Consider the following 122,270-nt stretch of genomic DNA (forward strand, 5'->3'; position numbering starts at 1 on the left):
CTAGTTTTGCTATGTTCAACAAGTTTTTGAACCTTTCTGTATCTCCATTCCTTGTGTATCAGATGGATATAATCATACTTCTTACTTTATGAGGATTAAATGGCAAAACTTGTTATCTAGAATAATCATTGCAATCACAAAAATTTATACTAATGTTTGAGAGTAATATGGTGCTACTATAACAACGGAAGGTATTCTAAAGCCTTGAAATTCTCTTCCTTCATCAGAAGTAGTTTTTCCAAATGAACTGCAATACTAGTTCAGTTTTTCTCCAAACCAACCTAGAAATTTGTTAAGAGTTCTGAGTGGTAGCAGCATTAAACATCAAATATTTTTCTGCTGTAAAATCAAAGAGCATGTATTATGCCTACACAATAGGTCAATTTTCTTAGGACATCTCTGTAATAACATCCATATTTGGAAAAAGGCCCAACTGCAAAGGATGAATCAATGAATTAACATGAGCAGATGAGCAAAGCGATTACCAAGCACTGATTCTGAGGATGAGCTTAGCAGTTATCTGGTGATGACTCTCCCATGTTTCAAAATTGCTTTTACTGCAGGTATATAATGTAATAGAACCAATCAGAAAACTTTTCTTTGTCAATGCCACTTTGGACATTGTAAGTCACAGAGCATTTGAAACATGTTTTTACATATTAAGCCTATATAAAACACTATAAAATTGACATAATTATGGTTGGACCTATGATAATGCTAATTCTTCACTCAGTGTTATTGACAAACAGCAGGAACTTCTTCATATATATCTGAGGGTGCCCCATGAATGTACTTGGATTAATATCTTATTAAGGCATGTGTAGCTAATTACAGTCAGATATATTTTGCTTTTCAAGCACTCATCTACATTTAAGACTTTAAAGTCATTATTAAAATCTGACATTTATTAATTTATCTTCAAGTTTGCTGACTCCTATCGTTTCCATTTTTCTGCTGCCCATCTAGTGGTTTTTATTTTAATATCAGATGGTGTACTTTTTGCTGTAAATTTTCCATGTGATTCTTTTTATAATTTGTTTCTCTGCTGAGAACTTTTATCTTTCCATTCAGTTCAAGTGTGTTTACCTCATGAAGCATAATTATAATAGCTGCATTTACATCTGATAATTCCAACATCTGGGTAACCTGGAGGCTGGCATCTCTTGATATTTTTTTCTTTAGAAAAAATATTCTTGGTTCTTCCTAGTTATATAATTTTGGATATTGGGTTATACCAAGTCTGGATCTTGTTGGAACTTGGGGGAAAACATTTTATTTGTTTTTGTTTGTTTGTTCATTTAGTTAAACAGGCAATCAACCCAATTAGGCTCAGATTGCATATTCTGTCTCACCTGTTGAGAGTGGTTGTTCCGATCTCAGTTTCATTTTCAAAGACTTTGCTATGGTGCCTTGGGTCCGTCCTGTGCATGCCAGCTCAGGAGTGAGCCCAGGATGTGTGGAATGTCATACACAGAATTAGAAGATTTTCCAACTCTCAGGATTTTTCTCAGCATCTCTTCAAGATTTTCCCACTTTCCCCAACCCCATGCTCTCTGGCTCAAAGGAGACTCTTTCTGGTTCCTCTGGCCAGAAAGCTGGATTTCTCTAAATTTTAGCTAGTCATGTCTCCAGTGCCGTGCAGCTCCACAAGTGGGGCCCACCCTTAAGGCAAAAGCTGTAAGAGAAAAGAGAAAAAAAAGGGAAACATCCTCATACAGGTTGCTTTTCCAAGTTTTGACACTCCTTCACAATCTACCTGCCTTTGTTTACTTTTCAGAATTCTTAGGTACTTGATTTTCACATTTGCTCCAGAGGTTTTTAGCTGTTGTTAGCAAGAAAGACAGACTTGAGTGGTTTTGGTCCACCTCAGCTGGAACCAGAAGTTTCCCTGCCTACTTCTCAGAACAAATGTTTATCTTCCACCACTCTCCCTTGTCACTTACTCTACACCAGCCTTCCTCTTCTTACAGGCTCCTAAGTGGCCAAGTTTGCACCTACAGCAAGCCATGCTACTTGCTCTTCCCTCTATGTAAAATCTGTTTCCCCACTCTAAAATGTAAACTCTATGAACTTTTCTGACTTCTACACTACCGTAATTCCAACTGGACACGGAAAGCATGCAACACATACTTGTTGGATGGCTGGTAGGCCTGCTTAACTGAGAACCAATTACTTTGAACAGTCCGGGTATTCTAGTTCAAGCAAAAATAAAGTACAAGTTTATTGAATTGATTTAATAATAAACTAGTAAATAAAAGAGCTCTCATTCTGAGTCTTGATATGAAAATGCGTGCCAACATCTTACCATCATACCTGTCAAGAAGTTTGCAAGATATAGAGTTTTTTTCTCTTTTATGGCTCAAATTAAATATTTCTCTTTGCAATTCAGTTTGCATGACTTATACCTGGTACTGAGGTTTGCTTTTCTTCTGTCAGTAATAAAGAATATCTGTATGACTTCATTACCCATTAGTTGTTTAAGCTTTGGGTTTTGTTCACTTTGTAAATTTGATTCTGTTTAACAGGTAGCAGATTGCCCTGTTCATATCCAGTTCTACTTACTAGTTGTCAGACTTGGGAAATTAACGTACTCTGACCTTCAGTTTTTGTGCAGAAAATGAGATACAACTACCTACCTTGAAGGGTGGGTAAAGCATGTGAAATATCTACCACAGTGTCTGGCACATACTGCAGACTCAAAAGAATGATATTTATTATTTTCCTATCCCTCTACCAGCCCTCCAGTACTAAGAGTTAGTTTGAGGTCTCCCATGCTTTTCTTCCTGCTTTCCCTTCTTTTCTTACTTCACCTTCCTCTCTCTCTCTGTGCTATTTTGTTTTAGTCCCTAGGTACCTGACATCACAGAATTCCCATGAATTTTAAATACGTGTCTTCAGGTTTTCTGAGGTAGAACTGTGTTTAATTTTAGTGATATTTTTGTTTTAACCTTATTGGACTTTTGTATAGAAACAAAGGCTTAAGTCATCTCCAAGCACAGCTAAACACATTAAATGATGTCTGCTGAGTCTGGCAAAAGGGAAATTTTACCTCATACCTGCTATTTTACCAAAGACTAAAACTCATTTTCTCTTTCAAATGTTCATTTAATATACAATACTAATAGTCATAACAAGCCCATGCATTATTCATATGAATTGTGATGGCTGTACACGGTAAACAAAATATTAGCTATTTAATTACTTAAGGAACGCTTGTGGTTCCCTTGTTGAGGATAACCATGTAAAATGTTTTCCTGCCAAAGATGTCTTCATGGAAATATTGAATAAAACTGAGAAGTTTGCTAATTTTCATATCCATGATATTTAAATACATTTCTCTTCCTTATAGTAAGGATTAGAAAACTAGGAAATCTCTAAGTTCAAAAACATGATTATAATGGAAAAAGGAAGCATAAACATAGATATAAGCATAAGCATAGGTCGTATTTTCATACTTAAAAAATTTTTATAGATTATATTTTTGGTGAGTTTCACAATATCTACAGGTCATATTTACCTGTAAATATATCAAATAGAGAAACATAACTAACTCAATTTTTCCCAAGTCTCAGCTGTTTCAAGAAGAGTAAACACTGCGGTGAAAACGTGGCTTATTTCTCTGAAAATTAGGTTGACGGCTTATTTATCAGTGCTTAAAGAAGCAATTCACAATAATATTGGAATGTATGGATTTTCAAATTCCAGTGAGGTAGGTTCAGGAGATATTCCCAGTAAGTGAAGTTTAACCCTTAGGCCAAGACCAATGGATACAAGTAATATTTTTTCCTAAATTGACTTGGCAATTCTTCTCACGTTAGGGAAACCCAGTCAGCTACCTTAAATTCTTTCCAAAGCAAAGTAAAATGTATTAAAAAAAAAAAAAAAAAAAAAGCCTTGGACTCAGAATAAAAACAAAATGCAAAACTGTCAAGGAAATGTCTTTAAAACCACTTATAATTCTATTTTCTAAAAAGCTGAAGTTAACATTTTCTTTCAAAATTTTATGTCCAATTATACATACCTGCCCTGATAGGAAGAAGAAACTGATCAATAGCAAATACCAGTTAATAATAAACATTCCTGATAAATAGTTGCACATTTCTACTGTATCAACTTAATTTAATTATACTATTTTCCCTTGATCACAAAGTTAAACTTCTTGGATCTTGAAATGGGGTTGGAGAAGAGTGTGGGGGGGTTCCTCTTTGTGAACAAATATTTCTTTTACTATTTAGATATTTATACATTTCCACAGGTTTTTGCTCATGAGTTAAGAATATAAAGAACTAGGCCATAAATTTCACCTTTTGTTTCTTGAGTTAACTCAAAATTTACAACTTGTTTCCCATCAATAAATCATAAGTGACATTTCCTTTCAGCTTTACAGTAGTGTTTAAGGCCATAACAGAACTTTAACTTCTACTGAAGTGATATCAAATATTGCCAAAGTACAATCACACACATTTAGTAAGATTGTAAATTTAAAAATGAACTCAACTCTGAAAATGAAGAGAAACAGATTGTTTATATAGATTTTGCCAAACCAATTTAGAAAATAAAGTAACTTAGAACATTGTGACTATTTTGAGTGGTATTCTTAAAAATTCTATCTAGATACACCAATAATGATCTTAAAAACTCAAGAATTAATATAGAGTTGTAAAAGGTGAGAATAAAATTTTATAGAGGATAATGAGTGCACCTTGCTGATTAAAAGGATGAAAAGTTCTAACTACTGTTTCAGGGGGTCTGTTCAATTCTCACCTTCCCAGTGAGGCCTATTCTGGACTTAATGCTGGTCAACATTGCAATCTCTCTACCTCTGCGTACCTGGTCTTCCTTACCCTGTTCCACGTTTTCCCCCCATAGCATTTATTAACTTACATATGGTATGTTGATTGCTCCTTATCTATTATTCCTTGCTAGAATGTGAGATCCATGAAGACAGGAACCCACTGTTCACCCATTTGTATCCCAAGCATCTATAACAGTGCCTGACATGTATCAAGTGCTCAATAACTATTGAGTGACTGGCAGTTTAGTTTCCTTATTGCATCATGTTGTTTAAAGATGTCACTTTCCGTTTTGCTTTATTCTTAACTCCTTCCTTGCTCAAGAGAGCCTTCCCTGATCCTTCCAAAGCATAAGTCAGAATGTAATTAATAATTATGCTATGGTAACAAGTTGTCCCAAAATCTGTTTACGCCAATATGTTTACTTCTCGCTCATGCTAATATCTAACACATTCAACGTAGGGAGAGAATTTGAGGAAGTTTTGCTCATATAGTCACTCAAGACCCAAGCTGACAGAGTTGCACCATCTGGAACATGTCATGTACTCGGTCACTGTAGTAGAGAGAAGCCTAAGGATTGTACAAGGGATTATATTTACAATGCCTTTCCTTGGAAGTGTCACATCACTTTCAGTGCTATTTTGTTGGAATAAACTAGTTAAAATGGCCCCATCTAACTTCAAAGGGGTGAAAATTTAGAGGAGCATATGGAATGTTTGGTAATCATCACAGTATCACATATTATAACTTTTTAAATAAGGTCTATTTCCTCTACTAGAGTGGAAACTCAAGGGCAAGAGAGGGTGTCGTTTTGATCTCTAATGTATTCCAAAGATCTGTTATATATAGTGGGGACTTGATAAATACTTGTCAAATAAAAAGTTTAAAACCAAATATTAAAAATAATTAACCTTTTTAATTTTTTAAAGAAAAAATACTCTCCATAATAAAGCATTTGTTTTTACGTCCATCAGTAGCCAAATGGAATTTGATATAAACATTTCCAATATACCAACTTTGGATAAATGCACAACTTAGAAAATAACTCAATAATGCATGCATCAAGATGCTACCAACAAATTCATTAACATCCAAGATTCATTACTGTATGTCAAAGGTCATACAGGGTTAACATTATTTTCATTACGATGAACTGTAAAATTCCAGTGAGAACTGTTTGCCTGAATCAAACTATTTAATCTCTAAAATCGGAACCTAGCACTCTCACCACCCACCCAGACCTCCCTACACTCACACACATGCATACACACTTAAAAACTGCCCATTAAGGCATTATAATGGAAAAAGAAAATAGAAACTGAATGAGCATTTGTAAACGTGGGATATCATTTAGACAACTGTATAGAGTAGACAGAAAATCCTAAAAGTGTACATAAATAAAAGCCAATAAATGATAAGCTACAGAAAGCCACATCTAAACATTTTAAGATAATCTCACTACAGTAAACAGATTTGACAAACTGAAACACTAGAGCCATGACTATAGGCCTTGCTCCATTCCAGCACAAACAAAATCTCTAACCATTTTAAGAACAGATGAGAATCCACATGCAACAAAGGAGATATAAATTACTTTTAATTAAAAAAATGAAAAATATAAATCCTTGTTAAACACTTCATTTAAAAATATGCTTTATTTTAAAATGTGGTAATGCTCAAAGATGGCAGTTGACTTCACTCATATATGTAAAAATGTTCATAAAATATCAATACATTGGTTTGTAAGTTATGTACTGCCCTCCAGCTAAACTTTTTTCCACCAAATTCTCAAGTAACTGTTGAAAAAGAGATCTATGTTCTAAGCCCACCATTATACTAATCATGGTTAATTAAGTTCCAGAGCTAAAGGTGAACCATTCATGAAATAGTTTTTGATGTGATGGAAGTCTCATGAGCACACAGATGTAAAAACAGCTAAGTGATAAACCAGCAGTGGCTTTTTTTTTCTGTTTTCCAGGTGTTAAACTAATTTACTCTAAATTGAGCAACTGTTTGGGAATTATAAAAAGTGAAAAGCTCACCCTTCTTTTCCAACCTATAAGAGAAATAGAAAGGTGATGATGAAGTTCACTACTAATAGCGTTTCCCACATTCTGTTTAACACCTAATTCCAAAATACAAATGTTTGAAATGGTTTTTGAAGAGAAATATCTACAATGTTAAGCTTGTCTATGCTAAATAAATGTAACCGTTTTATCTACGTAGACATGTATTATTCTGATGCTAACAATATTTAAACGTCCATGACTGACCCACTTAATTGGAAAGGGCTCTCAATAACTGCACATAATCTGCATCTGTAGTGTTAGAAAGAATCCAGTCACTGTCCATTTTCTGATGTAATTTAACATTCTACAAATCCGTGATGGAAATACTAAGCTGAAAGGCCTTGAGAGTATGCCCAGTACAAATTTCATTTTTTGAAGAAAATATATACATGAATATACAGAAAAAAACGATTGTATAGTCACTAAAGCATTAATAATAGCTGTTTCCAGGTGGTGAGATTATCACTGAAGATTTTGTTACGGGAAACTATTCTCAAAAAAGCTAACTTAAGAACCAAAGGGTATTACCACCAATGAAACTATTGTCCTTTACAGACTTCACATTACAAACTTTTAAAGCTACCAACACATGTGAATTTGTCAGAATGGCTACATACAGTCTGATATATTGTGCTGGCCAAAAAGTTCGTTCGGGTTTTTGGGTAAGATGTTAAAAACCCGAACAAACTTTTGGGCCAACCCAATACTTGAAGAAGATCTCTTAAAAAATGGAAAAATACCAAGATCATGGTCATAAAGGAATAGATTTGCTCTAAAATTAAAAACAACTGATAATCATTAGGCTTCCTATAGATACATAATTCTATAGGAAAATCAGTCTCTAACATCTCATCTTTAAAATTTTTAAAATGTTTTCCTCTATTATCTTCTTTGCTAGTTTTTTAGGTACTTATACCAGTTTAGACTGAATATTTATATTATTATTTCCATTCACAAACATTTCTCTCTGCACTAGTAACAGCACTGCTAATCAAAACTTACACTTAAGCCATTTAAGACTAAGTTTTAGATCTGTGGCTAATTATCTGGCAAGAATAAAAGAATAAAAAAGTTTCACATTAGCAGCAAATTGACTAGATTTAAGGGTCTTGATTTTTTGTAAGCCTTTGGAAGCCTGCATGTTAAACACTGGTGATTTTTATATTCTCAATGGAAATGGTGATGGCATTCACTTAACCAAGCTAGCTCAAATTAAGAGTAGTGAGAACATGCAATAAAAACAAAATTGTCAGTAAATTCCTATTTTTCAGACATCACCAAGATCATCTTATAAATCAGAATAATTTTAGACTCCAGTATAGTTTTCAACCATACTTACGATACCTAAAAAGAAATAAATGTGTGTACACACACATACTTTTCATACCTCTTTACATTATATATTCACATTTACTTTAAAAAAAGTCACATGGAGAAAATGTAAACTTGAAATAACATTAAATTCTATTGTTACATAAATGATCTGCTTTATTTTCAAAACATTTGTACAAGCTACACTTTCACTTATTACCTTACTATGCTTTGTTGAAAGGATGTGCCTTACTTACTTTAAGCTTTTAAGAATATTAGAAATAACAAGATTAAGTTCAAGTACACAAAGTCCTTTAGACTATTCTGGAATATCAATTTTTAAATGGCCAAGTCACAATGAGTAGATGAAGCTCCCCATATGTTGATGGCATACTACAGAATCATAAAGAATGGAAAAGCCAAAAAATTGAAATCTGAGATATCAAATCCATTCTGGGGAATTATCTTCAGACATCTTAGTAAAAAAAATATATATGCACAATTTTTCAAGACTCGTGAACTTTTTAGGATTAGCATATTATTTAATGTGCTTGAAACTATATTAAGTGTTGACTAAGACACTAAAAAAGCTAAATGCCTCTCTCAGACATGAGTAGACTGATACTCTACTCCCAAACTGACAAGAGCCCATGTTTTTATATAACTGTAGGCTTTGAAGGACAGCAGGGAAAAAAAAAAAACAACAAACCTTACAAAAACTTATTAATCACATTTGGCTGCCCATCATTTAAAATGTCAATAAATCTAATCAATTTAAATTATAAATATTAAATATTCTCATTTAATAAAACACCCACACAATGACAAGAATGAGACTTTAATCAGTTTTAAGTGGAGTTTATAACACTAAGAGATAAAGGGTTGTTAACAAACACAATAACAAATGGACATCTGATTGGTATGAGGCATTATCCTGTACACATCGTAATTTTTTGTGTATCCTCAGTGCATAGCATTTACACACAGAGCCACTGCTGCACAGCACAAGAGTATCTGAAGAGGCTGAATCAGAGTAAGGCTGTTTAACAGACTGAAATTTTTTAGTATATATATTCTATATGAAAACAGATTGAACTTTTGAACTGGCAGGGTAGAAGGCAACTCTGCCAAACACTGCAGTTAAAGCCCCCACTTTAGTGCACAGTTCCACCCCTTCCATCTGCATGCATAACACATTAACAGTATTTAAAGGTAAACGAGGCACTTTGTGGCAACCACAGCCATCGTTATGAACATATTGCACAAATTTTCTAGAACTAAACAGTAACTTGGTACCCTACTTTTATTTTTTAAAGCTGAAACATTTGATGCTGCCGGTAAACTCCACTTAAGTTTATAACCTGTGCCACAGCAAAGAATGGTGATGCTATTTATTCAACTACCCTTTAATAATTATGGCAAAAAATGTTCAAGAGGAGCTACAGAGGACTTGGGATGGTACAGGGCCCAATTGTAAGCTTTCTTAAAAGTGATGCCTTCAAGTAACTTCAGACATGTAAGCGGCTGCACATCCAAAAAGTCTAAGAAAACATTCCAGAAACTCAAAGAGATTACCTACAGAATGCATTTCAGGCTAATCATGAATACTGTCATAAATAAAGTTTTAATTAGGACTCAAAAACCTTTCAGTCATAGCAATTCTTGTCAAATTCTATGGGCGTGGTAACTGAAATAAAGGAGAGTAGTATGTATAATATATATTTATATATATATAATATATATAATGCCATTTTTCCATTTCCAATGACTACACCATAAAATGTAAGCAAGGCTTCTCAAAAACACTGAAACATTCAACATCAAAACCCTCATTCAGACCTTCACATTCCAAAGGAAAAATAATAACAGTGCAAAGCCCATTATAATGTCATTATTTATGACCTGGCCCTCCATGTTACATATTGGAACCATACAAGTTACACTTTAATATACTGTGCCCAAAACTGTAACAAATAACAGTATTAATAACCATCTTCAAAACATGAATAGTTGGTTTTCATTTTAGTCAACAGTTTTCAGCTTTTATGAAAGACAAGGTGACATATAAATTTCAATGATGAGATCTTAGGAATAGGTGTCTCTAACTTTACCAATTTAACTTAGGAGCAGTCAATCAATTCTCTATATATCAATGTTTAAATATAAATGTGTAAATCCTAACAGCTTTGTTAAAAATTTTTAAATTTTATTTGTTGAATGAAACTGATGAGGTATGGAAAACATGTCAAGATTATTTACTAAGAATATTTTAGATGAAGTTCTCCCTAATCTATTTACCATCAAACTCTATATATGCTGCTCTAGTAGGTCCTATGCAATCTGTATTTGTAAATTAACTAGGTCAGACCACAGCTAGTGAACAATTTCAGCACCAATAAGTTATTGAAAATGAGATTTTACACCATTAAGAAATAAATTGGCTGGATGGTCACATGTTTCAAGGTCAAGGTATAATTTGAAAGATACCAAATTTCTGGGGGAAAAATCCTTTTTAATCATATCTTCACATTAACTTTACAATAGTAGTTGTACTCTGCTTAAAATCGTATGCAGTCTGGGCATATCAAATATATGATATTTAAGAAGTGAAATTGAAGCCCTTGTCCTAACTCTAGCACTATGAAGAAATGATTCAACACTGCACATTTAAAAAAATCTATTCTTTCAATAGCAAATTGATAAAAGCATTATGTGGGACAATTTCTACTGAAAAAGTAAATGACATTATTTGTGCAGTGTTGAAAATTTACTGCAACTCTAATTTCCTTTTTAACACAAATAACGTCCTTTTAAATATAAACATTATATGTATTCAGTATTCAAGTAAAATTCCCTAACAGTTAATGACATTTAAAAAATGTGCAAAACTGCAAAACTCACTGTAATGAATGTGTAAGGTCAAAAGGGTGGAACGGCTGACATCTATTGGATTGAATAAGTGCATCATAAATCTTTAAAGGAAAAAAAACCGCTTACTGTAGAATCTCAAATTGAAATTTCCTGTGCAGCATTACAAAACATTTTATATTTAATGAGAAAAAAGAAGCTTTTAGGCAGCACATGAAGCATCCACAGCAGGTATACGATTGAAAACTAATAAAATAAATGTAAGTTGTTGACTGATGTAGGTAATAATAGCATCTGACTTTTAGCACTGGCCTTGATTACACAGGAGATGGAGCAGTCATTACAATTGAGAAAACATATTTAATAAATCATTGTCAATTTTATAATGTTTCAAGCCCATTCTTTGTCGATAGCCTCCACATTTATATGGTTAAGTCATTGTTGCTGTGTTTCTTATCTATGACCACATTATTTTTATATCCCTTCATTTGTGGATTCTTAAGATGTTGTGGAAGGTTCATTCCTGTACCCCAATACAGATTCACTCCCTCTAGCTGCCTTTTCTAGCACCAATATGCTTAAAAAAAATAAAATGCACAAATAACAAGCAGTGACAGCGGCCAATTCCTCAAATGTCCAGATTAACAACTGTAGCATGCTAAAGAAAGGTGCGTGTAAATAGCTGGAGATGGTATATGGTCCAGAGTCCAGCACAAAACATATTCCTTTCTGAGCATTCCCTCCATTCCCCTAACCCGAATACATGCATTAGAATGTAGCAAAACCCTTTAGAAACTCCTCTTAGCCAACTGCAAACTTATCTGTTGCCACAAGTGCAAAGGGGTAGGATGTGAACCTGTATATCACAAAGCTCTTTAGCCACTTCAGTTGGTGACAGAACACAAAAATGAGAAATTCCTACGTATACACATCAGTCTGTCTCCACTTTTTATAAAACTGGAATAAAATGGGAAAGTGCCATCTTTATTTATCCTAATTGAATTTTAAATGTCCTTTTGACACAAAAAGGTATATACATGACACAGCTACACAACCTTTTTTCAACTGGACAACAAGTGTCAAAACCCTGTGGATGTATAGGGTAAAACAAGATTGGTCAGGAAAAGAGAATTGTTCCTATAACTGGTAATCTGACACAATGTCCTATTGCCATTAAAAAAAAAGGTCCATTTTCAGTTTATTCAAGTTTGTTTTCATTGTGTTTTATCCCTCTTGATAAAAAAAAAATCAGACTTTTGTAATTTGTGTATGCTGATCTTCATCAAAAGGTTCATTCTCTGGATCAGAGTCAGTGGTGTCAGAATATCTATAATGATCAGGTTCATTGTCACTAACATCTGGTGTTACAGAAGTTGAACTGCTAGCCTCTGGATTTGATGGCTCCTCTACTGTTTTTGTGAAGTACAGCTTCACCTAGAGAAAGAAGAGAAAGTATAAATGGAAAATCCATAAATCTGACTAATCTTAAATTACTTAAAGATACATATTTTTGACAGATTCATTTTTAAGTACTATGACACATATGATCTTTAAAGGGCCTTTTAAATGACCCTCTTCTTAAGATTTCCTACACTTTCTTTCTTGGTATATACTGAAAAGAAACTGGGATGTTAATACACTATATTTTTTAATAGGCATGTTACAAGCATTAACTAAATAATTCTGCAAAAGAAATGTATTGAGTTCAATAGTCCACATAATCTATTTTCAATCACAAAATTAAACTCACAAAGAGTTGAGTTCCAAAAGAATGTTTCACTTAACTACTTATCTGAAATTCAATGTATTTTCTGATACAAACAATACTAAAAAATACAAATACTACACTATGTAAAATACTGATTAACAATGATGTTTAGGATTCCATTCACTCTAAAAACTTCACCAAAAGGGAGTAATAAGAAAGTTAATATCCTACAGTGCTCTTAACAGTGAACCAACAGCCTTATAGGCACAGCTGAAATAACTGTCAAAACAACTCTAGGGCTTCCCTGGTGGCGCAGTGGTTGGGAGTCCGCCTGCCGATGCAGGGGACACGGGTTCGTGCCCTGGTCCAGGAAGATCCCACATGCTGCGGAGCGGCTGGGGCCGTAAGCCATGGCCACTGAGCCTGCGCGTCCGGAGCCTGTGCTCCGCAACGGGAGAGGCCACAGCAGTGAGAGGCCCGCGTACCGCAAAAAAACCCCCAAAAACCCGACTCTAAACGGTAGGTATCTATTTTAAAAGAGAGAAAGCTGTAGCTCAGAAAGGTTAGGGAACTCGCTAAAGGCCACATATCTAGTAGGTAGTGGATGTGGGATTTAAATTAGATCTGACTTCAAATCCTTTGATCATTCTATTATATCTACAGCCCCTCCCCCATGATCCAAGAATCATTATCAATTTTTCTCCTTCTCTTACATCCAATATCCAATCCATCAGCAAATCCTTTTAGTTCTACCTTCAACTAGCCTCCCAGCTTTCATTCTTGCCCCTCTCGAGTCTATATTTTAAAGGAGGGGACAGAGTAAACTTTTAAAGACAAAATTCAGATTACATCTTTCCCAGGCAGAAAACACTCAACGTCTTCACACTTGGACTGATGTGAGTTAGTCAAAACAATTTCTTATCTATTGCTCCTCAAATAAACCAAGCTCACTCTGTCTCAGGGCTTCTGCACCAGTTCTTCCCCCTTTTCCCAGATATTTGTATAGCTCACTCATATGTTTACTTATAACTGAAATAGTTTTTATTTGTAATTACAAATATAAAACCTCTTGCAATATTAAAACAGAAAATAATAAAGTTAGAGGAAGTCACATTTTAAAAGCTAATAATTGAGTAAAATATAGACAGAGAAAAGAAAGTAAATGGAAACCTACGAATTCTAGAAGACACTACTGAACACTTTAAATATAAGATCTAAAGGCACTTATTATTAGATCCATTTTCACTTAAAACAGGTAGCCCCCCCCTTTATTTTTATTATTACTAGCAATATTTTTTTTCATCTTTTTTATTTTTATTTTTTGCTTTATAACAAATTTAATCAGTTATACATATACATACGTTCCCATATCCCCTCCCTTTTGCGTCTCCCTCCCACCCTCCCTATCCCACCCCTCCAGGTGGTCACAAAGCACCACCGAGCTGATCTCCCTGTGCTATGCGGCTGCTTCCCACTAGCTATCTACCTTACGTTTGGTAGTGTATATATGTCCATGCCACTCTTTCACTTTGTCACAGCTTACCCTTCCCCCTCCCCATATCCTCAAGTCCATTCTCTAGTAGGTCTGTGTCTTTATTCCTGTCTCACCCCTATGTTCTTCATGACATTTTTTTTTCTTAAATTCCATATATATGTGTCAGCATACAGTATTTGTCTCTTTCTGACTTACTTCACTCTGTATGACAGGCTCTAGGTCCATCCACCTCATTACAAATAGCTCAATTTCGTTTCTTTTTATGGCTGAGTAATATTCTATTGTATATATGTGCCACATCTTCTTTACCCATTCATCCGATGATGGACACTTAGGTTGTTTCCATCTCCAGGCTATTGTAAATAGGGCTGCTATGAACATTTTGGTACATGGTTTTCTCAGGGTATATGCCCAGTAGTGGGATTGCTGGGTCATATGGTAGTTCTATTTGTAGTTTTTTAAGGAACCTCCATACTGTTCTCCATAGTGGCTCTACCAATTCACATTCCCACCAGCAGTGCAAGAGTGTTCCCTTTTTTCCACACCCTCTCCAGCATTTATTGTTTCTAGATTTTTTGATGATGGCCATTCTGACTGGTGTGAGATGATATCTCATTGTAGTTTTGATTTGCATTTCTCTAATGAGTAAAGATGTTGAGCATCCTTTCATGTGTTTGTTGGCAGTCTGTATATCTTCTGTGGAGAAATGTCTATTCAGGTCTTCTGCCCATTTTTGGATTGGGTTGTTTGTTTTTTTGTTATTGAGCTGCATGAGCTGCTTATAAATTTTGGAGATTAATCCTTTGTCAGTTGCTTCATTTGCAAATATTTTCTCCCATTCTGAGGGTTGTCTTTTCGTCTTGTTTATGGTTTCCTTTGCTGTGCAAAAGCTTTGAAGTTTCATTAGGTCCCATTTGTTTATTTTTGTCTTTATTTCCATTTCTCTAGGAGGTGGGTCAAAAAGGATCTTGCTGTGATTTATGTCATAGAGTGTTCTGCCTATGTTTTCCTCTAAGAGTTTGATAGTTTCTGGCCTTACATTTAGGTCTTTAATCCACTTTGAGCTTATTTTTGTGTATGGTGTTAGGGAGTGATCTAATCTCATACTTTTACATGTCCCTGTCCAGTTTTCCCAGCACCACTTATTGAAGAGACTGTCCTTTCTCCACTGTACATTCCTGCCTCCTTTATCAAAGATAAGGTGACCATATGTGCGTGGGTTTATCTCTGGGCTTTCTATCCTGTTCCATTGATCTATCTTTCTGTTTTTGTGCCAGTACCATACTGTCTTGATTACTGTAGCTTTGTAGTATAGTCTGAAGTCAGGGAGCCTGATTCCTCCAGCTCCATTTTTCGTTCTCAAGATTAGCAATATTCTTAAAAGCTATGATTAGGTTTGCTACATGCTATAAAAATGGAATGAAGAGAGAATTTAAAAAGAGAAAGGAGGAGGGTATGGTGAAAGGAAGAGAGAAAAATGAAGTAGAATAAGAAATAGGAAAGGGGAAGAAAAAAAATGGCAAACCACCATTTGGGAATGTTTACAAGTCAGCTTTTTAACCTGGAGAATTCTCATGTAGAAATATAAATAGAAATATACACATACATATCACATTTAGATAAAAGTAAAATGAACCAAATAATTCCATAATAAGAGGAAGTAGACAGAGTTTTAAAAAGAGAAGGAGAGGGGAGGATGATCAGAGGCCTTACGGAGCACATGAGATTGAAGTTAAGGTTAGAATGTGAGGCACAGACATGTGAAGGGCAGGGAAAGGCCAAGGGTGGAGAGATTCGGGGAGAAGGAAAAGGATTGTAAAGACCTGAGGCAGAAGAGTATAGCATTTTGAAGAACTGAAAAGAGACCAGGTCTGAGAGTGAATCGCAGGGAGAGAATGTGGCTAGAGTAGATGCAGATGGTAGTCCTGTGCTAAATTATGCAGGTTCCTGCAGGTCACATCAAAAAAGCACAAAGTCTTTAAAAAGTATAAACAGGAGTGACACAATCAAGTCAATTTTAAGATCGCTCTAAGGAGTTGAGAATAAACTGGAGGGGGACAAGAGTAAAAGCAGTGAGAACATTCCATATGAATCATTCCCAAAGGGCTGAGTTCCTTTCCACTTCTTTTTTCACCTATTCCTACTTCATATCCAACTTACTTAAATCCCCTCCCTAACCTATGCCCCAGATTTCACCAACTAACAAAGAATAGGGTAAGGAAACTGTAACCTTTTGACTCTCTGTGCATTGGATTTCATTAGAAACTTTCACCTTACTGCTAAATAAACAATGCTTATGAATATACATAATTTAAAAATTAGTCAAGCAAGTCTTTCACCAGCTACACACCTAGAATAAAACAAACACACACACAGAACCACTTACCAACTCCTCAAAATGTTTTTAACTGACCTTAAAATTTGGAGAAAAGTATCGGTTGGCCTTGTCTTTATTTGCTTTGTCGAGATCATTTTTTGTTAAAGTGAGTACTAGATATTCCTTGTCATTATCTGCACGCTCTATACTGCAAATACTATCAATTTCTTGATCACATAGACTTCCATTTTCTACTTTTTCTGAGGTTTCCTCTGGTCCTGGTATGAAGAATGTATTTACCCAAAAGTGAAACATTTTGTCCTAAAAAAAAAAAAAAGAAAACAGACATAAAATATTTTTTAAAAAGACAATGTTACTTATATTCAACATTATATTCACTTATATTCAACATGCCCTAAGAAGTGAACAAATTATGCCATGTGTCATTAATATTCTGAATAAAAGTAAACACAAAGACTAATACTGGGCAATCTGTGGGTTATCTGTTGCATCTAATTCACATAGGACTTTTCCTTTAATTCAAATCTAGACCAAAAATGTAATTCCACAAGCCCTAAAATAAACTTACTTTAATACTTTAAGTAAAATATCTCTTTTTCTAGTCTAACACTAGTTTTTAAAAGTGTTGAGTTTATATGTATATATTAAAAAACCCAGAAATGGACTTAATTTTGTTTCAACAAGCTATTACAAAATTTACTTTACCAAAAGTTCTTAAAATGTCACTACAACTTCCCAAGGAAGCAAGGCAGATACATTTTTACTTCTACAGCAATACAAACATTAAGTGGCTCCAGTTTCTTGCATGACAATGTATATTTGAAATTTTTCATAATACAATATGGGGCGGGTAAGAACTTCAACTTTTTGTGGTTATAAAATGCCTATTTTTAAAAAATCACTTATTAACTAATAATGAGGTCTTGTAAATCAAAAACCACATCAGAAGTTCATTATTTCAAACCTTTCTTGACCAACATAGAAAATGTTCTCTCTCTTAATTAGTGGAACTGGCCTGTATGCATTATTTGACAATTAATGATGTACAACACCATGACACCTTATCTGGTGCCTTAAACTGCCATTTAAATCTTTTATTTTAATTTATCTTCAAGTTTATTTTCCCAGGAAGATGGTAAGACCCTTAAGTAACTTATGTCTTAAATGTCTTTGTATCTTTTAACAGTACCTAGCATAGCAATTTTATATAAGGTAGTCTTTGAAAATATTGTTAATTTCAATCATTTTAGAAAAGTTACTGAGTTAGTAATAACTAGACACATATTTTACTTAGAGTCAGAAGAAAATAAGCTAGTAGAATTTAAATTTCAAAAAATGTAGATTCTGCTAATGTACTGATTATAGTAAAACTGTTCTTGTTTAAATCAGAACAAACATTTGTAACAGGCAAGGAAAATCACATAAAATGGAAATAAATGTAAAGTAATTCAAGATACACAAATTATTATAAATATTTAACTTAATCTTCAATTTTACATGTGTTAATGTAATGTATAGGTGATAAGAACTAGAAGAATAAGAATTAGTACACTCCTAAACATATAGGGAAACAGTGATACAGGTGCCTATTTTTAAAAGCAAAACATAAAATCTTATGTGTACCAGTCTTACAGTGTATAGAAGGAAAAAAATTACTTACCTTAATATTAAAACATTTGTTAACACTTCTTGGATTATTGAAAAATATATTTTCAAAGTTACTGTGATATACTTAACTTTTATTTATACAGAACATGTAGGAAATGGGTTTCTGGTGAAAAAAAATCAGTTTTACATTTTGTGATTTTCCAGCTACCTGGATTCTGGATAAAGGAAATTATACTTCTTTTGACAAGTCAAAATAGAGGTTAAAATTTCTGTAGTAAATGAAGCTTCCTCTTATTTTCTCTCAAAAAAAAAAAAAAAAGCTAAAATTCAGTAAAATGAAATCAATCCTATTACAGAGACTGTCTAAAGATTAGCAATACACTATCTGGTATGTTTAAGGAGGCAGTAACAATATACACAGCTAATGTTTTTGTTCATTACTACCTAAAAATTTTGCACCTTAGGTTCACCTTAAATGTTCATACTTAATATTTTAAACCAAGACAGTTTGTTTTAAAATGAGCCCCTGCATTCTCTAAATATAGCTCAGTGAGATGCAAACCTCACTAACTTTCTAAACCTGCATATTTAAATAATACCACACTTTTCATTGTTTATTACTTCCTCTTCATATTTATTTCTCTCCTAACTAAAAATCGAAATACTCAGTAATTTGAGGAAGCTAAATATAAAACGACCCAGTCTCAAGAAACATTAACCAAAATGGGGGAAAAGTGGTTTGTGTCATTACACAAGACCACAAACAGATTTTATTTATACATACAAACCAAATTTTTTTTTCAAACTCATGGTCCCATGTTAACTTCTCAGTAATTAATCATCCCTTCTAAAAGGACTGTAACTGATTGAATGGGATATGTATGCAATCTTTAATACTTTTATAAAATTTATATGCATAACCTAAGTTAAGGAAAATTCAACTCAAATTATAATGCCACATGGCCGTTTCCTTCTAATAGACTATTTACCATTAATAATGGCTCACCGATGCCATAGTAAGCAAAGCATGTGCAGATCTAATAGAAAATCCTTCATGATTCATTAGATGTCAGTCATAAAATACATCTTTTAGTCTCTCCTTACAGAATGACTTCTGCCTAACTAAATGCTTTAAGCAAAAGATCTGAGGTTACTATTCAAGGTACGGCTATTCTGGATATTTTTCCCAATAAAAGTAAAGTGCAAACCTTTTTTAGCATCTTGTTCTGTTTGTGGAAGAACTCTACTTTGATGTCACCACACACAGGCAACGGCTGAGGGAACTCAAAGTACATGAACTTGTCTTCCCGTCGTGTGGGTCCTGAATTGGAGGAATATATCTTCACCTTTAGCTGGCAGACCACAAACTGAGGATCTGCGTGGTCAAATACATAACTAGTATCACTTCACAGGAAATACCTTTAACTGTCAAACTGTCAAAAGCTATTTTGATGATTAATATCAGCAATATACACAAAGTAGTAATTCTGCATCTTTAACCCCTGATCTAAAACAAATCAGTGGATAGAAAATAATAAATAGATAGCTAAATAAATAAATAAATACATAAATAAAACAAATCAGTGGAAATAAACTAGGGCAAAATAAAATCAATACAAGGTTTTCCCTAATTTGAGCCTTCAACATAAGGTTCTATTACTGGTATTAAAGTCAATTCTATTTCATAAATAGTAAATACCAAGACTGGACTTCTAGCACTGTACAGTAATATCAAAATTTCAACATTACAATGTTAAAATCTAATATAAAGTATTTTAAGAATTAAAATGAACTGCATAAAAAGTTACTTTTAAAACAAGTATTTGCTGCAGTATTTTAAAGTCTCTACCACGGAATAAAAACCACAAAATACCAATCATTACACATTAACAAGAAGAGAATATAATCCATAACAAAGTTATAATATATTCCATAAGCACAAGTTTCAATATTTATAAAAATATTAACCATAATTAATTTTACTTATAACATGTTTTATTTTTAAAGGTATATAAAGCCACCACCAAAAGAAACAGGAGGAAAGAGATTTGAAATATCTGCAAAGAAATGCAACAGACATCAAGTACAAATTACAGCACAACCCCCCTCTCTCCAAAACACACTCCATTTTCATTAACAAGTATTTTGGCTTTGACCCATATGTGTTTTAAAATAACTGGTAAAATATGACCTCTCAAGATGTATCATGCTCATATTAGCAACGCAACTAAAAGGCAGGTAAGTGTGAACAGGCAAGGATTATGTTCTTTATTTTTAAAATCTACTCATAAATACATTTATACCTAATGACATTAATGACAGAATTTAAAGTCATGAACATTAAGATCCTAGGACTTGAAAAACTTTAAGTTACTTAAATAATTTGACAAAGTATAACTCTTTTGTAGTACACCAAGTTCAAAAACAAGAGTTCATTAGAAAAAAAAGTAATTAACCTGAGGAGGTAAGAAGTGGGTCTTAAAGTTTCAAAACATACCAAGATAATCAAGAAATAAAAACATAAGCTTGCATAAAGTGCATGAGAAATACATATATAGAGAGACATAAAGTTCTCAGCACCAAAAGGCATCATCCTTAAAGACAAAAAAAGAAGTATCACATTCTTTATCAATGTGACCAACAACTGAGGACAAGGCAAAAAGCTTATTCAGGCTAAATAAATTTTCCAGTGTAATAAACACCTACTGGCTCATCTATATAATATGTAAAGAGGTAGCATCAATCACATAATAAATAGCAGGCTTCATAAAAGCATGAGGGATTATTCCAATATGGATTTGTGAGACATTTATCATGAGAAAAAGGAACTCTAAAAAAGGGAAACATTACACTAACAACCTGTCAATAATTTTCACTTCCTTGACTAAAGATTCAAAGTACAAGGAACTATTTTACAAGACTTTATTTGTTACTGAAAATTTCACTGGGAAGCCTAGCTTGAAGAAGCAAATAAACAAGGTATGATTTCAAAGCTGTGATAAAAATCAACCAGGAGGGAAATGCCTTGTAATCTTATTAATTCAAACTCCACTAATTCAGAATCTGATAATCCTGACCTTAGGACTTTAAAAAGCAAATTAACTGTGTAAGCCAGATTTCAATTAAACTACATCTAAAATGTGTACCTTCAAGAACTTTAGAATTATATATACAATTGATAATCTAATTAGAAATTAGTTTTTTGAGGAAATATCTAAGCAACACTAAGCTAAAACATTTTAATAAAAATAAGTAGAAAGTATTTCTTCAAATCACTAAAGAAAATAATTTTCTTTACAATATGAATTTCACATTTTAGATAGATAAGACTAAACTTAACAGTTGTCCAACATTAGTATGGTTCTTTTGACTTCTAAGACACAACTCTGAGATATATATCTTTGGTATGATCGACTGTGTTCTAAAAAAAAGAAACGAAGAGACTGATACGTAGCAGACAAAAATTACAATTAAATTTTCTTGGATATATGCATATTGATATAGTGTGAGAGAAAAATCGTACTGGTCATCTTTTATTAACTTTTTCAATACTTTTAGATACACAGAAGATAGTAACTTTTCCTTTATTTAGAAATATTAAGACAATACTCAAATAAGAAAAAGGCTGTTAACCCCTGACAACTTTGCAGAAGATACTTTATTTTCACATGGTTTGTTTTCTTCACTGATTCCTCTTCCTCCTCCTGAACCCACACTGTTACAAATCCTATTTTTCTCAGCTCTCACCCTGTTTTCCTCTGAACCTTCCCATCTTCTAGCCCCACGCCAAATTTACATGAAAGGCTTAACTACTATGTCTCTTTCCTAACGTTTCTCAAAATATCAGGTATATCTCTCACCTAAGTTCAAATCCATACTTTCAAGTACCCACTAAATATCTTCATGTAAATAGCTCACCTTTACCTAATTTACAACATGTTTAAAACCAAAATATCAACATTCATGTCTCCAAGTCTCAGTTAGATTCCCTTTTCTGTCTTCCCTTTTCTGTGAATTATTCACCTGACCAGAATAAAAACTTCGACAAGATATTTAGATATAAATGGCAAAAGAAAAACTAATCACATCTCATTTGATTGCCCAAGCAAAGCACATCTGGCTTAAAGCAAGTCACATAACTGCTTTCCTTTCCACCATTTTTCTCCCTCTTGCAATGACTACCTTCTACAAAACTGTACCTAAATACAGCTTATTAAGCCTCTCGTATGACCACTGACACCATAGTATTTATCAAATCAAGTCCGATATGCCCATTTGGAGTCCTCCAACACTCAGCCACACATTCCGTTCCTATTCTATTCTCCATCTCTATATTTCTTGTCTAGCTCATTTCCTTCTGCTGTGCTTCAATTCAAGCTATTTCCTATTGCCTGTAATACTTTGGTTTTAAGGCCAATCTAAACTGTATGCTTTCTCAAATGTTCAATAAAGAGATGGACTTCCTTCATGAAACTATTTGACAATCCCCACAAACTTGATTTTTCTAAATATACCATTTATGATTTATACATACAACCTCCCATTAGTTATATATTACTTATACTACAGCTTTACTACATAGTATTAAATCATAGTGCATAAACAGAGAAGTAGCAAATTGGTAAAGATTAAAAAGATTTCAGTAGTAAGTTGAGAAGTTTAAATGTAATACACTGAAAGATCCAACACACACACACACGCACACACACACACACACCATTTAAATGTAGAGCAGAACTGACAGATGTTTGCTAGAGACCAATGTGAAAAAAAAATTATAGTAGATAAGATTATTGAACTGAATGTTCTCTCTCCCTTATTATTTCTCTAATATTTTATACCTTACCATTTGGCTCTTACAGTGATATCTAATACTATAGGAAGAGCGTGAGCTTTTTTATTTTCTTCCTTTTCCCTTCTCCACTATAAATCTAAAGTTCCTGTGCCAATCATCTCTGATAGCCTAGTACCTTGTACTCAGGAGTTTTAAAAATTGTACTGAGATGACAAAAGCATCAGTGAGGTCTCTTAGAAGCCTTTCATATGCTGTATTAATAGATCTGTGGTCTTTGGTAAAGTTATTTGCCCTAAGAATACAGAAAAGATCTAATGAAGGTGATCACACCATCTGACAAAGATAAACAACATCAAGAAATTAATTCCCTAGGTATAAATTAAGGTCAGAAAAATTTTAATTACATAAATACTGTCAAGAAGCAAACTTTAAGCTAAAAACTGAAACCATCAACAAATTGCAGAATATCACTGAAATATTATTAGAGGTATTAGAAAAAATAATACAGTGGTATCTTATCTAGAAACTACAAAATTGTATTCTGAATAAATAAAACACAGTTCTTAAACATGAAAACATGACTGATCACTTCCAAGGTAGAAACTAATGTAACAGAAAAAAGCAGCAACAGTCTGGTCTTTTACAGGGCTGAACAATACTTCCTTCCATGTGTTCTCCCTTGACTACCTGCTTTGGATCAAAGTATTAAGGTTCCTATCAGTTTAGCTAAGAACTCTGGCAAAGAATAGCAGAGAAGCAGAACAGGACCAGGGTGACTGAGGTAGGCTTATAGAGGTTAGGGTAAGAGAGAAATAAATTAGAGGCAGACATCAATGACATGATCCTTATTTAGTACTTTTCTAGGAAGTTTCAGATTTCAGAATATCTTCATATTATTGATGAGCAAAGACAAAGAGAGGCAGATGATGTGCCCTCGGTTACATAGCACATTAAGGACAAATCTAGCACTGGAACTCAGATCTAAATCCAGGTTTTCTCTAATACTCCACACACACTGAATCTACCCTATTCATTCAATATACTTCAGCTTGTTGCCATCTCTTATCATCGTTTTCTTTTTCTTTTTCTTGTCCCTATCACCATTACTATTAATATCTAGTCTTACTAAGGTATCAAGGAATTGGTCCTTGCCCTAACACCAGTAAAGGGATGAATCCCAATGCTACTCTCATGCTGATGGGACAGGTTATTTTAGTCATCTAGTCAGAATATAGGCTGCATTTGGTAGTTGCAGCACAGAATATTTCTTTCATAAATATAATTTGGCTTCAAAGACATTAAAACCCAATGGTCTTAGCTTCCATAGCCCAATGTGCTGAACAACTGAGCTAATTAATTAGTTTGGATACTTAAGAAATATACAAACCTGCATAAAATTTAAGTGTGGTAAATTTCTTTTTAGACTTTTACATAAACTTCTAGCTATGTTAAGAAAGTGTTCCAGTACATCAAAGGATGAGAATTTAGAGCACTTACTGCAAGTTCCGCCACTGAACATTGGAATAGTTTCAAACATCATCTTGTGAAACAACAATGCCACTGGTCTATAATCCAGATGATTCTTTAACAGGTAGCTATAATAATATACATAGCGCCTCTGACTGGGAATAGTTACTCCCTGGTGGACAGAAAAAAAAAAGAAAAGCCAAATTCAAAAGAAAAGTTCCATTATAGTTATTTCACTAAATCGTTATGGTAACTGGGTTGTATCCATTGAAGAACATATATACATTAGAAATTTGACCTTAAATGATTTAATATTTAAATCCAGCTCAGTAATAGAGTAAATCAAAACAACATCAACATAAAGGAAACATCAGAATAACTTTTCTCCCTTAAAATACAATTATCATAACACCCCCTTCTATTCAATGGTCACAACAATCTCTGACCCATGTACCCAATAAGCAAAGGCCACTTCATATCCAAAATAACTGTCAAAGGCCTCTGCACTACAGCTGTGCTCTTTACACGTAGGGTTCCCCACAAGCATGTATAGATTCTTATTAAACACAGAATTCCTCAAAAACTTGGATACCTATTTTCCAGGCAAAAGCATATCAGAATCAGCAAATCAGATAAAGGCATATTGCCTTTAGGAGGCAGAAATAGCAGCAGCAAAAAGTGATGCTGGCTTTAGAACCCCATAAAAACAAGAGTATGCAGTTGACATAAATGTATGCAATAGTTTGATAACAAAGGTACTTAGAGATGTCCCTGAGCTACATACACCTCTTTGCATGTAACCAGGGAAATACATAATGTTTAGAAAAGTTAAGTATTACAGTGCTAAAAATATATACAACTCATGTGGTGTTTAAATGGGGACCCTGACTTATCTCAAAAAAAAAAAAAAATCTACTGTGTGCAGCAATGCACTCACTAATGATGCTAAATAAGTGAGGTATTAGGGAACTTATCTAAGGTTTCTTTTCCTATTACATGATATGACTTCAGAATAATTTAAGCATTTAACTTAGAATTTGCAATATTTCTCTTTTAGATGTTATATTGGCACCTAAATATCCCAATGTGTTAAAAAAACTCTGGACAGGGCTTCCCTGGTGGCGCAGTGGTTGAGAGTCCGCCTGCCGATGCAGGGGACACGGGTTCGTGCCCCGGTCTGGGAAGATCCCACATGCCGCGGAGCGGCTGGGCCCGTGAGCCATGGCCGCTGAGCCTGCGCCTCCGGAGCCTGTGCTCCGCAACGGGAGAGGCCACAACAGTGAGAGGCCCACGTACAGCAAAAAAAAAAAAACAACAAACAAACTCTGGAGATAAAAACTTTTCTTTCCCCAATGAAAAGTAGAAAGTACATTTACGTAAATTTAAAGAAAAGTATGTTGAATGGCAGGTATATAGGTATTTGTTTCAGTATTCTTGGTTGTTTTTTAAAGGTCAGCATGATTTTATTACAATTTTAAAAATACATAGAATGCCAAATAATGGATAAAAGCCATTTCAAATCAGGACTAATGATCTAAGATTTTGGCTATAGTACAAAAATCATATAATCAGAAAACTGAGATTTGAATGTTGACAGTCAAAACACAAACTTTGTTTCTGCAGGAAAATGAAGACAATACCATCTTCACAGGATTCTCATGAGGATTAAACACTAAACACAATTAGACAAAAGCATGCTAAAACTACAGAATGTTACAGAAATCTGAATCAGCAGTTTTAGAAATTCTACCTACATTTAAGGTATAATTTTGGAATTGCTGGATTTTTAGTTCTACATATTTTCTTAAAGAAATGGCAATAAAACAGTGTTGCTTTGAATAGCTGCTACAAACACTAATGCTAAAAATTATCATTAAAGTTTAAAAAGTGTTTAAACTTATTTTTTATACATTATTTAATGCCATTTCAGCAAAAAAACTTATTCATATTTATCAAGATAAAATATAGAACTGCAAAGCAGGTTGGGGGAAACAGGAGACAGAAGATGGGTGGGTGGGAATCTTTTTTGAACCATGTGTATTTATAATCTAGTCTAAAAATTAAAATTAAATAAGATTTTAAAAATTAAATCAATGGAAGTCTACTAGACGACCAAGCTGTCAAGTTATTTATTGGGGTTTAGTGGAATGATAGATGATATTTTTTCTCTTTATCTCCATTCTTAGTGTAAGTTTGTATGAAATAATTAAAAGGTTTTCAAGGCTTTAATTTTACTCAAGTAGCAAGTGACTGGTAGCATATCTATAATGCAAGTGTTTATACACCCAGTTAATCCTTAACAGAAAGGCAAATGTGTAGAGAAACAGTGTTGTGAATCTGTTAGTTCTCACCAGCGGATGAATAATTAATGTGTAAATACAAGATGAATCAAAATTATTGACACAATTCAAAGAAAAATGGTGAAAAACATAATGGTAAATTTATTATTTTACTATCAAATTATGCATAATTAGTTTTCTGTACCTTAACTTTGCAATCCTTACCTACCTGTTAGCTTACCGGCATCTCAAATTCAATGTGTCCAAATTAACAGAAATTAAAAAGTTGGGGAGAAATCAAAAGCTTTACAGACAAGCAAAAGCTGAAAGAATTCAGCACCACCAAGCCAGTTTTACAGTTTTATATTATATCTTGATATCTGGTAATGAATAAACTCGTTTTGTTTTCCTTAAAAAAAAAAAAAAAAAGTTTGGAAGGCCCAAATGTGTATGGACCATAGCCCTTAATGTGTCGTCCTCACTCTGTTCTCATCTCTTAACAGCCATCATGCATACTTCCTAAAATTTAATTAACAATTCAATGTATTGTACAGAATACACTGTAATCTAGGATTCGAAATAAAATGAGTAAAACTTCCACACTAAGTTGACAATGTGATTTGTAACACTTCAAATATCATATTTCCTGAATGCATACACTGAAAAAAATGATTCATGTGCATGTTTTACGTACAGCATCTTGAATGTTAAGATTAAATTTAAAGATATATCTTTTTAAAAATCTGAGAAATGAACTTTTTACTGATCTTCAAAAATTCTACATATCTGAAAAGAGGGCTGACCTTTAAAGCTCTTGAAGACTAAAAATTACATTTTCAAATTTTCCATTTTTTCATTTAAATTAAGACTAATAAAAATCAATTCTATTCTTGAATCAAGAATTTTTAAGCTAAACTGGTCTATAACTATATCCCAAAAATATAGTTCTACTCTCTACCACTAATTATTCTCCTTTTCCTACTCTAACTGTGAAGAAAAATACTTATATTCTTAACTTTTTTCCTCAAGTAAAACTTTCAAAACATTCTAATTTTAGATAAACTTAGCATTCTTCAGATTGACTTAGCATCATATTCCTGGCCATCATCTCAAAAGGCAGCCACTGCTTCTTCAATTCCCTTATATTCACAGACCAGGAGGATATTTGGTGTTCCTCCCACTATTCCTTCCAATCCACTTTTCCACTGTCTTTACCAGTCTCATCTATTCCAAATCTGTATCATTCAATAACTCTTTCTTCTGTTACGCACTTATTAACACTTGACTATAATGATTTCAGCATTTTAAAACCTCTCTTTCTGTCCTGTCCCAAATATCATCCTCAAAGAACTAAGTTCCCATTTTACTGGGAACCCTGAGGTCACCCGATGTGAGCACCCTCAAAATTATTTTCTCTTGTCTTAAAATCTTTTTAGTCCTGATATTTTCTAACAGTGTCTCTTCATGTTCACATTGGTTCCATTTTTGCAAGTGTTCTATTAATTATCTCCTCTCTAGCTTCTGCCTTTATTCTCTCCACCTGTCTCCACCTAATGAAAAAGCTCAGGTAACGCTTATCCTTTATCCAAAACAAGCAAACAATTCTGAGACCAAAGACCCACACTCTCCCCAAAATCTTGTATCTCTTTCAAACTATCATCTTCTCTCTCTTATATAAACTCTTGAGAAGCCTCTACTCCTTACCTCTTGGAAATCTGTTATTATGAGGCTGATTTCTTCATGGTCACTAGTTCTTAATGGTCATTAATGGTCATTTCCTACTGTTTTCTTATTATCATTGTGGCCCATTTTTTAGCTGCCACTTTGAAAACTCCCTGTTCCTTCCATAGGATACACTCCCTAAAGGTTTTCTCCTGGGGCTTCCCTGGCGATCCAGTGGTTAAGACTCCCCGCTTCCAATGCAAGGGGCGAGGGTTCAATCCCTGGTTGGGGAACTAAGATCCCACATGTGGTGCGGTGTGGCCAAAAACAATAAAATTTAAAAAATAAATAAAATAAAATAAAATAATAAAATAAAATAAAAATAAAATATTTTTAAAAATAAAGGTTTTCTCCTATCCTTACCAGCTATCTCTTCTCTTTTTGTCCCTAAATGCAGGTATATCTCAAAAAATTGATCTTAGCTATTCCCTCTTTATGTCAATCCTATCTACTCCACTGGTTTAATTATGTCTTACACATTAACTCCAAAACCTGTGTCTCTCAATATGACTTTGTTCCCAACTCCCAGTCCAGAATTTCCTACACTTGGACATTTCTAGCTGGAAATCTCAGAAGCACTTAAAACACAACATATCCCAGAACTGAAGCTTTCACATTCTTGCACGGACCAACTTCCGTTATTTGTCGTTATACTCAACTCACTGTCTTCTCCAGCATCTGAGCCGAAAATCTATTCTAATACCATCACCATCGTTGAGTGAAGGAAACAATCTGAGAGACAGCAGTGATATACACAGGGTTATAGTAAAGAGAAGTGAGGGAACCCCAGCACTATGGCAATGGTCCAGGCAGCAGAGTCGAGGCAGAGATTGGTATATCAGTCAGCATATCAACTACCTGGCATACACACACACACACACACACACGTGTATCTGTGCGTGCAGACACACACACACACACTCCATGCAAAATGGAAGGCAAACCAGAGGTTAAGCTTGTTTAGAATGCTCATATTTGATTCCTTCACGTCTATTCAGATGTCGAAATCCAGATTTTTTTCTTTTAAAAAAATTTTTTTATTTTATATTGGACTACAGTTGATTTACAATGTTGTGTTAGTTTCAGGTATATAGCAAAGAGATTCAGTCAAAACCCAGATTTTGACTTTGAAATGCTTCTCAAAATACCAGTTCTGGTTTTCTGTGGCCTTTCTATTCAGTCGCCTCCTGCAATTTTGCAATAGCCAACTGATTATCAGCCTTTCATTTATCTATGCTCCAATTCATTTTTTATGCTGCTTTTGGATTAATTTTACAAAAATATAAGATTAATCACATTACCAAATAATTCAAAATGTTAAATGGCTTCCTAGTGTCTACTCAAATAACAACAAATTTATCAAACACTATAATTCTTTAACATGAAAATATAGCCTAACCTCTTTTTCCACTCTTATCCCTCACAACTCCCTTCCACGTACTCTTAACTTTTCGCCAAACCATTTAATTTCCCCCATATTATACTTTCTGGTTTTAAAAATGTTATATTTATCATATTGAGGTAGAAGGGCTATGCAAGCAGTCATATGGGGAGTTTTACATACTTTCTAACACCTGGACCAATTTAAATAACATAATTATTTGATGCTTCAAGGTCTGATAGCAGCCATCTGAAATGCAATTCACATCAGGTACTTCTTGAGGGCTCCTATACATTTTCACTCTTGGATGGTCTATTCAGATTTTGGATTTCATCTTGAAGCATTTATTGTCCATTTTCCATTGAAATTTTCAAATTAATTAGCATATACCTGAATATAATTTTTAATGTCACTTCCACACTGTAGTTTTATCTCTTTTCTCAAACTTCCAACATCTGATTTTTTGTTTTCCCCCTCTTTTCTTTTTCCTTTGATTGGCTTTAAAAGAGATGTATTGATTTTATTGGCTTTTTTTTTTTTTTTTTTTTTTTTTTTGTGGTACGCAGGCCTCTCACTGCTGTGGCCTCTCCCATTGCGGAGCACAGGCTCCGGATACGCAGGCCCAGCAGCCATGGCTCACGGGCCCAGCCGCTCCGCGGCATGTGGGATCTTCCCGGACCGGGGCACGAACTCGTGTCCCCTGCATCGGCAGGCAGACTCTCAACCACTGTGCCACCAGGGAAGCCATATTGGCATTTTTATACAATGTTTGGATTTATTAGTTCAAATGGCTTACTGTTTGCTAATTCATAAAGTTATATTTTCATCTTTATTAATCCATCTATTTGTTATTACCTTAATAATACCTAATATAAATTTCTATTTCTTCATTGTCCAAAAGTTATTTAAGTAAGTGGCTTTAAATTTCCAAATGGTTGATTTAGTGTGATTAAACTTTTTAACAAAATGTCTCATTCTATTGAATTGTAACCAAGGGATGAGGTTTATATATTTCTACTTGGAGGTGAGATTTTATGGTTGGCCTAATGAATTATTAATATTGATAACTGTTTTGTGAATAACAAAAAAAGAAATACATTTTATGGGCTTGTATTATATTATTCAAGCCACCTATATATCTTCTTATTTTGTAACTTCCTGATCTTAAAGTACATTAAAAAAGATTCCTACTAGCATTGTTATCAATTTTTCTTAATTTCTTCCAGTTTTTGCTTAATATATTGTGATGTTATGTTTAGCACTAAGAAGTCCATAACTGCTAAGTCTTCATTGTAGAGTGCACCCTGTGTTAAAGTGACATTCCTGATCCAGTTTTACACATTTTGCTCTGCATCAATACTCTCAAATCATCTTCAAGATGAATTCACAATCTAGATTCCTCAGTTTAAAAAGTAATTTTCTACCTCAGTAAACTTTTCACTGGCACTTCTAAACTCAGAAATAATGTAGATGTTTTACAATGATAGTGTTTGCTTGAAGCTTGGAAATCCATGTTTCAGAGCGATCACAGTAAGATTATTACAGGAAAGTAATTCAACAAAGGAAGAAATGTGGCTCTTAGGAATGCCAGTTCCTACAATGACAACATATAACAGTAGTTATTGTATATTAAGTGGCATGCCAGACATTTTACATATATCCCTAAAACTACCACCGCTTTACAAGATAGATCTCCTCTATTTTAAGGATAAGAAAACAGTCCTAGTGCACATAATCAATCACCTTGTTCAAAAACAAGATTTGAACCTAAATATGAGTCTGATTCTAATTTTTTTTACTCCTACGTCCTGGGTTTTACTAATAGCACGCATACCAACTATGTAATCTGAAAGATTCACAACCTCTCTGAGCTCTTATTTTTCCCATCTACAAAAAATCTCCAAAGCTTAGAGTATTACAGTGCTTCAGTTCTATGAAACAAATTATAAGTAGTGTACTAAATAGTGGTACATGAACCACAGGATTCTTGAGAATAATATGAAGCAGAAAACTGATATTTTTATTATCCTTTCCCCCTTTGGGATGTCCTCTCCCTGTGGTTTGGGGGAGGGGGAGGGGGGCCCTATTCTTCAGCTTCAGATATATGGCCCAAGCCTCTGGTCAGAATGTTTGGTTCAGGGATGGGTACATGCCCTAATCCAGGTAAACCAGAACCTAAACTAGAAATTTTTGCTCAAATTGTAGCTCTCTTGCCATCGCAGTTGCTAAAGTAGACAGCATGTAAACCTGGAGCTACTACCTTGCCATTACTTGCAGAGAGTCTGCCTAAAAATAAAGTATATAAAGACAAAAAAAGAGAGTAGAGAGAGAGATTTCTGACATCTGTTAAGCATCTAGATTCAGGCCAGAGCTTTTAGGGTTATATAAGCCAATAAATGTCTCCTTATGTTTCAGCTATTTTGAGTTGGGTTTCTGTGACTTGAAACTGGAAGAGTTATAATACATTATAACACAGTCACTTTTTTTTTTTTCCTTTTTAAGTTTCTATTTCTACTTTGGGGATCAAAATAATAAAGAAAAATAATTTGGACAGGAGAACATAGAACAGTAGAAAGGATATTGGATTTGAGGTTAGGAGATATGGTTTTGAGTTGTTACACAGAGAGATTAAATGACCTAGGACAAAATGATCTTTGCAGATGTTTTATCATTTATACTAAAATGCATCTGAAATAATTGCTAAGGTCCTTCAAGGTATAAAACTCTTAAAATTTTATGAATATACAGATTGGATAACAGGCTTAAATACCATGTATTAGTGAAACACAGTTTAGCCCAGGAGAATTAATGTGTTAGAAAAAATAAGAATGTTTTTTTAAGCCAAAAAAGAGGATAATTATAGCTTACTTTGTTGTTGTTTTTTTTTTTTTATATGCACTTCCATGTTTATGGTAGTTCACAACAGCCAAGATACGGAAACAACCTAAGTGTCCATCAACAGATGAATGGATAAAAATGTATATATACATACAATGGAATACTACTCAGCCTTGAGAAAAAAGGAAATTCTGCCATTTTCGACAAAACCAATGGACCTTGAGGACGTCATGCTAAGTGACATATGTCAGACAGAGAAAGACAAATACTGTACAATATCCCTTATATATGGAATCTAAAAAAACAAAACAAAACCAAAAACTGAACTGGAAAACAGTAGAGTGATGGTTACCAAACTCTGGGGGTGGGTGAGGGGATGGGAGAGATGATGTTTAAGGGTACATACTTACAACTAGTAGATAAATAACTTCTGGAGATCTAATATAAAGTACAGGGATTACAGACAACAAAACTACATTATAAACATTAAAAACTTGCCAAAGACAAGATCTTATGTGTTCCCACCACTAGAAGAAATGATACTTCTGTGGCACAACAGAGGTTAAGGCTACAATGGTAATCATACTGCGATACAAATGTATCAAATAAATGTTACACATCTTTAAATTACACACTGTTTTATGTCAACTATATCTCAATAATTAATCAAGGAATAAATTAAAAAATAAAAATGAAGCCTTAAATGGTTTTAAGCCCTATAGTAAAAATGTACCCATTCATAAGTGTGTCCGTATCTCCTTAGATACAATTTTAGACAACAACATTCTTAGTATCCTAATTTCTTTTAAGTTTTTTTTTTTTATTATTATTATTTTGCGGTACGCGGGCCTCTCACTGCTGTGGCCTCTCCCGCTGCGGAGCACAGGCTCCGGACGTGCAGGCTCAGCGGCCATGGCTCACGGACCCAACAGCTCCGCGGCATGTGGGATCCTCCCAGACCGGGGCACAAACCCGTGTCCCCTGCATCGGTAGGCGGACTCTCAACCACTGCGCCACCAGGGAAGCCCCTCTTTTAAGTTTTAAATGCTTTACAATTGAAGGCTTCACATAAGACAAAGTTTTGTAACAAATAAATATTTGCAGAGCTGTTCTCAAGTGTCCAGCTATCCTGGCGTGGCACAGCAGAGAGTGCATATGTACTAATTCAAGTGTGTACCTCTCAAACACTGCTCCTCCCCTGCCACCCAATAACAACAAAAAACAACCAATAAATTGTCACGAGTTTGTCAGGAATACCAGAAAGATAAATACATTTCTTTTCCTGTTACATCTACTTTGTTTGTTCTTCCTTACTTTGTTTTAAATGAAAAGAAAATGAGAAAACTTCATTAGGTTACCATATGGGGAAATTTCGTAAACAGACTAGAAAAAAATAACCTGATTATATATTAGAGCATAAATTCATTCCTCAGAGACACTAGAAAATTTCCTCTTCTTGGGATCACTTAGAATAAAGCTAATATTTATTATTTCTAGAAGATAGAAGTCTTTATTAAAGATAAGCTAATGAACTCACATAGAGAGATCATAATACACAAGAACTTTAATAACTGCTTCGAAAACAACCCCCCCAAAAAAAGAAAATCAAAGCCTCAAAATTTTTTCCTGAGAGTTTAATCAAAGAAAGTAAGTATTAATGCTTACTTTACCTGCTACCATTCTAGAAGCAGGAAGACAAGAGAGAGAGAGGAGAGATTCTGGGTAAGTTTGTCATGTAATAGAAATTTCTCTCTCTAAATTCAGAAATTCTGGGAATCTTTCCAAAATATACACTTACCCCTACTGGTAGGATGTTTTAATTCTTTATTCATAGTCTGTAATAAATATTGTGAGTTATCTACTTTAATTCTGAAACATAAGTACAAATACAGACAGTGTAAGGCATAGATTAGATAGGAAGCAACGCTAGGAGCTTTATTGGGGTGGGAACCATCGACAGTTCATTTTAGAGTAATTTGCCACGTGCTCATAAAGCAAAAGATCAAATATGCAAAGAAATGATTCCTAGAGAAGTATAACATAATTGCCTTCTTGTAAATTATTGAATAAGAAAGTCTTCCCTCAAGTAGTTACACCACTCTCAGAAAACTTTTTTTTTTTTTTAAATAAGAGGCATCAGTTGTACTTTGACCTCCCTGCAACATTCAAATCCTGAAGTATTATTTGGGTATTTTACTAACACAGCTGCACATCTTATGGTCAGTTGGCACCCACCACTCTGCCATCTAATTTGTACCAAGTCTGCTGAGAAAAATGTCAAGACTCTACCAGGTTAATTTGAGGACAGTCTCTGCAAAGTCTAGAAATCTTCACCAAAAACATGACAACTGGCTCCTCTTTCTTCAAAACAAGAGGGAGGAGGGGAAGGGGGGGTGGGGGGAGAAGAGAAGGAGGAAGAGAAAGGGGGTGGGGGAGAGAAAGAGGAAGGGGGAGGAGGAGGAGAAGAAACATTCTGCTCCTATAAAAATGTCACCAGAACACAATTTTCTTCAGCTTCTTAGTGTTTCTCCTTAGTTAAAATTAAGGCTACAAGCAAAAGAACATTAAAGACATTTCTAATAAAATTAATCCTACACAAATAGAAAAACTGATAAAATTACGTATCTCCCATAATAGTGGTTCACAATTACAAAAAGGCAAATCTACAGACACAACCTAAAATACTGGTAAGAGAATAAATCTAACAGATGTTTCAAGAATAAAACTACTTTGGATAATCAATTATATTTATTATCAGATAACTTATTTCTCTGGAAGAATTCCACAGCTGTATAACAACAGCTTTACCATGCTCAGCTAAGTTTTCTTATGATGTTATATTCATTAAAGGTTAAAATATATATATATATATATTTTTTTTTTTTTTTTTTTTTTTTTTGCGGTACGCGGGCCTCTCACTGTTGTGGCCTCTCCTGCTGCGGAGCACAGGGTCCGGACGCACAGGCTCAGCGGCCATGGCTCACGGGCCCAGCTGCTCCACGGCACGCGGGATCCCCCTGGACCCGGGCACGAACCCGTGTCCCCTGCATCGGCAGGCGGACTCCCAACCACTATGCCACCAGGGAAGCCCTAAAAATATATTATTATATATATTATTATTTCACTAGCACTCTTACCATTAGGTAAACGTGATTTATCTGAAAATCTGTAAGACAAATTCCAAAGATTTAAAGGAAGCCTGCAGCATTATATTTTTAACACCAACAAACTCAAGCTATCCTTATTCTACTTAATCAGGGGTCGTTACTGCTCCAGAATCTGTTTTTAAATATAAAGTGAGGAGCCTTGTCAAAAGAGGCCAATTTCATCATCATTATGTGACCTTTCAGGAGAGCTTGACTCTGTGCAGAGATTAATTCTGAAGAGCTTCAAAACTCTTTTACAATTCCAGGATTTATGGACTTGATATTGTAGAAAGAAGTTCACAAGTGTGTCAGGGGATTCAAATTTTACTCTGAATACCGTCATTAATTGTTTGGATAATCCTGTTCAAAGCACTTCATCTTTCTGGGCCTCAGTTTTATCATCTATAAAATAAGAAATACTCCTGCAAAAAAAACACAAAAAAACCCCTCATAATCTTATGACTTTTATCTACTCTGTCTAGCTTTCTAATGCTGTTTCAACCTATAATGGAAACAACACCGTTTAGTAAAATACAGCTTTGTCAACAGCATCTGCCCATAAATGTCTTTTTGCCTTTTAAAATATACACAAGGATAAAGGTAGGAGCACATTAGGATACTCCTTTAGAGCCTGTGAATAATTCATCCAAAAAATAGTCTAGGTATATTAATTAATCATGAGCTAATAAAATAAGCACAGCAGATCTTAATGATTTACTTTGACTTCAAGATGTTAAAGTGATCAATTCTGGCCAAATTACATAACTCTGAGTTTTAATATCATGTAATAGCTAAACATAATTTTACTGAGTACATCCTTAGTAGTACATACAGAACTCCATTTTCTATTAACCCATCACCTTTCACTTGGGTGAGATTCTAACCTATGAGAGGACAGAGAATATGCTATGCCTGGAACAGTTCTGCTGATGATGTAGCTACTATTATATTCTACCACATGACACTACAGGCTTTGCATTTTATTTTCATAAATACTTCTCTTGCTATCTTTTCACTCTGGCCCCTGTTTCACAACAATATCCCATGGGGTTTGTCATTTCATCAAATCTCGTCTCTTCTCCTCTACAGAGAAACAAAACTGACAATTGTACTACCAGATTGTGATGACTAAAATATCTTGCCATTGAAAATTAAAATATGGCCTCATTTTTCATTATGTAGACATCTCTTGAATCTAACTTAAACGGGAAACAGAGAAAATAAAATACAATAAAGTTTAAGTATCCTTGGGTTTTACTTTTTCCTTGAACACGATGGGACGGAATATCCCAAGTGCTTCTTATATGGCTAGTTCTCACTATCAGAAGCATTCAGCCAACTATCCTGAAGAAGCACCCACATCAGACAGAGTATATATTCACGTGTGCGGGGGTGGGTGGGTATAAGAGACTAAGAGGGAGGGAAGTGTGGTGGAGGTGGGAGGTGTGTGTAAGAACACGTGAGAGCACAGCTTAGTTACAAAGGCTGGACCATTACAAACACCTTATTTGCCCCCCAACTCAAAATCCTTGATTAAAGTTACCTACAAGGATACTGTAATGCCAAACAAACAAAAAAGTCACAGAGTGAACATGGTGAAGGCAAATATCTCAGAAATGGTCAAACATTCTTGTAGTTTGCAATAGAAAAGTAAGACTGTTGTAGTAACTCTATCAAACAGTTTTATCCATTCCAAAAAAAGACATTTTTTTCGAAAACTATGAAGCAGGTCATGAAAGGACTGGAGATACCACTTCTCTTCAGCATATGAAGTCTCAGTTTAGCAAGCTACTAGTTTTCATCAAATACATGCATGGTGACACAAACAATAATTCCTATTTTGGAGTCCTTTTTGGAAACTTCAGCAGATAGTAACATTTTCAAAACGGTGAAGTTTCTCTGCCCAAAAAAAGTCCCCTGAAGAAATCTCAGTATTCTGTAGACAGAGAGTACACCTTAATGCCTGGCAAAACATCTGGTTTTGCTGCTTTGGTAAAGACAGAAGTTCTACACGTCACTGTGACTTCATGCTTTGTTCACCAGTATGCACTGGTGTGTAAGACTCTACCATGAATCCTGAGAGAAAGCTTAGCTATTGTTGTAAAAGTATTCTACGACTTCATGAGAGCCAAGTCTTGAATCACAGACTGCGCAAGAGGATTTGTCACGAAAAAATCTACTGTTGTGAGAGTTGCCAAATTCAGGAAAGCCAAGACTTTCAATCAAGGACTTAAGAGGTTTCGTCAAGAAGTGGGAGCAACTATGCAATTCTTTGCTACACATAAGTTCACTTGCCTTAGGAAGACAAATTCTATAGCTAGAATTTTACCTGCATAAAATACAAACTCATTAACACAGTTTAACTCTTCAATATTAAAACTAAAATGTGGAGTCATAATTTTTTCCTTCAAACACAGTATTATGCCAGAATCTTGCCAAAAAATGATCTCAATAACTAGAAGGCAAAGCAAATGATGCAACATGAATTTATCTGAAGAGTCTTATAAGAATTCTTCTTTTTTTTTTTTTTTTTTTTTTTTTTTTTTGCGGTATGCGGGCCTCTCACTGCTGTGGCCTCCCCCGTTGCGGAGCACAGGCTCCGGACGCGCAGGCTCAGCGGCCATGGCTCACGGGCCCAGCCGCTCCGCGGCATATGGGATCCTCCCAGACCGGGGCATGAACCTGTATCCCCTGCATCGGCAGGCGGACTCTCAACCACTTGCGCCACCAGGGAGGCCCAAGAATTCTTATTTCTTGACACAAGCCTACTTTCATCTGGCAAAAAAAAAAATCTACAGAGTTCATTTGTTCTTTCATTCTTTCATGAGATAGGGAAACAAAGTCAAAACTAATTAGATATCAAAAACGACATAAAAGTTGCCAAGTTAAAGACAATGGCATAGTTTCAATGTGTTATTTAAAAGCTAAATAATAGTAGCCCTTTCATGAAAATTTACTACTGAGCAGAACTAAAGATTAATTTTGGTTAATTTGTACCACTTGGATTTATTCAGCAGTCTCAAGTAATGGCCACTGCCTGGCATAAAAAAAGAAAACGAGACATTATTCTTATAAAGTATTTTTTACATTCTTTGTTAAAAAAATAATTTTCAGTGCAATTAAATACTATAAGCAAAATTTTATGTTCATGTACATGATGCACATTTTTTGTGGGAGAACAGTTATAGTTTTCATCATATTTTTTAAAAGGTATATAACATAAACAGTTTAAAAGCCCCTAACTTAAAGCTAGTTCTGGCTCCATATTACACAACTTTTCTGTTTTTATTTTAACTTCTTTTTACCTGATTTCTTTTTGATTACCAAAATGTCTGCTGCTCATCAACCCTGTTTTAAATTTCTACCACTGCTCCTGTGACTGTATTTTAATTTGACCCATCTCTCTAGGTTTTCTTCTCAGTCTCTTTTCCCTGTGTTGCCCTATATTTATTCACTTAAGTACAGAAAAATTTACCTTCTGTATTTTTAATCAGTAAAAGCAATTGTTTCCCTCTAAGTGAAAAAAGGATGAACCAGAGAAAAAGCTCAGTCCTCTGCTCTGGAATTCATTCTAGTGCTATCATCCCAGGGTGCACACAGTATACAGAAATATATGGCAAGTTATTATAATCAACATTCACCAAAATCATGCATTAACAGTAAGATCCAATTTTGTAAACTATCACCAATAAATAGTGCTTTGGCATCCTTAGATATAATTCAAAAATGTAACAACGACAAGTAAAACAAGAAATGAGGAAGGAGTAAAGGAACCAGGAATCAATGCCATTATCCAGCTGAAAATGATGGCTATGATCACTTATGTTTCTGTTTTGAAGTTAAATTAAAAAGAAATTAGCTTAAACTGTAAGAGAACCTTCCTCATTGTGAAAATTATTAAAACTAGAATAAATTTTTCATACAAAATTAGGATGTCTTCCTCAATAGAGCTCTCTAAATGAGTTTTTCCATCTATCTGAAGTAGTTTGGTTTTTTTTCTTTCTTGGAGACAGAAATGTACAAAGTCCATTTGTAAGAAATGTAAACATGTTTTGCCATACTTACTATCCAAAGAAATAAATCCCTTGAAAATCACTGTAAAAAATTCTCCCAAGAGTTCATTTTTTGCTGTCAAATGTACTACACAAATTAAATTTGTCAATGATTTTCAGCATAGTCTTTAGTCTTCTGAATAAGAGAAGAACCTTTGACTAATTTTAATTATAACTACATTTATGAATATTCAAATCAAAGAATAATCTCTATGTATTTTAAAAGTAAAGATCACACTTTACTAGGTAATAGCATCCAAATTATTATCCAAAGACATTTTAATTTCAAGCAAGCTTCAGGAATATCAAGCTTACTTTTGATCAATGTGCTGCTTTTTAAATGCTTTGTAAAGATTTCATGATACCAAATATGCAATCCAGTTAATGGGTAAGATTTGCTAGCATGACATGAAAATGCTAGACTGAACAGAAAAATTCAATGAATCTGTCATTTGCTCATATGAAAGTTAAGGTAGTATACTGATTTAAATGTTTAGAGGAAAGAAAATAAGGGTTAACAACTATCTTTTTAAAAGTTTATTTTCCAATAAATTCTCAGGTCTAGGAAGAAGAAAGAAAAAAAACATCAAATATAACTTACCTTTTTGTCTCTGGTCCTTACTTCCCCATAGAAATCTAGGGCCTCTTGTGCCTTTAAAAATTTGCCCCGATGTAACAAATATGCACAAATCATTACACCAGTTCGTCCCTTTCCAGCTTTACAGTGAATTGCTGCTACATGATTGTCATCTTCACTTAGCCATTGGTCAAGATCTTCACAAAAGGGTTTGATAAGTTCTAGCTGTGGTGGATTATGGTCTTCGAAAGGATACTGTGCAACTGTGGTAAAAAGATAACCTCAAATAAGAAAAAAAATCTCTCCTGAATTGCTTATTAAATGTATGTTAACTTTAGAAATGTTGCATATAAACTTAACAGAGTTCTTAAAGAAAAACTGAACTCCAGAGAAAAATAATTTATTGTCTCATAATTCTCTAATTTTTGAATAGGAAATAGTCTCTCAACTCAAATTTACCCATTAGACAGGGAAACCAGGTATTATTTTCCTCACTTTATGAAGGAGGAAACTTTGCAATAGAGTAGCAAAGAAGTATCAGAGGTCACAACATATCAGAGGTGGAGGTAAACTCAAAATTAAATGTCACAGGAGCCTCTTATCAGGGCTCTCAATACATTTTCTAACAAAAGGAATTGTAACACTTATAATATTGCATAATCACAAAACATATATTCCAAAGAAAGTACAGATCACTAACAAATCAACAATGGAAAAGACTGCATTTTACACTTCATATAATAAAAACGTCAAACATGTTATTTTAAAGATGGTCTTGCAAATGTTAGTGTTGTATACACATGACTTTAAAGACATTTACAAAAGAAATTGAGAAAAAAAAAACACCCAAGCTATAAAATGTATACAATTGTAGTAAAGTTTATCAAGCGAAGTTTCAGATCTTTTCACATGAGTTATAAGAACTCAAAACTTCTCTGTTCCCTATAGTTAGAGTTGAGGTTTTTAAAAAATTTTTTCTAGAAATAGGACTGCAAATAAATCACTACTAAATTTTATCTTATTGGTTCCACTCTATTAAGATTCTTAAAAATGCCGACTAACATTCAATCTACTTATCTTCTGTGTTATCTAAATATGTGAAAAGTATGTCTTTTATATCTTCAACCAGGTCATTCATAATGGGGTACAAGATACACTCAATTAAGCCTTTGGTGTGACAGAACAGCTCTTCAAGTAGACAATGACTACCATTACAGGGAATCAGCAGGACAGCTTTTACTTAGTCTTCTGCCCAGCTGTACCATCATTCCAACTTCATGTCCCCAGTGGCATACAAAAACATCCAGAAAAACCTGTTAAACGCCTATTTAAAGCTAGATAAACCTCGAGTAAAACACTCTTTGACCAGTAAGCAGTAGCCTAAATCCACTAAAAATGAAACATTCTTAGTAAATCTATCCTGGCTCTCACAGCCATTAGCACTTCTGAATTCTCAAACCAACTGTTTGAAAGTCCATTCTAAATATTTAGGAGGGATCAATGGCCAATATATCAATCTGTCAAGGCACCCACTTTCTCTTTTTGACTATCACGGCAGCATCTTGCCAAGCTTCTCAACTCTCCAGGTCTCTCATGGTTCAAAGGGTTCCACAAATACAAATGAAAGTTTCTGTGGGCTCTGAGATAGAATTTACTACACCTGGAGAAGAACACATTTAAATCAACTCCTGCTCTCATCTATCAGGCTCCTCTTATCCATATTTCATTATACCCTTTTCCACCACTCATGTTCCTCGATAGGAGTTAAGTTGTTCTTCTTTCTCCCTGTAATCTCTTACTGTTACACCAAATGCCTCCAACTGTAGGAATAACCCTCTCTTTATTCTACTGTTAGTCTAGGAATTTCTCCTAATTCTAGGTCTATTCTACAATTTAGTCTTCCTAGTACTACTGGCAGGTTTATATGATACTTGTTTCCAAAAACACAATAGCAAAATTAAATTTATTTTTCAAATTTTCTAAGACCATCTTTAAGATAAATATATCACTTAATAATTGAGATTATTCATTATTGGTATGACAGTAAGATTTAGACTGTTGGCTTCAAGTTATCAAACATAATACAGTGTATTTATGCCTACCTCTGCAGTTAAATTTGGCGGTATCATAATGTCTTTCAGCACATCTAAAAGAAAAGTTTAAATGTGATATAAAATTATCTTTTGCACTTGAGAAAAAAAAGTATATTAGTAACAAACATTTTCTGAACCTTTATAAGGTACCAAACATTATGTTAAATGTCTTACATTAACTATTGCTTTTAATCCTAAGACTCCTGTGAAGCAGGTACTGTTATTATCCACATTTTACAATTAAGGAAATCAAGGCTGAAAATGTTAAGTATACGCAATCAGAGCTTATACGTCTGCTTACAACACTTCTAGTGCCACTAATACACAACACTGCAAACTCAGCTGCATCTGCACCTTCACATGCCCTTTGGGAAAATTATATATGCTAATGGTCTTTAGTTTTGATTTCACAAGATATGTGTAAACAACTAACTAGCTTCAATTTTACCTTTGCCTTATAATTGAGCATAGAGAGTTTTCTCAAACTATTACTACAAAAGATGTATGTTAAAAACAGTAAAATTATAAGGGCAAAGGAAAAGTAAAGAAAAACGGAATGATGCTAATCTACTCAGACACAACACTTACTAAATCTTTTAACCAGATCTTTCTCTTTTTAGAGAAGCCAAAGGTCATCTTTTTCAATAATCTCTCAGGTTATAAGTTTTAATTAAAGTCTGAGAGTAATGAAAGACTAGTAAGTAAAATCAATATAGAATAGAAAAAAGTAATGTTGACTTAGCATTAAGGAAATGCTAAAAGTTGTCTTTTTAATAGTAGTCACATGTTTGTTATCATGCACTGGCTGACTCATGATTAATAGGCCATGTTTATAAACATTAATAGGCTCAGAAAGGGATTCCACACATTAGCTTGTGGTCAGCAGCATTCTGGTACCACCAACTACTAACCAAACCAGATATTTAAAAAATTATTTAAAATAAAAACAGCATTTTAAAACAAATAAAGGTCCATAGCCTCTGAATCCACCATTCCAAAATCCCCAAATTTTGAAGCATCTGAAACTTTCTCTTAACTGTATGGCAACCTCAATTGCAGCAGAACTTGATTTGAGTTTATGAGAATGTCTACTCCTTAATTAACAGGAATACACTTACAGCAAAGAGTGAAACATTTTATTCTAGGTACTGTTCCAAATTCCACTGGGGTGTTATGCAATACAAAATATATGCTTCCACGTTACCCTTCTAAAAACTGAAAAATTCTGAATGCTGAAACACAACTAGCCCAAAGAATTTCACGTAAGTGGTTATGGACCTGTGCTTTACATTCAGAAATCCTGAAATATCTGTAGAGTTCATCTATTTTAAACAATTTTTAAACTCAAATCCACATGAAGGTTGGGAATTCCCTGGTGCTCTCACTGCCGAGGACCTGGGTTCAATCCCTGGTCAGAGAACTAAGGTCCTACAAGCCAGGTGGTGCGGCAAAAAAAATAAATAAATAAAAATCCGCATGAAGATTGAACTAATTATAAGCAAACTGCAATCCACTAATTTCTAACTGGTCAGACCTGAAACAAATCAGCTTCTCATAATATTGCTGAAAACAAAGCTTTTCCATTTTAGCATACTATAATTTAGTATATTGAGTTTTGCTAGAAAGAAAATTTATTTAACAATGACATATGCATATATACGCATCCTTGCTAAATAATTTCATACTCGCTTTTATTTAAAAAAAAAATGACAAGCAGGAAGAAGAGACCTGACCAAGAAAATAGTAACATTTTACACTTTCTTTGGTACAAGTTAAAGAGGAGTATGGTCAATAGAGAAGAATCCTTAATGGAATATTTTATAAGGAATCATGTAAAATAGGGCTAACGAGGTGAGGGGAAAGGTATATACCAGGAAACAATTCTAAGAAACTGGTCTCATGAGAGCCCAACAAAAAATAAACATTTTGAGTTTCATACAGCTTCAGTTATCTAAAATTCCTGTACTTTTTTAGCAGCTCAAAATGTTTGGCTTGATAAACACTGCTGATAACTGCCATCACACACTGATTCTCAAATATTATTAAGAGGAAAAAAATGGAGGGAAAGTGAAAACAATGAGCTACTAAATGTCTATTAGATGTGCATACCTTACAAAGTTTCCATGTTTTTAAATTCATCCTCACAATCATATAATAGTTAATACTGTCTCCATTTTATATATGAGAAAGCTAAAATTTAGAAGAGCATTACAAAACTGGCCCTAAACCACGATATGTAAATGGAAGAGCCCAGCACCTCGGATTACAAAAGTCTAACTTTTTTCAGTATTGTTCCATACTCCACGCATAATGAAAAATATAAAAGTTTAAAAAACGAAACAATAACAAATTTTAGTCAAAGTCAGCATTCTAACAAGAGCATTATTTGGCATAAAAGAACCAACAAACAGTGATAATGAAAACATGAAAAAACTGTGAAAATATCTACAGGTGTGGATAGGGAGGGAGTATGTGAAAACATATACTGGGCCTGGTAGTGATGAAAGTGATCTGGGGAGTGGTTGGTCGGGTAAGAAAGAAAGAAGACTCTCTTAATTAAAACCTTCTCTGATGGGGCTTCCCTGGTGATGCAGTGGTTAAGAACCCGTCTGCTAATGCAGGGGACACAGGTTCGATCCCTGGTCCAGGAAGATCCCACATGCTGCGGAGCAGCTAAACCCAGGCGCCACAACTACTGAGCCTGTGCTCTGGAACCCACGAGCCACAACTACTGAGCCCACAACTGCTGAAGCCACAACTACTGTGTGCCGCAACTGCTGAAGCCCTCATGCCTGGAGTCTGTGCTTTGCAGCAGGAGAGGCCACGGCAGTGAGAGGCCCGCGCACCGCAACGAAGAGTAGCTCCCGCTCGCCGCAACTAGAGAAAGCCCACGCACAGCAATGAAGACCCAACGCAGCCAAAAATAAACAAATAAGTAAATTTTAAAAAATTAAAAAAAACAAAACACAAACTTTCTCTGATAACTGCACACACATACACACACACACAGAGTCCCTTGTAAATTTATGGTATATTAGTGATAAGTCTTTCAACAAACCAAAATTAAAGATACATGAATGGTGAATGGGATCTGACTAAGACAAGTGTATTTATACTTCCTTATAACCAGAACTCAAAAGATATCTTTTTTTAAATCATCACCTCATATTGGCTTATATAAGACAAGAGAAATAAAGATGCACTGAAAGAGAGCTTTTATGAAGTAGTAGACAGAAAGTGAAGAAAGGGATAAGATTAATAGGAAATGCTTCCAGAGAAATGAGACTCGTCATAGAATCAGCTAGGCATGTAGGTCTCTTGTTTACTCTCTTCAATGGAGCTATCCCTATCTTACAAAATAAAACTTAATAGATAAAAATTAACAACAGCTGAAGGTTTACCACAAAATGATGCAGAGCTGTATGTCAAATAGAATACACCATGAAATACAGTCAACCTTTTAAAAATTAGTATCCAGTGAACATTTAACTTCCTCAAAGGCAAGAACTATATTATGTCTTTATACCCTATCTCCGAGACCCTTCCTCCCCTTACCCCAACCAGAAGACAGAATACAGAGGAACACATAAAAATGAAGTACACACACTTGCATAAAACAAAATGATTAATGTATTAAGTAATTCACCAAGTATACCTGAATTTGGTTAATAATATGAGGTTAATTTTGTCCTTTCTTAAAATAACTTACTGAATGCCTGATAATAGAGATATAAACAGTTACAGTCAATTATTAGAAAATCCACATTAAGAACTCTTCTTCACCCACATATGTCATAGTTGCCATAAAAAGTTTAATATACTATTAAATACAGGTATGTCAAGTGCAAATATTTTAAGATCTTTCCATTTACATATGTTTGCAAAGACATACATCACATCTAATTAATATCCTAAAAATAAAAGAAACAAAATAGAAACAGCTGCTACTTATCAGACTCACTTACCCAGAGCCAGAAATATAAACAGGGGTAGAAAAGTAAAGAAGGCTGAAAAGTGACATCAGAAATCAAAACATGCTACAACTTGGTAGTTCTAGAAACTTCTGAAGAAAGTAAAATTTGGGGAGATTAAAACAAACAAACAAACAAAAAAAACAGAAAGGGAATACTGGCATCAACAGTGGATGGTCTGCTACCATATGTACCTGTGTGACCTTGTTCAACTCACTTAACTTCTCTAGGCCTCAGATTCCCCATCAGTAAAATGAGAAGGTTGGACTAAATGATCTCTTTCAGGTACTTTCCAGTCTATGATTCCATTAAATGGATGGGGGAATAAGGGAGTTAAAATATGTGCACCCAAAGCTACTCTCAACTAATAATGAGACAGTTCATTAACTTGGGGGTCTGATGTTTGGATATACAAAAACAAACAGGCAATCAACTCTCCAGGCTAGATACCAATGCCAACTTTAACCATAATAACACAAGTGACCCACAATACTGACAGTACAAACCTGAGTCCTAAATTCTAGAAGCAGGAAGCCATTGCATACAGGAATGAAAAGAATTTCCTTTCCTTTCTTTGGATATAATGTTAAACTCAAATAAAGTTTTGAAGTAAGGCAGAATCTGTCTTTAGTATCTTTCTACCTTCCTTCTGGGACTCTCTACATGCCCAGTACTAAGAGTCTAAGCCTGAGGTGACTCATTTAGTGGACTCCAGCTTTTGACAGTTCATGTCCTGTTTGGTTTTTTGTTTGTTTGTTTTTTTTGAAACTTAACTTCTGAATTCAGTTGTTCAAAAACTACAAAACTTTGTGGTTTTTATTTTCCTCCACAGAAACACTCTGGCACCTGTAACAAGAGTTTTTGTAGGAGAGGTTAATCTAGAAAAGAGAAAGATATACGCACAGATCATTTGTAAGTTGGGACCCACCTAAACTTAAGTTTCTACAGCACCTTTTACTTTCTTTCATCTTACTTATTACCACTACACCGTACACACACACACACACACACACACCATAATCTGACCATAATGGATTATCTGCCATATTCTAGACAATATTATTGCCAACAAGCTTCTTACATGCCATTCTCTCTGCCTGCACACTGCCATTTCCCCTCCTCCTAAGCCTCAGGTCAACCTCTATGATTCTTTTCACCCCAGCTCAAACATGCCATTCTTTATGAAACCTTCCCTACGGGGTGCAATGCACTATTTTGACTGTTGTCTACACAGCTCTCTTCTATACAAGAGTTACCTCTTCTATAATACTTTGTCTACCTTTCACATTAGATAATAATTACCTGAGGAATGGAACTACATCTTATTCACCTCTGCACTAACAAAATGTTGTAGAATGTATAACATGTAGCAAGCCCTCAGTAAATGTTTGCTTCTTTGTTCATCTGAGAAAATCAGTGACAACTCACTAAGAGATACAATACTAGTGTCTACTTCACTCTCAGGTCTTCTGAAGTCTTATCAGAGTACAAAGATCACTAAATTAAAGATAAAAAAGCAACATCCCACAAGCCAATAAGGCACAGAGAATCTTTCATTTTTTTGGTGAATATCTGAAAACCCACTGAACGCAGAAAAAAACCTTGTTCTTACATTTGAAAAATAAACTCTACAGAAATTATAACAGTAAATTAGCATATATAACTTTAGATTAACATTTCCATTGCATAATTTATACATATCACATAGGAAAAATAAAAGCCAGGTATAAACATAACACATTTTATACACAATTTGTTTTTTTAATTAGAAAATGGTCAATATTTTGGGAAGGAAAAAATGGTCAAGAGCAAAAATGATGATATTTTCTTCACATTTTTCTTTCCTTCTTTTTTTTTTTTTTTTTTTCTATTTTACACCTCTACTCACAAAGTCAAAAGAAAAAATGAAAGGTTAAAGATAAGGTCAGCTAGCTGAATCAAGAGGCAATCCTTACATCCCTGCCCCAGACAAGAGAAACCACCCAATTCAACAATTTTAGTTAACTTATTTATTTTATATACAGTTAGAGAATATGCTAATAGCTTTTTCAATCAATTGACCTAGAGACACAGAATAAAATTATGTCTACTCTAGAAGCATCCCTCCATGGAAGATGGCATTAATGCTTTAGCAGAAGCTCTGTGTGAATTACACTTCAAGTTACCACATGGTTATGGGCCCAAAGATGGGCTAGATGCCAAGTCATTTAAAGCAGATCAAGTAACATGAATCTGTGCCAACACTGTTTTACCTCATCACTACACTTTCTAAATGACCTAACAATGCTCTCAATCAGACTTCTTGAACTAATTGTTTTAGGAATACAATTCTGTTAAAATACATCTTTAACTCTACCTCATTCTAACAAGGAAATAACTTTCACTCAATAGTTATTTTAGAAGATATTTGCAAGCATACAAACAAGAAAACATACTTACAGATTGTATATCTTGTAATGGTTTTTATGCTTTGAATCCAAAAACCTTAAAACAAAACAAACAAACAAAAAGCCACCATTAACAAAAATGAGCTAACATTTGAAATTACATTACTACTATTGAGAAAAACCAAAAGACAGATTCTATTTTTCCTAATCTCAAATATCATTTAAGAAAAATAAATAAATAAACTCCAATAAATATTCTATCCATGGATTTAAACTAGTAATCAGATCTTTCTTAAGTAATTATTACATTACACAGATTTATACAATCTGAAGTAAAGCCATAGCTCTTCATAAAATGAATATTTTCATAATCTTCTCTCTTCAGCCTAACATAATGAGATTGAGTATTAAGAAATAACTTCTTTAAAAAGCAGCATTAGCATTTAGCTCAAGTTCACCTAGCTTATACAGTTTTTTGAGAAAGAGTCACATGCAATCAAGAAATCTTAAAAATAACCCTGGAAATTCAGCCATCATTTTCTTTCAAACTAAAAACTTTTGATATCTGAAAGATGCAAGTAATAACTATTAGCTCTGTACAAAGTTTATTAAGTATTTTCACATACATATTCTCCTTGGATGCTCACAAACATCTGAGAGGTAGAGAGATGAAGGAAGTAGATATCAAAGAAATTACAGGACTTGCCCAAGGTCATACAGCTAATACGTCAAAATAATACGTCAAAATAATAGGTCAAAAGACCAAAGACCTCTCCCCTCAACAATTAGTTAAGAAACTAAACAACAACAACTACAGCCAACACTTACTATATGCCAGGCACTATTTTAAATACTTTATGCATACAAATTTGTTTAATCCTGTAAGGTAGGTAATAGAGGGGTTAGAAAAGTATAAGGCTGAGGAAATAGAATAAATAGAAGAACAAATGGAAAACAGAAGAGAACATTTTAAAAGATCTAAAGTCTAGGAGATTCAACATATGAATAGGCATCCCAGAGAAAGCAACAGAAAACACAGGAGAAGAAATCCAAGATATAATTCAAGAAAAATACCCAAAACTGAAGGCCATGAATTTCCAAACTGAGAGCGTATAATGAGTATTCAGCAATATTAAAACAGACCCAAATAAAGACATACATATCTCACTGAAATTTCTGAATGTTGAAGACATAAACATAAGATCCTAGCTGCCTGAGAGGAATCATGTTTCATAAAATGAATATGGAATCTGAATAACATCATCCTTTTTAATGGCAACACCAGCAGCTAGAAAACAACTGGGCAAAACCTTCTGACTTAAAATTATTCCTAGCCTAGAATTCCATACCAAGATAGACTATAAAACAAGTGTGAATATATATAATAAAGGCATTTTAAAATAAGCAAAGTCTCAAATAATTTTGCTTTCCACATATTCTCTCTCAGGAAGTTACTACAAGATGTGTTCCACCAAAACAAGGGTGGGAAACCGTGAAAGAAGATGACAAGTTCCAGAAACTGAAGAATCCAACGCATGAGAAGAAAAAGGAGAATCCCCAGAATGAATAGCGAAGGGACATCTCGATTAGACAGTCATACAGCAAGCCTAGAGAACGACTAATCCAGATTAGGGAAGACCGGAAGGTTCCTGGAGAAGATAAAATTGATATAATAAAAAATGTGCTCAAACATATACAGAGATTTATACAACTAGGGGTAAGTTTAGGGATGAATTAAAGTTAAGAATGTAGAATCTAAACGAGAGAGAGAGAAAGAGAGAGAGAAAAAAGGAGGGAAGAAGGGATGGAGAGAGGGAGAATTGTAAATCCAGGGAAAACAAAATGTGTAGGAAAAACCAGTTAAAATATACTATATTGCTTAACTATGAATGACATTTATCTAGTCATAATGACATAAAAACCCAATACTGATATAACCAAAATTACAATATACTACTGGAAGAATGGAAGAATGAAAATATGTGGTTAGGTTAAGAGGGAAAAAAAAAGAATTCATAAACTTGAATGTGAAAAATTATGTTACACGGTAATACAAATAGTACTTATAACTTTATCACTAACTGATATGTCATACTACAGTTGATGAAGATATCAAAATATTATTTACAATCAATACTGCAAAAATTAACATAGTCATTAGACCTGCCAACAGATTTGATTTAAATGTGGTAATAACTATTATTATATAGATGTTTTTAAATATTTTATAACAATTATAATCAAAACTAATATAATAGGCACATTTATAATCCTATGAATTTTATTTTATGGATTTAAAATCATTTTAAGAAAGGGTTCATAAGCTTCACCAGACTGCCAAAAAGGTACATGGCCTAAGATTAAGAACTCTTGCCACAGGGCACAGGGAAACAAAGGAAAATAACTACCTATTTTTTTGTGTGGCAGTGGTTGTTAATAAACCCTATAGAACTACTTGATTTTAGTATTTCATGTATACAACTTTTTCAAAGTAAATATTTAAAGTATGTGTAACTTTATTTTATTTTTTTTTCTGGTACACGGGCCTGTCACTGTTGTGGCCTCTCCCGTTGCAGAGCACAGGCTCCGGACGTGCAGGCTCAGTGGCCATGGCTCACGGGCCCAGCCGCTCCACGGCATGTGGGATCCTCCCGGACCAGGGCATGAACCCATGTCCCCTGCATCGGCAGGCGGACTCTCAACCACTGTGCCACCAGGGAAGCCCGGTATGTGTAACTTTTTATAATTCTTTGCTTTAACCCATTAACTACTTCAACCAACCCAGGATGCACTGATTCTGCTACAAAGACTTCTACTGAGCTATAAATATATTACAGGAAAAAGTGGTTTGTTACAGACCCTTTCACTCCTGTCTGTTCTACCCTCTTTATCTTCTATATTCCTGTACCTTTTGGATTTTTCTTTAAATTGAGGTAAAAATTTACATACAGTGAAAAAGATGGATCTTAGGTGTACAATTCTATAAGTTTTGTAACAACCACTCTAATCAAAATATAGAACACTTCTACCACCCCAGAAAATTCCCTCATGCCCATTTTCAGTCAAGCCCCACCAAGCTCTCAGGTAGCTACTACTATTACCATATATTAGTTTGGCCTTGTTCTTTAATTTCATGTAAATGTAATCATGTAATATGCATTCTTTTTAAACTGATTTCCTTCACTTAATGTTTTTCAAATTTACCCATGTTGTTACATGTATGGATAGTTCATTCTTTTTATTCTATTATTCCACTGCATGAACATAACACCATTTGTTTATCCATTCTCCTTTGATGGATATCTGGGGTATTTACAGTTTGGGGTTATTATGAATAAAGTGCATAAACATTCTCATGCAAGTCTTTTGGAGGACATATGCTTTCATTTCCTTGAGTAAATAACAGCTCGGAGTAGAACTGCTGGGTCGCAGAGGAGATAGGGTGGGTGCATATTTAACTCTATAAGAAACTACTGAACAGTTTTCAAAAGCGGCTATACCATTCCACAGTCCTACCAACATTTTAAGAGTTCCAGTTGCTCCACAGTCTCATCAATATTTGGTGTTGTCAGCTTTTTAAAATCCTAGTCCTTCATTTGTTTATTAGCCATTTTTACACTTTCTTTTTTGAAATGTCTGTTTAAGTCACTGGCTCATTTCTTCCCCCAACTAGATTATTTGTCTTTTATATATTCTGGGTATAAGTCCTTTGTCAGATATTTGCTCCTTGTGTATGACTTGCCTTTTCATTTCCTTAATATTGTGCTTTGATAATCAACAAATTTAAATTTTGATAAAATCTAATATATCAAATTTTTCTTTTGTTTAGAACTTTGCATCCTCTCTGAGAAATCTTTCCCTACACATAAAGAATTCATAAAGACATTCTCTGTTTTGTTCTAGAAGCTTTATACATACTTTTAGATTTTTCTGTTTCTATTTTAATTTGGTTGGAAATTTAGGTAAATATTATGGGTAATTAGAATAACCAAAACATAGACAAATGATTTGAAGGACAGTGATCATAAAATTTAATAAACAACAACTCATTGCTACCTGCCATATCTTCTACCACAGGTTTCTTCTGAGAGAAAATGAATAAGCAAAAAATGATCTACAAAATACAATTTTCTCACAGAAAGCGTACAATGTAAATGTGAGCAGAGCGGGGGAAAAAGGTATTTTGGAGGATTAATAGTTCATTTTTAGTTCATTCTGAGTCTGGTAACTTTATGTTTTGAATCTAAATACATAAACCAATACTATATTAATAGGTATGTACACATCCCATTGCCCATCTCCAAGGAATACTATTCACATGTGGCAGCCCTTCGTACACTTAAACTGGAGTCTAAAGGATTGACAGGACACGTACCAAAATGATCACAGTGGCTATCCTGGGTTTTCAGGGAGAGATGGAGGCTTTCATGATTTACTTTCAACACTTCTACAATTTTGTTGTTAAAACATAAGCACATACTACTTTCAAAAGAAAAAAGTTTTCTGTCCTAATGTATTTTCCCAAAAAAGTAAGAACTGATGAAGTTATATCACACTATGTTTTACCTCCAAAAAGTGAGCTTCATTGAAAGTCTAGGTTCTCTAGAGGGGTGGGTTAGGGAGGGTGGGAGGGAGTGAGACACAAGAGGGAAGAGATATGGGAACATAAGTATATGTATAACAGATTCACTCTGTTATAAAGCAGAAACTAACATACCATTGTAAAGCAATTATACTCCAATAAAGATGTAAAAACAAAAAGAGTCTAGGTTCTCTTAAACAGTATTTTTTAGAGTTTACATAAAATTAATATTTTCATATACTATTTTAAAGTAGAAAAAACATGGATCAAAGCTTTTTTTAATGTGATAACAGTCCTCCTTGAGAAATAATTAGTTCTAATAATTCATGCAATTCCTATTTATAAAGACTCATGAGGTTTTTCTTGGTTATATTTTCATTCATACTGAGCCTGTCCTGAGGATGTTCAAAAAAAAAAAATTATTGGCACACACTGTATGCCAAAATCACAAATCTAACATCAGTGAGAAACGATGTCAACAAAACAGAAACAATTCATTAAAATGCTGGTAATGTGTTATCTCTTTAAATCCCTCCTAGAGGCTCCATGGAAAGCCTATTCTTCAATTTCATCAGGACACTTCTTACGTTACTTTAGCTAGGTGTCTACAATGTATATTCAAAGCCAACTTTTATCCTCTTTCAACTTTCAAGTATTATTTATTATGGGCACAACTGCTAAGAATTTCTGCTTCCCAATCTTTTATTTTTCTACATTCCATTCAGGAAGTACTAAAGACTTCCTAAATAAACAGCCTCATTTGATGCCTTACAACACACATTTAAAAATAAAATCACTTCACTTCTAGAAAAGAAAAGTATCTATTAGGGTAACCTTTCATTAAATTAAATATCCCACAAAATAATACCGATTGACCTAGTAAAATGGAAATACATTACAGATGGTAAATAGGTGTCAAACTAGTAGTGGCTTGTTGAGGGGCAATGTTAAGCCTATTAAAACAGGTTGGAGACTGGGAAAGAATATCTGCCATTAGTGAGGGAGAGAGAATAAAATAAAAATTTTCACTTTATTTGCCATTTCTAGAGAACATCAATACAAATATATGGGTAAAATTCAGTAAAAAGCAAAATTTGAACATTATAAATTATTATACAGTAGCAAAGTTATTGTAACCAGATTAAAGTTCTATTATGAATAGGCCTTAAATAACTTTGTTCTAAAAATCTTTTTTTATACTGGCATTCAATACAAAGGGGCCATCTCTTAAAATTTTTCTTACAGGAGCATGTATATACTTTTGACCATTAAAGAGTATCTGATACAGGAGTTTTCCTCTTGTAAATAACTGTAAAACTGGGCAAAATGTATGAGGCACTAAACAAAAGGTAGCATAGGCTTATGATCCTTAGGGAAAAAGAAACATGAGGTTACCCCATGGCTGCCTTGCTTTCAGGTTGGAGACTCTTTTCTGACACAGCAGAAGGAAGTAGCACAAATGGAACAAAGGTTTCACTGAGGTATACAGGCAGAGATTGGAGTTCTGGGTGGTAAAGCAGCTAGAGTTTGTGGAAGAGGGTAGCAGAAAAAGGAGGATGAACAGACAGAGGGACTTCGAAGTGTGTATGGAAATTCACCTCAGGGCCTTGGTCATGGGTTGGGCTGCATATTTGCAGAATCTGGAAGCATAATGGAGATGACACCAGAGATAGCACAGCTCTAGGAGAAGGAGTTCTGGTCCAGCCAGAGTGGAGAGACCTCATTGAGGAACTCACGTATTCAGCTGAGAACCCAGAAAGGCCACACGTTAGGAGTAAGGACCATGCCCTGAACAAAAGACAAAACTAAAATAGGCCTGCCTTAACAAAGAAAACCACACCTGATAATACAAGAAGATTAACCATTAATTTAAATGCCTGCCAAAATGAAACTCAGCACCCTTAAATTAACATTCAGACTCCCTACAACATATCACCCACAACATTCATCATACAATTAAAACTTATTAGACATGCAAAGCAGGAAAACATGACCTATGACCAAGAAAAAGAAAAAGCAGTCAGTGGAAACCAACACCAAGACAAACCAGATGTTAGAATTAGCAGACACGGACTTTGAAGCAGCTATTATAAATATATATAGGAATGTAAAGGAAAATGATTATAGCAAATGAAAAGACAAATCTCAGCAAAGACACAGAGACTATAAAAGACAGAAATTCTGGGTCTCAAAAGTACAGTATCTGAAAAGAAAAAAATCTACTTGCATGGTCTTAACGGAAGACTGGGGACTGCAGAAGAAAGATGTGACAGATTGTATTTTCTAAGAATGACTACATCTCCCATCCCACATGCTCTTCATACAACATAACCTTAACACTGCTCCCATCAAGTGATGGGGTCTATGGTCCCTCCCTCTTGAACTTGGGCACACCTTTGTGACTGCCTCAACCAACACAGTATGGGCAGAAGTGACATAAAGCTATTTCTAAGGCTAGGTCATAAAAATACCATGCACTTCTACCTATGCACTTCATTCTTAACAAGCTGCCATGCTACGAGGGCTCAAACTAGCCTACATGGAAAGACCAAGCATAGGGGTTCTGGCCAACAGCCCAACAAAAGACCCAGATAAAGACAGCATTTACCAGACATGTGAGTGAAAACACCTTCAGATGATTCAGCCCCCAACCGGCCAACTCATCTCCTGTCACTGAGTCTTCCCAACTAAGGCCCCAGACACTGTGGAGCAGAAACAAGCCACCTCCACCATGCCTTGTCTGAATTCCTGACTCAATCTGTGAGTATAAAATAAATAAATGTTCTATGCTATTTATGTTTAGAGGTGGTTTGTTATGCATAAATATTAGCTGGAAAATAAATATATGAATTTGACCAAAGATTAGTAGTAATTATCTAACCTGAAGAACAGAAGAAAGAAATGGAAAAAAAATTTTAAAGACATCATGGCCAGAAATTTCCCACCCATGGTATAAAACATTAACTTAGAGATACTAGAAGCTCAATAAACTTCAAGTAAGACAAATATAAAAAGAACCACACTATGCATATCATGATCAAAACCACTGAAAACCAAAGACAAAGGGAAAAAAAACAAAAGGAGTCAAAGAAAAAGACACATTATGTATAGGAGAATACCAGTCTGAATAACGGCTGACTTCTCATCAGATCTAATGAAGTGCTGAAAAGCAAAAAAAAAAAAAAAAAGCCATCCCAGAAGTCTATATCCAGCAAAATGCCCTTCAAAAACAATCAACAGAAGCTGAGAGGATCTGACGCCAGCAGACTTGCCCACAGGCTGAAGGGAACTAATTCCAGATGAAAAGTGAGTCTACAGAAAGAAACAAAAAGCATCAGAAATAGTAAATATAGGAATAAATATAAAAGGACCTCTTTTTCTTCTCTTGATTCCACTGAAAGACAACTAACTGTTTAAAGCAAATAAAATAACACTGTATTCTGGGGTTTATTACATACATAGATATAAAATCATACCAAAAAAATTGAGGCAAGCAGAATTTTACTGTTGTAGGGCTCTCATATTTTAATGGGAACTGTAATAAGCTAAGAATGTGTTCTATAATACCTAGAACAAACTCTAAATATATATATATTTATACATACAAATAAAAAGTCAATAGAAGAATTTAAATTGAATACCTGAAAATATTCTATTAACCCCAAAGAGGACAGAAAAAGAAGAATGGAGAGAATGAGAGTGAAATAGGAATGAATGAACAACTAAACACAAATAGAAAGATGTTAGTCTTAAATAAAACATATTAATCATTATATTAAATATAAATGGACTAAACACTCCAATTAAGCAAGTTGGTGATTGGGGATTTCCTTGGTGGCTCGTTGTTAAGAATCCGCCTGCCAGTGCAGGGGACACGGGTTCGATCCCTGGTCTGGGAAGAACCCACATGCCGCAGAGAAACTAAGCCCGTGCACCACAGCTACTGAGCTTGCGCTCTAGAGCCTGCGAGCCACAGCTACTGAGCCTGCGAGCCACAGCTACTGAAGCCCGTGCACCTAGAGCCCATGCTCTGCAACAAGAGAAGCCACCGCAATGAGAAGCTCGCACACCACAATGAAGAGCAGCCCCCACTCGCTGCAACTAGAGAAAGCCTGCACGCAGCAACAAAGACCCAACTCTGCCAAAAAAAAAAAAAGTCAGTGATTACAAAGCAAGTTCAAAACTGACCTTCATAATATTTCTTCATGAAATATAGTACATATAAATGTTTACATATACTTGCTACACAAGTTGTCACACTCTACTATGCAATGTTCAACTCTGAAGAAGCAAGACAAGATTACCTAAATCAAATGCAAAACTCAATCCATATGCTCTATACATTAACACCATGCAACTGAACTCATTGCAATAGAGGAGAAAGAATCTAGGTTGCAAGATAAGCTTTATACTGACTCTTAGAAGGCATAAGAAACTCAGTTACTACTTTGGTGAAGTTACTGGTGGTCCAGAGTCTGACCCTCTACCTTCCAGGGTTAGACTTGATCCTGTCAGCATATTGAGTGGTTCCCCCCCACCCAGGGACAAATTAAAACCCATATCATATGACTGATGTATAAATATCACAATGATCATAATGGCAATATACTAATTTATTGAAAAATCCAACTGCCATAAGAACTAAATTATTCATATCTTTATGACCATATCTAACCATAAGCAGACCTGAGAATTGAAATCAGAATGCTGCTGAATAAATGTGGAATCAAACAAGAGAAGTTAGTTAAATGAAGTAATTTTTAATAGACTAAGATATTCTGATGTTTCCATCTCCACAAAAGGAATGGTTTTGCCAAAAATATCTAAAGTTCATTGGCTAAGGCTTCCTTTCTCTTGGCAGTGCTTTTTCCATGTTTCAATAGCTAACCAATCCTTCTTTTCACCGAAAGGCTTTATGTTGACAAACTAAATATATTCTACTGCATTAAACTGAAGTCTTACTGTAAGGCCTGAGAGTCATTCTGTTTTTTAAAGGTGAACTGGTATATTTCTGCTTGGTGCCAGTACTTACTGATATTAAAGTCTATATTATTAGAGTTGGGAACTGATAAAAATTCATCCAACAAATATTTATTGAACACCTGCAATGTGACAAGCACTACTGTGGATACACTGGTAACAAAACTCCAAGTAGGAACGACCACAATCATAATAACAATTGCTCCTAGCAGCTTGAGAAAAACCCATCAGCAAACCCCCTTTCAAGGTATCCCATTCAGAAAATAGCCTAAGAACACTAGATAGCTCTTACTAATCCAGAAATAGGCTAAAAAGAAAAATAATTACTTATTTGCTACATTTTTCTGTAGGTGAGTCACTATTTGGTAACCATTTTTAATTCATCTGCTGTATCCATGTTGAATCAACATTTGCCCTTAGAACCCTAATATACCTACAATTGCTACTGCTACTACTAAAACATGAAATTGGATTGTTGTTTTTCTTTTTCACACATAAATTATATCTGCCTTAATCCCACTAACACAGGCAAACTGCAAATATTCTAGTCCTTGACTATTTTCTTCTAGTTATCTTCAGGTTGTCAGAATTAAAATCAGTCATATATCTGACACAAGGAAAGTAAGTATCTTGTTGAAAATGTACTTTTCACTCTTGCCTGCACAGTAGTACTTTCTCCTACATTATCTCAAGTTAAATAGAAGAGAAAAAATAAGAGCTTTATATTATATTCAGGTGAAAGATAGTAATCCCCAGAACTAAAGAAAATCTATTCTATCTAAAGAGGTATAAAATTAGAAGGAAAAGAAATAAACAGTGTAGTAAGTAACCTATAACTCACTGAAAAAAATTCAGAAGGCTATTAAAAATATTATGAATAAGAAACGCCAAACATTTCTCTGAAGAAGTTGTATCATTTTGTGCTTTTACATGGATGAGAGTTCCAGGTGATCTACATCCTTGCCAACCCATTAGCCCTTTAAGTTTTAGCCATCCCAGTAAATATGAAATAGGATCTCACTGCGTTTTAATTTTCATTTTCCTGATGATTGAGTTTGAATTTTTCATATGCTTATTGATCATTTATAAATCTTCTTTTAAAAAGTTTCTGTTCAGATCTTTTGCCCTTTATGGGGTTGTCCTCTTATGAATTTGTAACAGCATCTTTATACTGTGTTGAATTCAAGTCCTTTGTCAGATATATGAACTGCAAATATTCCTCCCAGACTGTGGCTGCTTTTTTATTCACTAATGGTGTCTTTCAAAAAATAGAAGTATTTAATGTTGATGAAGTTCACTTTGTCAATTTTTTCTTGTACAGTTAATTTTGTATGTACTAAGAAATCTTTGACTAAACAAAAAGTCACAAAGATTTTCTTCTTTGGTGTTTTTATCTAGAAGTTTTAGTTTTACATTTTCTTTTATGTTTCCATCTATAATCCATTTTAAGTTAATTTATGTGTACAGGCATACCTCAGAGATATTTTGAGTTTGGTTCTAGATGACTACAATAAAGCAGATATAGCAACAAAGCAAATCACATGAAATTTCTGGTATCCCAGTGCATATATAAAAGTTATGTCTGCACTATACTAAAGTCTATTAAGTGTGCAATAACAGCATTATGTCTAAAAAAACAATGTACCTACCTTAACTTAAAAATACCTTATTGCTAAAAAATGCTAAACATCACTTGACAACTCAGGGTTGCCATAAACCTTCAATTTGTAAAAAAAAAAAAAAAAATGCAGCATTTGTGAAGTGCAATAAAGTGAAGCATAACAAAATGAGGTATGCCTGTATGATGAGAAAGGCTCATTTTACTTTTCATACTGACTTACAGTTGTTCCAGCTTCATTTGTTAATAAGCCTTTGTCAATTAATGTATATGTGAGTTTTTCTGGAATCTCTATTTTGTTCCATTGATCTATATTATATGACCCAGCAATTCTACTCATAGGTAGCCAACAGAAATGAAAATATATGTCCACAAACGTCTTGTCCATGAATACTCATAGCAGCTTTGTTCACAGTAGACCCAAACTGAAAACAACCCGAATGTCCATCACAGGGGAATGGATAAATAAATTATATCATATCCATAAAATGGAATACCACTCAGCAATAAAAAGAACCAAATTACTAATAAAAGCAACAACAGGGATGAATTTCAAAACTATTATGCTAAAAGAAAGAAGCCAGACACAAAACAGTACATACATATGACTACATTTATATAAAATTCTAGAACATGCAAAACTTATCTACAGTGACAGAAGACAAAGTAAGAGATTGCCTGGAACCAGGGCTGGGGACTGATTGCAAAGGGGCATTAAGAAACTTTATGGTAATAGAAATGTTCTAAATCTTGATTGTGGTGATGTTTACATGGGCGTATATACGTCAAAACTCAATGAAGTGTCCACTTAAAAAAGGTACACGTTGCATATAAATTATACCTTAAAAATTGGTTTTTAAGAGTAATATGGGGCTTCCCTGGTGGCGCAGTGGTTGAGAGTCCACCTGCCGATGCAGGGGACACGGGTTCGTGCCCCGGTCCAGGAAGATCCCACATGCCGCAGAGCGGCTGGGCCCGTGAGCCATGGCCGCTGAGCCTGCACGTCCGGAGCCTGTGCTCCGCAATGGGAGAGGCCACAACAGTGAGAGGCCCGCGTACCGCAAAAAAAAAAAAAAAAAAAAAAAAAAAAGTAATATGATTATAAGCATCAATTTGTAAATTGCAACCCACCTCAAAAAATCTCAAATTTATTTTGATTAATAGCAGACATAGCAATAGAAGGAGCACATAATCTTCAGGAATTAGAACTTTTTAGAATGCAAAGCAAAATGGCACTGTCTAGAATAGTAGTCTAATAGAACTTTCCACAATGATGGAAATGTTCTATATCTGTGCTGTCCAACACAGTAGACACTAGCCACGTGTAGCTACTGAGCACTTGAAATGTGACTGGTGCAAAGGAAAATGAATGAGTAAATTTATTTTTAATGAATGTAAATTTAATCATAATTAGCTACATGTGGCTAGTGGCTACCATATTGGATAGCATAAGTCTAAAAGATGTATCTATGAAAAAATCCACTGGAATAGAATGCACATGCTTCTTAGAAAGGAAACAGAAATGGGTATATTCTTGGGATAGAGAATAAAATTGAAACAGAAGAAAGATACAGTAATAACTGAGGACTTCACAACTGTCAAAATATCCACTGAAAAAGATATTTTCAACTATATGCAATTTTCTAACAAATTCTTGATATTTTTTATTAATTTTCTTTTATCAGTAGACTAATAAATAAGAAGGGAACTACAATTTGGACACATTTCTAACCAAGAATGAGGAACAAGTTTGAGTGGAAATGCCAGGAAACAGGGAGAAAGTGTTCATATAATTTTAGAATTTACGTCAGACAAGGAAGGAAATACTGGCATAGTTAGATATGATACAGATCAGTAAAACGGATTTCAAAAGCTTCATTTAAATAACAGGCTATGAATTCATAACTCAATATCTAAAAGGAAAGACCATAGAGAGGCTTTAAAAACTAAAATTCTGTATAAACAATTACAAATGACTCTAGTTTAAAAAAGACAAAAGAGGAAAAACAGAAATTATCTAAGACCAATAAATATAGCTGCAGAGAATTTACCCACAATGCTATTTTAAAAATAAACAAACAAATAAATACATATCTCCAGAAAAAAGGAGGGAAATAGTTATAGATGAACATAAAAGAGTAGCATATATAAAGGAACATAAAAATGGAAAAGACAAAAGAAAAGGCTTGGAGTGCGGGGCAATGTTTAGACTAAAAAAAGAACAATAAATAAGGTAGAATTCCATGAGTTAGACAGCTGTATAATGCTAGAGGCAGAAAAAAAGCAGGAACTCCTAAATCTCCTTTTCACTTCTATCTTCTCTGTCCAAGAAAATATTGCTCTGATTCAATAACTCAAGAGTGATGGGTACATGATATTTCTCTGGATTAAAAGCATTTTTTATTTGCAATTTAAGCAAGGCTATCTCTTAAAGAACATTTCTTAACAAATAGCTATCAACAAAAATCTCTGATATTCCATGATTATACATATTAGTAGAGAAGACAGTTAACAATAAATAATTCAAAACAGAAATAATCCACCAAGCTCTTTATCACTGCTTCATCTGAATCTTGTAGTTGTAAAATTCAAATGGCAAGAGTGGCATAGCATTATAAAAATGGTCTGAAGAAACGGTACCACTAATTTGCTAATTTTCAAAAAGTTCACAAAAATCGTTAAGAAAAATAATAATAATAGGGTAGTATACACAAACAAACCAAGGAAAAATTTGTTAAGACCAATAAAGATCACCAAGTTGTTTAACCTCGAAAAGAAATGCAATCAAAAATCAAATTACAACAAACAGTAAAAAGTTTTAAGTTTGATAATATTCAGTTCACCAAGATTGTGAGAGGGGAGAGACTCATACATGTTGGTGAGAATATAAAATGATACCATTTTTTAGTTTAAACCATGGACCCACTGGACCCACTGCAAAGAATTTACCTTAAGGATTATAAGTACTTGCAAAAGGACACCAAGATAAATGTGTGAAGCTTTTCATTAGAGCACTGTTTTCAATAGCAATAACTGGAAATACCCTAAAAAATGTATCTGGGAAGGCTCTTTATTATGGTATGATCATAAAATGGAATAAAAGACAACCAATAAAAGAATCAATTATATCTCCACACCAATATGGAAAATTCCTAAGTATGTTAAATGAAAAAGGAATATGCAGTATGTTCTCATTTGTAATTCTTTAAAAAGTGAGTATAAGATGAAAACAATTTTTTTTAAAGAATATGTGAAACTTTTAATTGTAGAAATCTTTGGGAAGACAGTCTGAGGATGGGACGTGTAAAATAGGAGAAATCTGTAGGGGATATTTGCCATCTCTAGGCTGCTGAGCATCCAAAACCATTCCATTTTGGAGAATTTCAAGAGATGAGAAGCAAATACACCCTTCCTTATCTTTCTCGCATCACATGTACAAGGTCTAAGATCAGTTAGGTCCTCGTGTTCTGAACACTGAATCCCAGGTAGTGAGAGCAAGGTGTGGAGGAGTCAGAGATTATTCAGAGAGATCTCCAGAGGAACTTAAAGTTTATGAGCACAGTCACCAATATCCAGTCATGGTGGCAGTATCTGGGACAGCAAATATCCAAGCAGCAATGTCCTCAGCATAGGATACTCTTATTATAACCTCTTGACTATGCCCTGCTTCTCTTAGCTTCTGAAAATCTTCAAAGCCTGGTGGTTCTCTAGCTATGAGCTATCTAATATTTTTCAAAAAATTGCCTTCTAATTAAATTAGAGTTACTTTTTGTCATGTGCAACCAAGAACCCTGACTTCTTTCTTTTATTTTCCTATAGTTTTCTTTTTTTTTTTTAATGAGGGTTGGTGAAATCATACACATACTTTTTTGTGTGCTCCCTTTAATATCTGAACTTTACTGTAATTTTTTATCTAGCACTGCAGGCAACAGTGAGACAGGCAGGAGAATAAACAATCTATTTAAAAGAAAACATCACAGCATTTTTTTTTAAAGGAGGGAGGGTAAGTTCTCTCAAAGAACTTGAATATTACTTAGGGAAACATTCAGCATGACTGCCCCTCCCACTTCCTCCTCTCTCCTCCCAAGGATTTCATGCCCACAATTGGCTCATTGCCTTATAAGTTTGATACAATGGAAAGGCGGAAAAAAGCAAGAAAACAGCACTTTCCAAAGGGAAATGGGAAAATTTAACTGTGGATACTTGGAAAGTTGAGAATAAGAACTTAGACAAGAGCAGAGAGGTAATACCCTCAAAACTTAAAAAATCTTGAATTCAAATCTAATTTCTATACCTTATTTCAAATAATTTCAGATATATATAAAATCTGAATTCATTAAAGACAGTTGTGAGAATAAACACTGTCTTATTTTTTAAGTCTTTCCTTTCCTCAAAGAATTCCTATGAGATAGTTCTCAATAAGCTTTCAATGTGCAAAATTTTTTAAATTATTTTGGTCAAAATAATATATAAACATATATATTCCAAAAGATATAAAACGTTTGTAATAAAAAATTACTTGAGGGAAGATGGCAGAATAGGAAGCACTAGGAATGCATCTCCCCACCTAGACAAAAATTGTCCTGGCATAATCTGTCTGATGTAACTATTTTGGAACTCTGGAGTCTATTCAAAAGCTTGCAGCTTCCAGAAGAAGGCCTGGACAGGCCTGGACAGTAAATCACAATTAATTTCAATTTCAACTATTGGTGTGGTAGCAGCTATCCATCCCTCGTCCCCTCCCAGCAGGCAGCCATGGATGTATTCCTAGAGTAGCCTGATGGATCTTGTGGGACTTGTCCTCCAAATATCAGAGATCTGCGTCTTGATCCTTGACTGCTGCTTCTGATTACGATTATGGATGTGCAGACACAGAAGCAGCTGCCATTGTTGCAATCCCCAACAACTGAAATGGCTTCCAGGGGATTTAGAGATCCAGAGCCTATTTTTTTTTCCCTTTTCTTCTTTTGGGAGCCAGACATTTAAGAAGTATGACATCCATGAAAAGGATGAACACTAAGTCTTTCTGTGTAACATTAGTCTTCAACTCCTTTGGGTAAACAGCCAAAGGGGTGCATTGCTTGACTGTATGGAGTAGGTATGGTTTTGTAAGAAACCACCAACTGTTTCCCCAAAGTACTTGTACACAGTGTGCTGTGGAGTCTTCAATATACTGCCATATTGAATAGGAAGAGAGTTTCTGTATGCTACATACTGGATAATTCTACCTATACTACATTCTGGAAAAGTCAAACAGAAGCTTTACAGTGGAGACTGTAAAAACATCAGTGGTTGCCAGAGGCTGGGGAGAAAGAGGGATGAATAGGCAAAGCACAGACCACTTTTAGGGCAGTAAAACTACTCTGTATGATACTATAATAGTGGATATATATTTATAATGATAAATTTGTCCATAGCCACAGACTGTACAATACCAAGAGCAAGCCCTAATGTAAACTATGGACTTCACATGATAAAGATGTGTCAATGTAGGTTCATCAATTAAAACAAACGTACCACTCTGGTTGCGGACATCGATAATGAAGAAGCTATGCATAAATAGCAGGGGGTATATGGGAAATCTCTGTACCTTCTGCTCAATATAGCTGCGAATGTAATATGGCTCTAAAAAATGAAGTCTATTAAAAAAAAAAAACAACAACACTCCACAGCTAATATGATATGCTATGGTAAAAGACAAAGTTTTTCCTCTAAAGTAAATAACAAGGCAGGAGGCCTGTTTTCACCACTTCCATCCAAACATAGTACTGAATGTTCAAGCCAGAGTAATTAGGCAAGAAGAAGAAAAAAAGGCATCCAAATTAGAAAGAAAGAAGTAAAATTATGTTTGCAGATGACATGATCTTATATATAGAAAACTTTTAAGATGCCACAAAAAAATTGTTAGAATAAACAAATTCATCAAAGTAGCAGCATACAAAATTAACATGCAAAAATCAGTTGCATTTTTATACAATAACAATGAACAATCCAAAAAGGAAAATTAAGAAAACAATTCTATTTACGATAGCATCAAAAAGAATAAAATATCTAGGAATTATCTTAAGCAAGGAGGTGAAATGCTTGTACACAAAAAGCTACAGAACACTGTTGAAAAAAAATTAAAGAAGACCTAAATAAACAGAAAGATATTGCATGTTCCTGGATTAGAAGACTTGATATCGTTAAGATTTCAATACCATACTAATGCAATTCCTAGCAAAATCTCAACAACTATTTTCTTTTGCATGAATAGAAAATTCCATCCTAAAATTCATATGGACTCTCACAGGACCCTAAATCGTCAGAACAACCTTGAAATAGAAGAACAACATTGTAGGACTCACAATTCCTGATTTCAAAATTTACTTTGTACAAAGCTACAATGTATGGTACTGGCATAAAGACAGACATACACCAATGGAATAGAATAGAGAGCTCAGAAATAAAACCTTGTATATATGGTCAAATGGTTTTTGATTAGTGTGCCAAAATTATTCAATAGAGAAAGGAGAGTCTTTTCAATAAATGGTGCTGGGAAATGTGGATATCCACTTGCCAAAGCATTAAGTTGGACTTTTATCTTGCATCATATACAAAAATTAACTCAAAATTGACCAAAGACCTAAATTAAAGACCTAAAACTACAAAACTCTTAAAAGGAAAGACAGGGGAAAAGCTCATGACATTGGATTTAGCAATGATTTCTTGGATGCAACACCAAAGACACAGGCAACAAAAAACAGATACACTGAACAGCATCAAAATTTGAAACTTTTATGTATCAAAGACAAAAGCAACATAGTAAAAAGGCAACCCATAGGATGGAAGAAAATATTTGCAAATCACATATCTAATAAAGGATTAATATCCAGAATATATAAAACTCAACCACAAAAAACCAAACCATCCAATACATGAACAGGCAAAGGACTTAAATAGATATATCTCCAAAGAAAATATAATAGTTGTGTCTCCAAAGAAGACACACAAATGGTCAATAAGCACATGAAAAGATGCTCAACATCATTTATCATTAAGGAAATGCAAATCAAAACTACAATGAGATACCACTTTACATCCATTAGGATGGCTATCATCCAAAAAAACCAACCAAACAAACAAAAAAAACCCAGAAAGCCCAGAAAATATCAGTGTTGGCAACGAGAATGTGGAGAAATCGGAACATCTGTACATTGCTGGTAGGAATGTAAAATGATACAGCCACAGTAGAAAACAATATGATAGTTCCTCAAAAAAGTAAGCATGGAATGACCATTTGACCCAGCAATTCCACTTCTGGGTATATACCTAAACAAATTCAAAGCAGAGACTTGAACACACAGTGGTACACCCATGTTCATACCAACATTATCTACAATAGTCAAAAGGTGGAAGCAACCCAAGTGTCCATCAACAGATGAATGGATAAATAGATTGTGGTATATACATACAATGACACATACCACAATATGGTGAACCTTAAAGACATTACAATAAGTGAAATAAGTCACAAAAAGATAAATATTAAATGACTTCACTTATGTAAGGTACCTAGAATGGTCAAACATATAGAAACAGAAAATACAACAGTGGTTTCCAGGGGCTGGGAGTAGGGGGAATGGGGAGTTACTGTTTAAAGAGTACAACATTTCAGTATGGAATGATAAAATAGTTTTAGAGAAGGATAGTGGTGATAGTTGCACAAGGATGTGAATATACTTAATGTTACTGAAACTGTACACTTAAAAATGGTTAAAATGAAATTACCTTGTATATATTATACCACAATAAAAAAAATTACTCATCTCCATCTCTTTTCATCCTCAAACCCATATTTTTCCCCCCAAAACAACTACCCTCAAGTACTGGAATTCCTTTTCCTGGTATTTAATTCAGCATTTCTATATAATATACGTAATAATGCTTTTTGTAGATTTATCAATTACCTGCATATTTTCTGCCATGTTAGAGGAGGCTTACAAAACCAGTAGTACCCCCAACACAAATATTTCACTTCTCTTAATCCCCTTCAAATGGTAACATCACAATTTTGGGTTAAATAAATCAACAGATATTAAATTTAAATTTCTTCCTGTTTCTAACTCACCTAATTTCCTAAGACTCTATTATATTTTCTCCCAAATACTTCAATATCCACATATAATTTATTTCCCTGAAGCCCTCTGTCCTACTGCTCTAATCACTACTGGTTACTCTTCAGCTTTGTGGCACTGTTGTCACCCTGGGACTTTCCTTTGTTGTTTCTCAGTTGTATTCTCTGCTTATCGAAGCCCTTTTCTTTTCTTTCATGGTTTATTTCCCTGTTTTGCTAGGGAACATCTTCTAATAATCTCCTAAGATATGTTACAAGGACAAATTGTTTTTAGTCCTTGAGTGTCTTTTTTTTTCCTACTCTTGCACTTGATTGATGGTTTGGCTAGATACAGAATTCTAGGCTGACTGTAGAACATTTGAAGTGCTGTTCCTCCATCTTCTATCTTTAATTCTACTGCTGAGAAGTTAGATGCCACTGATATTCCTAATCCTTTCTAAATGATCCTGAAATCTTTTGAGAAATTCTCATTATTCTTGGTATTTTTTATTTCAAAATAATTTGTCTTGTATTGGCCTGTTTTCACTTATTGTGCTTGGCACTATATAGATCTTTTCAATCTGGAGACTCAAATCCTAAAGAAACGTCTGGTATAATACCAGAAACGATTTTCTTTGATGATTTCCCACACTGTGTGGGGACCAGCACTGTGTTAGGCCAAACAAAGGACATCAACAAGCTAGATGAGCCCAAGAGTTTACAGTTTTTGTCCTCTGATATACAGGATTCTATGGTTATTAAGGAAATCAGCTTTGGAATCTGACAGACCTGGACTCAATCCTCAGCCTCAGTTCTTACCAGCTGTGGCACTTGGGGAAGTTAGCTTCTTTTAAACCATCTATGAAATGGGGATTGCTTTATTGTAGCAATTTAATAAGATGACTCATGTAAACTGCTTATACAACAGTAACACATGTATATAATAAATGTAAATAAATGTCACCTATTATTAAAATATCAAAAATTGAATTGGTGCAGATAATTTAATCATTGTCAAATCCTTCATGGCTTCACTATTTGTAAAGAATAAGACTAATAGGGCTTCCCTGGTGGCGCAGTGGTTGAGAGTCCACCTGCCGATGCAGGGGACACGGGTTCGTGCCCCGGTCCGGGAAGATCCCACACGCGTGGAGCAGCTGGGCCCGTGAGCCATGGCCGCTGAGCCTGCGTGTCTGGAGCCTGTGCTCCGCAACGGGAGAAGCCACAACACTGAGAGGCCAGTGTAAAAAAAAAAAAAGACTAACAAAAGAAATGGGAGGCAGCAAATGGGGACAGGGTTTTCTTCTGGGGTGATAAAAAATGTTTTGGAACTTGACAAAGGTGGTGGTTGCAAAACATTGTGAGGGTACTAAATGTAAGTGAATTGTATGCTTTAAAGTGGTTAATTTTATGTTATGGGATTTACACCTCAATAAAAAAAAGGAAGCAGGAAACAGAGAGGCAATATGAGGGAAGAAGTCGAAAGCTGCTGGAAAGGGAGAGGGAATTGATATCCTTTCCTCTAAATTATTTTGAAGCTTTCCTCTAAGTAATCTCTTTTCAACTCTTTTTAACTGAACAACCAATAATGGTAATGCTGAGATGACAAACACCTTTTTTATTGAAAATCAACATACAATTAAGGTTGATTGAGAGATCAGCATGTGATTAAGAGAATATTTGAAAATTTTCTTCGGGAAGAAAATGTATAAAACAGGAAAGGGGAAGATGGACTTTTGAATCTATAATACAGCTACTTATATATGGGTAAAAAAGCTGATAGTATACAAGACAATGAATAAAGGCTTTTTTCAAAAATCACTATATATCAGGAGACTGAGCTCTAAGCATTTCCTCATAATAAATACAGAAATCTTCCCACATATAAAATCTTTCCAGTAAAAGAGGAGGAAGTAAATTATTTCCTACTGACAAACTAGAGGAAAATATTGTTATATACATCTTTTTTCATTTTCAACATTTCCCAAATTGTGCTCCATGGAACACTATTAGCACTAGAGAGATGCTATTTACTACACTACAAAAGAAAAGAGAGAGAGAGAAGGGAGAAAGGAGGGAGAGGAAGAGAAATGGAAAGAAAAGGAAAAAAAAAGGAAAGTAACATATTAAAATTTCACTCTTGGAAGATTTACAATGAGTAATAGCACATTAAAGGTTCTGCAGTAAGAAAGCCAGTTCACCTCTATTAAACCTAAACTTTCCTGATTTATTAGGTACAGAACAGTTCTCAAGCTATGTCTGTTAAACATATGAAGCATCAATTTGTTAAAGATTGCCTAGAGTTATACCAGATAACATGTAAATTAGATAACTTCAATATTAGCCTGAGGGATAAGATTAATACACACACACACACACACACACACAAGATTAATATACATATCAAAGAATAATCAATCACCTGAATAAAACATTGTTTCATATTACCAGCTGGTCACAGCAAGAGTTTAGTGGCAAGAAAAAAAGGGGAGAGAAGGCAGTATTAAGAAGAAAAAAAAATCTGGGAAGAGCTAGTTCTTCAACTTCCCTTCTATGAAATGACCCTGTCCTGCCCTGTCAATTCTGGTCGCTTATTAAAGAAAACATCTGCAGTTAAGATATTAAGAAATTTCAACTTGGTTCACTTTTTCACCTCTTTTTATTTTTTACATTAAATTCCTGATCCCAGGAGGTAACTTCAAAAGGAGAAGTTAAATATTTGTCACAGAAGTATTACTTTGAGTACCTCAAGTATAAAATCTCATGTTGTTATAATAAACCATATCCCTAAACAGTTAAATAATTTAAGCATGAAGATATTTGTAATTTGATTTTATTTTATTCAAAGCAATGACGTACAGCAACAACCAAGTCTGAATTCTGTACAATATTTCCTGCTTGGAGAGAAAATCATAGGGAAAATATGGAATTAGAGAAGAAAAGGTAATTTTAAGTATTCTTTAGACATCCCAATGTCTATATCCCAGTGTTTTCTTTTTGTTAACAGAAAAGATATAAGAAAATAAAGACATTTTTCACTGAGATGTTATCATCTTTGAACCAAAAAGGAATCATTACTGATTAGTACTAGTGTCTCCAATATAGTGTAAGCCATTCAAGGAAATCAATTATTTAGGAACTAGAGACAGTCATTTCCATGGAGAGGTTAATCCTAACACGCAATCTACTTAGGAATTATTTATTTTCATCTTACTTCATAGGAAAAACTACATCTTCCTTCCTGGTCACTGTTCATCCTTTCTCATAAACTAAGGGGGGCGGGTAACTGAGGCCAACAAAGCCTTACTGGCCATTTATCCACCAATCCAAAACAAACAAACAAAAACAAAACAAGCACAGCATAGCTATTATGTTCAGTTGATAATTTTTCATTTTTATGTGTTATTACCATTATCACTGGGGTGATAAGATCAATTGGCTAAAGTAACCACTGGCTAAATAACAATCCATACACATAAAACTTTTTTCAAGAGTGACATTTGAAAAAGTCAAAAGCTAGATAAAATAAACTTTAAAGAAGATAGAATAAATTTCAACCTTTGTTCCTGATTACAAGCTAAATGTGTGAATCTTAATTCAGAGGCATAAAGGCAGAGGTTATGAAGTCAGAAGATGACAGATCAAAATACTTCCCAGCATAGTAGTTGCTTGATGACGTTATTACAACCTAAGATCCGATAATCATACCTACAGAACCAGAAACTGGACTTTATCAGTAACCTGAAACATGATCAATCAGCCTCAGTAAATTCAGTCAAAAGAGACTAATTCACATTCAGAAGAGAACAATGTAAAAATTAGGATAATTTATCACAAGGATATCCTTACAGTGATCAGAAAACACGTCCTCTGCTCAGAGTACTCATACTCCTTTTCAGTGTAAGTATTAATCTGACTTGGTTGAATACAGAATTATAGTAATATGAAGTAGACAGATTTCAGAGATGTTTCATCTAGGCCATAAAGAGGCCTGATAAACACTCCTGCACCACAGCAGCAAACACATGTTGGATGACTGCACTCATTTCCCAGATTCTCCATCTCTTGAGTCAAACTTTACTTCTCTTATTCTTTTTTCTATCATTCACTGCATTTTCTGTAGATGGGTATTATCACTGACTAAGCCATATCAAGCTGTTGCTCCCATGGATCTGCGATATTAAACGTTCTTCCACTGTGTCCTGCCCAACTATGAGAAGGCAAATTCATTTCCTATTTTCAAGTTCTTAAATAGTTCCTTTGACAGCCTCATGTACCATCTATAACCATAACAGAAACTACAAAGAACACTGGGAGTTTTTTGTAGATACTGAAATTTAATTCTGAACACATTACAAAAATCCAATTGGATACAACTCAATACTGCAAAAATGTAAATATACTCTGGCTCAAAGCAAATTGCTAAAAATTAACCACTTAGTAAAACAACTATGGCTAACTCATGTGAGAGTACAGATAGTCTTATATACTAAGACAACTATTTAAGGATTCTACATTTGCAAAAAGCTTTACAAAGTGTTTTCCTGCACATTATAACATTTAATTCTCATAACCACCAAATATTTAAATTGAAAGTCTCCAAAAAAGATACTTCTGAGAGTACAGGGAATAATCCAAAATTTTAACTTTTAAAAGCCAATTAAAGTTCCTACTGACATTTTACAGTTAATTTATTTATACACATATTTTTTGCTCTGAAATTAGAAAACATATTGACTATTTACATAGCAGACATAAAATATATTATGTACTCTTAGGTCATAAATGTATTTAAAATTATTTAAATGAGCCTTGAGAACTACTGTTCAGAACTGAATGATAATTACACTTAGAAAATTATGCAAAATTGTAACGCAAACACTTAGGCTTTGGTATGCCCAGCAACTCCTTTCTAGATCCCCTGTACCAAATACTTCTTCAGGTCCTTGGTACACTTATGCCCCATTATAAACTGCTCTATGTAAAATTACATGGTACCAGGTACCTACACCTTAGCATAAATAAATTTAAGTGAATAAATCCACTCAGGATTTTAAGGATAATACCCAATTGTGAAATAAAAGACAAAAATCACAGTGTAATGGAATCCAGACATTAAACTGGTGAGGGGCATTTTATGGAGTCCATGAAATCATATCACATACACCTGATTATGTAAAAGGTCAGTTCTTATCAAATGAGTTTTATCCCATTGAGGCCAAGTTGGTACGTGAAGCAAGAAAAAAGCAGTTATAGGTCACAAACATAATAAAAATAAAGTTTACATCACAATGTACATCTTTTTCTGTGGTTTAGAAATCTTTTCTAAATGAAAATACAACACGAATATACATCAATATTTGAAACAGAAAATTAAAGAGTTCTTACCTTACTACATCATCAATATTGTTCCTGTATACGCCTTCAAGTCTTTCTGCAGGAAACCCCATAGCAATAATGTTTGGATAAATATCTGAGTACTTAAGTTAAGGAAATATGTAACAATGCAAATTACAGGTACACATTTTAAAACATTAGCTGATTGAAATACACAACAATGCAAACTACATGTACATGTTTTAAAACATTAGCTGATTATAAAAAGAAGCTCTCCCCACTACAAGCTACGCTAATAAAAGATTGTCAAATGTATTTACTTATAAGCCATTATGTGTAATTAAGAAATACAGGTAATTAAGAAATACCGACCCCAAAAAAGACCGTCAAAACAATTATATGACAAAACAATTTTTAAATCCTTCTACTCAATATATTTAGAATGCACCTAAGGTAAAAGGTAACTTCCATATTTACAGTCCTAAAGTATCGGGACAAAACCCAAAACTCAAAATAAAAACAAAACAAAAAACAGCTGTACAACTTCTCATTTTTCATGGTTGTAAAAGGTACTACAGTATAGAGAAAAGTAGATACAATTAAGAGTTAGAAAGTCAGATTTAAGAACTGGTTATGCCTCTAATCAGTTGTATAAATTGGACAACTCAACCTTTCCTATTCTACACAACAGTTAGGTTGAGAAGACCACTATGATCTCTTCTAGCCCTTGGTATTTATGACTTGATAATGCTGAATTGAGGTAGAAACTTATTCTCACTTCCAAACAAGGTAATCAATATTTAGCATGCCCATTCTATTAACTTATGTTATATACTGCAGTTGCATAAAACAAACTTCTACCCTCAAAAATTTGTATCAGATTAACCATAAAAAAGCACCAATAATCTACATTTCTATGCATTTTGTCCATCATACTAGCTCTCATTTCTTGAGCTCTATCAACCCTCTCTAATCTCATGATTTTCTGACACAGAAACCAGCCAAGCTAATCTGCCTTAAGCCACTCAAGACCATCTCTAAAGCTCTATGCCCACCTACTTGGACCCATTCATCTTCCAAATACAATTCAAAATTCACCAAATCCAGTGCCCTTTTAAAGATCTTTATTCTTTATTTCTGCTGCATTCACACTATTGAGCCTTATTTCAGTATTATTTTCAATCTAAAAATAACTATTAAATTACTAAAAGCTTTCATTTTGATATATCATTATAATTTAAGAAAAGATTATATTACTATATGTTCTACCTTTATGATTACTAGTACTGCTTGGACAGATCTACAGAATATTTTAAGAAAAAAATGTGCACAACAGAGTATATAGTATGTTACCTTTTGTATAAAAGAGATATTTTATAAAAGAAATATTTACACATATTTTTGTTTGAATTTGAACCCTCCCCCCACACACACACACACAGATAACTGAGAAACTAACAAAAATGGCTGCTTCATAGAGAAGGGGAGGGGAAAGAGGGAAGCACACATTGAAACAAATAAATCTGATTAAATATCAAATTGGTAACCAGGAGAAAGGATTTATTTCAAGGGTTATTTGGACACTAATTTTACTGTACTTCTGGGCAGGAAGTATTCTAAGAAGGAAGAGAGCTACAAAGAAATTTTAAACTTCTTCCAATAGTTTATTTCTAATAATATCAGTATTGATACCTTCAAATTTTTTCCTTATATTATAGGAAAAAACAATGAAGTTATGTTAATGACTTGAAGATTCATGATTATTACTGTAAGAGAAAAGAGATACCATTATAAAATCAAGAACTCAAGTAATAACTGAAAATATTAACGTGAACTCATGTTTGTAGAACTCTATATTGTTTAGGTCTTTTCAAAGAAATGGCCTAAAAGTATGTCACCTTAGCAATAGTAAACACTTCTAGAACCCGATTTCATCCCTAATATCATAATACACTAAAGGGTACCAACTCCTTGGAAAACTGGTTGATGTCAGATCTGGGGCAGGGAAGGTACAAGGTAAGCCTGGGATATCTTTCTGTGCCAAAAAGCAGGAAGGCATACAGAGATTAGTGGTCTATATCAAACAGACAAAGGAGCTAGCATGAAGGATATCACAATGGCTAAATGTGTGACAAACTGAGTATCAAAGAAAAAATTTAAATGGTAGTAAATTAAAGAATCCTGAATAAAATGAAAATCCGTGAGTCTATAAAGATACTCAAAACAGAAAAAGTTAGAGCAACTAAACAAAAAATTATTTTCATTTATAACTTTTGATAAAAGTGGCTATTGGAATAGTTCTTTACTTTGAAATTGGTGAAGGGGGAGATTAAGGATTTATCCTACTTTTCCTGTAGGAACTCTATTTCAGGGAAAGCAAATAACTCCATTTCATAAAGCAAACGCAACAGAAAATACCAGTTAATAAACATAAAAAGACAGAATTAGGAAAATCAAACTTTGCAAGCCCTAATAAAATTACTGATTTAGGCAAGGATCAACAAATGGTGCTAAACCAATAGGTGAGTGGATAATGAGGAACTGAACTTCCGTACAGAGCCAGAGTAACATTGCACAAAATATCTTCCAATGTAAGAAGACAAATATAATTGAATAATGGGCAGAAAAGACTGTCATCACCCAATTTCAGTGGTCAATCTCAGCATTACCAAGGAAATTAAGTAGAGATCACATAACTTTTGATGTGCTGCAATATGAAGAACATAGCATCATCTATGATAGCCAAATCATCTTCAACCTGCAAATCCACCAAGCACTTAGAGATATAAATTTTAACTTAGAGACACTATATGAGATAGAACAAGCTAAATGACATTATGAGCATAAACTGGACAAATTCAAAAGGTCTACAGGACATGATGCAGTCTCTGTCAAATTATCTTTTTAAAAAGTCAAATATCATTTTAAAAGGGGAGGAGGAGAGGGATGGGTAGCTATCCTTGATTTAGAAAGACATAAGGGTTCTAACAGTCAAGTTCACTGGTACAATCCTGTTCTGGTTACTGTTTTAGGCAAACCAGCCATTAACGACATTTTTAGAAATTTTAATATGATCTGAGGATTGGCTGAGATGAAAATTTACAGAAATGGAATAGTAGACATTATTATTGACTGAAAAAAAGGTTTCAAGAGAGAAGGTACAGTGTGACACCATTTTGATAAAAGAAAACATATACAGTATACCTGTATACTTAATTAAATTAAAATATGTAGACAAAAAGATTACAACTGAAGTACTAAAAGTAATAATCTCTAGATGGTAAGAACATATATTTTTTCTCATTTTTGCTTTTTTTTTCAGTACGTGGGCCTCTCACTGTTGTGGCCCCTCCCGTTGCGGAGCACAGGCTCTGGACGCGCAGGCTCAGCGGCCATGGCTCACGGGCCCAGCCGCTCCACTGCATGTGGGATCTTCCCGGACCGGGGCACAAACCTGTGTCCCCTGCATAAGCAGGTGGACTCTCAACCACTGCGCCACCAGGGAAGCCCCATTTTTGCTTGTTTTGTGTTCTGTATTTTTGGTATGATGCACCTGTACTATTTCTATAATGGGTTTTAAAAATTATGTTTGTTTTATAATTATCTCCAAATCTATTTACTAAGTGTCTTGACAAAATACTCTCTTGCCCTATATGACTTACAATCAGCTTTGTATGTAGTTTTTAAAAATGCTTAATTTCTTTGGGCCAGGAACAATTTTTGTCACTTTAAGAATACATAAATTCACCCTCAACCTCAAAGGGTTCTTCTACTATAAAGACTCCAAAAGAAAACCATTAGGATTAACATTTTTAACATCACGATTATTAGCTGTCATCTATTATTCTCACATAAGAAAGTAGCCCCACTTAAAAATGTAGCTCTTATTTAACTATCAAAATGTTTTAGCATATTGTACACACACACACACACACACACACACACACACACACACACACACACACACACACACACACACACACACACACACACACACACACACAGAGAGAGAGAACAGGGCTTCCCTGGTGGCGTAGTGGTTGAGAGTCCGCCTGCCGATGCAGGGGACGTGGGTCCGTGCCCCGGTCCAGGAAGATCCCACATGCCGCGGAGCGGCTGGGCCCGTGAGCCATGGCTACTCTGCCTGCACGTCCGGAGCCTGTGCTCCGCAACGGGAGAGGCCACAACAGTGAGAGGCCCGCGTACCACACACACACACACAAAAAACAGAACAGAGGCTCAAATCAAGCCTAAGCAGTACAATTCCTGAAAATGAATCTTTACTTTTTAACTCTGTCTTATAGAGTAGAAACATAAGAAAATGGGAAATAGCAGTCAAGAAAATGAGGCAGCAGTAGGGAACCCAAAGCAGTGGCAGCTGCCACAAATCTGGAATTCCTACCTCAAAAATTATAAAGACATTTTAGTAAAAAATATAAACTGAAATAATGCCAAGTTTTTCTGAGCAATGCAACAGAAAATTTGTTATGTAAAAAAATTTTATTACTACTAACAAACTTACCTAACCATTAATTTCTGTGAGAATGCTAGTAAGATTCTAGCCTTACAGAAAAGCATAGAAGTGGGGGGAGGGATAAATTAGGAATTTGGGATTAACAGATACACACTACTATATATAAAATAGATAAACAACAAGGACCTACTGCACAGCACAGGGAATCATATTCAACACCTTGAATAACCTATAATGGAAAAGAATATATATATTCTTATAATCATATATATATAAAACCGAATCACTTTGCTGTACTCCTGAAACACTGTACTTCAATAAATTTAAAAAGAAAGAAAAGCATAGAAATATAAAGCCCCTTGAAATGCAGTCGTTTTAACAAGGACTAAACTCAAATTTATCCTTGTACTATGAATATTAGTTAAAGTAAATAAGGTTGCAAAGGGCTTGGTTAACTTACTTAAGAAAAATACTTAACAGTAACTACACATAACTGGGGATGTTATATACTCATTAAAGTAAATTCAGTCAGCCCCCTCCTTTATTTACTTAATTAGGAGGGGGGCAACTGAATTTACAGATTTCCAAAACTGATGTCAGCAACTAATAATAATGTCCAAACACATTTTGAACATTCAAAAACACATTGAACATTGTGCAAGGGGCACTGAGAACGTAAGACTAAGTAAGCAAAGATTACAGCACTCTAGGAGTTCCTATTCTATCAGGGAAGACAGACGCACAGACATACAACTGTGCCAAAGGCCCCACTATGTATACATAAGATCAAGATATTTTAAGAGCTAGAGAAAGAGGGATTAATTCTGTAGAGGCAGACATACAGCTTCACAAAGTAGGTAGTAGTATGTTAGATAATCCTTAAGAAATAGGTCATACACCAGTAAACAGAAGAAGAACAATTACAACATTTCAAACAGAGGGTAGAGCAGATACATGGAAATACATAAAATATCCAGAAAAAGTGAGCAGTCCAGTATAGCTCACATGCAAAGCTTTATGGAGAATGTGGCAGGACTGACAGAAGATTAGGTCTGGTTTTAAGGATGCTGTGACAGGAAGTTCAATTCAATCAGACAGATAAGGAGTCAAAGGCCAGGATCAACATGGGAGTTTCTTGCAGAGCAACAATCCAATCCTTCCTTTAAATAGAATCTAGGAATTTAGCCTTCTTAAGGTTTCATTTTTCCTCAGACTCCCGACATCCTTATTCATACAGTTTGAGATTTTACCCAACACTTTGGCATCCATCATAAATTAGAAAAACAGAGAACATGTCCCAGACAGTATGCCAAATACATTCTCACTTAATCCTAACAATCCTATGAAGTAACATTACCACTTCATAGATGATGAAACTGAGGGTCAAAAAGATTGGTCCCAAAGCCAGCAAGTAGTTAGTTACAATTCAAACCCATTATGTACGTAACTCTAAAGCCCAAGCTTTTTGTACCATTCTGCCTCAAAAGATTAAGATTTTCTATACTTCCAAATCAATAATAAAAATATAAAATTTTCAAAGGAAGCAGATTCAAATGAAAGTAATTTACTAATCACACGTTAAAACTAAAAAACTTCTAAAAATACAAAAATCTACTGGTATTTCCAAAACTGATGTCAGCAACTTATGAATGCTCAATTTTGAGGCAAACATTTCTCATGCCAAGAAGTATGTCAATAAATAAAACCTTTCTAACATATGATTTTTTTTGCTTCCCATTAAAATTTTTATGACATACTTTTTAGACAATTTAAACCAAATAGGAATAACTGAGGGGGGGGAATATATATATATATATATATATGACTTCTAATACAGAATAGACTTAACTTGCACTTACTGGATATTATTTTGAATAATAAGTAGAGTGGGCTAATAAAAGTACCTATTATATATGGGTGTTATAAAGATTACATGATTTAATATATGAACAATGCCTAGAACACAGTGATGTCTATGAAATGAACAAATGGTATAACCACAGATCTTAAGAGCCCACCGCTATTTGGTTGGTTTTCAATGACAATGAATTGTTGAATAACCTAACCCTTCTAAAGAACATCAAAACCCAACAGAATCTTTAACTCTTTAAAATCTTTACTATATCAATTTGCCTTTTTATTTAACTTAAGAACATGTGCAAAATATAACTCCGAAAGGAAAAAAAAAAGCCTTCTTTCCCCACATCAGTGGCTCCTGCACATGCAATAAGGAGAGAGTAAGAAATGCATACATGGTACTATCTTGCCTAGGTTGGATGCCACCATAGCTACAGGAGATCTGATATACACTGGACAGTCTTTCCCCACTCCCCCCTCCTTCAAGTAAACATGTTAAAATGTGTTTTGTTTTTCTCTAATTGAGGTATAATTTACATACAATTAAATACACAGATCTTAAGTGACTGGTTTATGAGTTCTGATAATTTATATATATACAGTATATCATGTTTGATTCAAGTGCTACAACAATCCCTTCACACCACAGAACACTGTCCAAAGAAAATAATGAATAAATAAGTTAAGTTTTAAAATCTGTGCACAGAAGTTGATTCAACCCATAATACAAATGACCTATTATAAAATAATGTGGCTACTATGAGTTAAATAATTTTTATTGGCTGTTCTAAGCATCCAAGCATAACTTAAAACACTAAAAATATGTTCGAAGTTACCTCTAATTAACAAAACATCTTTCAAAAAACTTGTGACTTGAGATCTCATGAGTCTACCTTATCTCAGAAATTTATTTGAGCCTAAATTAATGGGGTTTAAACTATAAATTTACCTTGAATTTTCAAATAGACGATAACAACCAAAAATAGCTCCCTAAGATACTTTGTTTTACTACTTTCCATTCTATTGCACATTTTATTAAAATGACAAGGGAGGGAAAAAATAGCTCCCTAAGCTTTATTTTATAACAATGTGTTCCTGACACAGAGTGAATCTTATTTTAAATATGATAATTACTGGGGGCTTCCCTGATGGTACAGTGGTTAAGAATCTGCCTGCCAATGCAAGGGACACAGGTTCGAGCCCTGGCCCGGGAAGATCCCACATGCCATGGAGCAACTAAGCCCGTGCGCCACAACTACTGAGCCTGAGCTCTAGAGCCCACAAGCCGCAACTACTGAGCCCACGTGCCACAACTACTGAAGCCTGTGTGCCTAGAGCCCGTGCTCTGCAACAAGAGAAGCCACGACAATGAGAAGCCCTCTCACCACACCTAGAGAAAGCCCACGCGCAGCAACGAAGACCCAACACAGCCAAAAATTAATTAATTAAAAATAAATAAATATGATAATTACTAACAGTAAAGCAGTTCTGAAAAGTTTCTCTGTAGTACTCTGTATAGTATACAAATATACTTATCCCTTAACTTATAAACTGAAGTGCAGTGCTCGTATACAAACCAATAATTACTTATTTTTCCTGCCATAATTATTTTAAGGAAAATTATTTCCTGACCACATAAAAGCTATTTTTAGAATTCTAGTTAACTGAAAGTTGTACAATGTGAAGCTATAGCATACGTGGAACATGACAGGTCAAATAAAAAGTGACATGCAGGGCCTCCCTGGTGGCGCAGTGGTTGAGAGTCCGCCTGCCGATGCAGGGGATACGGGTTCGTGCCCCGGTCTGGGAGGATCCCATATGCCGCGGAGCGGCTGGGCCCGTGAGCCATGGCCGCTGGGCCTGCGCATCCGGAGCCTGTGCTCCCCAACGGGAGAGGCCACAACAGTGAGAGGCCCGCATACCGCAAAAAGAAAAAAAAAAAAAAAAAGTGACATGCAGATTTTAGAGAGGTAGTGATCAAAAAGTTTCAAAAAGCAAATCTCAAGTTGCCTGGCTCACAAGAGGAACACTGAGCTAAACTGGCAGTGGGAGTAAAGGAATAAAGTCAGACTAACAAGAGAAGACAACAAGAATCAAAAGCACGTTAGCAAATACCAGGACATCACCATTTAATTTCATTTTCGAGGAATTTCTGGAGCTTTTCCCCTGATTTCTGTCAGTGCTTTCAACTCACAGACACTTAAGGCTCAGGTGAGAGGAAAAGAAATTCAGCCACAGATTCATAAACTACATCAGCTTTACATTTCTTTCAACAAATTTTAACAGGTTTAAATTTAACAAATACTTTCCAAGTATGTCACAGTTAATTCACGTTATCAACTTTTATAATCAAATTATGTTTTAAATACCACTCATGCTCATAGACTTCTATGACTTTCTCATTTAATAAAAGATTTCATATTTCTTAACTAGATTTTATTTTTCCCTAATAAGTGTGTTAAATGTTTGGATCTGGTTTCTGATGATTCTATCGTGAGGAAAGCAGAAATAGGAGTTCCTTGAATTTCCCAGTTGATAAAGTGTTAATTGTTCAGTATTTAAGAACATCTGCCCTGATATACATCATATAATCATCCCTGTACAGACCAAATTAATGCAGCCTAAAATTTTATTTTCTAAAGTGAAAAGGGTATGTAGATACAAAAGCATGAACTTCAGAAATATTAAGAGAAAGAATGCTCAAAAAGATGGGAATTTTAAGAATAAAGAAGAGGGCTTCCCTGGTGGCGCAGTGGTTGAGAGCCCGCCTGCAGATGCAGGGGACACGGGTTCGTGCCCCGGTCTGGGAAGATCCCACATGCCACCGAGTGGCTGGGCCCGTGAGCCATGGCTGCTGAGCCTGCGTGTCCGGAGCACAGGAGAGGCCACAACAGTGAGAGGCCGGCGTACCACAAAAAAATTTAAAAAAATAAAGAAATCTCCAGGAACAACACAGGACACAGGAACTCTGAAATATTTACTAGATGACAGGCCCTGTGCTAAGTACTTAATGCATACTGTCATTTAATATAGAAAACCAGAATTCCATTCTTAGCTTTGCAACTTAAAAGCCTAGACTTCAGATTAAGTTAATCTCTGAGCCTCAAAATTTTTTTTTTTTCTGTAAAACAATGATAATAACACTTGCTGTAACTTCTTCACCGGTTGTTTCAAAGATCAAATGCGATATCGGAAATATCTTTAAATCTGTAAAACTGCAAAGGGGTCTACAATTGTAAATAAGAGATTGTTATTATTTGAGGTTGCGTAAGTTAGAAATGTCCTGTTATTTTTTAGTTTAAATGTCTCATTACAAGGCAACTCAAGACAGTTTTCATAAACAAATTATAAAAGGAATTCCAATATATTAACTTAAATTCACTTCAGCATAAATTTTAGGTTCCTTTTAACACTTTTTAATTATCTGCTAGCAGTGCCAAACCAAAAAGGAAAACTGACTGCCAAATAACTTAGGAACTCTACTAAAGTTTTCTACTTCTCCAAGCAATTTGAACCTCACAACTTTCTTTGATGTTTCTCTATTATACCAACTCTTCTTGACTGAAAATATCTCACTTTCTAAATGACAAATTACATTCTTCAAAGGTAATATCAAGAATTGCTAGTAATTCTTCCACTTAGAAGCAATACTGGTTTGTTTGGTAAGAAATCTGCAAACATGTGACTTCCCTGGTGGCGCAGTGGTTAAGAATACGCCTGCCAATGCTGGGGACAAGGGTTCCAGCCCTGATCCAGGAAGATCCCACATGCTGCAGAGCAACTAAGCCTGTGCGCCACAACTATTGAGCCTGCGATCTAGAGCCCACGTGCCACAACTACTGAAGCCCGCGTGCCACAACTACTGAAGCCCGCGTGCCTAGAGCCCGTGTTCCGCAACAAGAAGCCACCTCAATGAGAAGCCCGCGTACCGCAAGGAACAGTAGCCCCCACTCGCTGCAACTAGAGAAAGCCCGCGCGCGGCAACGAAGATCCAATGCAGCCAAAAACATAAATAAAATAAATAAAGGAATGAGCATCTTAAAAAAAAAAAAAAGAAATCTGCAACCTACAGAGCCATGAAACTGCTGTATCTTTTATTCCAACAATCCCACTCTAACAATATAATCTAAAAAAACAAACCAAGGAAAAAAAAGTAAACCATACAAAGATATTTACAATAGTGCTGTTAGCAAACCATGATATTTAGCCTGATGAAATATTACCTATATAGCTTTTAAAATAAGTACCCATTGACAGATAAAAATTTGTGATAAAAGAGAACACGGAACAGTATGAAAACACTGATTACAAGGATCTAATTATGTTCATATGTACATTAACAAACAGGGAAAGATAATTTCCAGTGACAAATATCTGAAATAGAAGTAACTTTTTTCTATTAAATTGTTCAAATTTAAGAATCATTTTGAAAACATTTCAAGCTAGATATATTGATTACACTGAGTTTAAAAAAAATCTTTTTAAAGGAATAATCAAGGCACTGAAATTTATTTAAATTTAATCAAATTAGAACCATGGAAAAATATCAAGTCACTGATAATGCAAGCAATAGTCTAAAATCCAAAGTACAATTTTTTAGTGTATTAGCTGAGGGATTATTAGTCCCCTCAACTAACTGAATCAACTTTTCTCCGGAGTAGTTGTTAATTATGAAATAATATATCCACAACTGTTCAAGCCTACATCTGTGAACCTCTAAAAATTTAAGTTGCCCAACTAACTGGTTTTAACGAGTATACCAAACAATTACCTTCTTCCTAGGTCTCTGGATGAATACGATAAGACTGATTTCCTGTTTCAGAACTCTGCTGCTGTTAAAATACACACACACACACACCCCTCCCTACAGTGTTGCTCCCACTAAAAAACATCCAAGATTGACTACCAATGACAAATCAAACAAATTATGGCTGTAACACATAGCAACTTTCAAAGATTATCAGTTCAACAACATGCATTAGACATACTTATCCACATTATATACTTGAACCAAGCCAAATGTTAATTCTAATTAGTTTTCTACCATAAAATCTTAATAAAGCATATTAAAGACTGTAAAAGTTAAAATTATATCAATCCATCATTACTCTGAAGTACATAAGAGGGTGTCTTTTATGCTCTAATATTGTTAGACTTATAAATTACTTCTGTAATATCATTCTATTATAAAAGCCATTCTTTTATCATTTATTTTAATAGAAGTGACTACCTAAAACATTAGTTTTGGCTACTCTATAGCTGTGCAAAAAGATAAAAGGCCATTAACTTTTACAGAAAAAAGACGTTCAAAGAGTTAAGGTACAAGATGCCAAGGGATTTGTCAGTAGTTTGACAACAAAGGCCTAGTAACGTTTAGTGCCAATTCACTCAATATTAGCGAACTGCATTCTGGAAGGAACAAAAAGATTCCAAGATTTGTAACTGAATTGATCTTTTAGATACAATCATGAACAAATTTCTTAACATTCAAAAACTACCACACACACACAAGGTATTAAGAAAGCAAAGTTCTAACATAAATGTGTCTCCAACAAGTGGATTTTCTTTTTCCTATTAATTTAGCCAAAACTGCAAGATTTTTAAATTTACTTCTAACAATCAAATTTACTTTTCAAAGAAAGTCCTGTTAATTTGAAACATTTTAAAGGAGAAAAGCTCCAAACAAGTGTGTGCTGTTTCATTTTATATTTGACTTTAATATTATAAAATCAAATCTCTTTATTCCATATCTTAAGTCAGAAAATCATCTGGAAATGACTTACTTTTTCCCCCAATTAGCAAAAAGTTTTGCCTAAGTGCAGTATTTTAATCTGGATAAGAACAATATAAACTAGAAATTCATATAGATTTTAAAATATGAAGGCACACATACTGGCATTCATTACTCTATTGGTAAGAATCATATTACTGATTTTATGATAAGTGCCTTGTTCTAATACTACTGTATAATATGATTCATATTCCCACTGATGGTATTTTAATCATTATATCAATTTATAACTGTTTGAATAAGTATATTATCCAAAAGATCTGAAATTATATATACTAAAATACTAGTCAAAATTCATCTTAAGATTTAATAATATGCAATTTTAGAATATACTAACAGCAATGAGAATAAGGTACATTGCTTGCTTTGAACTGATAACACTTAATTTTAGACAGCATGTTCTTTAAGGGCTATCATTATTAGTATGAATCCAATATTGCAAATGGGGGAGAAAACACAATTACTGATCATGGTTAGTTGTGGAATCTTCATATTCAAAGGAGAACACAGTAAAAATCTTGGAAACTAGTTAGACTGAAACATTAAAGAAAAAACTAACTTAAGGGTTACTAACTTTTTCCACCAGTAAATAAACTTTTAAAAACATAACGTTTGGGGCTTCCCTGGTGGCGCAGTGTTTGACAGTCTGCCTGCCGATGCAGGGGACGCGGGTTCGTGCCAGGGTCCCGGAAGATCCCACATGCCGCGGAGCGGCTAGGCCCATGAGCCATGGTGGCTGAGCCTGCGCGTCCGGAGCCTGTGCTCCGCAATGGGAGAGGCCACAACAGTGAGAGGCCCGTGTACCACAAAAAAACAAAACAAAACAAAAAACCATAACGTTTAACATACAGAAAAACAAAAATACCAAGTTAGACAGGAGGGACAGAAATGAAAAGAGGGGAAAGGAGCTCTTAACACCTCACACCGTTTAAATACTATTAAGTAAACAGAACAGGTGAAGTATTTTAGTACTTGGATAAAAAAAATCTCACCTACACATGCACCACACTTCATGTAAGAGATATAATTTATGTACACACTATCTATCCAAAAAGGTACACAAAGGCAACATGCTGTTCATGGCCTACAATTCAGGAATGAACAAAATCTATAAATTGATGTTAGTAAAACAATCTACTTTCATCAGACATTAATCTGAAATTGGCAAGATGTTTCTTACATGGAAAATAGAAACCCCGGACACAAAGTTGAATTTGAGAACATAAATTCAAAATGGTACCTAAACTGAAATATTATATCTGATCATATTAATCCCTTGGCATGGTAACAAACTTCTCAATAAACAACAATGTCAACATAATAAATAAAACAAAGTAGATTAAAATTAATCAGATCCTATTAAGCCCAATATGCAATTTTAAAGACTTCTATGCAACTCGGCAAGATTAAATTCTTGGGGGTGAAAAGAAATTAAGTTATAGAAACAACTACTGCAATGGTTCAAAATGCAATAGCAAAATTTTAGGGGAAACTCATTTACTAGCATAAGGACAAGAAGTGAGTTATGGTAGAAGAAAGAAGAGAACTTGAAAAATATTTAAGCAAATCTTTAAGGAATACTTATTCAATCAGATCCCTGATTAAGTTCTGTAATAATGAATTCCTATATATCAACTCTTAGGAAAACTACAGTTTAAAAATCTTGTATAACTACAGTATCAAAATCTTGCATAACTTAATACCTCAAGTTAAAACACGATGTTTCCACTTAAATATCCAAACCATCTTCTAAATGTAAATGACTAAAAGCCAGACTTTCATTACATAATCTTTAGTTTCCAACCGCTATCTTTGTATTTAGTATCACTGGCATAACCATCAAGTTTTATTTTTGCAAAAGCTTAAAATTTGCTATTAGTTTTTAAAAATTGTAATTAATAGATGATTCCAAAGAGAGAAGTGTCAAAACCACTTATATCACTAGATTATCTTAACTTTTTCCTATATTTGTGTAACAGATGGCAAACCTTACTTTTTGGACACTATACAAAAATCACAATCTGTGTGACCTTTTCATTATCAAAAAGAATCCAACTAGCCTTAATAACCAGTACCTTAGTGTATTTTACAGTATTAGATATAAACTTGATCACACTGGACAGAACCTAGATATGAAAAATTATATACTTTCCGTATACTAAGTTATTTATTTTATTTAGATTTCCTACCACTAGTCCATGAAAACTATTCATATATTAGATTGCTTTTTGAGTTTTAAAAAAATACATATATTTACTTACAAACAAAACATTTTTGCCTTCATTATGATTTCATTAACACCCAAGAAGGTACATCACACCTAGATTAAAATTTCCTTATGTTTAAGAATTGAAACAATTTTATCTCATTTGGAAAAACGTTACTCTAACAAGTAACTGTGTTTAAAAAAGAGAAAAGTTTGTTTCTTCCACAATATTTTTTTTTCTAACTACATGAATAAATTCATTGAGAATTATCATTTAGCTAATAAGGTTAAAATTATTTCCAGGGCTTCCCTGGTGGCGCAGTGGTTGAGAGTACGCCTGCCGATGCAGGGGACATGGGTTCGTGCCCCGGTCTGGGAAGATCCCACATGCCGCAGAGCGGCTAGGCCCATGAGCCATGGCCGCTGAGCCTGCGTGTCCGGAGCCTGTGCTCCGCAACGGGAGAGGCCACAACAGTGAGAGGCCCACGTACCGCCAAAAAAAAAAAAAAATTATTTCCATGTTTTAGTAACTGATACTTAAAATTAAAATTTGATATACACTAACAAATGCAATTTTTTACCACAAAAATTAATATTGATTATAAATGCAAATGCACATCAAACCTGCATCCATCACTATCACCAATTACTATCACCAAGGCAACTAAGCAAATATCAACTGTATCATTCAAAATATGCTCTACAGAACAGTAACATCATGACAAGTCATACCCTTTCTGATTAAAGAGAGGACAGCAACAGGGTTATAACAACTTTAGTATAAAGTGATGTGACAGTTTATTCAAATTACTTCTATATCCGCTTTAATTTCAACACAATAGGATTACTATTCCTACAATAGCAAAAGAAAATTTGACAGATCAAAAGTGTTTAGATACATTTTATTTTGCCTCACTTTTACATAATTAAAGTATGCTTAAAATTTTAAATATGCAATAACTGTAAGTAAATAAGGGGAAAAAAAGCTTCTAGACTTCAAACTTCAGCTATTTTTTTGTGTAAGAGACTATGATTTTGTGAATCAAAATCATGAAAACCTTTTCTAATATTTAGGTCTGCTTAAATCCACACTAAAGAAAATCTGTAAAGGGCAGAAAAAAAAATTGGCCAAACATTGGATAGATGTTTAATGTATAACTACAGAGAAACAAATATTTCTGATGACTTTGCCATTTAAAATAATTAAGGTAATTATGAGGTGCTTTGGAAATTGTTAAAACACACACACACCTTTAAGTTCACTATGATGAATTATATTTTAAAATAAATGCATATGAACAAAAACTAGAAGCTAACATGGAAATATGAAGTTTCAGAGAAGTAGGACAATAAGTAATTTTTTTAAATTTTTAGTTAGTTTTTATAAAAGAAATATTCTTAAGTATAGTAAAGCAAATGGAGTGTTTTATTCATATACTGAAATAAATACCATATTTATTCAATTAAATTACAATAATAAATGCTACTTGTTTTTCTTAATAAATGTGAAGCTATCACATGATTAGCAGTCCTGGTTTTAAAATATTAGTATCTCTATCTCCTGTAATTTCACAAAGAATCATAACAGTCAAAACTTAAATTTCTAAGGATTTTGAAAATAGGCCTGACGTTTTAATCTGCCTGTGCAAAGTTGAGAGGCAAAGTAAATTGTAATATCAAGTGAACAGAAAAAAATCATAGCAAACAATCAATTCCTAGAACACTTTCGTAATTATGTTTGTCTGCCCTAAAAACAAAACAAAATTCAGAATCCACTAAGCTACCCCCTTGGCATCTTCTCATCTCTGGACTAGTCTAAAACTCCATCCCAATTTTTTTCTAAAACTTTCACACACTAACGCAAGTTTTTAATGTAGATAAATAAAGCACTTTAATTCAACAGGCTGACATAGCAAATTTAGGGTCTAGAAAAGAATGTAACACATGCATCAGAGAACCTTAGAGTTGGCCCTACTTCATCTGGAAAGATATGAGAAATTCTTATAACTTGTCAGAAATTTGCCATTTTACATAAGCTGATTTAACTTCACCACATCTGACTGTAACAAAAACAGCTTTAGAAAAAAAAAGCAGAAGATTAAAGAATGAATTAAACAGCACAAAACAAGTATCCTGTGAGCAAAGTACCTCTTAACTACATAACTAAAGGAAGCAAGCTAAGAATTACTTTTAAAACTAATGGCAATATAAAAATGGAAAGAAAAATGCTTTAATAAAGCATATCCATCCTGTTAGAGTTCTATGTAACACCCTTCTGAATACCTCATATACTGCAATATACTTACACGTTTATTGAAAACATCTTCAGCCTTTTCTGACAGAAGTTCAAAGCAACACCTTCACAATCAGTCAGTCACACATGAGCCTTCTTCAAATAAACCCTTTTTTGTTACCAGAGATATGTTTTGTGGAAAAAGTTATTATAAAGAATACTGGCCTAGCAGCAGTCAGAAAAAATAGATGTTAAAAGCCTAGCTCTATCATTTATTAGCAATTTCACCTTAAATACCACAACCTAAGGAGAAAGGTACTGACTTATCAAATATTATACTTATATACCAGACACTTACACCTCTAAACCAGAGTTTCTCAACCTCGGCAGTGTTGGCAGTTTGGGCTAGGCAATTATTTGTTGTGGATGAGGCTGTTCTGTGCACTGTAGGATGTTTAGCAGCATTCCCGGCCTCTACTCTGAGACAAATGCCAACAGCTTCCGCCCTTTGACCACCCCCACCCCCCGGGGCTGTGACCACCAAAAATGTCTCCAGACATTGCCAAATACCCAGACAAGGTGGAAGGAGATCACCCCCAGTTGGCAAACAATATTCTGAAAATATATTCTCCTAACAAACCTAAAAAGCACCCTACAAGTTAAGGGTTTTTACCATGTTAGAGATGTGAAAACTAAGGTTCACTAAGGTTACGGAGTTTATCTTTTATTACATAACTGATAAGTAGCTGAGCAAGGATTTAAGCTACATTTTAGGTCTAGCTGACTCCCAAATCTATGCTCCTTCCATTCCACTATGCTGCTTTTCTAAACTCACTGCCTCATCCACAAAAACCAGGGTAACACTTGCCATGCTGAGCTACTTAGGGTTTACAAATCAAATGATATAATGTATGTGTAAATTCTATTAAACTAAAAGAGATAACACATTAAGGATTTGCTTGACAGGAGATAATATAACACAGTGATTCACAAAGTGTGATCCCCAGACTACCACCATCAGCACCACCTGGGAACTTGTTAGAAATACAAACTCTGGGACTTCCCTGGTGGCGCAGTGGTTAAGAGCCTGCCTGCCAATGCAGGGGACACGGGTTCGAGCCCTGGTCCAGGAAGATCCCACATGCCGCGGAGCAACTAAGCCCGTGCGCCACAACTACTGAGCTGCGCTCTAGACCCCACGAGCCACAACTACTAGGGCTGTGTGCCACAACTACTGGGGCTGTGTGCCACAACTACTGGGGCTGTGTGCCACAACTACGGAAGCCCGTGCGCCTAGAGCCCGTGCTCCGCAACAAGAGAAGCCACCGCAATGAGAAGCCTGCGCGCTGCAACGAAAGAGTAGCCCCCACTCGCCGCAACTACAGAAAACTCACGCACAGCAACGAAGACCCAACGCAGCCAGAAATTAATTAATTAATTAAAAAAAAAAAAAACAAATTCTCAGGCCCTAACCCAGACCTAATGAATCAGAAACTCTGGAGGTGGGGCAAGTAATCTATGACTTAAAGCCCTGCAAGTTATTCGAATGCCATCTAAAGTTTTGAGAACCACCGATGTAACATAATGGGAAAAATACTGCACGAGGTACCTAAAAACCCTGCATCCTTCTTTGGACCCAATCTTCAGGTAGCCTTTAACAAGTTACTGATTTTTTTTTTTTTTTTGGAGCTATGATTCCTATACTACAAAAATGAGGAAAGTAATGCTTGTACCATCTCTTAGGTTGCTCCTTTTTTCTTTGCAAAATCAAATGAGCTAATGATTAAGAAAAGGCTTTGTTAATGAAAAAATACTAAACAAATATAAGACACTGTTAGGGTATATGCTAGCTAATTCTATTAATTAAAAAAAAAACCTTCTGACTTAAGCCCTCACTTTTTCATCTTTCATACTTCATAAACAAGTAAGTTAAAATGTTAAGTAAATTTTACAAGGCTAAGTTAAGCCTGGCAAAGTACTGTTTTCATATTATGAAAGGAAAAAAAGTCCAGGTATTCCACTTTAACTCTGATAGACTCAGAATAAAGTAATTAATAAATACATTACACCTAAATATCAAGCTTGGTAACATTCCCCAAACTTCTTTTTTTTTTTTTTTTTTTGATTTGAAGAGAGTTTAATGCAAGGACTGCTTAAAGGCAAGGTAACCAATAAGGAATACTGAAGCATCACAGAATTTAGCAATGGTGGTAAGCCTTGTAAACCATTTTCACCCCTAGGCCTAAAGGGACAATGGAAGGCAGCCATTATTGGAATAAAGAGCCATAGAAGAGGAGCCGTCATAAAGGAGCTATAGTCTTAGTGCCCAACAGCACCCCCTGCCAACTCGCCCTCTTCCCTCCAATATTCTGCTAGAGCCTCCGGGGGGCTGAATCCAAATGGAAGCCAGAGGATAAGGGAGCCTGAATGAGCCACCTAAGGAGGTCAGTCTACCAGGCCTCAAAGAAGGGTGGAGAAAGGCGGAAAATGAATCTTGATGGGCAAACAGAGGATATCCAGCACTGTCCATCCCCCACACCCCAAAAAAGCAATAACACTGTTTCATATCCAAACAGGTACCCAAACTTCATTTTAAAAGTAGAGAAAAGATTTCGATTCTATTTATTTAATCTCCAGTAAGTTACGAGTAACTAGAATACTCAAAAAGAAGAGTCTCACTAAATTCATGAGAGCAAAAGAATTTTAAATGGAAAAAACAATTGCACACATTTTAAAACAAGGAGTTGTTTGCAACTCTGAACATGTATGCTATATTTATAAATCACTTTAGGAATACATATGATTTAAAGAATCAGATCACAACCCATTTCATAATACCTTAAATAATTATATCCTCTTTAAAAGATCAAAAATATTAAACATATAAAATTAGCAGAATGCAATCCCTGTAATTACTACTAAAGAAAATAGAACCTTATTATATTTAGCCTGAGAACCTACAAAAATCAAAATAAATAAAATTGAAAGCTATTCAGAAGTGCTTTAATAACACTAAATCAACTAAGTTTTGGGTATTAATATAAAACAAATACAGGGGCATGAAGCATTAGAGAGAAAGAGAGGGAATTTTAGATAACTAAATTTTCCTAAAAGCTGTCAAAATGAACAGTTCAATTCTACAACCTAGACTTGGACCAAAAATACAGCTAGTTTATCCAACACATAACAAAATACATAAAAATCATATAATCAGATAACTGCATACAAAGTTAGACAGCACAATTCATTCTGCAATGCAAAACAAATATGTAAAAAAACACTCACTGGAAATCAAGTGCTTCACTACTGAGGGTACTGTGGCACAGCTGGGAGACCAGCACAGGGAAAGGGAAAAAAAAGATTGATCCCTATACACAAGTAATGGCCTTTAATAGGCAGGTCTCAAGCTTATCCCATCCTTCCCCATACCTGGTAAGAATTAATGAAGAAAGAAATCCTTTAGCTCTTCTTCCCATTTCCAGGGCCTACAATGAGAATCTTGATCAAAAGCAAAAATGGGAAACAATAATACAAAGGTTTAACCTAAATAAAATTCCTACATTAATGCACTGCCTAATTATATTAAATGTAAATGTTACTGTAATAAATGTAACTTGGCATTCAAAGTTGCATGACTCCTCCAAAAATCTGAACTTAAAAAGAAATGCTAAGATACCTTTATTGATAGACAGTTTATATAACTGTTATATCATATATTAAAAGTTTTGAGATGGTGATTACTCTGTGAATAAAACTACATGATATTTTAGCTGACCTATCTTTAACACTAAAGAAAATTTAATATTATAGCAAATTTTTATTTTAAAACTTCTACTTCATTAAGCCATAACAGAGGAAGTTTACATCATAGCTTAGTATTTTAAAGCAAATACTCTACGATTAGCATGATTAACTCTTCTTTGCTCCATAGTATGAGGGAGCAGAGCTTCAAATTATTTGCAGTGAAACAGCAAAATCACAGATATGTTACACTCACAACTCCTAAAGGAATACCCCTATTTTAAAAAATAGTCATAGCCTGAACCAATTAACATGCTAACTAACATATCCAAAACTGAGGAAATTCAGTTAAAATCACTGCTCCTCCCATAAATGAAAAGACAAATAATTTCTCATACATGGGTAATCTGAAATTATAATTTTTAAGAGAAGCTGTTACCATTTAAGTATTTACAATGTGGTAGGTGCTATGCTAAGTGAATTACTTACATTATCTCATTTATTCTTCAAAATAAACTTTATGTGGGTTGGTACCATCATCCTCATTTTACAGATAAAACAGATTGAGAAAAGTAACCTACACAGTCATCCAGCTACTAAGTGGCAGAGTCAGGATTCCAACACAGGCAGTGTTGGTTCCAGAGCCTACACTGCCACCCTAAAATCTAAAATGAAACAATGTACAAACAGTGTGTAGATAAAACTAATACTCAATATTTTAATGTAATTTAAAATAGATTTAACCTTATTTAAAAATTATAAAACCACATCCACAAGGTGATCTCTAAAGAGAAGAAAGTTCAGTTTTTAGAAATATTACTATAGTTTCCTCACTCTGTCTTTATTTACATATATACACAGAGTATCAAACACTTATGTTAGATTCACTGTCCATATTTGAAGTGATGACTACTGATAAGAATTAAGTGTATAACCACTTAAAATATAATACATAAACCGTCTTTTTTCCCACACTATATACAGGTTAAGAATATTCTTTTGCTGGAGGGTGCGCCACAGTATCCAAATCTCTCAATATTCTCAACACTACCAACAAGTGTATACCTAATACCCTGAAGATGTCCACTCATCTCTTAATGCAAACTGTTGCAAATGAAGTGAATTTGCCTTAACTATACTGAACTAAATTAAGACTTTCCATACAAAATTAATTTACCCCTAAATTATGTTTATTCTTCTTATACTAATATTTTTCTAACAGCTTTTTTTAATTCCAGTGCAAATTATTTTAAAAGAACCAAACTGCCAATAGCTTTTCTGTAACCCATGAAAAAATTCCAAAAATTTGGGGATATATGAATAGTCAAGTCCGATATACTAATTTCACCTTTCCTGACAAACGAAAGTACTTTACATTAGTAAATGCATATACATATTCAATACTTAGAGAATCACAGACCAAAACACTTTTGACCACCTAGCAAAGAATGCATGTGGCACTAATATGGCCTAAATAAAGGAATTAAGGACATCAGTTTGCTCAGCAAATCCTTAACATCTTAGGGTTGTTCGGTCTAACATTACTGGTATTTCTGAGAGCAACCGTGTTAACCTCAAAGCCACCGCATAGAAAGCAACTGTAAAACAGAATATTTAATATCATAAAACTGAATATTTACTGAAATCATTTCTGACCCCAATCTCACAAGCTGATACAAATGTCTTAAGTCACTATCCTTAGAACAAATCCTAACACCTTTTCTTAATGAATTCATACCACAAAAGAATACTGATTTTACTTAAAATCAAGTTTATCTAACAAAAAAAGAGACAGGAGAAAAGGTAAGAGTGACGGCTCTATGAAATAGAAATAAAACTTCAGAACTAATGGTGGCTACAGGAAAAAAAACACACCAAATAAATTTCTTACACCATCATTAATAACGTATTTTTCTGGAAGCTAAATTCTTATAGTACAGCCAAGGCCTAACATTTCAAGTAAGTGAAAAACTGTCATATGCATGCAAACTTCTAAATTTCTTTTCACAAACTCAAATTTCACATACAATACTAATATAAAAACAATTCCTACACTGCTGTCTTACTAAAAATGCTAAGGCAAAAATTTAAAAATAGAATGTTTACTGAGAGTGATTTAATGTAGAAACTTTGTGAAGTGATTTTCCCACAATAAATACTCCTACATTAAAAAGTCACTGAAGTGATTATTTAAGTTGCTTAGAAATTATTAAGCTATCATAAAATGAACAAATAGCAAATGGGGCAAATCTCAAAATGAGGACATTTGAAAATCAGTACTGAAGACTTCCAAAAAGTAAGAAATTTTGTAACATTAAGAGGTTTATATTTTTTTGTGTGTGGTTAATGGGAAAAAGCAGATACTATGCTGTTCCACACAAGCATTAAAGTATCACCAGCTACCCTGAATACTGTTAAAACAAAATTCTGAAAGGTAATACACACAAATGCACCTTTCTTTACTATCTTTCTAAAACTATTTAAAATTATAGGTGATTATACCTCACCATATTTTATATTTACTTAGTATTTATTTAGTGTATCATAAGCAATGTTAAATCTGCACTGATGACTGTACTGCTGTGCAAACTTTTACAATGAACAGCAATAAAATTCCTTTTTCCTTATATTAAGAGTTATATAAACTGTAAATTCCTCTCAGATGCACTTTATTCTTTAATACGCTTTATGAAAATGAAGTTTGTAAATTATTGTATAGCAATTAGGTGGCCCAAGTATGTTGCACAGGAAAGAAATACAACTTAACAGTTCCAATCAGTGTAAAATAAAAATTGTGAGTAGAATCTTTTTTCAAAAAAACCTCACAATACAGTCATTTCAGTAATCACTAATCTTAAAAGATAATACAGCTAACTTCAATAGTCCCTGTACTCTCTACGAATTAAAAAGTATTCCCTATGAAGACGCAAACTTATCAAACTTATCCATTAAAATACAACAGAAGCCTAAAGTTTCCATGAAATCTAAAGACAATGAATTTTTTATAGTCTCATGTTTAATACTACTTTCCAGACTAACATTAAGGATAAAACCCCACCAACAAATTATTTTTAGAATAATTCAATTCTGCAAAAAAAATTAAGTAAATTATGGTCCTCAATTTTCCTCTGAGGAAATCACTTCATTATTGATCTTTATAAAAATACTCCAATCACTACTTTCATAAAAGAATTTAACTTTGAACAGGCTAGCTGTTGAAATAGATACTACAACCTGCTAGAGACAAAGCCTTCAATGGCCATTTTAATTTTCCCCCCACCACAATAAACACAAAACACTAAAGTGAAACCAAGCAAACCAAAATGCTTTGGTATTTCAAAATTATTGGAAGTGCAACTATCAAAAAAGTAAACCCTTTACTGACTTCCCTAAGTGATTTTTTTTCATATCAACATTTGGCTCAATAAAACCACAACTCTAGAAATTAAGTGTTATTAGTCATTTGACGCAATATATGATAATGCTTTCTATGCATACCATAACTAAAAGGACAGTTTTAGAGAAAGCTGTAAGTCACATAAATTTCATATATAGCGGCACACACACTCTGAAATCAAAGGAGAAATGGCTAATCACCTGCTCACATATAAGAATCTGGTAGAATAATGTTAGTCTTATAACTCTGATAATTTTAGATCAAATGGGTAAAGCAAAAATAGCATAAACATATTCTGAATACTAAAAGGAATCTGCCCAACAAACAGCATTCTAGAAAATTTTTTGAATGGGGGTTTATTTTAAAAAGTTAAACATTTAATCAATTTGTTCCTACACATCTAGAGGACTGTCAAGTCACACCAATAGTAGACTATTTTTGAAATAGGTTACAAATCAGAAGAGTTTTTTCATAATTAATTATCTTCTGGGCTAGCGGGTCAAGTTCAGCTTTAGTAAAGTTTTTCAATCAATGCAACTCCAAAATTTCCAAATATTCTTTTAAAATTTCCAAATATTCTTTTAAAATATCATTTTTTAACCTAACAGAAAACTTACGTTGTGTGTGTTGTAAAGCTACTTCTTCAGTAACTTTTATCTTCATTTCATATCAAAAACTGGGGCAAAATTAGCTGTGCACATTTATGTGTGGATACATAATCCAAAGGAATAAAACCTCTTCAGATATGTAACATTTTCTTCAAAAAAATCTTCCCCACAGTTTTCACCTGGACGTATAGACACTTTAGTGTCACTCTACCTTTAGGCAAAATGTTTACTAATACTTGCTAAGAAACCGTTTTTATTAAGACTATTAACACTTACGCAATTATGTAGTTTTAGGTAAGTATTGTCCACTGCTACAATTCACAGCACCAAATTTTTTATCTTAATAGAGACCTTAATAAAATGCTTCAGTCACCTCAGACCAATAACTTAATCCTGTTCTTCATGCCTTACACTGGCCTACCACTGACTCTCAATTCCTACGATACTTCCCATTCTGCAAAAAAGGAGGGCTCTATCGCCATCCTTGATCAAAACCGGTTTATTATACCTGAAACTGCAAAGACTCATGCCTTTCGATAACCACTATCTTTTGAAATATAAAGGCCTAACTTTTAGACAACCAATTATATACCACTGAAACTCTTGGGTTTCTGCCTTATCCAACAAGCTGACTCAGTAAATTTAATACACCATATGAAAAAAGCGAACACACCTACAATCCGAAGCTGGAGTGATCCACTCTTGCCAGCATTTCTGGTTATTAGCTGGTAAATTATACTTATACTGATATTCTACACAAGCCAGAGTAAAGTTAATGGATACCCAAAGGTGTCACAGGACCTGAAACCTAAATAAGGTGAGTGTCAATTCTGGTATCACAATAATACTTAAATTTCAAGTGAAACTGAAGTTTAATCTCTGCAATCACCATTTGCTACACACAATACCCTTGAACCTACACTACATTATCATCTGGGATCAAAAACCACTCAATCTCCATTCTATTATGTGTCACAAGAGCACTGAATATACAGTGCTACTGAACTGCAAATTTCATGCCCTATCCCACATCACCCCAACACGAGACAAAAAAGGCAAATTTAACAAAGATCTAGTAAGAGCGCCTTTGAGATGTATCACGGTACTATTGATTTCAAGCTACAAAACTTCTAAATGCGATTCAAAGTTGTAATTAACTTAGTTTTAACACACAAACCTACTTTTGCCTTCAAATGAGCACCATATATGCTAAAATGATTCTCGCTCTAAAGTTATGCAAATCAGTTCGGTTCACAACTCACATTTTAAAAGAATCTATCAATGCAACTCAGGAAACTAAAAGCAATCACTGCAAGATTCTGATGCAATATGCGTACGCGCAACACTAATTTTCATTTTAATCTGATCTATACCCTTGATCTAGGGCCTAAAGCCAAGATTTAATCGAAATATGCTCAACCTCAAAGCATCTACTTTTCTGTTCATTTAGCAGACCGGATTACCGAGCTCACTAATCCACTAGCAGTGTACTGTATTCTTTATTAACGGACAATAGCCCTTAGGGAGAGTCCCCACAGACTACCCATCAGTGCCTTGACACTTGCAACCAGGCAAGAGTTCCGAATAGCCGAACACACCCTAGGTTGAATGCATTCAAAAGAGGCACAAAATATACATGATCTAGAAATCCGACCAGGGTTAAATGTCATAGTCACCCAAACTATGGACATTTTTCGCATCCGTCTACTCCCACGTTATAAGAGAGAGTGACAGAAAGGCAAAGAGGAGCGGCAGCCACAGAAATGGATACAGGTCAAGTCTAAGTCGAATCCATCCTCTTGATATCTCCTTTTGTTTCTGCTAACGATCTCTTTGATGATGGCTGTCATGTCTGGGAGCCTGTGGCTGAAGAAAAAGGAGGAGAGAGATGGCAGAAGCTGCTGGTGGCGGGGCTTCTTCTGCAGGATGGAAATGGCTCTGGACTTGGCGGTGGCTGATGCCCCTCGCTCTGCTGCCGCTTGGTTCTGGACAGCAGCCGGGTAATGGCTGCTGCGGCGGCTGCTGGATGGTTGCAGCGACTGGGCCTGCTTCTCCTCAGCAGCCAGAGGTCTGGCAGCGGCGGCAGCGGAATGGGGAGAAGAATAATCCTCGGAACGGCTGCCTCCTCCGGCGGCCTCCGGAGCCCGGGCCAGGAGGGGTGCGGCGGCGGCGGAGGGGAGGTTTAAAACCGGCCCGGGTCCCTGGATGTGCCGCCGCCGCCGCCGCCGTGTTGGAGGCAGTAGAAGGGGAGAGACCAACTCTCCGGCGTTCCCAGCCCTGGAAATGGTGACAGGCGACTCCGACACCCTCCCCGGAGCTGCAGCCGCCGCCGCCGCCGCCGCTTCTCCCCCCCGCTCCAGGAGCGGGAGGTGCAGCCGCCGCGCCTCAGCCGGCTCCCGCCCGAGTCCACAGCTTCCACCTTCCCTTTCAGGAGAAGCCGAGGAAGAGGCTGCACGGTTAGAAAAGAAGACGAAGAGGAGGCGAGAAACGCCGCCGCTGCCGCCGCCGCCGGCCGGCCGGCTCCCCGAGGGCGCTGCCCCCGCGGCTGCTCACAGGCGCTGAGAGGGGCTCTGGGCCGCGGCCGCCGCCGTCTCTCATCTCCTTCGCCTGAGCCCGGCCTCGCCTCACAGCGGCTCAACTCTCAAACTTCCATCATGGCTGCAGCTTCCGAGAGGAGAGAACTGAGCGCAGCCGCGTCCCGGGCGCCCGAACGTGTATCCTGCCGCAGTGCACAAAGAGTCCCGCCACATCACCGCCCGCCGGCCTGCCCGCCCCCTGCGCCGCCGCGCCGGGAGCCCAGGCGCCTCGGCGCCCGAGGGGAGGCGGGAGGCGGACGGACCGCGCCGGGGGAGGGAAGGGCAGGGCAGGGGCTGTAGGGAGGGGGCAGAAGCAGCAGCTCCGGGTGCGAGCGCCGAGTCCCCAACGGGCAGGCGCACTGAGCATGCCCAGTATGACTGCCTGGAGCTCGCTCGGGCTTGTTTCGAGGCGCCCGCCTGTAGCTGCACTTGCTGCGGTTGCTTCTGCAGCAGCCCAGGGTGGGGGGAACGAGCTGAGCCACGACCGAAAAACCTAGCCACAGGCAGAGTAGGCTATTGCGAGGGGGAGAGGGGGAGCGAAGGTGAAGGCTGTGGCCGGTTCGTTGAGCAGTGTCACTGACTTGAGTCTGAGGTTACCTGTGCACAGGTGGAAAAGACCAGGTGACTGCTATGGTCAGGGTACGGGAAAACGCAGGGACGATCCCTGCAGCGAGGACACCCCTCCCCCTGCCTCCACCTCCAGATTTCCCCGGCACGGCCTGCAGCCTCCTTCTCCTTATGCACGGATGTCGGATCACGATCGTTCGCAGGGATGTGACTGCAGCAGCCCTTGCTGAGAAATCCCACCTCTCCCCCTTTCCCCACCCGTGTCCTCAAGGTGTCAGTCTTAGTACAAAGAATAACCCCCTATTGTGTCTCCAGTGTGTATCACCTCATCCGGCTCCCTTTCACCGCCCCACCTCCCGCTTCCCCGGCACTCGGTTCATTTGCCCTAAAAATGAAAGCTCCCAGCGGAGCGCGCTGAGTGTGAGCACATCGCCTCTGAATTTCTAGATCCCAGAGGGCAACTGTCCAGGTGAACTGAAAGCGGATCCCCGAGGATGGGATGCACGCTGCAGCCCCCTGCATTTCCCCTGGAGAGCCGAGCATCTCTCCCCTCGGGGTTCTAGTTGGGTTCACCGCTTCGAACTCAAGCTCGACCCTTAGCGGCTCCTCGCCCCGCCCCTTTTGGGCCGCAGTGAAAACCCGGCTGGGTGGATCGCCCCGGGGCCAGGTTCCGCGCTCTCCTAGCGGGTCAGTGCACGCTAGAGACCGGGGTTGCAGGGCGGGAGTATGAATTACGGGACGGTAGGACTCTGCAGCCCCAGCGAGTGGGCGGAGCCGAGGAGACCTAGGAGGGTTCAAAAGGAGGTGGAGGGATACACGGGCCACAGTCGGAACTACTTTCAGGAGGAGGTCACGTGCGTTCCTAGTTGGGGAACTTTCCAAATTCCCACTCCCATTTGATAGCTCTAGAGGCAAGTGCTTCGCTTCCTTTGCCCAGGGTGCTCCCGCCATGTACGGGTAGCTGGACCCCAGAGCCTCCCCGGTTTCGGCGGAAGAATAGGCTCAGACGATCCTCCCGCCGGAGCGCTGTCGCTGCTGGCGCCTGAGAAGCTGGTTACACAAGCACCCACATCCAAGCACGTGCCCCCGCCTCCCCTCACCTTGGCTGCCGCCGCTGATTCTTGCAGATCTCGGAGCAAGAGTTCCCAAGCTGGTCGCACCCTTTCCCGCTACCCACAGAGCAAGCTAGAGGACGGAGACCTGAAACTCCGAGCTCTGGATCCGCTACCACTGCGCCTTCCAAACCGTGGGAGAAGGGGCTGGGCCCCGGGGGTCTGGCGCATCTTCCTTGCTAGTGCCCTGCCCCCTAGGGCGAAACTTTCTGGTGCTGTACTCGCGGGGCAAAGGGTATCTACTGCAGCAGCCCGGTAATTGAATTCAACGATGCTGCGACAAACTTTCAATCACTACTTCTGAGCTGGTGAGCGCGCCCCACCTACTGTAGACTCAGCCTAGTGACTTATCTGGTCGGAGAACCTAGTTCATGGCCTTCAGCCCAGAACAAACTCGTCAAGTCTGCTTAGAGCTCGGATTGTTTGACCTAAACCGCGAAAGATCTGGTTCGGAAATGCTGAAAACTAGAGCGCATTTACCCTGACATGGATCGGCTTCAAAGTGAGTGGTCCACCGTCTGCTTGGAGAGAGTGGGCATCAGTACCAGCGTAGGAATTCTTTCTTTCCCCTGGGAAGTAGAACTCAAGGAGAATTTGAGTCCAAAAGTATTTAAGTTGATACCTAGACTGAGGCACTGGTCTTTTTTTAGATCTGAGAGAATGGGATCAATTTGCATGTGTGTTGCAGTTATTGTGAATTGATGCCTAGGAAGGTCTAAAAGAGGATTTATTCAGTGTATGAGAAAGAACACATCATAGTTGCAGGCAGCCCCTGAAGACTAGAAACCTCAAGAGAGCTACCTTAGAAGCCACAGACCATTACCTAACTCCAGGACTACTTACTAATTAAACCAGGGATATTTACACTGTTCTTAGAGATCTCTGAGGCTTCATAAAACTTTGAATTTATATGCAACATCCTTTTAAGATAGCTCTGCAGGAGTTAGCCACCTGCTGAATCTTCAGTCTCGATATTTTTTGGAGCCTGGTTTTGTGCATGGTCCTGGTCAGCTTGGAGGAAGGAGGGGCCACAAGTGGAAAAAGAAATAGAGAGCAACCCAGAAAGAGTAGGAGAAGGGCCTCCATTTGGTTTCCAAAGATGAAAGTCCTGACCACACAGCCTAAATAAGTTAGAGATTTTTTTAAAAATAAATTTATTTATTTATTTATTTTTGGCTGTGTTGGGTCATGGGCTTTCTCTAGTTGCTGCAAGCAGGGACTACTCTTCGTTGCAGTGTGCGGGCTTCTCATTGTGGCACGAGCTTCAGTAGTTGTGGCTCACAGGCTCCAGAGCACGGGCTCAGGAGTTGTGGTGCACAGACTTAGTTGCTCCGTGGCATGTGGGATCTTCCCAGACCAGGGCTCGAACCCGTGTCCCCTGCACTGGCAGGCGACTCTCAGCCACTGCGCCACCAGGGAAGCCCTAGATATTTCTTTATTTTATAAATAACCAAGGATAAGTCCCTGATTTCTAGGTGTTCCACTAGATTGCATGGCAAGAACCTGAGAGCTACACTCGATTATCAACTACTGCTTGGTGAGGAAAGGGAAAATGAAGATAAAGTTAAATGAAGGCAAGTGATTAGGGAGGGGTCAAATGTCCCACGTTTGTTTTTCCAGTTGCTGATCTTGTCCCCAGAGTTCCTGTTATTAGCACTGCCCTACTTTGCCCACCCCTCTCCCCCCACTCCATGTGAAGATTAGTCTCACAGTATCTGAGAAGTTCTGAAATCCACTTCCTAGGAAGCAAGTGGATTCATTCCTGCCCTGTTGGTGTTTTGGTGTTAGGCCTGAGGAGAGAGAATCCTTTTCAATTCCCGTGGCACAGAGTTATTCTGGAGCAGAGAGGGTGTGCATCACCAGCACTAACATGCTGGAATATGAGACTGGCCCACAAGCACTTCCATCTGCTGAAAGAAGAAACTGGAAAATGAGTTTTGCTGCTACTCTAAACATCAGGTCCCTCTACTTATCTCCATGGTGAGTGAAAGGACCACCAATGTTGGCAGGTATTTGACCAGCCTGACAGCAATATCAGGTGGTTATTAGAAGTGGCTGAGTAAAAAATGTCCTCCCCTTCCCAGTGTTAAGTGGGTTCCTGAAGGAAATCCTTTTTTAATTTTTGTTTTTCTTCACTTTGTCCTCCTACCCAAGAGGTCTCCATACCCAGGTGGTAGAGCTGAAACCTTTAAATAGCTGACCCTACCTAATGTACAGAAAGTTTTTTTAAATTTTTTTTCAAGTTCAGTTGCAAATGTCTGCTTGGCTGTACAGATATTACAATACATTGGTTTCTAAACACTTCAGTTATTTACCTGTCTGGATTCAGACTGCCCTGGGGAGAAACAGAAGCTGGTAACAAAGGGAGAATTATATAAAGCTTCAGGGAGACTAACCATACAGAATAATTAGTGAACAGGAAAAACCAGCTTTAATTATAGTTTCTAACAGCTGATTCCAAAACTGTATTGCTACTGCATCCAGAGAATATCTAAAGAAAATTCCTTTCTTATTTTCTTTGATAAGTGAAATGACCAGCAACTCACTGGGGATGATATAAATAGTTGATGTGCTCTTTGTAGGTCCTGCTGCTAAAATGCCTTTTGTTGAACACTGATTGCTATAGTGCCTTTCTCATCTCCCACACACTGACCTTTCAAATAGAGATCTAAAGCAATGGCTTCGATTTTTAAGTAATCTTCTCTATTTTTATCTGCTTAACCACTGTTTTCTAAATAATACAGAGTAAAAAGTATATAATAATTATATATTTTAACTTAAACCATCCCATTCTTCCAGTGGTCTGAAGACTTTTCCCTTATTTCAGTTATCCTAATTACAAATATTCCTGTTGTTTTAAATAAAGACATTTTGCTTACATTTCTCCAGAAGGTACCAGTATGGATCATACAAGCAACCACATCCTAAAAGAGAATTTTCCATTGTTGCCTACAAGTTCTTCATGCCCTAATCTCCTGGAGCTATTTCAGATGGCACTTGTGTCTCCTTTCACATCTCAGTAGAGAGGTGTGCTGTATGAAATATCACACAAAGAGAAATAAGGGCTGGGCTGGGTGCTTCTGGGAGAACCACAGAGCAGACTAGGCACTCACTATGTCCAAGTGGCATTTAGAAATTGTGACTTGGACTAGAGAGTGATAGAAAAGAAAGACCTAACATGACAAGACAGCTTTGATTGTTTTAGTCTCCAATCTAACACTGGCTATTGGATATTCCACTTTGGTCCCCTTAGTACTAACTCTAGCCCTAGGAACACATTTCTTGCCTTTTAGCTCTTCCGATAATAGAAAAAGATAATAATTTTTCTGTTACCAGCAGATATTGGGGCATTTACCAGGTGCTTCACAGAGTAGCCCTCATCGGTCCAGGTATAGGAGGGACACTGAGAAGGAGTCAAGGTTAACTACTGCCTCACTCCTACAAATCTTTCCCTTCAGGACAGCCTTCTGGCTTCTGAGGTATCACGTTTTCTGGTAACAAAAAGCAACAAGAAACCTTTTTGAAAGAGAAAATGCATGGTTAAAACTCTATCTAAGGGACTTCCCTGGTGGTTCAGTGGTTGAGAATCCGCCTTCCAATGCAGGGGACGTGGGTTCGATCCCTGGTTGGGGAACTCAAGTCATACACGCCAGGGGGCAACTAAGCCCACACACCGCAACTACTGAGCCTGTGCACTCTGGAGCCCGCCCGCCACAACTAGAGAGAAGCCCGTGTGCCACAACAAAGAGCCCACGCCACAACGAAAGATCCCACATGCCACAATGAAGATCCCACATGCCGCAACTAAGACCTGACACAGCCAAATAAATAAAAATTAAAAAATTAAAAAAAAAAACTCTATTTAAGGTAGCTTTTTTGTTTGTGTTGATGGTACAGGGTCTTAACTCCATTCAGTCATTTAATGATTCAATCAACAAATATGTGGGGGTCTTATGTGCCAGTACTAATAATGCTAAGCTCTGTGGACAGAGCAATGACTATAGCATAGAGGGTCCAGCCTTTATGGAATTTAGTCTCCTTGAAAACTTGGCTTCTTTGTCTGACACTGTTGCAACCTCTTCACAGTCTAGGAGTAAAGTTAAAGCTGTAGAAAATACCCTGGTATTTGATAACTGTTTCAATTATCTATTGCTGCATAACAAACCACTGTAAACTTGGTGGCTTAAAAGAACCACCACCATTTATTTTCTCACAATTTTGCAATTTGGGAAGGTCACAGCTGGACAGTTCTTCAGCTCCCCCATGATGTCAGCTGGGTCAGACATGTGGTTACGTTCAGTTATGACTTTGGCTAGGGCTGGAATGTCTGTGACATTCCCCACATGTCTGGCACCTCAGCTGGAGCACCTGAAATGCCTGGGGGCCTCCCTCTCTTCGTGTGATCGTTCATCATTCAGTGGTCCAGCCCAAGCATCTTTGCACAGTGACTGAATCCCAAGAGGAAGAAAGCAGAGGCTTCAAGCCCTCTCAAAGGCATGGTTTAGAAGTCCCAGAATATCACTTTCATTCTATTCTCTTGGCCAAAGCAAGTCACAGGGCCAGCCCAGATCCAAGGGGACAGGAGTCTCACTTCTTAATGGAAGGAGTGGCTGGGATGAGAGGAATTATTGGCAGTCATATTTGGAAGCACTCTACCATAATCCACCCTCTGGCCACAGCTGTTCACACATACACACCCACACACAGACGTGCAAAAGACACTTACTTCCTCCCCTCCAGATTATCATTCTGTATAGCATTGGCTCTAAGGTCTAGGATCTAGTAATCCACACTAGGCCCAGATGTGAATGAGGCATTTCAGATGCTGCTCCTCTTCATCTGGAGATCCATGAACTAAAAAGACAAGCTACAATACACAACATACAATGCTGAAACAGGGATAGAATAAATGCAATAGATACTTCTTTTCAAAGGTCGGCAGGGGGAAATGGAAGGCACATAGCAGTCATTAGTCTGTAGCAATTCTGAAAGCCAGCCAAGCACTGTCGTCCTGACTCTAAGGATCTAGTTCTCCATTAGGGCCTGGTTCTTCTCCCTGGGAGTAGTTTCCTAATCCACTGTTCTTGGCTCCCTGCTCTGGGGTCTAGTTGACCTCTGAGTCAATCTTCCTTTTTCATAAGAAACTGCCTGCCCTTGACAGTTGAATAGCTCTCTCAGCCTGCTTCTTGCCCATAGAAAGTTGGGGGCCCAGAGGCTTTTTTTCATTTTGAACTGTCTCCTGCTTCTTTGGTCCAAGCTCCTGGTGCTTTTATCAATAAAATTATTTCTAAAAGTATGTGGGTTTTCTATGACTCTAATTGGAGTTCACTCCTTGACCACAAAGCAACATCCAGAATTCTTTCAAAGACAAACCTCTGTCTACATTGGGCCTTTATCTAGGTGACTGCTGTTGGACCACCCTTAAGATTCTTAGAAGCCGTTTTTGTCTAGATGAGAGGGTCTATGAAGCAATGTCTTAAATTTTTTAGAGGTCTCAACAGAGTTTTGATTAAATCTCTTCCTTGAGGTCACATTTTATAGGCAGTCCCTGAGGCCATTTCTTAATTTGAGACCTTTTGCTGACTATAAAGACTCTCCTAGGTCCTGTATATTTCTACACTCTGCTTAAAAACTGAATAGTTTTTTTTTTTTTTAAACACATTTCTCTCTTGGGATACATGACGCATCACTAAAAGAAGCCAACTGACACTTTGAACATTCACATTGAAAATCTTCGCCAGGTCTACAAATTCATTAGGTACATTTTCTATGTTTTACTGCACACAAGTGCAAATGTTTCCAAACATTTTGCCACTACATAACACCACTTAGCCAGCCTCCAATAGCAATTTCCTCACTACTCTTATAGCTTCCATTGAGATCCCTCAACAAAATATTAGCAAACCAAATTCAACAATACATTAAAAGGATCATACACCATGATCAAGTGGGATTTTTTCCAGGGATGCAAGGATGGTTCAACATCTACAAATAAATCAACATGACATATACCACATTAACAAAATGAAGGATAAAAATCATATGATCATCTCAATAAATACAATAAAAGCATCTGACAAAATTCAACATCCATTTATGATTTAAAAATCTCAACAAAGTGGGTATAATGAGAACATACATCAATATAATAAAGACCATATATGACAATCCCACAGCTAACATACTCAACAGCAAAACGCTGGAAGTTTTTCTTCTAAGATCAGGAACATGACAAGGATGCTCACTTTCACCACTTTTATTCAACATAGTATTGGAAGTTCTAGCCAAAGCATTTACGCAAGCAAAGGAAATAAAAGGCATCCAAATCAAAAAGGAACAAGTAAAACTGTCACTATTTGCAAATGACATGAGATTATATATAGAAAACCCTAAAGACTCCACCAAAAAACTGGTAGAACTAATAAACACATTCAGTAAAGTTGCAAGATATAAAATCAATATACAGGGACTTCCCTGGTGGTGCAGTGGTTAAGAATCTGCCTGCCAATGCAGGGTACACGGGTTTGTCCAGGAAGATCCCACATGCCATGGAGCAACTAAGCCCGTGTGCCACAACTACTGAGCCTGTGTAACACAACTACTGAAGCCCACACACCTAAAACCCATGCTCTGCAACAAGAGAAGCCACCACAATAAGAAGCCCGCACACTGCAACGAAGAGTAGCCCCTGCTTGCCACAACTACAGAAAGCCCACACGCTGCAACGAAGACCCAATGCAGCCAAAATAAATAAATAAATGAATGAATGAATAAATGTATTTAAAATTTTTTTTAAAAATCAGTTGCATTTCTTACACTAACAATGAACTATAAGAAAGCGAGATTAAGAAAACAATTCCATTTACAATCACATTCAAAAGAATAAAATACTTAGGAATAAATGTAACCAAGGAGGTGAAAGACCTGTACACTGAAAACTATAAAACACTGATGAAAGAAATCAAAGAAGACACAAACAAATGGAAAGATAATCTGTGCTCTTGGATTAGAAGAATTAATATTGTTAAAATGACCATACTAGCCAAAGCAATCTACAGATTCAATGCAATTTCTATCAAAATTCCAAAGGCATTTTTCACAGAAACAGAACATATAATCCTAAAATTTGTATGGAACCACAAAAGACCCCGAATAGCCAAAGCAATCTTGAGAAAGAAGAACAAAGCTACAGGCATCACACTCCCTGATTTCAAGCTATCTTACAAAGCTATAGTAATCAAAGCAGTATGGTACTAGCATAAAAACAGACACATAGACCAATGTGACAGAATAGACAGCCCAGAAATACAGCCATGCGTATGTGGTCAATTAATTTACTACAAAAGAGGCAAAAGCATACAATGGGGAAAGGACAACCTCTTCAACAAATGTTGTTGGGAAAACTGGACAGCCACATGCAAAAAAATGAAACTAGACTACTATCTAACACCATACACAAAAATTAACTTGAAATGGATTAAAGACTTATATGTAGTAAGACCTGAAACAATAAAAGTCCTAGAAGAAAACATCTGTGGTAAGCTCCTTGACATTGATCTTGGCAATGATTTTTTACATCTTTTTTTTGCAAAGACAACAAAAGCAAAAATGAACAGCAGGAGTGTATCAAACTAAAAAGCTTTTGCTCTTCAAAGGAAATCAACAAAACGAAATGGCAACTTACTAAATGGGAGAAAATATTTGCAAATCATATATCTGATAAAAGGTTAATATACAAAATATATAAAGAATTAATACAACTCAATAGCAAAACAAACAAACAAAAAAACCAATCCAATTAAAAAATGGGCAGAAGATCTGAATAAATGTTTTTCCAAAGAAGACATACAGATGGCCAACAGGCACATGAAAAGACGCTAAGCATCATTAATCATCAGGGAAATGCAAATCAAAGCCACAATTGGATATCACCTCAAATCTGTTGGCTATTTTAATGGCTATTATAAAAAAGAAGAAATAACAAGTGTTGGTGAGGGTGTGGAGAAAAGGGAACACTTATGCACTGTTGGTGGGAATGTTAATTGGTAAAGCCGCTTTGTAAAACAATGTGGAGGTCTGCCCCAAAATTAAAAATAGAACAACATGATTCAGTAATTCCACTTCTGAATATTTATCTAAAGAAAGCAAAAACAGTCATTTGAAAGGATATGTGCACCCCTATGTTCGTTGCAGCATTACTTCCAATAGCCAACATATGAAACAACCTAAATGTTCATTGATGGATGAATGGATAAAGAAGATGTAATATTTGTATACACACACACACACACACACACACACACACAAATGGAATACTATTCAGCCATAAAAAGGAATGAGATTTTGCCATTGTCAGCAACAGGAATGGACCCAGAAGGCATTATGCTAAGTGAAATATTAATAAGTCAGACAGAGAAAGACAAATACTGTATGATCTCACTTATATGTGGGATCTAAAAAACAAAACAAACAATAATAATAATTTAAAAAAACAAGCTCATAGATGCAGAGAACAGATTAACAGATTGGTGGTTGCTGGAGGGAAGGGGAGAGGTCGGGGTGGGTAAAATGGATGAAGAGGTTAAAAGGTACAAAGTTTTTAGCTATAAAATAAATAAATCCTGGGGATGTAATGTACAGCATGGTGACTGTAGTTAATAATACTGTATTGCATATTTGAAAGTTGCTAAAAGAATACATCTTAAAAGTCATCATCAGGAGAAAAAAAATTTTGTAACTATTTATGGTGACAGATGTTAACTAGACTTATTGTGGTGATTATTTCTCAGTGTATATCGAATCATTATGTTGTACACCTGAAAGTAATATAATGTCATATGTCAATTACACCTGAATTTTTAAAAAAGAAAGAAAAAAGAGTCCCTGCCCAGACTAAGGAGACAAATCAACTAAATGCCAATGTGGGATCCTGGACTGGATCCTGGAACAGAAAAAGAACATCACTGGAAAAACTGGTAAAGTTCATATAAGGTCTATACCTTATGTTAATTTCCTGATTTTGATAATTATTCTATGGCTATGTAATCTGTTTATATTAGGGCAGCTGAGCGAAGAATATACATGAACTCTGTACCATTTTGCAACTTTTCTGTAAGTTTAAATTGCTTCAAAATAAATTTTTTAAAACTAAATAAAAAAAAAATTTAGGAGTTAGAGTTCCCTCATCACCTTTCCAACCTCCACCCAATGCTGGGTCCCAAAATCAATGACACATGTTTTAGATTTTTGTTATGCCAGGGTCCAACTTTCAAACATCAATTTCTATTATCTGTTGTGCATAACACACTACCCCTAATTTCATTTTTAAATAAATGAGCATTTAAAATAAATGTAGCAGCTCAAAATAGCAACAACCATTTTTTTGCTCACCATTCTGCAATATGGACAGGATGATGGTGACAGCTTGTCTCTCCTTCGTGTAATGTTGTTTGGGGTGGCTTGATTTGGGCTGGAGGATCCAAGATGGATTCAATTACATGTCTAATGCCTTAGCTGGAGTGGCTGGGATAGCTAGGAGCTGGCTGGACCTAACTCCCTCCTTACTCTCTTATCCTCTAAAAAAGAGGCACACTGCCTCCATGAGGCCATTCTCTTCAACAAGGTAGTCAGACTTCTTCACGTGGTCATTATTTTCCAAGAGAGCAAAAACTAAAGTTGCCAGGTCTAGGCCCAGAACTGTAGTAGCATCATTTTTGCCTCATTCCATTGACCAAAGCAAGTACCAGACCCATCAAGATTCAAGCTGGGGAAAAAGACTTTGCCTCTTGGTGGTAAGCTTGTAGAGAGATGGAGGAATTGTTGATGGTCATCTACCACTGTGACCCTAGCTCTCTTCCTTATTTTTTTAAAAAAAATTTTTTAATTAATTAATTAATTAAATTTAATTTTGGCTGCTTTGGGTCTTTGTTGCTGGCCGTGGGCTTTCTCTAGTTGCAGCAAGTGGGGGCTACTCTTTGTTGTGCGTGGGCTTCTCATTGCAGTGGCTTCTCTTGTTGTGGAGCACGGGCTCTAGGCACATGGGCTTCAGTAGTTGTGGCACACAGGCTCAGTAGCTGTGGCTCGTGGGCTCTAGAGCACAGGCTCAGTAGTTGTGGCGCACGAACTTAGTTGCTCTGCGGCATGTGGGATCTTCCCAGACCAGGGCTCGAACCCATGCCCCTGCATTGGCAGGAGGATTCTTAACCACTGAGCCAACTCTTCAAATCAGACAGTTTTCCATGGTCAGTTCTGCCTAGACTCTATCATTTAAGAAACACCACTATCAGCTGACAATTTGATTAGCAACTGAATGTTTTCAGTTTGTTACCTATTTTGTTCCTTAATCATGTAATCTTTTCATTTCCTCACTCATCTATTTCACATGCATAATTCTACTCTAGGATTAATATATTTCACAAAAGTGTTCATTTAAATTCAGTAAAATAAAACAAAAGTGACAATACATGTATACATATATATGTTTACATAATTACATGGAAAATATATGGAAGAATAAACCAGAGAGAAGATAACACTGGTTATCTCTGAGGTTAGGATGGGGAGGGAGGGCCTCAGAGGGAGAGGAATTTCTCTTTTCATTTATTGCTTTTTATATGATTGGAAGGTTCTTTACAATGATCATTTATTATTATGAAAAAAGTTATTTCATCAAATAGAATTAAGACTAAAAATAAACAAATACCTATTATCAAAAGAATATCAAATCAACCAAGGAAAGAGCTCAACTGTAATTTCATTTTTAAATAAATGAGCTCACTAAGGAATTTCCAGCATTTAAGCCTGAAGGTCTGTTTGATGTTGCTGCACAACAGAAATACATGAGAATAACTGCTATAAGTGCTGTCTAGTAGAGATGCTGTATAGTAGACAGGTTATATCTTACCCTGAGTACCCTCTCTCCCTAGATAAACCATCTCTACTAGATCTACTCTTCACTCTTTGTACTATCTAATGACTTTTGCTACTCAAAGAAAATACGCTCCAGAAATAATCATCTGGTACCACAGCAATACCACCATTCAAAGCAGTGGCAGATTACTTTATGATCCAAGAAATCTCAAAGGTCCCTTAGTTCACCAATCCCATTTTACAAAGGAAGAAACTGAAGCCCAAGGAGTTTATATGCCCAGATTACATAGCTACTCAATGAGGGATCCTGGATTGGAGTTTGGGAAATTTCTTGAATAAATTCCCATCAGTGAATAAAGATGGGAAGAAAACTTCGCTTTTAGAGAATTAGAAGTTTCACTGGAGAAGGCTGTTAATGGTATTTTCAAGCTTGTACAGGGGAGAATGAAGGCAACAAGAGGACTACCTAACCAGAAACAGTAAATAGGGTTTGGAATAGGGAAAGATGGTGACTGATGCTTACTCTGTGTCCTAAAGTGTCCTGAAATCGAACCCTGAGAATTAGGGCCTTAACGATCAAGCATGAATTGCTGCATGTTACAGTTCTGCTTCTCCTCCTCAGTTCCTAAGATCACTGGGAGAATATCTTCCAAAACAAGGATGGAAAGGAGGCAACTGTTATATGTAGATTGAGAAAAAGAAAAGGGACTGTGCTCTTTTGAAAGGAAGGAAATGCCAAAAGCTTCCGGGAATAGAGGGAAACACTGCCACCTGCTGAAGAGTTGGAGTCAATGAAAATGGTGCCAGGCATGGTTAGAGGGAGCATTTCCTGCAGGGCTCAAAAATACCGTATGCTAACACATATATATGGAATCTAAGGGAAAAAAAAAAAGGTTCTGAAGAACCTAGGGGCAGGACAGGAATAAATATGCAGACGTAGAGAATGGACTTGAGAACACAGGGAGGGGGAAGGGTAAGCTGGGAGGAAGTGAGAGTGGCATGGACATATATACACTACCAAATGTCAAATAGATACCTAGTAGGAAGCAGCCGCATAGCACAGGGAGATCAGCTCAGTGCTTTATGACCACCTAGAGGGGTGGAATAGTGAGGGTGGGAGGCAGATGCAAGAGGGAGGAGATATGGGGATATATGTATACGTATAGCTGATTCACTTTGTTATACAGCAGAAACTAACACACCATTGTAAAGTAACTATACTCCAATAAAGATGTTAAAAAAATTTAAAAATTAAAAAAAAATCAGTTAACGAATCTATTTGCAGCCTGAGCAGGTCAGTGCAGAGAGAAAGTTTAGTTCTGGATTTCATCAGGCCAATCTGTAGTAGAGAAAGGTCAGTTTGTCTCTACTGTAAGGATGGTAGAGGCCTGCATCCCTGCTTCCCTTTCTTCCATGAATACTTATACCTATTAGCTCTGAATTTTTTCCCAAAACCTAAATCTCAAAATAATTAAATATACTTGGTTGAGACAAGATAAAAGTGATCTGAGAGGAAAAAGCAATACAAAGAAGTTTATGCATATAACATATGCACAGGGTTAAAAATTCCCAGTGGCTCACTACTACCATTCCCCAGACTGTCTGTTTTTTTTCCTTTTTACTCTTCCTCTAATATTCACATACAAATATACACACAAAGGAGACAATTGCAAGAGAGGGCTGGGAGAAAGTTGCCGATCCTTTATATAAAGACTTAGCCTTTTCCCTCTGCTATGGTCGGAGTGTGTCCTCTACAAATTTTTACATTGAAACCCAACCCCAAGGTGAAGGTATTAAGAGGTAGGGCCTTTGTGAGGTGATTAGATCACAAAAGCAGAGCCCTCACGAATGGGATTAGTGCCCTTATAAAAACGGTCTGACAGAGCTCCCTTCTCCTTCTGCCATGCCAGGTGAGGTTACATCTACAAGACAGCATTTATGAATCGGGAAGCAGGCCCTTGCTAAACACAGACCTGATCATGTGGGCACGCTGATCTTGGACATCCAGCCTCCAAAACTGAGAAATAAATTTCTGTTCTTTGTAAGCCACCCAGTCTATAGCATTTTGCTATAGCAGCCTGAACAGACTAAGACACACTCTTTCCAGCATCCTTCTGCTCTCTTTTCTCCTGCCCTCTTTCTTACCATTCTCTTTCTTCCTATCCCATTTTCCTCCTCCTAACCTCTATGTTCCTAGATTCTTTTTATTAATGTACAAGAAACTGATATGGCTAGGAGACCAGGTGGGAAGGTGACACTTACAGGACTGCCAAGTTACGCAGCTCCAAGGGCCCCAATCCACACTGTATGTGATGCTGTTGCTTCTTGCTTTTTGATTTTTCAAACACATGAATGTAGTATCTTTAGTTTATATTTAATTGTTTAAAATCTAACCTTAGCAGCCCAATGGTAGGCCACGGGTTAATTCCGTGGTTCCATTTAATGATCTTACCCAGTTATCAGTTTCTTATTAACAATTTCTTAGGATTAATAAAGTAAGTTCTAAAGGTACTCTCACTGTGATTTAGATTTTTCTATCTTGCAGAACTTCAGAAAGAAACCATAGAAAAATCTAATGTTGTCAGACCTAACTTAGATGGAAAATTTTACCTATTCTAAATACAATAGATGAACAACTCTCTTTTGTGAATTTTTCCTAATTAATTGTACTTGAATGTACTGCATTTCTTAAAGGATGTACAGGTTTTATATTTCAGGAAACTCTTGAGGAAAAGGAGGTCTGTAAGCAAGGTCATGGTACTTAAAAATTAATTTGGGAATATTTCAGGCCCTTAACATAAATTTCATGAAGCTGGGAAACTGAGAGAAAACTAATGGATAGAAACAGTCTATTTTCTGAGAAAAACAAAACAAAACTCTCATTTACCTAGCTCTGAGCCCTAAGTTTTATCTGAAATTTTCCTGGACATAATACCTTTGTCTTGGATGCCTCCTAAGGTGCAGCCACAGACCATTGGCTGCTAAAGTTCATGAGACCAACTTTTTCCTAAATTACCTGTTGAAGCAAGTACAAAGGAACGCTTAATTGAGATGTGTCCTATTATTAATGTGTTCTTGTGGACTTACTAACTATAAAATATTATATTTTATTATTTTATTATAGTCTTTAAAATGATTTTTAAAATAACTTGTAGCTGTTAAATAGGACTGTCTGCATTTCATATTCTGTTTATTTTATACTGTTGAGGCACTTGTCTATTAACTGGTCAACTTTTTCTTATGAATTGAATTTGGCACATTAAGTGTTCTTTAAGTAGAATTAAACTGGTCCCTGACTGAAAATGGCCATTATTCTATTTTTGAAATGTACTGTCCTTTTCAACTATATCCAGAAACTTGTAAACCAGAAAAATTTTGCCCTAAGAGTAAGCTACTTTGGTAGTATACTTACCTTGGTAGTTTACTTGGCCTGAGTTTGCTGTTGGAAGCTAGGTCAAGTGATCCCAACTTCTTGTTCTCCCAAACTGCACAGAATGTTGCTAATAACTTTTCTACTAGACATCTGTTTATTTTGCAGTTAACAGAGGGTAAAGGAGGCCTTAAAGATGTTTCTGCTTCAGGGCACAGAATGCAAACCAACTATAGTGCTGTCTTTCTACCATCCTTGTTCACGTAGACTAAGGATGCCCTTTAAAGAAAGAAAATCATGGATAAAAATACTTCCAGAGGGGATCTTCCCTGGCGGTCCAGTGGTTAAGACTTCACCTTCCAACTCAGGGGGTGTGGCTTTGATCCCTGGTCAGGGAGCTAAGATCCCACATGCCTCACGGCCAAAAAACCAAAAACATAAAACAGAAGCAATGTTGTAACAAATCCAATAAAGACTTTGAAAATGGTCCACATCAAAAAAATCTTTAAAAATAAATACTTCCAGAGGTTGTCACAAGCAAATTATAGAAAGAAATTAAGTGTCTCATAGAGCCCTGGTGGGTTACTACACATTGGTCACCAGTTATTTGAATAAAGTGACCATGGGATTTCCCCCAAATTAGAAAATTCCTATGACTCACATACAGGGAACTTTGGAGGGACTTCTCCCAAGTCCTTGAGAGGCATAGCAATGTCCTCAGTGATGAGGGTTCAGTGGAACAGTCATATAGCTGAGTCGACTCCAACAGTAGTAATTTCAATTCTGGGTATAATCCTCAGAGTAGTGGTCTTCAAACTAGGGAACTGAGACATTCAAGATAGTTTTAAGGCGATCAATTCCAGATCTTTAACTTCAATATATACTTCCTCCCAAATCTGATCTTCCTGAGAACCAGTGTAGTTAAGTGGCCCTTGTGGTTCCTAGCCCCACCTCCCTTTTCACACTGGCCCTTTCTCCCACTTTAAAAGAGAAAGGCATACCTCTACCTAAATGCTGAAATGGTGTACTGCTCCAAAGTGTAAAAACCTGCAAGGACCTGAAGAGACATTCTGAAATAATGATATTGGTGTTGAGAGGCTAAATGATTTTACTGACTAACAAACCCTTTTGAAAGTTAGATTGTTTAACAATACATGTTTTCTAGTAAATTGAAGGAAGACCTATTTATATTGTCCACTGAAAAATTATTAAAGATAAAATCACTAAGTGATGTGTGGCATACAACTTGGAAAGCTTTCCAATAAATGTGTGACATCAGTAAAACAATTCCTTCCAATCACATATCTATGTAAACAATATTCCTCATTGTTCATAATATAAAGGCAAACACTAGAAATAAACCGATGTGTGAATTTGTCTCCTTCTGGAAATAAGTAAAATTCACTTATGATATATAATTTTTAAAGCCCTATTGATTTCTTTTTTATGTTTAATAGTTACAACATTTTAAAGTATTTAATTGATAAATTATGAACTAAAAATAATTAATGATAATTCAAAATAATTTAACACTTAGAAGTATTATGGTCAAAGGAATTTAACATAATTTAATTTAAATTTATGTATAAAATTTCTTACAGAGAAGTATGATAGAGTGATCATTAAAGATATTCACACATAATGTATATTACGTTCAGATAAAAATCTGTGGCAGGAGTGGAAAGAAAATTCAAGTTCAAAGAGAAAATGAAGTGATGTAAAATTTCCCACTATAAGAGAAGCACTTGTTCATGTTGTTAATGTTTTGATGGATAATGATGAATATATCAAATCACTATGGCATTTATATTCCATTAGATACATTTAATAATTCTACTTTTAAACGTTAATGTTTACATTACAAGGAAATTATTTCCTTTGTAACTACTTAAACTCACGATGAAACGTTTCATTCCAATTCTAGAATGTGTAAGGAAGAAAAGTTTGTCCAAATTGTTTGTGGGATAAGCTAGCAAAATAGTTTAAAAATTCCTTACTTTAGAAAAACTTTCACACGTGTGCATAAGAAAACACGTAGGGATTTTCATGGCAATATTATTTGAAATAGCAAAAAGTTAGGAAGAACCTAAATAAATATCCATCAATATGGATAAATAAAATGTGATATTTTCAGATGATAGAATTATTATACACTAGGTTAAAAGGAATAAATTAGATAAATTTATCAACATGGAAATATCTCAAGATTTACCTGACCCTAGTTAAATCTGATCCTCAGAATTACAGTAGGCTCATCTTTCCCTCATTTCCTATCCTCACAACAGTGAAGCCATTCCAGGAAGCAGGAAGTCCACAGGCGATGTGGTATCACCCAAACCTTGGCCCTGAAGCAGAGAACTTTGAATGGGTGTGTAACATGATCATATCATAGTTATTATCATGAAGACTCCACAGTTTTCTGAGGCATTTTAATGACTACCCCTTGCTGGGAGTGGAGGGGAGATTAAAACGGCCAAAGAACCAATTAGAAGGAAAAGAATTTCTTCATCATCTTTTTGAAATTTCTACTTGCCTGGAAAGAGGAAGTAAGGCATTTAGTGATTTATTTATTTAGGATGGATAGAGGAAATATTAGTGATCTAGCAAATATCCAAAGGTGAGATAAGTAGAAAGTGCCTCTTAGCAAGAAATTAATTCTATGTTAATAAAATCATAGTTCAGGAGTTCATTTCTGTAGGAAAGCAAAATCCATAAGGCACAGGAATGACAACTAAGTTCCTTGTCTATATGTATAAATTTCATCCTTCTCTTTCTGTTTAGAGAAATCTACTAAAATATTTGAATATTTCAAAAATTAAATCCTATTTTCTCACTAACCCCAAGGTAAAATTAGTGATAACATGAAATGAGGACATAATAAGAGTAATAATGATAATTACTATCAATATTTTGCTATAACTAACATTTGTTGATAACATTTAGAAATGTATAGGGTCATTAAAGGGCACATGTAAAGTCTTGAGAAGCCCCCTGGCATGTTTACATTTTCTCTCCTAGGTCTCTGCAAATATGTTTTTATAAGGACAGCCTGGGGTAAGCACTGCGATACAAAACAAATAATAATGAATATTATTATTTACTACGTATTACCACTAAATGGTCTACAGGCAGATCTACAGAAATACATCTCATGTTTTTCTTATAATTTGACTCTATACTGCTTCTGTATCACAAGTATTGAAATCATTCCTCTCCTGAAATAACTGAGGCTTTATTATCATTTCTGCAATTCTCCACCCCCAGTTTTCTCCCTAAGGTTTCCAGTATTCTGTAAGTACTATCCCAGCAGACCCATCCCATCAGTTCACCAGACATGCCTATACAGAACCAAACCTCCATAGTGAAGCAGCCTTCATACAATTACCTCTACCAAAGGAGAGATAAAGGGAGAAAAGAAATGTTATCAGATTGATTGTAATCATTAATCCTTATACTGTATATATGAAAGGAAGATGCAGGATTGTAGTTCTGGACATAAAATTAAACTGGATGGCTATCCACTGGTAAATATATCCAACACTTTGCTGCATTTAATACTTTCTTGTTACTCCATTCTTCTCTCTGGAGCACAAACTGAAGTATTTCTTGAGTCAGACACCCTTGGTGTTAGTTTACAGGAAACACTTAATCTGAGTCAGTTTTTGCTTCTTTATACACCATTCCCCACTGCCTTACCCTGAAAGGTGAGGTACTTAACTATGTATACTGAAATCATAAATTCCTTGAGAGGCTATTTAGCATAGAGGCTAGAAGCATCATTTCTGGAGCCAGACTGTCTGCTTTCAAATATTGCTCTGCCACTTAACAGTTGTGAGATCTTTGGCGAGTTACATAATCTCTTGTGTTCCTTGTCTGTAAAATGGGGATAATAATAGTACCTACCTCACAGGGTTGTTACGAGGACTGGGTGAGGATATATATATTACCTAGAACAAGTCTGGCACATAGTAAACACGATATAAGTGCTCGCTGTTAGCTGGTTTGATTGAGTGCAGATACTATATCTTACTCAGTTGTATTCTCCTTATTGCCATCTCTGTATAGTATTTGCCACCTTGTATATTATTTGAGATATGGTAAACTTTCAGTAAATGCCGAATGAATGATGAATAGCTATCAACAAGTGCAAGATGGGATTCCCTGGTCCTTCAAGATGTCCCCAATAAACAGTCATTTTATGTCTTTTATTGTTATAATCTTACGTCATACCAATGTTTCAGTTAAGAGCTTCAATAAGCCACATTTGCCTGAGTCAAAGTATGGTAATGAAATAGTCCAATCACAGTGACCTGCCACATTTTTAAGTCACATGTCCAACATTATGACATAAGCAAGAATGCATACAATCTCCTTTTCCACCCATTCAAAATTCCCTGGGGGGGCCAGGTTCCGGAGATGTCACCTCCTCCATGGACTAGATAGCTTCCTGAATAATGTCTCCTACAAACTAGAAGGATAATAGGTCCAGCTGAACTATACAAAGAACAAACTAGCAACGGGCTTCCTAAGAACCAGCCTCATTCACAGTTGTCAGAAGGTACAGTACCTCTAGACTCTCTGGTTTAAACCCTGCCAACTCCTAACTACATCTCAGTCTTTGCTTCAGTGTAGCTAGTCCCACTTCCCATTAAGTTTCCTGGAGGTTAAAAAATAATTCTTTGTACAAAGGTGTAAACCTCTGTACTTCTCACAACGCCTAGCACAGTTTTTTCACATATCAGATAGACACTCAGTAAATATTTATAAACTCAATGACTAAAAGACTGCACACTGTTTCAAATATATACTTAAACATACAAATATAACTTATCAACTGAATATAACATAATCCTCAGATAATAATATCCATATATTTTGTTACCATGTCATGTTATATAAACCGTTTTTTCTATACTTTGGTGTAGGATATTATCTGCAAAGACTTTAATCACTATTTCCATTTTTTGTTTCCTAGAGGGAACATCAACAGAGCAAATGTCAGACTTAGTTAATAATCTGTGCCCTGAAGGGGGAAAAAAAGGTCTATGAGGCCTTTTTAATCATAAAGCAAACATAGTAATGTACCTTTTCCTCAGTTGCAGCATAAATAACCAAAATTCCCAGGAATGTGGACTCCTACTTTTATGCAGGAGGCTAACTTTTCTCTTTCAAACAAGTTCTGATGAATTTATCATTTTCTAACATTTCTCTCTGAATGTCTCTAAGATGGAAGTGGCCAAATCACAACTGAGTTTGATTTCACAAATTATCCTTACCAACTCTGGAACAATGTAGTGCTTTATTAAAACTCTAGTGTGAGAAGGGAAAACTATAGTATTCTTATTCTAGAATAAGTAATAACCTTTTTATTTTCAAGTGACCCAAGTAGAGTTAAGCCATGTCTTCTGGCCAACAGTGGCAGAGCTAAAGCACAGCCCCGGGGAGGACAACATGGAAGGGCAGAATACGAATGGGAATGGAACAAGAGTACAAGGAAAAGATGAGGGGATGAAGGTGGATAATGGAAAGTTGCTCCCTTCAAGGATCAGCTTCTTCTTTAAACCCTGCTCTACTGATTAACCAGGTTCACGGATGGAAAAAAAAATTGTGAAGAAAGGAAAAAGACAAGGGAACAGATAAGATGGAAAAGATCAGTGGGGGACAAAAAGAAAAGAAAGAAGTCCATCTGGTGGAGAGCAATAGAGCATAACATGAAATTGCCTTAGGTACCAAAGCTCACTGATCTATTCGAGAGTCTTCAGCCCACTTGAGACAGTAACCTAGTTCTAGCCTAGTTCCACTCCAATTATGAGGCCTTGTCCTTCTTTTATGATGGGTAAGAATTATTAGTGTTTTGTTTATTTTCTTATATGAATTTATTTAAAACTATTATCTGCAAAAGATAAGCAAACTCCTATACCTTCCTTCTACTCAATTACATATATTTATTCAGCACTAC

General features: G+C 35.7%; 2 protein-coding genes across 2 annotated transcripts; one reads left to right on the plus strand and one right to left on the minus strand.

The window, feature by feature from the left end:
* Positions 1-8,995: 8,995 nt before the first annotated feature.
* Positions 8,996-100,360, minus strand: PTEN (phosphatase and tensin homolog). Its single transcript, XM_060102431.1, has 8 exons — positions 99,589-100,360; positions 73,562-73,646; positions 42,550-42,593; positions 40,472-40,710; positions 24,483-24,624; positions 19,399-19,565; positions 16,658-16,882; positions 8,996-12,475 (listed from the first exon to the last, which is right to left on the minus strand). The coding sequence occupies exons 1-8, from the start codon at positions 99,665-99,667 to the stop codon at positions 12,290-12,292; spliced, it is 1,167 nt and encodes a 388-aa protein (XP_059958414.1). The 5' UTR covers positions 99,668-100,360; the 3' UTR covers positions 8,996-12,289.
* Positions 100,361-101,454: 1,094 nt separating this feature from the next.
* Positions 101,455-102,331, plus strand: KLLN (killin, p53 regulated DNA replication inhibitor). Its single transcript, XM_060095899.1, is given in 4 exon segments — positions 101,455-101,516; positions 101,628-101,733; positions 101,736-102,114; positions 102,117-102,331. Coding segments are annotated over 4 exon segments (762 nt in total).
* Positions 102,332-122,270: the final 19,939 nt, after the last annotated feature.

The sequence above is a fragment of the Mesoplodon densirostris genome, chromosome 1 (assembly GCF_025265405.1).
Source record: "Mesoplodon densirostris isolate mMesDen1 chromosome 1, mMesDen1 primary haplotype, whole genome shotgun sequence".
In the NCBI taxonomy this organism is placed as follows: Eukaryota; Metazoa; Chordata; class Mammalia; order Artiodactyla; family Ziphiidae; genus Mesoplodon; species Mesoplodon densirostris.

Bases quoted from the DNA above. Each gene is read 5' to 3' on its own strand.
- PTEN (XM_060102431.1), bottom strand. From the start codon at position 99,667: ATGACAGCCATCATCAAAGAGATCGTTAGCAGAAACAAAAGGAGATAT. The intron at 40,711-42,549 runs GTAGGCATAAAT...TTTTTACCACAG, and splicing joins CGCCAAATTTAACTGCAGAG to TTGCACAGTATCCTTTCGAA. The intron at 24,625-40,471 runs GTAAGTTATATT...TCTGTCCACCAG, and splicing joins TAAGGACCAGAGACAAAAAG to GGAGTAACTATTCCCAGTCA.